Source organism: Triturus cristatus, chromosome 5_2, assembly GCF_964204655.1.
Source record: "Triturus cristatus chromosome 5_2, aTriCri1.1, whole genome shotgun sequence".
In the NCBI taxonomy this organism is placed as follows: Eukaryota; Metazoa; Chordata; class Amphibia; order Caudata; family Salamandridae; genus Triturus; species Triturus cristatus.
The window spans coordinates 1,030,428,056-1,030,572,234 of NC_140588.1; positions in this window are offsets into that span (position 1 = coordinate 1,030,428,056).

Here is a 144,179-nt window from a genome sequence, read left to right on the forward strand (position 1 = left end):
CCCAGATGTAATGTCAAACAGGGCAGAGTAAGCCTAAAATAGTCCTCACCGAGATTTTTAGTTGCGCTAGTCCCTAGATGGCAACATGTCCCTGTACTCACAAATTATGCACGTTGCGCATGGTAGGTGTTGGCAACTCACACCATGGACAAGTAATGCATGTACCACAGCATCATGTCAGGAGGCGCAGTAGTGCACATAGAACAAAATGTGATGATTAGTCAACTGTCTGGTGTACAAACAGTGAATGATATACAGCTAACACAAAGCTTTTGGGGTGCACTACAATGACCATCTCCCATCTGACCCACAGGTGACCAAGAACTCACTGCAGAGGACAACACCAGCAACCTGCAGAGCCAGTCTCCACCCCCGGTACATGGACTCTTGGATGTTAACGCCTGGGATTCTCTGGACGATGATCTCAAAGCCTGCCCATCTGGTGTGCCAGGGTGCAACAGGTCCCAGGACCCCATCGTTCTCCCCACCACATCTGCTGCAATACCAATGCCTCCGCAGACCCCTGCTGTCACGGCCTCTGCGTCCTCCACCATCACCACCACCACCACCAACAACAACATCACCACCACCAGTGCTGCCTGCAACACTTCCCCTGTCCCAGAGGATGACCACCTCGCTCCACCGACTGAGAAGGGCAGGGAGAGGATGCGGGTGCCTACAGTGGTGAGGCAGCAGGTCCGTGGCAGCAGGGAAGTTGGGAGGGGCAGGGTCACTCACAGACACCAAGAGGCTGGGACCCAATCCCTGGACCACATTAACAGAGTCCTTGGGGCATATGAACATACCCAGGGACGAACGGGCAGGTCGGAAGAAGTGTTCCGCGAGCTCATTCTGCGGATGAGGTCCATCGACACCCGCATGGGACAAATTGCGGACCTCTTGGGCCAGCAATTGGCGGTACTGAGGGACAGGCCTGCGCCACAACTAACACCCCCACCTCCCTCTGGTGGGCTGAAGGATGACAGTTCACCATCCTCCCCTGCGGCCACAGAGAGGAGTGAGTCCTCAGACCCCACTGGCCCTACAAGCTACGAAGGGGTCGTCCGAAGAAAACCCTGGGAGTAACTGGAGGCAAAGCACCTGCTCAGCTGCCCTCACATGTCACCATTGTAAACAATAAATCCTTATACACATGTTGTTGTGTCTTCTCCGTCTTTATTCCAGGTTGTACAGTCTTCAACATGATTACAATGTACCAGGAGTATGTAGTGTATGTAGGCAAGGAGAGGTTGAAGGCACCTAGGAAAACACAACAGGACAACATTCACTAGCCTGGGTGTGGCATCACAAACATCACACAACACCTACTATCAAGATAATCCAACATGCACACATCGCAATGGGCAACAAGTGCCAACATACACATCCTGTTGATATACAAAACTGCCCTGTTCCAGAAACATTGTCAGCCACCACTGAGTCAACAACCGGCTGCAGTCACAAAGCCCACATACACCTTCACAACAACAGCAACATCATCATACAATGGATCCATTGTACATTGTCACTCACCTTCAAGTTAAGTAGCGGGTGATGAGCTGTTGACGCATGTCAACACCTTCCTCCTTTCCACTGATGATGATGAGCAGCCTTTGCTGCTCATCATCATCCTAGATCAGGGAGATCTCCTTGCGAATGGCTAGGTTGTGGAGCATGCAGCATGCCACTACAATCTGACACACTTTCCCGGGTGAGTACATCAGTGCACCTCCGATCTTGTCCAGGCAGTGGAAACGTGACTTCAGCAGACCAAAGGTACGCTCCACCACACAACGTGTCCTCCCATTTTTTTTTATAAATCTGTTTTATTAATTTTTTCAAACACAATGACAAAAATTCAGCTCCACAACATGTCCTCCCATGGGCATTATTGTAGCGGACATCAGCTGGTGTTCTGGGATGCCGCAGTGGGCTCAGCAATCAAGGACGGTTGGGATATGCAGAGTCACCTAGGTGTGACAAACACAGATACACATTGCAATGTTGCTGGGTCAGAGGATAGCATGTCACACACACAGCATGCTATTTGACTAGGCATACTCACCCACAATCCATGCACGCTCGGGAAGCAGATTAGCCATCATCTGTGGTAGAATGCTGTTCCGCAGGATGTAGGAGTCATGGGCCGAGCATGGAAATTTGGCACACCCCTGCGAGATGATCATATCTGCCTGGCACACCACCTGCACATTTATGGAGTGGAAAAGTTTCCGATTCCTGTAGATGTGCTCACATGCCTGAGGTGGTATAAGCCCAACATGGGTGCAATCAATGGCACCAACAACTTGGGGGATGTGTCCAAGGGGATAAAAATCTCCCTTCACAACAGCCAATTCCTCCCCCTGGGGAAATGGATATATGTGTCCTTGTATATCATCATGGCGGACATGACATCCCGTAGCACCATGCTGAACATCGGTTGCTACATCTCACCTGCGCTGGACACCGTGTGCTGGAATGATCCAGTGGCAAAAAAATGCAGGGCCGCCATCACCTTAGACATGGGGGTGAAAGCTGTTGGATATGTTCGGCGAGGCTGCAGGTGGGGCTCCAACTGAGCACAAAGGGTCTGTAGGGAGGCTCTATCCAGATGGAATTTCCGGATGATCTCCTCATTCTCCATGTCTGCCAGCACTGTGAAGGGACGATGCAGATTTGGTCTCCACCTAGTTGAGATGAAAGTGAACACATGTCAATGCAATACATCATGAGATGGGCACAGCATCTCACGTTTTGGCAGGCACAACGCCAACAATGACTGTCATCAAAATTGTGTTACAGACCAGCTGACTTGTAGGGACTCCTTCAGCTACACTGATCGTACACCTGTCAACTGACACACAGCAAGTGCCTCCAAATCATACTCGCCATATGAGAATGCCCATATGGATATGGCCACGTTCACCATGGGCACGCCTGGGAGTATATCATCCAGCAATAGTGTACAAATGCAACACCACTGTCTCACACCTAGCTGCTGCACCTGAAACACGTTCAGGCATTAGTCGAACCTGGCACACATCAACAACACAATGACCACAGGCTGAGCGTACATGCCGAGTGTTGGACCTGGCCCTTTTGGCCGGATGGTCCCTAAACTTTTCGCCTTCCACCTGTACTTTTTCTGACCTGTTGTTGGCTATTATATGACTCTCAGCACTTTACCACTGCTGTTCAGTGCTAAAGTGCATATGCTCTCCCGATATAAAATGTATATGTTGGTTGGAATCCATGATTGGCTTATTTGGTTTACTATCAGACCCCAGTAAAGTGCACCAGGAGTTCCCAGGGCTTGTAAATACAAATGCTGCTGGTGGGCTTGCAGCACTGGTTGTGCCACCCACAGAAGCGGCCTGGTAAAATGTATCTAAGGTCTGCCATTGTAGAACCTGCATGCAGTCTGGTACTGTCATGCTGACTGGGCAAGTGCACCCACTTCCCAGTCCCTAAACCTTCCCTTAACTTCATATTAGTCACCCCTATGGTAGGCCCAAGGGCAGGGTGCATTGTAAGCATAAGGTAGGACAAGCCCTGATGTGTGTGGCATGTCCTAATAGTGAATTACAGCCATTTTCGTTTTTCACTGTTGCAAGGCTACCTGTTCCCATAGGCCAGAATGGGCTGTTAGAATTGTTACATCCTATGATCCTAACAGACCCAGGGAACATGGTAGAAATTCGAATTTAGTATGCCTGAACGCAGAATAATAAAATACATCTTTTAGTAAAGTTTATTTTAATATTCTGTGTTTGCAAATACCACTTTTAGAAAGTTGGTATTTGCTTGCCTAACCATTTCAGCCCGCCTCTGCTATGATGTGTATCTGCCTGTCTGGTTTGTGTGAGTGACAGGGCTGGGGAAACCCAGGGGGGCAGGGCTAGGTAGCCTGGTGGTGAATAGAGAGATTGACAGCCAGATGGGTGGGAGGAGTACACCGGGACTCTGAATAGAGCTGTGCTCTGCCACCACAATGCTGGCTCCACCTCCTGTGGAGCGGCTGATGTCTCTGCCCTGTACTCTGAATGGAAAGTCAGAGTCATGTCAACAAAGTGCTTACGAACTGGTTTGGACTGGGCAAAGGCCCCTCTACCCCAGAGGAACACAGGAATCAGGGGTATAAGTATTGGGACCCTGCTCCCAATAAATTAGATCCTGCTTGACAAGAAGAACCACTGCCTGAGGAGAAGGAACTGGGAAAGCTGTAAGGAGGAGTACTGTCCCTGACCTGGGGGATTGGCCTGCAGTGGTTGCCTTGCTGCTGAAAGGAGAGGAGAAAAGACTACAAAGACTTTATTTCAACTCGTGCTTAAAAGATCTCCAAGGGCTTTTGCTGAGCTTGCCCCCTGAACGAAGTCCTAGGACCAGTGGACTTCACCCCCAGCTCCCCAGAGTCTTTTGGAAGTGCCTGCTGCTGTTGTTGGGCCTTCTGAGGGACTGCGTGTCGCAAGGAGCTGGAGCGCGACTCAAGAAGGAGAAGCGTGCCGCCGTCGGAGCTGTTGTCGTCGCATCTCGCAAAGGGTGTCGCCGCTACCGCATCGCATCGAGCAGAAGCGTCTCGCATCATTCCGGAAGTGTCTCGCAACGCCGAAGAAGCGTGTCGCCATCGCAGCCATCATAGCTGACGCATTGCACCGCATCAAGAGAAGAGTCTCGCATCGAGGAAGAAGCGTGTCACCATCGCAGCCATCGTAGTTGTCGCATTGCACCGCATCAAGAAAAGCACCTTGCATCCACGGAGAAGCGTGCCGCCGTCAGAGCTGCTGTCGTCGCATCACGTAAATGGGTGATGCCGCTGCAGCATCGCATCGAGCGGAAGCGTCTCGCAAACGTCAGAGGAGAGTGTCGCTGCCAAGGCCGCTGTCGTCGCATCGCGTAAAGGGGTGACGCCGCTGCAGCTGACGCATCGAGTCGAGTCTTCTTGCAACATCTGAGAAGAGTAACGCATCTGGAAGATCCTCACGTCTTTATTTCTTTGCACCAAAAACTTCATCGCATCAGCATCGTTGCAACACTTTCGTTGCCCTGCGTGTCGCATCTAAGGTGCATTGACTTAAAGAGTCGCATTTAAGAACTTAAGAGAACTGAGCAAACTTCTACCATCTAAGTAACAGTATTGTGTATTTTTGTCGTTTAATGGTCTTGTGGTAACTCTATATAAAGAATCCTTATTTTTAATATAAAAACCGGTGTGGTGTCCATTTGTAGTGTTGTCACTTGGTTACTGTATGTGTTCACAAATGCTTAACCTATAACGCTCTGCTGAGATAAGCCTTGTCTGCTCGCGCCAAGCTACCTAGAGGGTGAGCAGGGGTTATTTTAGGAGTGTAACCCCTTACCCTGACTGGAGGAAAGGTTCCCTGCTTGTCACAAGTACCTACCTGTGCCAACCAGAGAACCCGGATTCTAACATTGGTGGCAGCGGTGGGATTCTGGACTTGCATTTGTGACTCATGTACAGTAATTGGTGAATACTACTTAGTGAGTGCAGACCTTAAACGCAACCAATACTTGTTGGTAGATTTCTTTTGGGACTGTCTATTTTTGAGCACTGCCAAGCTTAACGATGGTGGAGAAAGTAGCATGCATCCATAGTCTCTGTGAATACTGAATTTGAATGGGAAGAAGAGAAATTGGATAGCTACAAATTATCACAGCTGAAATTCTTTTGCAAGAAGTTTAATGTTTCTACAACTGGATGTAAAAACAAGGCAGAGTTCTACAAGGCGCTGAGGGCCTGGGTAGAAGCAAGGAATGCCACTGATGATGATAATGCAGAGGAGCAGCTGGATGGGCCAGTGGGTCCAAGAGGAAGGAGAATCCCTTCCCCTGCAGGTAGCAGTGTTTCTGGTAAAAGTCTATCCCAGAGGAGTTGGCAAACAGGAAGGAAACCAGGGCTTATGAGATAGAGATGGCAAAACTAAATGGAAAACTGGCAATGGAGCAAAAAAGTCTGGAAATGGAAGAGAGAAAAATGGAAATGGAGCATGAGTTGATCATGAGGAATCTTGACTTAGAGCTCGAGAGGCTTGAGACCATGAGTGTATCAGCCCAGCAACAAGAAATGTGTGTAGCTCAGAAATTGAGCTTTGCTGAGTGGGAGGAGGAATCCAGCTCAGATGGTGGCAGCCATATTGAATTTTCTAATGCAGAGAGAATAGTACACACACCCAGAGACATGGCACCTGACTTGAAGGAGGGGGTTAACATACACCAGGAGGTTCAAGGACATGAAGTAGCTCCAGTAGTGCGCAGTGTCCCTGAGAGGGATAGGGTAACTGGCGCAGGGGTTCATGGTCCTAGTAGTGGGAGGGACACTCTACTGACATAGAGCATATTGTAAGTCCCTGTTTTCCAGAGCTATGCCAACACCTGTGGGAGGGTGAGTTCTCTGACCGCTGGGAGCTCACATTGGAGGCAGACCTTTTGGTGGAGTCCAGAGGGTCTGTAAAGGCATTGGGGAGTGATCCCCAGAGGTGTGGTTCAGGTATCTTCAAACCCAGCGTGGTGGAAGTGGCTCAGAGTAGTCCATCTAGGTCCTGTAGTAGTGAGAGGGGTGTAGGGCCTCACATCCTGCCTTTAAGGGGAAGGAGTGAGAATGGGTTATGTCCCGGTAGTGCCCAACCTCAGTCTCAGAGCCTGGATGGTTCTTTAAGGGAACACCAGGTGGGGAGCCAAGTATGTCCTGAGGGGCTGCACGTTGTGCGGGACCCCCTAGTGTCTGGTGAACGGGGAGTGTCTGTAAGCAGGCCTCCATCAGTTCTGGTGTCTGGCAGTACCGCTCCAGTTGGGAGGGTGCAGAAGTCCAGAGTGAGGGGTGAGAGGGGGAAGGAGTCCCCAGTGGAAGAATCAGTGGGTCAGGGGCCAGCCAGAAGGGCTGTGTCACCAGTGAATGACCATGGTGACACCACTTCTGTCCTGGGAGATCTTCGTGCACTGTCAGATGGACAGGGATTGGGAGATCTGGGCCAGGCAGACTGTCACATGACACAGGAGTTATGTGTCACCTTCAGGGGGGGCATGCATGTTCCCCGGGAAGTCTTGGTGCACCAGGCGAGCGTTTAACCGCATGGGTTGGCCCCAGGGTTTGGAAGCCAGGTTCAGGTGTTGTCTGACCTGGAGGGTGGGACAACTGTAACCAGTGTCCTGACCCATGTTGCTTCTAGGGGTACCACTCCAGTTGGGAGGGTGCAGTACTCTGGAAGGGGGTGCAGAGGGAGGGAGTCCTCACCTCTGACCCCGGTGCAGCGTGAGGGTTTAGACCCTAGGTTGGAGAGCCAGATTCAGGTGTTGTCTGACCTGGAGGGAGGGACATCTGTAATCAGTGTCCCTACCAGTCTGTCTTCTTGGTGTACCACTCCAGGTGGGAGGGTACAGCCATCTGGAAGGGGGTGCAGAGAGAGGGAGTCCTCGCCTCTGACCCCCGCTCAACTGAAGGGTCTAGACACTAGGTTGGAGGGCCAGGTTCAGGGTGTCCCCCCTGACCTGGACGCCCAGTTGCAGGATAGAACCCATGAACTGGTGGGCGAATTGCGCAGGACACCTGCCACAGGTGCCCTGGCAATTCTGGAAGGGGGTACCACTCCAAGTGGGAGGCTACAGAGCCCCAAGGAGGAGGACCGAGTGTGGGAGAGGCTACCCCAGTCTTTGGTCCAGCCGCCGGGTACGGACCTGGGGCTGGTGGGTCAGTGCCAGGATGTCATACCTGACCTGACAGGAGGGAGAACGGACAAAGGTTGCCAAGCACCTGGGGCTACTGCCCCCTGCTCCCTGGCGCCACAGAGGTTTGAGATCCCTGAGAGGCTTACGGCCTGGGTCTCCTCCCTGACTACTGTCAGTGGCCACTGTCGCCTTTTGCTGTCTGTCAGTTGGGACACACCTGTGAGCCAGTTAAGGTTCAGGGCTGCACAGGTGGTGTCCACAGGTAAGGAGAAGGGTTCCCCATGGATTGGCTTGGTGGGCCCTGAGAGTATGGACAGAGGGATTCCAATAGGTTCAGATTGGTGTAGGACTGGAGTCTGCCCCTGCAGTTGCGGGCCAGGTCCTTGTTCTACCGCCCGCAGCAGGGAAGCCCATCAAGGTAGTGATTGGTCTACCCTGCGTTTTGGCTGGAAGGGAGTTGTGTTGGACCTGGCCCTTTTGGCCGGATGGTCCCTAAACTTTTCGCCTTCCACCTGTACTTGTTCTGACCTGTTGTTGGCTATTCTATGACTCTGGGCACTTTACCACTGCTGTTCAGTGCTAAAGTGCATATGCTCTCTCTATATAAAATGTATATGTCGGTTGGACTCCATGATTGGCTTATTTGGTTTACTGTCAGACCCCAGTAAAGTGCACCAGCAGTGCCCAGGGCTTGTTAATACAAATGCTGCTGGTGGGCTTGCAGCACTGGTTGTGCCACCCACAGAAGCGGCCTGGTAAAATGTATCTAAGGTCTGCCATTGCAGAACCTGCGTGCAGTCTGGTACTGTCATGCTGACTGGGCAAGTGCACCCACTTCCCAGTCCCTAAACCTTCCCTTAACATCATATTAGTCATCCCTATGGTAGGCCCAAGGGCATGGTGCATTGTAAGCATAAGTTAGGACAAGCCCTGATGTGTGTGGCATGTCCTAATAGTGAATTACAGCCATTTTCGTTCAGTTCTCTCTTCGACTGTCACCCACGGCGTCGTTGACAGGCCTTCTAATTTATCGTCCCCCTGGGCCCGTGGGAAATTTCTCTAATTCCTTTTTGGAATCAGCGGCGCTTCTTGCCTCTTCCACTGGCAACTTTATCGCCCTGGGTGATTTTAACATCCACTTTGATGATTCTCACAACTCCTTGGGAGTAGACCTACAAAGTGATCTTCAAGCCTTGGGGATTAACTTGGCTAATTCCGGTGCCACACACAGGAAGGGCCATTTGTTGGATCCCATATTTTCGAACTCGGTCTGCCTCAAGGCTTTTCCAGCGCTGGCCTTGCCTTGGACGGATCATTTTATGTTGCCTGCCCAGTGGCAGTGTGATGTTCCAGTCATATCGGCTCCCAGGGTATACACGGTGGAAAGAGCTTGGTCGAGACTCTCAGTGGATACCTGGGCGGCCCATTTGGAGGCGTCCCGGCCTTCCCTTGGGTCTAATCCGTTAGTTGCCGATGAGAGGCTAAATATCTGGCTGATCAACTCGCTTGATGCTCTCCTCCCTAAGAAGAAACAACTCTCTATGGGTAAAAGAGTGGGATCGGCGCCCTGGTATACATCAGAGTTGAGAACTTTGAGAAGGGGTTGCAAGAGATTGGAACGTTCTTGGAGGAAAGATTGGAGCGAAGCAATCCGGAGAGAATACCGGGCGGCTTTAAGCACTTATAAATCCGCCATTCGGGTGGCTAAATCTGTATTCTTTGAGGAGAGAATAGGCTCGGCGGCCAACTCCTCAAAAGAATCATTTAGGGTTATCAAGGAACTTCTAAAAGCCCCCGAACCTCCAGTCCTCCATGCCGACCCTCTTGGGAAATGCTCCGAACTTGCCTCCTTCTTTAAAACTAAAATAGATAACATCCTTTCATCACTTCCTCGGTTAGACGAGGAGACTTCCTCTGATGGTAAGTTGGAGTTTCTGCCCAGGGCGCGGACAGCTGAGTTGGCCTCCTTTGGATCGGTCACTGAGGAAGAAGTTCTCACAGTGTTGACGACCATGAAAAGTGGTTCGCCTAAAGACCCTGCACCACTGAAATATCTTAAGCAGGTGGCCTCTATCATCGGTGGTCCAGTGACGGATTTGATAAATTTATCCTTCGCCCAAGGAATAGTGCCCCCAAGCTGGAAGGGAGCGGTTGTCAAGGCTCTCTTAAAGAAGCCTAACTTGGACCCCGCTGACCTTGCCAGCTTTAGGCCTATCTCTCTGCTCCCCGGCTTTAGCAAGGTAGCGGAGAAGTTGGTCAATCGGCTCCTCTCGGGCTTCCTGGAGTCCAACTCCCTTTTGGGTGATTCCCAAACGGGCTTTCGTCCCGGTCAGGGGACCGATACTGCCCTGTTGGCAGTCGTGGAGAATGCCAGGAGCATTCTGGACACAGGGGGATCAGTGGCAGTGATCCTCCTTGACCTCAGTGCGGCATTTGACACTGTGGATCATCAAGTGCTTCTCCAACGACTGTCGGGGGTGGGGGTCTCCGGGCTGGCCCTGAAGTGGTTCTCTTCCTTTTTGGTTGGCCGAACGTTTGAGGTGTGGGAAGGCCATTTGAAATCTTCATCGGTCTCTCTCCAGTGTGGTGTGCCACAGGGCTCATCGTTGAGCCCCACCTTATTTAACATTTATATGGCTCCCCTGGAGAATGAGATACTGCCCCTGGGTATCAAGATTATCAGCTATGCTGATGATACCCAGCTGGTGGTAGGCCTCCCCCAGTCGTCTTACCATCCCGACCAGCTGCACACCTGCTTGGATAAGATCTTCAAGTGGATGTGTAGCTCAGCACTCAAGCTTAACGGCTCCAAAACGGAACTGATGATATTGGGAAACTCCCCTCCTACCCTGTCTCAGAGTAGCTGGCCTAGTTGCCTGGGAGCGGCTCCCACCCCCAAACAGGAGATCAAGAGTCTGGGGGTGTGGTTGGAGCAGGACCTTACCTTTAAGACTCACGCTAAAAAGACCGCAGGCGTGTGTTTTGGTCTGCTCCGTTCAGCCCGTAAGATCTTACCTCTCCTCCCTGTGGTTTCTAGGAGGTTACTTGTTCAGGGACTTATCATCTCCCGGCTGGACTTCAGTTTTGCGCTGTTTCTGGGGGCCCCAGAGTCCACCCTAAATAAATTACAGCAAGCGCAGAACGCGGCCGCCAGGCTCCTGATGGATCTCCCCAGGCGTCAGTCTGCTCGCCCTGCGCTGAAGGCGCTGCACTGGCTTCCCGTTAGGGAGAGGGTGAAATTTAAGGCACTCTGCATGGCCCATAAAATCTTGCAGGGGAAAGGCCCTCCTATCCTTCGGGATATGGTGCAACCTTATAAGACCTCTCGTTCCCTTCGTTCAGAGCATCAACATCTGCTGCAGGTCATGAGAGCTAGGAAGGCAAGAACTGGGGGTAGAAGGTTTTCCATCAATGTGGCCATTCTGTGGAATTCCCTTCCACTGCACTTACGCTTGGAATCAAATTTCCTCCGCTTCCGCAAGTTGTTAAAAACTCACTTGTTTCCTGCTTAATACCGGTGCCTCATGTCATGGCGTTTCTTTCTGGATGAGCGCGGGGATGCCCAAGGGTAACCAGGCACGTTATAAAACTCACTAATAATAATAATAATAATAATTTTTATTTTTCACTGTTGCAAGGCTACCTGTTCCCATAGGCCAGAATGGGCTGTTACATCCTATGATACTAACAGACCCAGGTAACATGGTAGAAATTCGAATTTAGTATGCCTGAACTCAGAATAATAAAATACATCTTTTAGTAAAGTTTATTTTAATATTCTGTGTTTGCAAATACCACTTTTAGAAAGTTGGTATTTGCTTGCCTAACCGTTTCAGCCCGCCTCTGCTATGATGTGTATCTGCCTGTCTGGTTTGTGTGAGTGACAGGGCTGGGGAAACCCAGAGGGGCAGGGCTAGGTAGCCTGGTGGTGAAAAGAGAGATTGACAGCCAGATGGGTGGGAGTAGTACACCTGGACTCTGAATAGGGCTGTGCTCTGCCACCACAATGCTGGCTCCACCTCCTGTGGAGTGGCTGATGTCTCTGCCCTGTACTCTGAAAGGGTGTCGCCGCTGCAGCATCGCATCGAGCAGAACCGTCTCGCATCATTACGGAAGTGTCTCGCAACGCAGAAGAAGCGTGTCGCCATCGCAGCCATCGTAGCTGACGCATTGCACCGCATCAAGAGAAGAGTCTCGCATCGAGGAAGAAGCGTGTCGTCATCGCAGCCATCGTAGTTGTCGCATTGCACCGCATCAAGAAAAGCGCCTCGCATCCACAGAGAAGCGTGCCGCCGTCGGAGCTGCTGTCGTCGCATCGCGTAAAGGGGTGACGCCGCTGCAGCATCGCATCGAGCGGAAGCGTCTCGCAAACGTCGGAGGAGAGTTTCGCTGCCAAGGCCGCTGTCGTCGCATCGCGTAAAGGGGTGATGCCGCTGCAGCTGACGCATCGAGTCGAGTCTTCTTGCAACATCTGAGAAGAGTAACGCATCTGGAAGATCTTCACGTCTTTATTTTTTTGCACCAAAAACTTCATCAGCATCGTTGCAACACTTTCGTTGGCCTGCGTGTCGCATCTACCTGTGCCAACCAGAGAACCCGGATTCTAACATCGAGTGTGTGCATGGTCTAACATAAGCGAACTGGCACATATGGACAAACTTCATCTTGAACATTGCAGTGATTTTCCCTGCACTTTTACACCTTGACATGTGTACACATTGGGGAGCCCATTACAACACTGTCCTGTGTACAGGCTCATCAATATCACAAATGACATGTGAGGGAGTACATGTCAATCTAAGAAATCACATACACAAACATGGCATGTGTACTCAGCAGTGGGGTACATGGCACATTGGTATTGTGTGCACTATGACGTGCCATCAACCATGTGGCCACTGTGCACTGTGGATGACTGCCAGATGGCCATTGACACAGCATGTGTCAACTGGTGCTGTCACAGTCACCTGCCACCCATATCCCAGTCACCCATGTCTCTGTATGGCACCCAACTCATGGTAGCTACCGCCTGGCCCCTGCAGTGTGTCACCGCCAATGTCCGGGACACAATCGTGGTAGTGATAGGCATATGCACATGATGAAATTGCAGTTGCCATGCTCTGCCACCCAAATTCCGGTCACCCATGTCTCTGTATGGCACCCAACTCACGGTAGCTTCTGCCTGGCCCCTGCGGTGTGTCACCGCCAATGTCCGGGACACAATCGCGGTAGTGATAGGCATATGCACATGGTGAAATGGTGGTTTCCATGCTCCACCACCCAAATCCCGGTCTCCCATGTCTCTGTATGGCACCCAACTCGCAGTAGCTATTTTTTTTTTTTGTTTTTTTGTTTTTTAGATTTGTAAAGCGCAACAGCTACCCAGAAAGGGTTTCCCGGCGCATAGGTACAGCAGGAAATGTCAGGAGAAAATTTGCAAACTATTCATGTTATTGTTCGAATAGCCAGGTCTTAACGAAATTTCGGAACCTGACGTGGCTTTCCTCCTTTCGGATGAAAAGGGGGAGTGTATTCCAGATGGATGGTCCAAGGTGGGTGAAAGATCTGCCGCCCACTCTTGCCAGTTTAAATCTTGGTACACAGAAGTTAGACGCTGCTAGCGAACGAAGATGACGTTTGGGAATGTAAGTGTGGGCCAAGTCTAGAAGGTACTTAGGAGCTGTACCTGCTTTGATTTTGAACATGTAATTCAGGTCTTTAAAGCGGATTCTGCTTTCCACCCTGAGCCAGTGGAGTTCCCGACGAGAGCTTGAGACCCCGGTGTTTCTAGGGATTCTGCACAGTAAACGAACAGCACCGTTCTGGGCAAGTTGTAGTCGATTGACTACCGTTTTGTTTGAACCGAGGTACAGGATGTTGCCGTAGTCCAGCCGTGATGTTATAAGGGCATTAACAACGGTCTTTTGAGTGGAAACGGGCAACATCCAAATTACTTTCCTCAACCATTTGATGATGGTGAGGCATAGACCCACGACTTTATTTGCCTGTTGGCTCATGGACAGGGAGCTATCCAAGATGACTCCCAGATTGCGAACTTGTGTCACTGGGGTAGGGAAAGTGGCCATCTGGTCGGGCCAGTGTGAAGGAGTCCAAAGATCTTGATGTTTCCCTAAGAGTAGAATCTCTGTCTTATCTCCGTTCAGTTTTAATTGGTTTCTTGTCATCCAGTTAAGGATGTTTTGAAGCCCTGATTTAAGGGGAGAAGGGGATGTCGGATCGGCTTCAGATAGGGAGAAGATGATTTGGGAGTCGTCAGCGTAGGTCATAAGGGTGAGTCCAGATTCTTCGGCTAAATCAGCTAGGGGTCTGAGGTAAAGATTGAAGAGTAGGGGACTCAATATGGATCCCTGTGGCACGCCATGAGGGGCATTGAAGGTGTCGGAGCATGCCAATGAGGATGCTATTTGGAAGGTCCTTTCCTCTAGGAAGGATTGAAACCAGTTAAGCGCTTTTCCACGTACGCCATTTCTGAATAATGCCTTGATGAGAATTTCGTGGGATATGGTGTCAAAGGCCGCGCTCAGGTCTAAAAGCACGAGCGCGACCATTTGGCTATTATCGAGGAGATATCGGATATGTTCCGTAACTCCGAGAAGAGTGGTTTCTGTCGAGTAACCTACTCGAAAACCCGATTGAGAGGGGTGCAAGAGCGAGTTTTCTTCTACAAAGGTGGATAGGACTGCATGGACGTGACGTTCCAAGCATTTAGAGAAGGCGGGAAGCAGGGATATAGGTCTGTAGTTAGCCAGACATTCCGGGTCAGCCATGGGCTTTTTTAACAGTGGTGTAATCATGGCGTGTTTCCAACAGGAAGGGACTGTGGAGAATTCAAATGAGGCGTTAAGTGTGTCACCGATGACTCCAAGGGAAAAATCATCCAGTTGTTTGATAATTCTAATCGGGATGGGATCTCTGGGAGAGCCAGATTTGATGGTTTTAAGTATAATTTTCAGTGTTTCTACTGAGATGGGAGGCCATACTTCCAGGGTATTTTCGCAGGAGGAGGTCTGTTCCGGGACAGAGGGGGGTCGTGGTACGTTATTGTTGGTGTTAATGTCCCTAATGATTTTCTCAACTTTCTCAGAGAAGAAGCAAGCCAGATTTTGACATTGTTGAGTATCCAGAGGGGGAGCCGAGGCTGTGGTTTGGGCGCCAGCTAGTTCCTTGACTAAATTAAACAAGGTTTTCGGCTTGTTAGTTGCTTCCGTAATAGTGTTTGATACAAAAGAGGCGCGTGTTTTTGTACAGGCAGAGTGATATAAATTCCTGGCTTCATGATAGGTTTTTTTACCGTCAGGGGCGTAGTCTTTACGCCATTTGCGCTCCAATGCCTTGCATTTAGATTTTTCAATTTTTAGAAGGTCATTGAACCAAGGGGCAGGGTAGCGGTGTCTATTTCCATTGGTAGTCGTGGTAGGTAAACAGAGGTCAGCGGCATCATTGAGCCATTTGTGAGTGGCTGCCGCCAAGTTTTCCAAATTTTGACTGTTCTTAGGAGGGTTATCAAGTAGTGCAGAGTTAAGTTTGGCCAAGTCTAGTAGTTTCCAATTTTTTCTAGATGCGGCTGAGATATCAGGTTGCGTGTTACAGGTGGAGGGAAGAGTTATGCTGAATTTTATTAGGTGATGGTCTGACCAGCAAGTGGGAGTAGAGTTATGCCATTTTAGCTTGTTAATATTAGAGATGATGGGGTCGAGCAGATGGCCCCCTTTATGGGTCGGTCCGGTGTTGAGTAAGGTCAAGTTTAGAGCCTTCAGGTCCTCTAACAGATTGGAGCAATAAGGAATGGAGGGGTCGTCCAGGTGTAAGTTTAAGTCACCAATGAGTGAGAAATTGGTAGATGCGATGTGGTAAGGAGTGATATAATAAGCTAAATTAGATGCCCATTTGGAAGAAATTCCGGGGGGTCGGTACATCAATATGCCTGACATTGTAAAGTTTGGATTCAGGGAGATGTTAAAAAAGCCTGCTTCGCAGTCGGGGATGTCAATTGGTTCTAATGAGCATTTCACGTCTCTGTTGAAAATAATTGCTATTTCCCCACCTAGCTGCTTATTACAGTCAATCCTAGTGATAGCATAATTAGCGGGGAGTGCAGTAGCGATATCCAGACCGGCGCTCTCGTGCAACCATGTCTCTGTCAGGAAAAGAGCACTGGGTTTATCATCCAAAAGTAGGTTGAAGATGTCTAGTTTATGTTTCGGTAGTGAGCGGCAGTTAGTACTGTAAAGTACGTGCTTTTGTGCCTCAGCTTTGAGGGGCCGTTTACATTTCCTGTGTCTCCCTGCAGCATCGGAATGTGGTTGGTGAATGGTGGTGGTAAGATTACAGTTTTTACAGGAGGTAACTCCTATTTTGTGGAGATTAAGTGTAGTGCATCTTGCGTTTATAGTTGGGCGTAAGGCTCTTAGTTCCATTGGGGGTATTACCAGCTTTTTCTGGACGGGGGGAGCATAATCTTCTGCCCCATGACCCGTACTGGCCCGGACGGGAGCAGACGGGTTAGTCTTTGGCGTGTCTTCGGCGTGCTGAGGGCGCAACCGATGCGCTCGTCCGCTGCGCTTCCGAGAAGTATGCATGGTTAAAAGGTGTAGGAGGGGGCGTGGCTAGCTGGAGGGGGTGTGGCCCAGTGTCTCGTGGGGGCCGATGGCGTCCGAGAACTCGCCTTCCCAACAGCGCTATGTCAGCTGTGTAGGGGAGTGTCCTCTCATCCAAAAGCCACAGAGCACAGGTAAGCACCCAGGAACAAATGCAGCAATTTAAAAAGCAATGTGCAAAATAGCGCGATTTAAAAGTTTAAAGGAGTAACACCCCCGGCTTTCCGCCTCAAGGGTAGCTGTCACAGAATGCCGGCTCGTAACTCAGCAGGCGTTATGAGCGTCCGGGAGGGGGCGTGGCTAGATGGAGGGGGCGTGGCCCAGTGTCTCGTGGGGGCCGATGGCGTCCGAGAACTCGCCTTCCCAACAGCGCTATGTCAGCTGTGTAGGGGAGTGTCCTCTCAGCCAAAAGCCACAGAGCACAGGTAAGCGCCCAGGAACAAATGCAGCAATTTAAAAAGCAATGTGCAAAATAGCGCGATTTAAAAGTTTAACGGAGTAACACCCCCGGCTTTCCGCCTCAAGGGCAGCTGTCACAGAATGCCGGCTCGTAACTCAGCAGGCGTTATGAGTGTCCTGGAGGGGGCGTGGCTAGGTGAAGGGGGCGTGGCCCAGTGTCTCGTGGGGGCCGATGGCGTCCGAGAACTCGCCTTCCCAACAGCGCTATGTCAGCTGTGTAGGGGAGTGTCCTCTCAGCCAAAAGCCACAGAGCACAGGTAAGCGCCCAGGAACAAATGCAGCAATTTAAAAAGCAATGTGCAAAATAGCGCGATTTAAAAGTTTAAAGGAGTAACACCCCCGGCTTTCCGCCTCAAGGGTAGCTGTCACAGAATGCCGGCTCGTAACTCAGCAGGCATTATGAGCGTCCGGGAGGGGGCGTGGCTAGCTGGAGGGGGCGTGGCCCAGTGTCTCATGGGGGCCGATGGCGTCCGAGAACTCGCCTTTCCAACAGCGCTATGTCAGCTGTGTAGGGGAGTGTCCTCTCAGCCAAAAGCCACAGAGCACAGGTAAGCGCCCAGGAACAAATGCAGCAATTTAAAAAGCAATGTGCAAAATAGCGCGATTTAAAAGTTTAAAGGAGTAACACCCCCGGCTTTCCGCCTCAAGGGTAGCTGTCACAGAATCTAGTGGCTACCGCCTGGCCCCTGCGGTGTGTCATCGTCAGTGCCCGGGACACAATCGTGGTAGTAATAGGCATATGCACATGGTGAAATGGCGGTCGCCATGCTCCGCTACCCATATCCCGGTCACCCATGTCTCTGTATGGCACCCAACTAGCGGTAGCTACTGCCTGGCCCCTGCGGTGTGTCACCGCCATAGACCATGTCCTTACAGCCAATGGGATCCGCTATCGTGGTAGCATGATGTAATTTTGAAAATCACGGTAGGCATGCTCTGCCACTGCAGAACCGGTCATTGGATGCATTTGAAAAAGGCCGACCTGGAACACCAATTGCAGCAGCTTAGGACAACTGAAATGACACCAGGGGGCTATATGTGTGGAAGTGAGCACCACATTTCCACTGCTCACAGAGCCTGCTGCCTGAGACCCCTCACCTGCTGCTGCCTCCAGGGACTGCTACCTGAGACCCCTCACCTGCTGCTGCCTCCAGGGACTGCTGCCTGAGACCCCTCACCTGCTGCTGCCTCAAGGGACTGCTGTCTGAGACCCCTCACCACCCACTGCCACCGCTGCTGTCTCATGTGCACAGTGATGGCAAGAACCGAGAAGATCCGTTCCAGTCCCTTCACCAGCAAAGAGATGGAGGTCCTGGTGGACGAGGTGCTCACACAATACCCAAGGCTATATGGTGCCCCAAATTTCGTGGTAAGTCTTCAACAGTGGGGGTGAGAGTGCAGGGGGGGCACACATGTTGTCGGTCTGATGCAGTATGGGCCTGAGAGTGTGGGCTTGTGTCATGCACTGCCTAACATGCTGTTTCCTAGGGTGAAGGTGGGTCTTCCCTGCCTGCACATTAAGATTGGAGGGACATGTCTTGTCTTGTCAGCCATACACTGATGCAGCAAGTTGGTGATGCATGAGGGCAGTGATTGCTTGTGTGATTGGCTGTGTGGGTCCCTGTTGTCCATCTCAGTGTGAGCCCACCTGGACAGCACAATCACCGCCCAATCTGACATAGACACATCACTGAATGTACAGAGTGTCACATGTGTGTTTTTTGCAGGACTCTCCAACAATGAGCCATGTCAGCCCTGTAGATTGCACACGACTGGCCCTGTGAGAAGGGTGTGGGTTTGTGAGATCATGTCCCTCAATGTGACATGCATGACACAGTGAGCTATTCACAGGGCAAGGTCACTGAGGCCTGCGCAGTGTTGGACACAGTGAGTCTCCCCCCAAACACATGTTGATATGTGATGTATGTCTTGCTCTACCTGGAAATGGACAGTAGATGTGGGCAGAGTACACATGGCTTTCTGTGCTGACATCCTGCTTGTACATGAGATGTGCAGGTACTGTGTCTCCCCTCACACCTGCATGAATTTACGTGTGCTTCTCACATGCAGAAGTACCATGTGAGATGCATTCATGTCTCTGCAAGAAAAATCTGTGGATTTGTGATGATTCAGTTTCATGCTACTGTCCTGAGTGATTTTGTTACATGACACTGTGTCACTGATGTTTGCCCCCTCTTGTTTCCCATGCCTGCAGCTCAAAGTACACCAGCGTAAGGCCGTGTGGAGGGCCATTGCGAGCAAGGTGCGGGCTCTGGGTGTCTCAAACCGACGAAGCACACACTGCCACAAGAGGTGGGACGACATCTCACGGCTTGCAAAGAACATTGTGGAGATGACACTGGGGCTGCTCCCTTGCACTGGCAGCTTGCCACGGCGCAGTATGACACCACTAATGTGCTGCATCTTGGTCGTGACACACCCTGAGCTGGATGCACGATTGAAGGAGCATCAGCAGCAAATTAGGGGTGAGTATTGTGGGATGGGTGACTTTGGGTGTGTGGCTGCATGTGTACACAGCCTGTGCCAGCACTGGGCTATGTGATGTTTGCAGTGTGATGCAGTGGCTTGTAAGTGGCCTCTGTGCTGGGTGCAGCTGTCATGCATTTGTCCCACCTGTACTTCCCAAGGAGATTCGAGTACTTGGCATTTTTAATAGCATTCTGGGTGGTGTGCTTCAGATCTGAGCTATTTGTGTTACTGTTTGAACAGAGCCACATGCAGGATGTTGTGCTGTGTGGTCATCACATGGCTCACTTAGGCCTGTTTTTCTTGTTCACATGCACAGTTTGAGTAACAAAAGTGTGTTTGCACAATGTTATTGCACAGGGTGGCGTGCAACATGTAGATTTAGTCATCTTCATGGTTGCTTTGCTTGCATATGTTTGTTCTTTTGCTGCCACTGAAATGACCCTACATCTCTCTCTCTCATTCAACATCTCATATGGTCACGGAGGGACAGGGGTGGGGAAACAAGCACAACAGCTGCACAGGAGCCCAGGGACACAGATGTGACTAGCGCCTCGGAGGGGGACAGGAGTCTGCTGGAGGAATCACAGACCGAGAAGCAAAAGTTCAACGTCATCTGATGCCAGCAGTGACGCATCCATGTTGGCGGGCACAGGGAACGGTGACTCTGCATCATCTTCCACCACACAGCGTACAGTGCCCACCCTCCCAGCCACTTCCTCTGGTGCTGCCTGTGTTCGCACCAGTAAGAGGGGAAGGGTGTCCTTCACGCCAGGCACTGCAGCCCCTGTCGACATCAGTGCTGAGTCTGTGGAACTTTTGTGCCAGCTGTGTGTAGGCGAGACAGCTCTCCTCAATGCATTCATAGACCATGACAAAAAATTGGCTCAAGTGGTTGCTTTCATGGAGTTCATACATTCAGACGTGGGTGGGCTGTACCGGACTGTCCAGTCTTTGTCGTCCGCAGTGTTGTGTTAGGTGTATGTGTGTATGCTGGGGTACTGCTTGACTCCTAAATGGGATGTTGTCAGTGTGTTGTTTTGATTGTTGTTGTGGGTGTTCATGGTGTGTCACTCATGACTGTGTGGGACTGTTATGCTTTGTGTGCACACACTGCTTCTTGTGCATGCAGTGCTGTGGGTGTAGGTTGGCTTGTCCTGGCCTGGTGGGCATACCCTGATGTCCAGCTGTGTTTGCTATGTGATTTATTGTCATGTGCATCTGTTGTGTGTTTGATGTGGCTGTGTTGTTCTGTGATGGATCACTTCTTGTCTGTGTTGTGATATGTTGTCTGTGCATTGTTCTTGACTGATGAGGTTGTGCACTCCTGTTGTGTCTGTGCTCCCATTGCCTTCCTACAGTCTGCCTGCACATGTCATGTGTGGTGTTGTTGTGGTTCTGTGTGTGTTTTTGTTGAGTTATATGTTGGGCTGTTGTTTTTGTGCAGACATTGGTTCTGGCACCCCTGTGTGTGTGTGATGTTTGTGGATACCCCCAGGGAGTGTGATTGTTTGTCTGTGTATTGACTGGACATTATTGACACCCTTCTGTGTGTCTGACACTGGGGTTGTGTGCTGCAGGTGTGAGGGGGATATGTGTGAAGAATCCTACTTGTGTTTGAAAGTCATGGAGTGTGCCAATGTGCCCTGTGTGTTGTGCTGCTGGCATACTCCTGTGTAGTTGTTGTGTACATATGTGTGGCTGTTCACAGTTTGACTTCAGGGCCTTCCTTTCATCCCTGTGCCTATACATGGGTTGCCTTGCTGTCTCCCTGAGTTGTTGCACTGAGGTGACTGTGGTTTACGTTCACTCACTGTACCAACCATGTGTGCTTTGAGGGGGTGAGGGTGTTGTTCTCTGTTCCTTGTCTTGCATATGATGTACACAGGCATGTTGGTTGTCTCCTTGTCCTCCCATTTGTGTGCACCTCACTTTGTCTTTCCTATATTTTGTGCTCCATTGCTGGTGGCATGTGGTCTGTATATGTGGCTGTGTGGCAGTGTGGGGTATGTCTGTGTGACTTGGCAGGCTGTGTGTCCAGTAGGATGTTTGTTCACTGTATGTGTGTGTGTTTATTTTGTGCTTGTACTCAGCTTTCTTGCCATGAATGTGGTGTTGTTGTGGTGTGTGGGTTGCCCTGGGCCTGTGCTTCTGTGCTGTGTGTTCCTCTGCAGCCATTCCTGCTGTGGCTGTCTCCCTAGTTGTTTGTTGTGTGGTGCAGGGTGTGGATTCATCTAGCTTGGTGTTGGGCATGGGGGTGCACAGGGGGTGCACATGGCATGTCCATTCATGTTGGGGGGGCAGTGTGTGGAGTGGGGAGGTGTGGCCCTGTGTGCTTTATGCCCTGCCCATGCCTGGCACTGGCCCTGCCTTCTGCATTGTGCGCATGTTTTCCCTTGTCTTCACCACTGCGGTGACATGACCGGGACATTACTTGGAGATCGCGGTGATGTGTGACCTGGCTGTGGAGGGGTGACTTGGTGGCAGGTAGGACACGTGTGGGTACACTTGTGGATGTGTTCCTGTCCCCACCAGGGTGTCTGGTGTGGCCAGAGACCCTGTACCAGCCCATGAGTTGTGTGTTGTGGTTGTGTGCAGGATTGTGTAGTTGCGTACCTGCAGCGGCGTCCGCGACGGTCCATGAGTTGCTGGTGATGTATCAGGTACAGCACCGGAAAGACGTGAAGAGCTGGATCCATTGCGGTCTAGGCCGGGAATCAGGTTTCGCGCTCCGCTGTTGAGCTTCCGCCGTCTCTAGTGGGGCGGTTTCTCTGCTGCGGTGCGACTGGCTTTTTGAGGCATCCTGATTTGTACAGCGGACAGGACGTCATTCCACGCTGCGGTGTGTCTCCATTGGCTCCCACCACCGCGGTGGTGGGCGCACTTTGATGGCTAGGCACATCGCACCGCGGCGGATGAGAAATTGGCTGTGTTTGGCCATACTAATATGGCGGGCATGAGGCCCACTGCTGGCGTGTTGAAAAAGGCATTTTCCGCCACCGCAGGCACCGCGGTGGTGCCACCGCCTGCCATCCTAATAGACCCCTAAGTGTCTTAACGCCACCTTGTAAATAAGGCGAAAGAGTTCACGCCACCAGAACGTCACTAAAACATTGGTGGTGTTAAGTCCTTGTAAATATGCCCCTCAGAGTGAAGTGAGCCGGTGCATAAGTGGTCTGATCTACTGCATGCAGTTTTAAAGGTCAGACCTAATTTGAGCCATCTTGCAAAGAACTTCCTTAACAAATAGGATTGATGTATTGTGCTTTGTGAAAGTTTACAGAAGAGTGTACTACAACTCCATCCAAAAAACCCTCTTATGACTCAAAATTCTGTTATTGACTCACAAAACGGACAGATCCCACTTCGAAAAACTTGGCAACACCTCCTCACATGGTTTACCGCACCCATACCAACATAAGGCGATCACTCCACACTGGTTCCCTGTGAGCGAATCAGAACCCTCCCACAACGGCCCCCCGCGTTACCAGGGCGACTTCAGACGTGCTCTCTCCCTGAAACTTGATTTTGAAGCACGCACCTCATCGCATGGTTTACCGCGCCCATACCAACATAAGGCGATCACTCCACACTGGTTCCCTGCAAGCGAATCAGAACCCTCTCACGTGGCACCCCCGCGTTGCCAGGGCGACCTCAGACGCGCTGTCTCCCTGAAACTTCACCCCGCTCACACATGACATCATCCTCTTGGGAGTGTCAAGCCCTCCGTTACCTTTTTTGGGCATGCACTGCCCTCTGAGGAACACCATTGGTCCCGTGCTACAGACATCACTAAACCAGGCACCCCGCCGCTCGCATTATTCCCACGTCCGCTCGGGACACCGGAAACCACACACCAGGAGCCACTCTTCTGGCTCAATTACTCAGCGCTGTTTCTAATTAAACCACGAGCGCACTATAAAAACACCGACCCCGCGGCCTCATTCTAACATTCGGGAGGACCGGGAGCAGCAACATAGGACGATCGTGGGATTCTTTTCCTGAGACAGTAAGAGTATGAATGCAGTGAATGTTGTAACTGGACCCTTCTGGTTCGTTACTGTGTGAATGAGCGTGTTCTACACACGTATGTGGAAACTCATCTCCCACACTTCGAGAGTAATGAGAGCTATCACGCTCTCATTACTCTCGATCTGTCTGTGTACACACATAGAGTGGCACAAGTCACGTGAATAGTCAGTCACCTTAAGGAACTTACGCATGCGCTGTTTCTTTTTTATTGTGTCTCGCATTTAATGTTTTTCTGACCCAGTTCTACAGGTTTATATATATATGTTTGTTCACTTCTATATCTCCCTTTAGGCTTGATGTTTAGAAGTCATTTAGGAAGCGGAGTGCGGCCTTTGCCACACCCGCACAGTGGTACTTTCTTGCTACTTGTTGGTAAGAACGGAGCCCCCAGTTTAGACTTAGGTCCTGATGAATGCCCTGGACCCGCTCGGGCCTACATGGCAGAAACATGTTGACCATTCATGAGGCGGTTAAGGGACACTAAACACCCCACTCACCGTCCTTTGTTTTTAGTATCATATAGTTATTGGCCACATTAAAATTTACCTTCTGGTAACTCTAATGATTTTTAACTTCACTTTCCATTTCACGGGCCCCCACTCCTTAGTTTAGAAGTGCATCCCTGTCTCCAGGTGTATGCCCGCCCTCTATCAAACGAAGGTTTTAGAGGGCGAGGACTGGCCGATGATGAAGCATGACACCAGGTGGTGTGTGAGACCAGTCCGTTACTTTTTGTGAGATGTCCCCACTCACAATGGTTTTATAACTGTAGTAGGGTCACACTTCACTAGGAGCAGCTTTTCTGTGGTAAACATTTAGCAATGGAGCCCGCTAACTCCTAGAACCCCACGCCTCCTGTTCCCTCCTCCACACATTGTGGAGCCCTTTTGTGATTACAACAAACCAAATTCACCTTAGCACCGGTTCATCATGTTAGGACTCAAAATTCTGTTATTTACTCACAAAACTGACAGATCCCACTTCGAAAAACTTGGCAACAAACCAAATTCACCTTAGCACTGGTTCATCAACATGTGGCTGACAATGGAGCACGGCGTGTTCCACAACCAGGGAGACTGCGCACATTGTACTTGGCTGCACAACCCTGATGTGTATTATCAGCAACAGTAGCAGTGTGTGTCTGGGGAGCTGAGAGGAAAGAACACAGTGTAAGTCTGCATAATGCTTCATAATCAGTGGGCACGAGGGACACTAGAACAGGCACCAATGTGTTCTGTCTGAAATATCGCTGCTGCCTCAAAAAATAGCATACATGCTGCTCCTAAGATTTTTACTAGGATAAAGCACCTTTCACTATTTTCAGGGTCACTGGAATTAGGCAGCAGTGGAGGGCCAAATTATGCAGCAAAAAAAGGCAAATAATGATGCTTAATGCGGCACAATTTCTGATACTTTACTCTATTATTTTGTCTTTTTTAGATTGTGCTACAGCGCGCATGCGTTGTCTGCAAGACCTGCTCTAATCAATAATCTGACTTTTTTGCCGCCTCCTCCTTACCATTGGTTAACTCCACTGTCCTTCTTCTTTGCTGCCTCCTAATTTGTTGGCCTTGCTAATATGTCACTTCCCTTTAGAATAAGGCGCACCAGTAAAGTACAGTTTCCATACACTTTGGTTCTTCATCTGTTGTGTGTGAGAACTATTTTTTTCAAATTTTGACTTTCCGCCATCGCTCATCAGTACTTGTTATCAGCGCTATGCACACTTCAGTTTTATTTTTAAGTGTTCACAATGGTGTAGGCCGCCGCCGCACACACCTCTCACGGGACGCAGCCCTTTAGCAAACGCAGCAGCTTGTATTTTCATTTTCTGTGCACCTTGCGCACGGTAAGAGGCTGCCTTTCCCCACCCATCATACTCTCTGCACCTTTCATTGGTGGGAATATATCAGTCTGTGTAGTGCAATCATGAGTTGCCACAATATGTCGCGTGAGAGGCTCTCGTCCAAGCTCGCCAATTTTTTAATCTCATTAGCCCACTGTGCGCCATGTCGTTTGTATCTAAAAACCAGACAGCAGCAGCAGAGAATCTCCCAAGGGGATGGGGGATATTGTGCCCATCACCAGGAAATCCAGGGGGTGGTGAGTGGAGCCACTCGCCTTGTCTCGGTAACACTTGAAGTCAAGCAGCTGTGGCAATTTATGCTGGCAGCGGGGCAAGAGCTCTAACCACCCCGGAGACCAGACGAGTATAGTACGTATCTGTGTATTTATATCTACTATTCATGGAAGCATGCAACAAAATATCAATTCATGTGTAATCTGCTCTAGGCATTATTTCTGTTTCGTATTTATAGGTGAGCTGCCGGTTTCATTCACATTTTGCAGAGTTGCAGTTGCAGTGCTGTATGTCAGCACACTTTCACACTTGCACCTTTGGTGCACGGTTTGTGTGCATGCATGTGCGTGCTTTACTCGTTTAGCAGGTGAGGGGCTCTGTCCTTTTGTTATCATAAGTGTGTATGGTGTTTTTATGTGGGGGATGGTTGTTCGGCATGTCTAAGGGAAGCTTTTGTGCCTTAATTGGTTGTAAGTGTGTGTGGTGCTACCTCAGCCGCTGTACTGTTCAGTGCTCAGGGAGCTGTTGCACTACATGCTGCCTGTGCTGTGACCTTTCTCTGGGAGTGAACACTCCTGCTTGTTCTACACTCCTCTCAACCTACTTTGAGTGCGTTGTTTTGGGGAAGGAAACTTGCATCGCTGCTGCATGCGTGCCTCTGTTGGTTCTAGATGCTCACGGTAAACCAATTAGTTAAGAATAAAACCTTCTCCATTTGACTATTATTACATCCCAAGCCACTCAACAAGTCTCTCCTTGGGTTTCCATAACTGGTACACTTGAATTTTAGGGAAATTCTTCCTGGTAGTTCAGTATCCGTTGGTATCATTTGAGAACCTGGTGCATTGTGGGAGTTGAAATAAAAAAATAAAAAAAAGGGAGAAAGAAAATGGTAAAGGGAATTGGGACCTGTGGAAGAAGGCTCTGCAGTCCAAATAATGAAGATGAAGAAAACCGGGCAGACTGCGACTTTGTGGTGATCTCCAGAAGCCTTCATCTGCCCCTTTCTTCTTGAGGACTGTCCACGCTCAAGGATGGCCGCATTTCAAGAGCCATTGCTCAGATCTCTGATCTGCCTTCCAGAGCACTGAACACCCACTCATCTCTCTGAAGCGCTGTCCCCGGCCCGGCCCATCTGACTGCCCATCTTTTGGCAGTTTTTTACTCTTTTTTCCCCTGTGGACTGTGGTCCTTTTACATCCTTCGGTCTTTGCTTACAGATTGTTTGGCTGCCTGCATTAGTCAAACTCCCATTTTTGTCAAACTTGCTGCTTCATTTATCTCCAACGGTCACAAAAGTACAAATCTCCTGGCCCAAGAGATGATTTCATCTTGTATGCTACTTGCCTATAGGAGATTTCCAATATATAGGTCTCGCATTTGCGAGAGCTTAAGCTATTGGCATTGTAAATGAAAATGCCTTTTATTTATGTGTCGGTTTTGAAAAGATAAAAGGCATTGTAATTTACAATGCCAATAGCTCAAACTCTCGCATATGCGAGACCTATTGCATGGAAATTGCTTGCTACACTTATTAACACTGTGTCAGCATAAGTTACACCATATTAGTGCCAGTTTAACACACCAACAGCGCAATAGGCCACAGAAATGTGGCCAGTCAATTTTTGCAAATGGCCTTCCACTGCGCTGGAACATGAGTTGCTGCAATTTTAGTAACTCTTGAACTGTTTAAGCCAGAAACAACATTTTTTTTGTTAAAATGTGCAGAATGTGCATCAGATGATGGATTATGTGGCAAATGTGGCAGATCCATCACTATGCGAAAAATGCAGCGGCCGCTCAATCGCATAATTCCAGTGGCCCTGGCAATAAAACATCAAATTCAGCATCTGTATGAAATCACATATCATAACCTTGATTGTTGGCTAGTACTTATAACATATTAATCTCTCCAATAAGTGAGTTCTCCAATTTCCCATATTTATGGGACCTGTTATATAAAGCTGTGCAAAAAGCAGCGGTGCAGGTCCTTTCTGCACCCTTTTGTTGCTTGTGTACCTGAGAAGTAGTATCCTGGTTCATCTTCACTTGCATAGTGCAAGATGATGATGAATGAATGAATGAATAAATGACCAATTTATAAAGCACTCGCCTGCCCAAGTGTAAACTTCCTCTCTTCCTGTCCTCCCCAGAGATGTTTTAAAGCATGGACAAAGTGGACGCTGGCCCAGGGCCCCAGCTTTTCAGGGAGCCCCCTGATAGAGACAGCTCTGTCCTGCAAAGAGTCTTGTCAGAATGAACTTGAATAATTCTTTAACAAGTTTTTTTAAATCCTTTTCTCTTTAATTTATTTTCATTTTGGGTGGTCTGTGGGAGTTCATCACTGAAATTCTGCAGAGAAATGCTGTGTTGGTGTTTTCTGTAACACCCATAAATTTTTTTCTTTTAGAGCAAAACAGAACCTCACATGGGAAGAATGGGACGGAGGCACAGATATGACTTGCAATAATATTAGTGAGCTGCTCCTGTGTTATAATACTGAAAACCCACATCATTGAATATTAGATGTAAACAAATTGAGAATGTGCACTGTGAGGGACATATTATCGAGACAGGCGATAAAATTATCGCCGCTTTAGCGTTCGAAAACTGCCGCTAAAACGGCGATAATGGGCTTGATAATATGCTCTATGGAATTCCAATTGAAGCCCATGTTAGATGTGAAGGACATCTAACCTGTGCTTCAATTGGAATTCCATAGAGCATATTATCAAGCCAATTATCGCCGTTTTAGCGGCAGTTTTCTGCCGCTAAGCGGCGATAATTGTATCGCCTGTCTTGATAATATGCCCCTTAGTGACCTAGCCAAAGAGGGCAGAAAGATCTGAATGTGGATAATTAACTAAAAGCTGTTCCGGCCCCCAAAATGTTTTGTCGGGAGCCCTAAAATCCTTAAGATGTCCCTGGTCTTTCCTGGTAACCTGCCATTCTATATGCTTGATGCACTGTACCATGATGTCGGAGCTGAACTATGTTTACTGAAGCACGTCTTCTGACTGTTTCTTTTTTTCACTATTGTTAGATCTGGGGTGCTTGGCATGGTTGTCTCCCTAACTTTTTGCATTCAGACCTCCTGTTTAGCTGACTACGGTTTGCTGGCTTTAGGATGCTGCACACTTTACCCCTGCTAACCAGCACTAAAGTGTGTGTGCTCTTTCATTAAACATAGAAGAATTGGTATATACTCAATTGGAAAATGTAATTTACTTGTACGTCGCTAGTTAGGCAAACCTACCTAGGCCCAGGGCCTGTAAATTAAATGCTGCTAGTGAACATGCAGCACTGATTGTACCAACCACTTAAGTAGGACTTGTAGCATGTCTCAGGCCTGCCATTGCAGCCTGTGTGTGCAGTTTTAAACTGCCATTTCGCCCTGGCAAAACATACCTTTTGCCAGGCCCAACCTTCCTTTTTAATACACATAAGTCACTCCCAGGGTGGGCCCTGATTACCCAGGGGACAGGGTACAATTTATTGAAAAAAGTAGGAAATGGCATGGTAATGAAAAACTGTTATATTCTCTTAAATGTATTTTGCAATAGTGCAATGCCTACCTGTTCCATGGGATAAAATGTACCTTATTACATTTGATAAACTGTCATTTCCAAATGGGAACAGGAAACAAGTTCATTTTTGGTGGCTTTGGAATTCTAATGAAACATCACAACTTATGGTCAAGTCAGATTTTAAATTTGAATTTTAAAAATCGCACTTATAGAAAATTGTCATTTTCCTACCTTAGCCATTTGGTACCTGCAATCTGTCTCTGAGTCACATGAAGGGGTCTGGTTGACAGTTAGCCTTTGTGCATTGGGTGAGAGGAGCTGTGCACAGCCCCACTTACACTCAAATAGGTTGTGCCCTGACTCTACACAAAGGACTGCATACTCCCTGTAGTTAGTATGGTGCCTATGCCTAGAAGTCAGGGCACATGTGCACTTCAAAGGCAAGACTCCAAAAGCTCCTCCCAATTCAAAGGTACAACTGGAAATAAACATTGGATCTCAAACACCAACTCTTCCATACATTTCTGAAGCTGTGGGTATTCTGCCAGGAAGGAGGGCTGCTCTGAAGGACTGCTTCACTGCCGTGCTGACCTGCTGCCCCCTTATTGTGGTGAGAATGATTGGACCTCCATCTGCAGAACCCAGGGCACCAGAGTGACTCCTAGTTGGCTGGCTTCCTGACTTGAGCCTTAGGTACGGAAGGCTCCAATAACCACGACCCCAGCACTAGGACACTGCCATCTGTAATTCTACCTTGCCAAGAGGTGCCACCCCAGTCTTGTTCCCTTGGAAGTTGGCCTAAGGTGTTCTGCCAGCCTCTGTGAGTCCATCTTCCCTGCTGCGTGGCACAACCCTGATCACAACTGACGCATTGTCAAGTTGTTCTTGTTTAATTTATTTAAAATTACTCTTTGTTTCTTTGTTTCTAACCTCGTGTGCGATTCTTTTTTTGGGTGCACAAATATCGAAGTTATTCAACCCCCGTATGTACGCGCCGTACCCCCAGCCCCGTATGTACGCGCTGTACCCCCACCACCCGTATGTACGCGCCGTACCCCCAGCCCCGTTTGTACACGCCGTACCCCCACCCCAGCCCCGTATGTATGCGCCGTACCCCCAGCCCCATATGTACGTGCCGTACCCCCACCCCAGCCCCGTATGTACGTGCCATACCCCCAGCCCCGTATGTACGTGCCGTACCCCCACCCCAGCCCCGTATGTACGCGCCGTACCCCCAGCGCATAGCGCTATGCGCTGGGGTTACGGTGCATACATATACGGGGCTGGGGGTACGGCACGTACATACGGGGCTGGGGTGGGGGTACGGCGCGTACATACAGGGCTGGGGGTACGGCGCATACATACGGGGCTGGGGGTACAGTGCATACATACGGGGCTGGGGTGGGGGTACGGCACGTACATACGGGGCTGGGGGTACGGTCCGTACATACGGGGCTGGGGGTACGGCGCGTACATACGGGGCTGGGGTGGGGGTACGGCGCGTACATACGGGGCTGGGGTTACGGTCCGTACATACGGGGCTGGGGAGGGGGGCCGTACGACTCGTACCCCGGGCACAAGTGTACCCGGGTAGGGGTCGTACACAGTTTGCTCCGTACAGGATGTTTTCCATACGCTTGTGCATTCGGAACGCCGGTACGGATCGTACTTGTGCGCTCGGACTTCAGTTTTATGACTCGTACGTAAAACTGTCCGGGGACGTCTCGTAGACTTTTCCCGAGGCGATTCGTATGTATTTTTCCCGTACGAATCGTACTTCACCGTTTGTACGGTACTTGTACGATTCGTACGTAAAAAAATACGGGGACGAGTCGTACGGGGAAAAAAAATACAGGATCGGAATCGGCCCCTTAATATTTTTGATTATAATTAATTAATAATTGATTGTAAGTGCACCCAGTGTCATTCAGGAAGTAAAGAGGACATTGTGCATGTCTTATTTTTCTGCCCTATATATGGAATTCCCAGAAACAAATGGATAAAACCTCTGGGCAGGGAATTGTGTATTAGGAAATATACTGAAATGCTGCGTTTTTTAAAAACTGACTGTTCCAAGCTTATTGTATTTGGTATTAGTAGATTTTTATTGGCTGTTAATTTTATAAGGATGAAGAAAGGGCTACAATTTTAACTTCATGAATTTTAATAATATGTTTTACTTTTATGAGAGCCATATGAAACTTAAATGCTGATTTGTATATAGTTAATGATAGCATAAAATTACAGTGTAGATCAACATTTTTAGTACTATTTCATGTTAAAGGCACAATACTTTGCACTCTGCACTTTATGGAACTAATCATATTGTTGCTAACTGTAAAACCCAGCTCTTACGCACTGTTGTGTAATGCACATGTTAAAGTATCCTTGATGATATAGTATTTTGCACCATGCACTTTGCACTTTATGGAATCAATCATATTGCTGCTAATGTAAGAACTAGATCTTATGTACTGTATTGCAACCAACTAACATGAGGATCAATGTACTGTGTATATATACATATATATATATATATATATATATATATATATATATATGTATACATATATATATATATATATATATATTTCTTCCTTTTTTCTTTTTTCTCTAATTATGTTTTTGCATTTATTGATGCTTTTATGATTCTGTGAATCGAATAAAGATGCTTTGATGATGATATAATTAATTTCTATTAAAAATAGTTATTTGTTTGTATATTATTTGTAAAAAATTTTAAAATAAACTTTGTAGGTAATGTTTAGATTTTCTAAACATTATAAAAATGTTTCTATCTTTTGTAGTTTTTAATATTTTTAAATATGTTTATGTTTTCTTTTACTGTTTTTTAACATATTTTGTGTTATAGCTGATATTTTGTTTGTTTTTAAATTTTGAATTGACTTCAGTGGGAATATTAATTTTTACCCCTCTGCTATCCAACACTTTCCCTATTGTTGCACTAACTGGAGGGGAATATTATTTTTTACCTCTCTGCTATCCTACACTTTCCCTATTGTTGCTCTCACTGGAGTGTGACTGGTATTTTTTACCCCTCCGCTATCCAACACTTTCCCTACTTTTGCACTCACTGGAATGGGAATAGTAATTTTCACTCCTCCGCTATCCAACACTTTCCCAACTGTTACATTCACTGGAGTGGGAATATTAATGTTTACCTCACCGCCATCAAACACTTTCCCTACTGTTGCACTCACTGGAGTGGGAATAGTAATTTTTACCCCTCCGCTATCCAACACTTTCCCTACTATTGCACTTACTGGAGTGGGAATCGTAATTTTTACCCCTCCACTATCCAACACTTTCCCTACTGTTGCACTCATTGGAGTAGGAATAGAACTTTTTACCCCTCCGCTATCCAACACTTTCCCTACTGTTGTACTCACTGGAGTCGGAATAGTAATTTGTACCTATTCGCTATCCAACAGTTTCCCTACTGTTGCATACATTGGAGTGGGAATAGTAATTTTTACCCCTACGCTATCTAACACTTTCCCTGCTGTTGCACTCACTGGAGTGGGAATAGTCATTTTTACCCCTCCGCCATTCAACACTTTCCCTACTGTTGCACTCATTGGAGTGGGAATAGTAAATTTTACCCCTATGCTATCCAACACTTTCCCTACTGTTGAACTCAATGGAGTGCAAAATGTAAGTTTAAAAACTATTAAATATTTTAATGTTTTAATTTATAATGTAATGTTTTTTTATTAGATTTTATTTTATGTTATAGGTGTATATATATATATTTATTTATTTGTAATTGTTTATATATTTCTAACATTGAAAAATAAATTACAATTATTAGTTTATTAAATGTTTTAAAGTATATATTTATATGTATATATATATATATATATTTATATGTATGTTGAATTTTTTTAAAATTAACTTTATTTCTTATATTTGTTGAAATGTACATTAAGGGGCCGATTCCAATCCTGGAAAAACTGGTACTTGTACCCGGTAAACTTTCCTTACAACCTAGGAAGTACGATTCGTACAGAAAGCCTCTTTCCGTACGAATCGTACAAAAGACCGTACGGGTAAAAAAAAACAATGATTCGGATCCGGAACAGCCTGTAGGCGATGTCCAGATGTATTTAAGCAGCGGTTTCTGGCCCAGCAAGTACGATTCGTCCCTACGGCACTCCGTACGGCTCTTTTCTTACGGGAGCCAAAAACAGCCGTAAAAGCAGAGTCCTACAAACGGAGCCCCGGTATGCGACGTACACGCCATGAACCCCATTGTACGTGTCATCCCAGTCCTCTTAGCCTACGACCTGGTGCACCGAAACCGACGTACACGCCGCAGAAGGTGAGAACAACACCCAGGGGCCAGGGTGGGGGTGAGGGGCAGGACACATGCCCCATACCCAAAGCCAAACCTATAATATGGAGCCCATAGATTACCACCAGGGTCTGGTCACTTTGGGGGGCGTGTCCAGCAACCCCTGCGTACCGCAACAACGGAAGTGGACGTGTACGGTGTGTTGCACATGTACCCGTACGGCACCAGTACAATAGTGATACGAGGCGCACACACGCAATGAATGCGTGAATTACGGGGGTACGGTGCGTTTCACCCGTACCTGTACGGCACCAGTACAATAGTGATACAAGGCATACACACGCAATGAATGCGGGTGTACGGTGCGTACATATGCGATGTTGTTTTAAGGTGCGTACATATGAATGGGGGGCCTGTACTACTCGTACCCCTGTACGACTCGCACCCTGGAAATAACTTTTCCCGGGATACGAGTCGTACAAAGTTCGCTTCGTAGCGGGTAAAGTCATTCCCCGTGTACGGGATGTTTTCCGTACGATTCGTTAATCGGAAAGCCGGTCCGGATCGTACTTGTACGGTCGAACTGTATTTTTACGATTCGTACGGAAAAGTGTCCGGGTCCGTCTCGTACAACTTTTCCCGCTCCGATTCGTATGGATCGGGCCGATCCGTATGTATTTTTCCCATACGAATCGTACTTCACGGGTCGGATGGGACTTGTACGATTCGTACGGAAATAATTACGGATACGAGTCGTACGGGAAAAAAAATACAGGATCGGAATCGACCCCTAAATCTAAATACTTTTTTCTAAAGTTAATTTTATTATTTAATATATTTAACATTAGCTTTTATATATATTAAAAAAATGATATTTTGTAATTTGTACATCAATATTTGTTACATCGATAATTCCCCCCCCCCGATATTTTTATACTTACCATTATAAATATGGGATGTCGATATTTTTGATATCGATATTTATGACTCGATATTTGTGTATGGGAATATTTTGGGCGTCGATATTCACCCTTTTTTTGTGGTGTTTCTAAGTGCTGCATAAATATTTTACACATTGCCTTTAAGTTAAGCCTGACTACTCTGTGTCAAGCTACCAGAGGGTTGAGTACAGTTTAAATGAGAGTTGGCTTGTGTCTCACCCTGACAAGGATTGTGGTTGCTGCTTCCTCAGGGCTAACCCCTGAGTCAACCAACAACCCAATATCTGTATGTTTACCATTCATTTCCCTTTTCTGCATGTGGAGTGGGAAAGGGAAGTCTTTTTTCCCTTCAATCTTTAGCATTTACAATCGGCTGGCTTTGACCCAGTCAACCACTCCACCATCATACACATCCTGGCATCTCAAATGGGGTTCACCAGCAATGTCCTTTACTGGTTCTCCTCTTACCCTACCAACTGGACCCAGGTTGTTCACAGGGCCACCTCCAGGTCCCAAAAGATTCCTATCCACTGAGGAGTTCCATGCACTTTCTTGTGATTTTCAACCTCTACTTGAAGCCCCTTGGCGCTCTACTCACAGATAACAGCATCACGATTCTCCACTATGCCAATGATACACAACTCAATTTGAAAATCTCCTCTGCTTCAGGCATCTAATGCCTCAAACACTGCCTGCTCATCATCAAGACCTGGATGTCCAATGCCCACCTGAAGCTCACCACAATCGAGATGTATTCATGATATTTGCCAAAAACAACAAACATGAAACACAGTGCTCAATGACATGAAACTCAACTTTCCCCAAATATCAAGTCACCTGGATTCATCTTAGACACCAACAACCGTCACATTGCCATAAAAAACAAAGACAGACTGGTACTAGCTCTCTCTTCTAAGGAAATTAAAATTGTTTCTGCCAGAAAGCTACTTCAGAGCTCCTGCACAAGCCCGTGTACTCTCGCATCCAGATGGTAGTAATGCCCTGCTACATCACCTCCATGACTCCACACTGGTGCCCCTAAAATGCATCCTACGCACTTCAGCATGTCTCATCCAGGCCCTAAGGAAATATGATCACATTACCTCATCCTGATGGAACTCCAATGGCTCCAGTTGCCAGCCCGCACCATCTTGAAAAATAGCTTCATCAGTTACAAAGCCATCATGACGAGCACCCTATCCTAACTTGAGAAAAGCTTAACACTTCTGGTTGTTCTCAGCACCCCTGCAGCTAGGACACCATCAGGCTACAGATTAAGAAGAGTAAAAAGGAAAAAAGAAGCCTGCAGGCCATTTCCATATATGCACCCAAGATCTGAAACAGCATCCCCGTATCCATCCAGTGTGACCCAATGCTCCTGCAATTTAAGAATCACCTCTTTAAAGGAACACTACATCACAATGAATTACACATCCACAACCCAGCTACCTCTCTCATCACTCATTGACTTTGTGCTTGTCTTTTCCCCTGTATAGTGCTCCGCTGGCATTTGGCTAGATTTGTGCTAATGAAATACCACATACATACATAAATTATTCCACAATAATTACTTGGAACCAGTTCTTCATCAGGTCCCCATCTTCATTCACTAGCCACAGTGGCACAGCAGGCAATTCTTCGTGGTTGAGTCAGACTGCTAATTATCTATGTCCTCCTTGGTCATCTCCATTGTAATGCAGACCCTTGGTAATTATGTTCCCATAGAGTCCAAACATATTAAAAAGGAATGTTTTAGGGTCAAGTGTAACATCATGTCATTAATTGTAGGAAGAATTTTGACATCAGCAAACTTACATTTGACTTTGGAATGACAACTGTATTTTGTGGATGTTTTTCCAATGAAACGTTCTATTGCTTTATACACTACAGCAAGATTGTTACTGTTGCACCAACCTCTTTTTGTTATGTATATTAAACATAAGAAGTATATAAAATTGCCATGCTTACAAACTGTATTTCATTCTAAAACTGTAAGCACTCTCTAAATTTCATAAACAGTCAAATTAATTTGAGGAAGAATTGGGATCTAACAGATATCTACCCTTGACCTACATCTATGCCCTTCTGCCACATTACGTTCAACAAATATCCTGTTTCCTTTTCTGCCTCCTTGCTTCCACTTCTATCATATTTGCTCATGCCATATATGCCATGTGGGTTTGCCTCTACTCACCTGTAATTTGCTACTATATAACCTGTGCATAAGCTGTTGCTTTTACTTCATGATCACTGCAGCTACAATGCAGTATTAGTGGTTGTGTGTTGTTTCTCATTCTATACCCTCATCCCTCTTATTCTCTCTAGGACCGCACTGGTTATTACTTGCCAGGGTTGCATGCATAAGGCCAACTTAAAGGGTCAATGATCCTCACCATTAACCATGTTTCTTTCAAGACAATACATTGTGACGCAGTAACAGCCCCAAAACATCTACCCCGCCTATCACATGTGGACTGTGTCTTTGCCTTTGACCCATACAGTGCTGCGCTGCTTTTCAGCTAGGTTTGTGCTACAGAAATACCACATACATACATTCACTATGTGAGCTGATGATAAAAAAGATACACTGCGCTGGTGTTTCAGTATTTCTTCTGTCTAGTGCAATCCACATGGGGAGTGTGGGAGGAGCAAGAGTTGTGCGAAGACATACAGTAGCCTCCAGATGAAATTTGGGAAGCTTTAATTTCCATGATTCCTATCGCACTAGAGCCTAGTGCCAAAAAATATCCATGATTGTAGTGTTACAGAACTCTATCCAAGAAAGACAACTGCTCTGCCAAGGAAGCCTAGCCAGCAAAGAACGTAGGCTGGCTGCTACAGCACTCTTCATCAATCCCAGATTTCTCTACAATTACCACAACCTTAAATGGTGTAATGAGCGGAGGGAAGAAAAATACCTTAGGCAATGGATGTTGGAAAGTAGGCTGACCAACTTTCCATTATCACTTCACAGGGCACATTGCTTGCACGGAGACACTTTGCGTGAGCAAAAACACCAAAAGACTGTTGGGGTGCAAGGGTAAATGAGTCACATGGCGTATTTTTGGGCTTCATTCAAAAACCACTGGCTCTAATTCAGGCCCTTTAAAAGACATAAGTTCCCCATATATTGAGCTTATCAAGTGTGATTACTGTGTCATACTGCATTTGAATTCCAGTCCCTTTACCACTTCGCAGAGTAAGGATAACTGGTCACTTTTTCCTCTTTTGGCGAGACAAGTTTACACATGAATACTCGGTTACGCTAATGCAAGTAAATAGTCTTCAGTGAAACACCAATGGCAAACAACAGTAGCCACCACAGATACCATCCAGTAACCCATTAGTGCCCCAGGACCAAGAAAATGTCTCTTAATCTGTTTGTGCATTTTCTAGTAGATGAAAGTCATTGGGGTATCTTAGAAATGCACTTAATACAGGTAACAAGTACTATAAAAAGCCCGTTCACAGGACTGTTTTCAAGACTGTGCAATTCACAGGGAGGGAAAAAACACCACCAGTGCATGTGGTCTAGAGGGTGGGCCCAATTCACAAAGGGAATCCGAAACAAAAGTCCAACTTTACAACTTTTGGTATTCACAGAGGTCATTTACGAGTTGTATCTTTATGTCCGCAGTCGGTCAGGCATCTTCTCAGTCAGGGTGCAATCTCAGCACCCAGGCGCGATCTCTGCAGTCGGGTGGAATCTGTGGCTCGGGCTGGATGGACATTGCCTACAATCCTAAACACCTGTGTAAGTGCTTCACCACCCCTCCGCTCCAGCTAAAACATTGCAGCTCAACAGCCAATCCCAGATCTGCAGCAAACATAAAAGCAGAGCTACCAGATACAAGCTCTTTCAGACCTTTCAACATGTCGCTGAATGTGTTTGTTGCTTTGTCCCTGGCCATGCTCCAACAAGATTTGAGGAGGAGAGTAGAGAGGATTTTCAAACAAAGGATACACATATTTGAGATGTCCAGGCAAGATGTCAGGAACAGTTACCAGTTCCCCCAGATGTCATCTTGGAGATGGTGTGTGAGAGGGAGCAGGAACTTGACTGTGTGACCTGTTGCTCTCACAGTGTCCCAGCCTAGGCCAAGATCCTTGCTGATCTCCATTTTATTTTGCTGCTGGGCATTCTAAAGGGTCTCTAGTTACCTTGTGGGTATCTCACAGGCAAGACAATCCTGATGCTTGGATCAGGTGAACCCATCTTCAAATAAGAAAACCCCAAACACTGGCCAGGAGGCAAAGGGTAGCTAGGGATTTCTACCTCATTTCCTGCTTCCCACGTGTGCTGGGTACAATTGATTGAGCAACATGGCTGAATTCACGGGCTTAGCCTTTGATGAAGAGATGGCAAGACTCATTCTGTCTAACACTCCTTCTATTCTTGACACCACTAGCTCATTAACTAGTGTAGGGACAGACGAGTGGACCAAACTCCTCATTCTCAAAAAATCATGGACTCGCACTGGGATTCATGGTGCTATAATGACGGAGTACCTTCGTGCTAACTGTGCCCCTACTGGGCTTATTGTGACTAATGCTCCGCGCCTTTTTCTACAGGACAAGGTGTTCCTTAAAGACTGGTCCCTAATAGCTTGGCGCTGTACGCGGGACTGGTTGATTTTGATCATAAGTACTGCGAAGCGCATAGCTGATAATGTTTTGATCGAGATTCAAGTACTAGAGGGCCAGTTCAAAACTACTCTTACCAATTCTGTCTATAAAAAGAATTTGGATGAAACCAATAAAGCCAATAAAGATCTGAAGGATTCCATCTTAGCTTCCAAAATTGAGAAGTTTAAGAAAGATCTGGCTAAGTTCTCTTTTGAGAAAGTTTACCCATACACTCAAGAAAACTATGTCGCTCCTGATTACAATAGAAAGGGAAGAAAGTACGGCTCCAATTATTCAACATCTGGGTCGGAAGATTGGTCAAGTGACTCCGATACGACTGAACATCCGTCTGCACACAATCGAGGGAGAGGCAGGCAGGGCTTTAGACGCAATTGGCAGGGCAATCCACACACACAATGGTGGAACCCAGCTCCATGGCAATTCCCGAATGTCCCATTCCATCCACAAATGATGCCCTTCAACCCGCCCCCACAAATGTTTCAACAACAGCCTTTTTTAGGGCAGGGCCGAGGCAGAAACAGAGGCAGAAGGAGAGGACAACAGGGTCAAACACGAGTGCACTGGAGTCCGCCGCCGTCTCCACGGAACCTTCGCAGTACGACGAAGGGACCGCAGACAGCAGGACCCAGCAGCAATTGATAGTTAACTTGAGCTCTTATGCTCTGACCTCCCCTGAGATTAATGTTTTGAACAAGGGGCTCGGTTTTGTACCAACCAATTCAGGCAACCCTTTTCTAATTCAGTGCGAATTAGCCAGATTCTTTCGTAAGATCAGATTACGTTTTTTCTTCAAAGACAAAACTGTTGACAACGCCACTCCATTGGATGAGTGTGTAGACACTGGGTTACGTAATAAGTCCACCTTTTTGCTGCCAGCTAATTCTATATCCCCTCTAGTTTTGGCTTTTGAAACAGCGGTTTCCCGTGAGGTTTCTAAGCTAGACACGGGCTCGGATAATTTTTTTCACAACCTTTCCAACATCGACAAAAAGGCTATTGACTCTTTATCAAAAAACCCGACTATTATCATTAAGCCCGCCGATAAAGGCGGTGCCATTGTCATTCTTAACACCACTGACTATCGGGCAGAGTGTCTTCGACAACTCAATAATGAGAATTTCTATAAACTGTTGAGTTCCGATCCTACGGCGAGACTTCAGAAAGAAATTGGTCACTTGGTTTCTGAAGCAAAACTTGAAGGATGGATTTCTAATCATGAGGCTGACTATCTGGTGACTACTCATCCCGTCACTCCTTATTTTTACACCTTGCCCAAGGTGCATAAGGAGCAACGTCCCCCTCCTGGTCGACCCATCATTTCGGGCATCGGTTCACTTTTAGAACCTTTGTCATCCTTTGTTGATGTGTTTTTGAGACCTTTGGTAAGAACTATGCCTACTTTTCTCCAAGACACTAAGGATGTCTTGAACATCCTCCCTGACATTGATTTCAACACCGAGACTGAATATTTAGTCATCTTCGATGTGGAATCGCTGTACACATGTATCCCCCAAGGGGATACTCTTGAGGCTATTAGATCACTATTGGACAACATCGCAGAGCCATTGAGTTCACCTGTTCCTTTTATTATGGAATGTGCCAGGCTGGCTATGACAGAGAAATTTTTCAAGTTCGAGGACCGGTTTTTCCTACAGATCTCCGGAACTTCGATGGGCAGCGTTTTTGCCCCCAGCCTGGCGAATCTCTACGTCCATCTATTCGAGCAGAACCATGTGCTTACGCCTACCAACCCCTTTTTGAATTCCATCAGAGTATGGAAATGATACATTGATGACGTTTTGGTCATATGGAGAGGGGACGATGTCTCTCTCAGTGCTTTTCACCATTGGCTCAATGACCAAAACGTCTTCTTGAATTTTACTGTAGAATTCAGTAAATTGGGATTGCCCTTTTTGGATCCTTGGCTTTTCCCTACAGGTGGAGGTCTAGGCAGCGAATTGTATACCAAGCCTATGGCAAGGAATTCCCTGCTGAAATTTGACAGTTTTCATCCCAAGGGACTTAGGACTGGCCTGCCTGCACGAACAGAACTAGGGGGCTTTTTACTGATCTTGAAGCTTTTGTGACTTCATCCTTTACCGCACAACTTGCAAGGACACTTATAGGAGTGATTCCTCCTACATTCTTTCCCGCGTTCTCTTTTCAATCTATTTGTATGCACCTCAGGATTTAAACTCAGCCCCCCTGGACTACAGAAAACGCATACAAATTACGCCCTGAAGAAGGTGGCACCCTTATTGTTGGGTGATTGCACCGAAACGCGCGTCGGCGTGTTTTTTTGTATGATTTGGTGGTGTCCAATAAACAAGATACACCAAGACTTTGAGGAGAGTGTTCTTGTGTGCATATAAAAAACATTTTAACGTAGTGAAAATGTATGTTCAATGTTTTGGTTGATTGTGTAAGATTGTATGGGTTGCTTGTTGAGCATGATTGTGATTTAACTGTTTATACACTCCTCTCACCCCTCTGAGGGGGCCTAGCTTGGTTAACTGAATATATCCTTTCAAAAATCTATTGTATGCATATTTTGAGCATATGTTTTTTGTATATATATCAAGAAAATTATTGAACAAAAAATAAATAAAAATACAATTCTCAATCACAATATTTAGTTTTTTTGTGTGCCCTCTTCCAAATGGTGTAGCCGTAAGCGACCCTTTTGGGTTACTTATCAGTGAGATCTATTTGATCCGTTGTTATTCAAACAGGTAGAGCATATCTTTTGTTTTAGTCACTGGCCTGCCTTTTGGTCAGTTCCTGCGGTTAAGACGCAATTGTTCTACCAATGAGGCTTTTACTAAGCATGCCGATGCCCTCTCGCAGAATCTGAAAGCCAGAAATTATCCGTCAAGGCTAATTAAACAGTCCTACAAACGAGCAGCCAATAACAATTGCGATGCTCTATTAGAGGTGTCTGTTCCTAGAGCATCCCATGGCAGATTGACATTTGTCAACACTTTCAGTACATCCTCCAACCGCATTCAGAGTATTGTGCGGAAACACTGGCGGATTCTTAATAGTGGGGATGATAAACTAGCTTTCCCCCTATTTTCTTTTAAAAGAGGAAAACATTTGCGTGATACGATGGTTCATACCAGACCTCGTAGTACACCACCAGTTGTTTCGAACTCTCTATGGAATCTTCCACCAGTTCGGGGACACTTTCCCTGTGGGGGTTGTGTGGTATGTGCCCAGACCAAACATACCACAGAGATTGATATTGGTCTTCCGAAACCATGGAAGCAACTCCGTCATACTAATTGCAACAGCGAGAGGGTTATTTATTTAATAACTTTCCCCTGTCAGAAGCAATATGTGGGTATGACAATGAGAAGAATAAAACAACGCATTATGGAACACAAGAGCACCATTCGGTGTAAGAAGGCTTCTACCAGATTGATCAACCACTATCTAGAGTGCAATCATGGTCCTGATCAGCTGTCTTGGACTGTACTTGAGCAACCCTTCATTCCCATGCACATTGCTGATGTGTCAAAATTTCTTTTTAATAAAGAGCAACGCTGGGTGTTCAAGCTACAGAGTGATCGCTCTGGGCTTAATGATTCTATACCCTGGTCTTCTCTGTAGGATTGTAGCCTCTCTATGTCATCATTGTCAGGCAACATGATGTTTGTAGTGACACTTTGCCCATTCTTCAATGAGCTTTATACAGAGCCTTCGACCGTGGTTTTTGTAACTTGGGGCTGTGACTTTTATGTAATTAATGAGCATATTGTATACAAACGAGGGCCCGTTCGAAGCTTCTGCCAATATGAATTTTTGCAGCTCAATACTAATGAAGGCACTCCACGTTAGTCATGTTTTGACACTCTGGTATGAATACACTCTGTGGTGGCATATACGAACAGCCCCCCTTTGTATTTACTTCCCGTAGCCTACAGTATACTAGCGTGGGCTTCCGGGATATTTAACTACATTTCCCAGAGTGCCTAGCAACGCCCCCGTGTCATCGTGCATGGCCTGTCGGTCCGTTTTTGACGCACTATGTCATGGCGTCACTGACGCGATCACACGCTTTCACTGGTTTTAATATCGGTGCCTGCAGTTCTCCGGGGTCGCCGTCAGCATTCAGGAAGGAGGTTCGGGGTGACGACGGAGAGGTAGGAAACTCCGTTGTAGCATTCATTGCAACATTTGCTCTGGTCGTGAACACTTCGGATGTTTAGAGTATGGCTGAGGCTTGCACCTAGGCAGAATTTTACCTTGTTGCTCCGTATGCTTGTCAATGGTCTTGACTTCCACTGACAGCATTCTGTGGCCGCTCTTGCTGGCTTTAGGGCAGTGGCCCTGCAGTCCAACCGGGGCTATCGATCGCATAGTGGTTGCCTAAGCGGAGCCAAAGGCTTAGGATGTAGTCACTCTAGCGGAGTCATATGCTTATAATATAAGGGGTTGCTACCGCAAGCATAGTGCCGACTGATACGTTGTGTTTGTTAGCCTTCCTAGTTATCTCCTAAATGGCCTTGTTCCATCTTGCACGAATACGGAGCCCACCTCACATCGTCTATCCACTAGGAGGGGGCCATTCTCACTTTACTCCGGCAGCACATAGGGGTGTCCCCCCGGTCTAATGGCTGCTGTCTCTTCTTTACAGCGAAGGCGACCCCTCATCAGACTTTGCATTCTAACTTTAATTTTAATGTTGATAGACTGAGTGTTCGGAGATGGGAGGCCAGTTCTGAGTAGTTTGAGTTTCTTACTACTTAGCCTATTTACATCTAAGCTTGGTTTGCCCATTGACCTAGGTTTACTCAGCCCATGGTCTATCATATAGCTGCTAAGTTAGAGGGTTACTCCTCTGCACATTTCTCTCCCTGTCCATTGAGAGATCTATCTGGTATCTTACTTAGTAGCAGGAGTAACAAGACCAGTGGCTGGTTACTTTTCTGTTGTTCTCTGTTCATTACACTATACGCTGTTTTCATTTTCCTTTTTTACAGAGCGTTGCCTCACGCCCTGAGTTGCTACCAGGAGCGGCAGGCGTAGTCCCGATTTCATTACGGGTAAGACTGACATTTAGTAGTCTGTTTGGCTAAGTATTTATGGGCCTGAGTCCTGTTTTGAATTGCATTGCCTAGTCATCATTTTTTCTTATATGTTCTTCGTTCTATTGACACAGGTACTTACCCTCTTGACCGGTAGGATTCCAAAAAGAAAAAAAAAAAAAAAGGTTGGTTGTATCGTTCTGCTACCACTTAGACACTAGTTCACGTGAGTGCTTTAGGCACTCTTCTTACAGTTGCAGTAGTTTTTGTTGTGGTCCTGATGAAAGCCTTGATCCTATTGGTTTGATCGATTAAGGCTGAAACATGTAGACCGTTTCCTCGTTTTTGGAAGCGCGTTCGGCACTTTTGCCAGATCGCGCCATTACTCTGCTTTTAATATTGGCACAGGGATATTCCTTATTAAAGTCTTTGATGTTCCAGTAGTCAATTTTAAATCACTTGTTCCTACACTGCACTTTAGTTTCTCACCTGACCTAGGATAGCTTCATCGATCTTTAGGAGATCTTGTTCCATGAGTGTAGATTAAAACATCCGCGAGCTCCTCCCTTAGCTGCACACTGGGAGTAGTAGCTCCTCAGCCAAACCAGGTTTGGTTGAGAGGAGATCCCACATGATGAAGCATGCCACCACGGTGGGTGATGGGATTATTTCCTCTTTTTGAGGACTCTTTGACTTGGCTTTAGTTTAGTTCCATTCAGGCTCTTCGAGCTCTATTGCTGTTTTTGTTGGTTTAGTTTGTTGGTTCTTTTGTAGTTCTTTACCCCTGGACCTTTGTGTTTATACAATTGATTGTACCCATGTGGCTGTTCAGCCACCTCATCACATTGCACTTATCTTCAGCAACATACACCAATGATATTCCATCAATGTACTGGGTGTCTGTGATGCCAGTGGTAGATTCATTAATGTGCATTCAGAGTTTCCATGCAGTACCCATGACAGCTATGTATTCCACAGGTCACCTCTTGCCAGGAGAATTTGTCAACATGTGGCTACTGGGTAAGTACCAAGCACAAAACATGTTTGAAATGTTTAAATGTAATGTATAAATGCTATCTCACATAAACATTTTACAACATTGTTCATCATTCCATACACAGCCTCAACAGACACTGCATGTACCAAAGTATAGATCATGTACTGTACAGATGCAAGTGGGACATGTGATCAAGTTCCCTAATTTCTCTCCTAAGGTGATCCTGGGTATGCACTCTCCCCTCAACTCTTCACACCATACAAACGTGCAGCCACTGTACCTCAGCGTTGGTACAACAGGGCACACATATGTACTTGAGCCATCATAGAGCATACTTTTGGTCTCCTGAAGATGCAATTCAGATGTCTTAACCGTACGAGGAGTGGTGCTGTACTCACCTGACATTGTAAGCACGATAATAGTAGCCTGTTGTGTCTTGCACAACATAGTTTTAAGTCATGGCTTACACATACCTCTGGACCCTCAACTAGGTCTGAATCCGGGCACCCATGCAATTGCACAAAACAGAGGACAGGGTATGCGAGTCCATGATCAGCTGGTTACCACTTTTTCTCTTGAGCAACCTGTTGTGTTACTGACAACATGTGATTGGCAGTCTGTTGTCAATGTTGATAATTGGATATTTAACACTCTGTCCACAAATTTCATCCTGAGACTACTTTGCAAGTAACACTCTCTGTATGTAAACATCAGCTGTTGACAGGAGTCAAAAGAGCGGCCAGGTAATATGTCCTGTGAAGATGACAGCAAATAGTGTTCGAAATTTGTCTCCTAGGAATCCATTGCCTCAGATGATTAAATGTCTGTGCATGTACGAGACCTCCCAGGACCTTTTGACAATGGTAGCCTGATTCACAAAGGGACTTCACTATTGCATTGTGGAGGATTTGCCTCCAACCGCAACGACTCCCCCACAACTGAGGGGCCTCCACCATGAATAATGAGGTATTTGAGAATCAGGCCCTATGTGTCTGGGGATACACAGCACTGCTTCCCCCGACTTTGGTGTAACACTGTAGTCAACAATGAGCGGAACACCAACCGTGGACCACATGTACCATGATGCAAAGGAGCAAACTTTCCTGGGATGTTATGTTGTGTCTGGCCACACCCTTTTCCCTGTCCAAACTTATTTACAGTGCCTGCTCTACCATTTGTCTCACGTTCCTAAGGTTACTTTCTGTAAAAATGCATTCCAGCCCATTTTGGGAATCTCCACTCTGCATGCGGAGTCTCAGCACTAAATGCGGATACTACGCACTCGGGCCGAAGATTCCAAAAATGTGCCGGAACCCACGATTTCCAAACAGGAAATGACATACAGGAAATGTAAGGCAGGAAATACATCACAGGAAGTTGCTGGCAGATGTTTTCTTGTCATTCTGAAGCAGACTCTACACCAGATCAGCTCCTCTGCCATCTTGCTGCTATGTACACCCAAACTGAACCCAATATGGCTGAGGAATTTATGAAGAGAGCACCCTCTTTCACCAAATTGAACCAGTTAGCAGAGGGGTTGCTACAAAAGTTCTCTCAGCTGTATGGGGGCCTGAGGACCAGCTGAGCAATGCAACGTGCACCAGTATCAGGATCACCATCAGGGAGCGCTGCAGTGCAGTGAGTGTGTATGACCGGCAGGGCAGGACATGGCGTAAGGGCTGGTAGGACCAAAAACGCTGGTCCAGGTTGACGGTCCAGGAAACATTGGGCCAGCCCTCCCAGCACCATGTGCACCAGCTCTGCTTCTCGCCACTGTAAAGGAGGGTCCTGAGGGCAGCCTCCATGCACAGCTCTAGGAGCATGAGTAGCAGAGAGCTAGTAAGTGCATTCATTGCAATATGTGTCTGATGGCATGATGTGAGGTATGGCCGAGCTGTACGATGAGGTCTCCCATGTCTTCATTTACCCACCATTACTGTTGAACCAAGGGCCTTATAACTGTTGTGTGCATTGGGTGAGGAATTGTACAGACACTGCCCAGTGTGTGAATGATAGGCCTTTGGGTGCTGGATGCTTTAACTTGTATGTCTTTTGTGAGTTTGGGTTGGGATTAAGACAGATAACCATGTGCCATGAAGTAATGACAGACTTGAAATCTTTGTCTCACTCTAAAGTGATACCAACTTCTCCAAGAGAGATCACATACACATGTCTTCCCAATAGTGGCTCGTTTGGCATTTGTCGAGTCAGGATTGCTCTAAAAATTAGCCACAACTGTTCACCATGGTGCAGCACCAACTAAGCAGTTTTGAAGGCAAAATGTGGCACTAGACTATCCGCTCTTGCTAGGGAATATCAAATTATTAGACTCACCTCTTGGCAAAGCTAATATCCAAGCCCTTATGTGGGTATGTACATCTAACTCTTCATTAGTGTTTTGTCATACAATGCTACACAGATGACATTTGTTAGTAAGTGTAAGAGTGCTGAGACTACATATCACCATAGGATCAACTCAAAACCATCCGGACTGTCTTCTGACAGGAAACACAGATTATAGGAATGCTGAAGGTGAAGGTTGGTCAGTACAGAAGTGTATGCCATCTAAATTCAAGTAAGATGTCAATGTGTGAGTCAAATCAGGACATCACAGTGAACTTATACATACTTTAGGCTCCAAGTCACTTCTATTTGGATGGTGTGATCAAAGGAGAACAAAGTTTGCACTTGCTCCATGTAGTTATGTGTCAGTCTGATGTGCACAACCACTACATAATGCTTAGTCTTCCATTTCAGTGGGCCCAGCTGGCCAAGAACAACAGGACCAGGGGCAGAGCAGGACAATCTTGGGGCACCGGCCGCCCCGACCTCTCTCCTCAACCAAAGAGGAGGACGAGGAGGGACCATCAACATCTGAAGGCAGGGTAAATACGCCCACCCAGATAGAGCCAGAACACACCTAAATCACTACAGACCGGGGGAGGCTGAGGGCATTGTAGGGGAAGTGAGGAACTGGACACCTCTAGGTGGGGGGGAGGAGATTGACTCTTCCCCTGACAATAAACACCTTATGTTTGCCAAGGTGTCCCCGTGGCAGGTCACACTACAACCTGGGTCTGCAACCAGCCCCTCCCTGACTCTAGAGCCTCCCATTCCATAGGGGTATCCAGCTCCATTCCCCACCACTAGTTCCCCTTCATGTGGCTGCCAGGAAGACCCAAGTGAAGGCTCCGACACACCACACTTCTCATGTCAAACCCCAAAACCCCCCTGCATTGTGATTCCTGTGACTACTCCAGGAAGTTAAGGGGGGTAAATGAGTGGCAACCAGACATGTCCTCTCAGATCCTACTGCAGCTCTGTGATGAGCTGTGTGCGTTTCGAGAGAAAAATGCAAGTTCAATGGCCAACCTCTCTGCCTCTATAACTTCCTAGGGTGCAGCCATGCTGCCTGCCCTTGCACAACCTCCCTTCCAAACCACCCTCAATGTGTCACCCTGTACCCCTCATGTGTACCATCCCCATGTGGATCCTGGTCCTGCAGGATCCTGCATCTGATTCAGAGGAAATTGAAGATTTCCAGGAGGACAGTTGACTTGCTTGACTAGGACTTGCTTTTGGACATTTACTTTGCCCCTTGTATATAGACTGGTTCCCCTAACGCTCCTTAACATGTTTTATTTATATTGCCCAACCCCCTCCAAGTCGCCTTGTCCTTTCTGTGCAAAGAACATTATTTTCTTTCCTTTCTCCCTTCCAAACGAATAGTTTTTTGTTACTTATTTTTCATCCATTCCAATATACATAAAGTTATATTTTGAATCAAACTATTTCTATCTTGTTTACTTCATTGTAAATGTTGTGTTCAAAGTATGGACATATACATTGGGAGCAGTTAATTGTTTTTCACATGATAGCTTGTTACGCTGATGGTGTTACACTTTTACATGTCTCGCTCACACACATTTATTGTCACATCTCTAAGGGCCCGATTCACAGAACTAACTTAAGACAAAATCCTAAACTTACAACCATTTTGGTATTCACAGAAGGCACTTCCTCGTTTTAGTATTCACAGAAGGCATTTAGGAGTCCTAAAGTTAGGAGTCCTAATTTTACTACTCCTAAACTGAGAAAAATCCTAACTTTAAGATATTCGGTATTCACAGAAGGCATTTAGGAGTCCTAAAGTTAGGAGTCCTAACTTTACTACTCCTAAACTGAGAAAAATCCTATCTTTAAGACTTTCGGTACTCACAAAAGGCATTTAGGAGTTCTAAAGTAGTTAGGAGTCCTAACTTTACTACTCCTAAACTGAGAAAAATCCTGACTTTAAGACTTTCGGTATTCACAGAAGGCATTTAGGAGTCCTAAAGTTAGGACTCCTAACTTCTTTGAATACCGAAATGAGTAAGTGCCTTCTGTGAATACCAAAATGAGTAAGTGCCTTCTGTGAATACCAAAATGGTAGTAAGTTTAGGATTTTGTCTTAAGTTAGTTCTGTGAATCGGGCCCTCAGCCACCACTTTGGTAAACAATTGACTATCAATACATAATATGCAACTTAGTCTTGAATTCTGAGGACATTTATCTTTTATTTATATATCTCGTGGCTAAAAAAAATTCTCGTGATCAGAGGGATCGTTGTTCTCCACTTCGCAAATTTGGTGGTGATGATCGTTGTAAGTGCATTTTCTGTTTTGTTGCTGAGGTGCAGGTTGGTGTGGTGCATCTACCTGTACATGTAGGGGAAGCTCTTGGACAGGGGCTGAATGTGGCTGTACAGATGTAGGAAGTGCCTAGACAGGGAATGATGGCGTCTGTGCTGGTGAGGGGAGTCCCTGGACAGGGGCTGATTGTGGACGTGCAGTGGGGGGAGGATGCAAGGGTGGTGGTGCCTGTGAACATTTGCAGAGAGGCTATGAAGCTTGCGGTAGAGGTGGATTTGTATCATGTGCTGCAGGTTGACGTGATAAATGCAAAAACAACAATTGATGAACAGAATGCAGAACAATGTCATACATTCACCCCAGTACAGAGATCTGGGCCTAAATCCATCGTTTTTTTGCTCACCATGCCTTTCCAGTTTGAACCCAGCCATATGCAAATCAGTCTTGACCCTGTGCCTCATGCGAATAGTCCAGCCCGAACTGCCAACCCAGGTCCTCCCTGGACTGGAAACAAGCATCCTAGGACCGGTTTCAGGGTTTCACCCCTCTTCAGCCAGGATAGCTTGATTCCAGTGGCATGGAGAGCACGGGACCCACGTCTGGGCATGCCCTTCCCACTCGGGGTGACAAATGCAAAAACAACAATTGATGGACAGAATGCAGAACAATGTCATACATTCACCCCAGTACAGAGATCTGGGCCTAAATCCATGGTTTTTTTACTCACCATGCCTTTCCAGTTTGAACCCAGCCATATGCAAATCAGTCTTGACGCTGTGCCTCATGGGAACAGTCCAGCCTGAACTGCCAAGCCAGGTCCTCCCAGGACTAGAAACAAGCATCCTAGGACCGGTTTCAGGGTTTCACCCCTCTTCAGCCAGGATAGCTTGATTCCAGTGGCATGGAGAGCACGGGACCCACGTCTGGGCATACCCTTCCCACTCGGGGTGACAAATGCAAAAACAACAATTGATGGACAGAATGCAGAACAATGTCATACATTCACCCCAGTACAGAGATCTGGGCCTAAATCCATCGTTTTTTTGCTCACCATGCCTTTCCAGTTTGAACCCAGCCATATGCAAATCAGTCTTGACCCTGTGCCTCATGGGAACAGTCCAGCCCGAACTGCCAAGCCAGGTCCTCCCTGGACTGGAAACAAGCATCTTTGGACCGGTTTCAGGGTTCAACCCTCTTCAGCCAGGATAGCTTGATTCCAGTGGCAGGGAGAGCACGGGACCCACGTCTGGGCATACCCTTCCCACTCGGGGTGACAAATGCAAAAATAACAATTGATGGACAGAATGCAGAACAATGTCATACATTCACCCCAGTACAGAGATTTGGGCCTAAATCCATCGTTTTTTTGCTCACCATGCCTTTCCAGTTTGAACCCAGCCATATGCAAATCAGTCTTAACCCTGTGCCTCATGGGAACAGTCCAGCCCGAACTGCCAAGACAGGTCCTCCCTGGACTGGAAACAAGCATCCTACGACCGGTTTCAGGGTTTCACCCCTCTTCAGCCAGGATAGCTTGATTCCAGTGGCATGGAGAGCACGGGACCCACGTCTGGGCATACCCTTCCCACTCGGGGTGACAAATGCAAAAACAACAACTGCAGCAGGTTGACGTGATGTCTCCTCTCCCTGCGTTGACCTTGCAGGGAAACTTTGGATAAGTTTCAGCATGCCCTCCATCATCTTCATAGCCAAGGTATGATATCTTGCACACTCTTCCCTATGGATGGATATGATGTCATTTATCTTCTTGGACATGTCTTGCTAAGATGTATTCATCCTGTCCACCACCTGAGGAAATTGGTGAAGGTCTTGCTGTGCCTCTGACTTGTCTGACAGAGTAGACCCTATGGCCCTAATGTACTGCCTCACATCAGTCTGCTGTTGAAAGAACTCTTACTCCCACTGGCCACCATGGCCATCTGCTAGCCCCCTCCGTATGGGACAGCCGTGGATATGACCATCAAGTCTTCCAGCGGGGGAGGTGGTATGCTGTGGGTAGGAGATTGCTGCTATGGGGATAAATTCACAGCACCAGGGGTGGTAGCTTCCTCAGATGGTGGAGATAAGGCCTGGGATGCTGCACTGTATTGAGAGGAGTGTGTAGGGGAACCACCACGTCTGTCCTAGATGTGAGGGTTGTGAGAGAGTGATGGCTGTGTTGGGGTATGTGAGAGTTGTAGTTGAATTAGTGGTATACTGAGCACAGGCAATCCTGGGCTTTAGAGTAGGTAGAGTGGAGCAAGGACGCTATGTACCTGGGACTTTCAGCCCCCACTCTGTGAGATGGCAGGGACCGGGAACCTCTCGATCAATCAATCAATCATTTGTAAAGCGCACTACATACCCGCGAGGGTCTCAAGGTGCTGGGGGAGGGGGGGTGCTACTGATCGAACAGCCAGGTCTTGAGTATCCTCCTGAAGGTCAGCAGGTCTTGGGTCTGTCGTAGGATCAGTGGGAGGGTGTTCCATGTCTTGGCGGTGAGGTGGGAGAAGGATCTCCTGCCGGCGGTTGTTCTTTGGATGCGCGGGACGGTGGTGAGTGAGAGGTCGGCGGAGTGTAGCTGGCGGTTGGGGATGTAGAAGGAGAGCCGTCTGTTGAGGTAGGCTGGGCCGGTCTTGTGGAGTCCTTTGTGTGCGTGGATGAGGAGCTTGAAGGATATCCTCTTGTTGACGGAGAGCCAGTGCAGGTTACACAAGTGGGGGGTGATGTGGCCGTGTCGTGGTACGTCGAGGATCAGTCGCGCCGAGGAGTTTTGGATGCGTTGTAATCGTTTGATGAGCTTGGTCGGGGCTCCTGCGTAGAGGGCGTTTCCATAGTTGAGTCTGCTGCTGACAAGGGCCTGGGTGACTGTCTTTCTTGTATCTGTCGGGATCCATCTGTAGATCTTGCGGAGCATGCGGAGGGTGTTGAAGCAGGAGGAGGAGACGGTGTTGACTTGCTTGGTCATTGAGAGCGTTGAGTCGAGGATGATTCCCAGGTTTCGTGCATGGTCGGTGGGTGTCGGGGCTGCCCCCAGTGCCGTCAGCCACCAGGAGTCGTCCCAGGCTGAGGGGTTGGAGCCGAGAATGAGGACCTCCGTCTTGTCTGAGTTCAGCTTCAGGCAGCTGATCTTCATCCAGTCAGCGACGGCCTTCATTCCTTCATGGAGGTTGGCTTTGGTGGCGATGGGGTCCTTGGTGAGGGAGAGGATCAGTTGAGTGTCGTCTGCGTAGGAGATTATGTTGAGGTTGTGCTGTCGGGCGACGTGTGCCAGCGGGGCTATGTAAATGTTGAACAGTGTCGGGCTGAGGGAGGATCCCTGGGCCTGGTTCTGGCCGTAGGCAGCTTAGGAATCCCCATGGGTTAGCTTAGTTGGTCGTGAAAGCATAGACCGAGGGATCCACATAGGTTCAGATTGGTGTAGAACTGGAATGTGCCCCTGCAGTTGCGGGCCAGGGTCCATGTTCTATTGCTCCAAGAAGGGAAGCCCATCAAGGTATTCAATAGACTACCCTGGCTTTAGGCTGGAAGGGGGTTGTTTTAGAACTGGCCCTTTTTGCATGGTCATCCCCAAACATTTTGCCTTTCTCCTGTTTTTGTTCTGACCTGTTTTTATTGGTTCTATGACTCTGGACACTCTACCACTGCTGATCAGTGCTAATGTGCATGTGCTCTCTTGTAATTTGGTAAGATTGGTCTACACCTGTTTGACATATTTAATTTACCTGTAAGTAGGGGTGGGCGGAGTTTGCGAAATTAACTTTCGCAAATTATCGCGAACAAGCGGAAATATCGCGAAGATGCGGAAGTTTTTTTCCGGCATGTTCGCGAGATTTTCTGCATGGTTGCGGGTCGCCAACTTACCCATGTGGTTGCTTGCGGGCGCGGCCATCTTGTTTTGAGTTGTCTCGCGGTGCATGATCGCGAGAAGAAAGACGTGATCGCGCGACGCATGACGTCACTGCGGGCGCGAACTGTCGCGAGACAGCGCAAATGGCTAAAAACAATACAACATCTCATGGAGAACGCGACCGGATCAAGAAAACTTGTCGGCGAACGCAGGGATTCAGGTAAGGTGATCGCGCACGCGCGAGAATGTATTATTTTACAGCGCGAGCAAGAAACAAATTATCGCCAAGCTGCGAAAACCGGAATTTTTGACATTTTCGCGCTCTCCGCGGAACGCGAAAATGTCAAATTATCGCAATTTCCACGAACGGAACGAAATTTTCGCCCAGGCCTACCTGAAAGTCCCTTATACAGTGGTATCTTATATACTCAGGGCCTGTAAATGAAATGCTACTAGTGGGCCTGCAGTGCTTCTTGTACCACCCACAGAAGTAACCTTTCAAACCTGTCTCAGGCCTCTGCCTCAGTGAGGTGTCATTTAAAGTGTTTGCCATGTCTGAAACTACCCTTTACTACATATAGGGCACCCCTAAGGTAGGCCCTAGATAGCCCTATGGGCAGAGAGCTGTGTACGTAAAAGGTAGGACATGTGCCTTAGTCCTGTTAGTGACAAACAGCCTATTTGGTTTCTCACTGCTGTGAGGCTACCCTCTCATTGGTTTGCATTGGGAATACTCTGATATGTGTTTCAGTGGTAATTTCTGATATGACAGGGGTAGCGTGGCCATGTTTGGTATGTTTGGAATAGTGATAATAAATCCTGCTCAATGGTGAAAGCAGATTTATTACTATTGTAGAAATGCCACTTTTAGAAGTGGGCATTTCTGTGTGCTTATGACTCTTTGTGCCCTGCCTGGTTGTAAATTAACTGTCTGGTTTAGGAGGGACAGAGGCTGGGGATGTGCATTCACTCTAGATAGTCACACAGGGGCATTGAGGTGTATACTGCCTTTCCTGGATGAGTCAGCGATGGGATGAATAGACCTTGGCTGCATTTAGTGGTGAGAGGAGTTTTCTTTGCATGTGAATAGGCTTTATCTGCATTTAGAGTGGTGGGATGAGTTCCACGTGAATAGGGCTTTGCCTGACTTTCACAATGCTGTCTCCGCCCCCCTGTAGTGTGTCTGGGGCCAGGGCTTGGGATTGAATGGGGGTGTTGTGCACTTCTAAAAGCAGTTTGAAGTGCCCCCAGAGCAAAGACTTAGCAGTATAAGTATAGGCGCTGTGACCCCATGATTTTAGACACAGAGTGGTATTTGTAACCAGATGCTGCTGGCTTTACATGCTGTACCAGAGGATTACTGTGCTGCCAGGAAAAATGCCACTTGGTTTTCTTTGTTATGCTGACTGGATGGAAAGACTGTCTCTTTGTCTGCAAGGACTATGTGTGCTGACCTGTTGTCTGCCACCTGCTGATTGTGCCTCAGTGATCTCCCAGGGTGTGGAAGCCTGCCCTGTGTTTTTGAGGCCTTAGCGCCTGGTGAGCCCTTTATCCTTTGCTTTGGGCAATGAGGAACTAGCACATGGTAAGTGAGGCTTATGTGACTTTCCCAGAGCATTGTGAGGGTTATGTCTGGGAACTAGCCCAAGAGCACGTGGAGCGGTGTCCAGGATTCTGCTCAGTAGCTCGTGTGGGAGCACCAATGTTTTATCCTCGAATCAGTGAGTGTTTTTTGCACACCTAGTCCCTGTTGGCGTTGAGGGAATTTCCCGAGCGGGTGTTGGTTATTGTCCCACCATCCCTGCAGGAGAAGGGCAGAAGCTGTCCTGCTGTGACCAGGTCGCGCCATAGCACCTCCAGCCCAAAACACTGACATGACCGGATGTCACAAACCTCCCCCTAGCACGGCCCCCCGCAGCCACAGGAGATGCAGAGAGCAGAGCTTACCATCCGAAGGAGTGAGGATTCAGCCGTGACCTATGGGCCGGGTCTCGGGCTCTTACCACAGTGCTGGGGGCCTAAAAAGAGAAGTGAGGCTGTCCGCCTCTTTTGAAGAATGCAGCCCCAAGACGCCTAACTCCGGCGGCTAACGGTGTCTCCCGCAGGGTATCGGTGGGCTTGCAGCTGCACCGCATGAATGCAGTTAGCTGCTCGGTGGACAGTTCCCCTACGCGGAGGACCGAGTGAGGTCTTCTCATGAAATATTGGTGGTGCCTGTGTGCCAGCCCTCGTCTATATCTGGTCCAAGAAACCTGGCATTGCGCACTTGTGGGCAACTGCCCTCGGAAGTCTTGTACATGGGGAGCTATAGTGTGCATACTCTCACCAAGTCTGTAGGCCTTATTATGGGGGTGCTAACCTGTGGTGGGTTAGTACCGGGTGAATCCATAGCAGAGGCCCTGTTCACCACCAGGAAGAGAGGATTTGCTGCATAAACTGGCCTTAATTGCTTCATTACCTATCATAGGCGCTTCTGTGCTGCTGTGCCCGGTACCCTTGTATTGATTACCAGATAACCTTTTTAGAAGAGTGCAGGAGCGCTGTCATATGTTGTTGCTGAATTTCATGTCCTGAAATTGAAGATGTATGTTGTGGTTATGCCTTGCAATGACAGGATAACAAGTATTCTTTCAGGACCAGAATAATATGTTCAGTGTTGGTGTAGGTTTTTTTTGTAACATGCACAACCCATGATAGCACTACCTATGCAGTCATGACCTTTGCCTCATTGCAAAGTGATTTATGATCTAATTGATGTCATGACAGGCACCTGGTTGGTGAAGTGATTTATGGGATTATGGTCTAAAGAGTTTTTTATGTACAACATAAAGGATATCTTTATAGAACCTGGTGTGGAGTCTTTTTTTGTGGTGTGCCTAGTGTGTCACTGGTGTGAATGTGCGTTGCGCAAATGCTTTACACATTACTTCTTGGATAAGCCTGACTGCTCTGCCAAGCTACCAAGGGGGCGAGCAGGTGTTATATTGGGTGTGTAACACCCTTACCCTGACTAGAGTGGTGGGTTCTGCCTGGCTTAGGTGCATAACCTAGCCAACATCAATACCAAAAGGGGGAGTAGAGAGGTAACTGGATAGAACCTACCTCCTGTATAGTTATTAATAAACAATGTGATTCTACCCTGTCTAGATGTGAGAATATAATCTTTATTTATTATTTTAAGTGATAATAGGTGAGGTGCGTTTAGTGATCCATGAAGTGTCATGGAAAGCACTATGTGTTTTTAAAATACCCCTCACACACTATGAGTCCCATAGTGTCATGCTTCATCATGGGGGTCTTCCCGTCCCTCTACGGGGCGGGGCGTGCTACTACCTGCGAATACGGTATCTGTAGGGATAAAGAAAAGGGAAAAAACAATGCAAACAAGTTTTTAACTGTTACATTGACACATCACCATACTTTGGAACATCCAAACTAAATTCATTGTTGTAATAATTTAGATCTATTTTTCGTGATATATTTTTCTTGATATATTTTTCTTCTATGGCAGCGTAGGTTTTGTTTCTTAAACCTGTGACCCACTGCCTATTTGTGGTGGCAAGAATAAAAAGAGTACTGTAGTTAGACAAGAGACAAACTATACACACGCTTACAACAGAAATAGATATCCAGAACAACACAAAACTCTGATTTTGTTAATATAGTAAATCAATCATCCATCTATCAACTCAGACTTAGTTGTGAAGGTTTGTTAAGTTAAGCCCGTTATTATTTGTGCCCAACAACATTTAAGTGTGAATTCACTGTGTACATACACTATTTAGGCGTAATATTCAGGCTTCATGAGCGCGCACTAGAGGGTAGGGTGCCTGGATTAAGCACTGTAGCGAAATAAACATGATGTTAGCTTTAAGACGATCACGCCGTAATCTGGCGATATAACAGTCGCGCTTGCCTGGTTTAAAGACTTGGCATAATCTAACTTACATATTGCAGGATCTTTCCTCGCTTCTATATACCTCCGTGTTGCTCCGTGGATAGCAACACGGAAGTGTGTGTAGAGGCTTTTAACCGGTTGGGTAAACAAAATGCGGCGGGAAAACGCTTTGGTTTGGTGAACTAGAGCGTGATTCATTTCAAAATGGCTGCCCGGAATGGTCCTGTGAGGTACTAAATGATTCACTTCCTGGTTTTTCGATGTTCATGAAAATAAAAGTTTAAACTGCCCGCTTGAAAAAGAAAAGGAGTTATCTCAAAGTAGGTTTCAATACTACAATAGTATCATACTGATTTGTATGTCCATCAGTCTACAAAAATTAATAATTCGAAAATTAAATCGGAACAAAAAACGGGGCGTGGCAATATCCATGGTATTTAGATTACAAGGGCTAAGGGGGGTGGTATCATCTTCAGAATTAAAGTGAAAGCAGAGTAAAGGAATGAAATCTTCCAGTCTTTGTTCTTGACAAACTCTTCTTCTTTGCAAAATACTAAGAAATGAATACAAGTGTCTGAAATGAAGGTAATTAAAGAAAAGGTCTTCCGTTTCTATTCTCGATGAAAAACTCCTTCATTATGAATTACTAAAATAAATACTAGACCATTAAAGCTCATATGAAAAAGTAAAATAAGAATACTATTCATGTAGGAATTTATGAGGAGACTGAAATTACAATTCTTCTTCAAAGATAAAGAACCAACGGAAACACAAGAGGGTGACACAGGTTTTAAACCTAAATCAAACTTCACACCACTGGATTCAACTCTTCCTATAGAACTGCTCACCTTCGAAAAAGCAGTAATGAAAGATTTAGAGAACCTGCACCCGACTACCAATCAAGTTTTCCAGAACATAACTAACAACGAAAGACAAGCAATACGAGAACTTAATGACAATCCCAATCTGGTGATAAAACCTGCTGATAAAGGAGGGGCTATAGTCATACAATCCAAAGATCAGTATGACAATGAATGTAAACATCTCCTTCAAGATCCAAGAAATTATGAGATTCTAGATAAAGACCCAACCGAAAGGATAAAAGTAAAAATAATGAGCATGGTAGAAGAAGCACTTGCTCATGGATAGATAACAAAAAAAGAAGGAGACTACCTGATTCAAGATTCGCCCATAGCACCTTATCTATATACCATCCCTAACATACACAAAAAATTAAAAGAACCTCCAGGTCGCCCCATCATATCCGGAATAGGATCCATCCTAGAACCGGTCTCTAAATTTGCAGACACATATTTGAGACCCATGGTCCAAAAGACATTTACTTATCTGAGGGATACCAAAGACGTTCTTGTATTACTAGAAGATCTCCCTTTTGACCCTAAACACCAGCTATTGATAAGTTGTGATGTTGAAAGTCTGTACACTAGTCTACCGCATACAGAGACTCTAAACATCATTGAAGAAGTCCTCTTTGACACCGAATGGGAGTACCAAACACCTAGAAATGTCATCATGGAATGTTGCAATTTAGCACTGAGAGAGAGTTTCTTTAAATACAACGAAACCCTCTATCTCCAGAAGCACGGGACCAGCATGGGGAGCACCTTTGCTCTTAGCATAGCTTGTCTCTATGTACATCATTTGGAGACAATGAAGATTCTACATCCCAATAATCCTTTCCATAATCACATTAACATCTGTAAAAGATACATAGATGATATATTGATCATCTGGGACGGCGATGAAGATACTGCTAATCGGTTCATTACTTGGCTCAACTACCAAGATGAATTTCTGAATTTCACTAGCACTATTTCCAACAAGGAATTAATCTTCCTCGACTTGAATATATCACCTAAAGATGGGAGACTTATGACCACGACACACTTCAAAACCACAGCTAAGAATTGCCTTTTACTATATCAAAGATTCCACCCTAAACACCTGCGAGATAATCTCCCCTACGGACAATTTTTGCGCTTGAGACGAAACTGCACAGAAGTCAATGATTTCAAAATCCAATCAGAAGATCTCAAAGCCAAACTTGTGAAAAGACAATATCCAAACCAGATCATAGATAAAGCGTACAAAAGGGCGCGTAACAACTGCAGAGAGAGCCTCCTTGAACCTGCTAACCCTAAACCCAATGAAAAACAACCATTCTGTATTACCACATATAACACCAATTCTAATCAAGTTACCAAAATTGTTAACAAACATTGGCGCATCCTTAATAGTGGAGGCTTGAACCTCCCCAAACCAATCTTTTCGCACAGAAGAGGGAAAAGTATTCGCGACATGATTTTCCACACCAGACCAAGCAGGAATGAATCCACAGGCCAGTCAACAGCTATGGCCAATATTCATGGACACCATCCGTGTGGTAAGTGTAAGGTCTGTCCACTCACCAAAAAAAGTAAAAGCATCACCTTCCTTGACGGTACAAAATGGGAACAGAGGAAATTTACCACCTGTAACAGTAACAATGTGGTATATCTGGTCACATGTCCTTGTCAATTAGAATACATAGGGATGACAACACGACCTGTAAAGACAAGAATAGGAGAACACAAAAGTAACATCAAGTGTAAAAGAGGCACAACAAAAATGGCAGCACATTTTATAGACTTTGCCCACACACCGGAAGATAGTAATCGAACAAGTCCCAAATGAAAGATATCTTTTTGAAAAAGAACAAAGATGGGTTTTCCGTATTAAGACCAATATCACAGGCCTGAACGATGATATCCCATGGGGCCAGTTATGATCATACTGAGAATCAAACGCCTTTTTGGATATGAAACATCATTTTGTCCACCTTGGGCACCCTTTTTTTCACCCTCTTAAAAATCTCTAAATAATAACAAACTCTGCGTTAAGTTATTCAGATATACCTGCAGAGCATGAACCAGCATTTTTTGGAGACACAAAAGTATGCCCAAGTATCCACATTTCATTTAGCAATGTTACCCAATCCAGTAAGGAAGCAACTACAGTCCTTCCAAATGGAGGAGTGTTCAAAGAACAGATAATCAAAAGTATTCCTATTTTACTTTTTCATATGAGCTTTAATGGTCTAGTATTTATTTTAGTAATTCGTAATGAAGGAGTTTTTCATCAAGAATAGAAATGGAAGACCTTATTCTTTAATTACCTTCATTTCAGACACTCGTATTAATTTCTTAGTATTTTGTAAAGAAGAAGAATTTGTCAAGAACAAAGACTGGAAGATTTCATTCCTTTACTCTGCTTTCACTTTAATTCTGAAGATGATACCACCCCCTCTTAGCCCTTGTAATCTAAATACCATGGATATTGCCACGCCCCGTTTTTTGTTCCGATTTAATTTTCAAATTATTAATTTTTGTAGACTGATGGACATACAAATCAGTATGATACTATTGTAGTATTGAAACCTACTTTGAGATAACTCCTTTTCTTTTTCAAGCGGGCAGTTTAAACTTTTATTTTCATGAACATCGAAAAACCAGGAAGTGAATCATTTAGTACCTCACAGGCCCATTCCGGGCAGCCATTTTGAAATGATTCACGCTCTAGTTCACCAAACCAAAGCGTTTTCCAGCCGCATTTTGTTTACCCAACCGGTTAAAAGCCTCTACACACACTTCCGTGTTGCTATCCACGGAGCAACACGGAGGTATATAGAAGCGAGGAAAGATCCTGCAATATGTAAGTTAGACTATGCCAAGTCTTTAAACCAGGCAAGCGCGACTGTTATATCGCCAGATTACGGTGTGATCGTCTTAAAGCTAACATCATGTTTATTTCCCTACAGTGCTTAATCCAGGCACCCTCCCCTCCAGTGCGCGCTCATGAAGCCTGAATATTACGCCTAAATAGTGTATGTACACAGTGAATTCATGCTTAAATGTTGTTGGCCACAAATAATAACGGGGTTAACTTAACAAACCTTCACAACTAAGTCTGATTTGTTGGATGGATGATTGATTTACTATATTAACAAAATCAGAGTTTTGTGTTGTTCTGGATATCTATTTCTGTTGTAAGTGTGTGTATAGTTTGTCTCTTGTCTAACTACAGTACTCTTTTTATTCTTGCCACCACAAATAGGCAGTGGGTCACAGGTTTAAGAAACAAAACCTACGCTGCCATAGAAGAAAAATATATCAAGAAAAATATATCACGAAAAATAGATCTAAATTTTAGTTTGGATGTTCCAAAGTATGGTGATGTGTCAATGTAACAGTTAAAAACTTGTTTGCATTGTTTTTTTCCCCTTTTCTTTATCCCTACAGATACCAATTTGGTTATGAACCACAGGGGTCAATGCACCCTCATATAAATTTCGTTCCAGATCTACATACTTCGAATGGTCTGGTATTTTGGAATAATAGGCATACCAACATACCAATAATTCTTTATTGAGTGCATAAGGGATTATTTTTGGTCCTGATGAGTAAAGCAGTGGGGACTGCTTACGAAACATGTTGACCCAGTAGGTAGTCACATATTTGCGATACACCTCCTACACATTCCCCCATTTTAATGCTCCCAGCTAGAGAACTGAATACAATTGTTTTTTCTACTAGCCAGGGAATTTTTAAGTAATGTTTGTATTTTGCACTGAACCCTATCACTCACATCCTTTCACTACACATAGCCTATTCATTCATAACAACAGTGCTCCCCCGTATTCGCAGGTAGTAGCACGCCCCGCCCCGTAGAGGGACGGGAAGACCCCCATTATGAAGCATGACACTATGGGACTCATAGTGTGTGAGGGGTATTTTAAAAACACATAGTGCTTTCCATGACACTTCATGGATCACTAAACGCACTTCACCTATTATCACTTAAAATAATAAATAAAGATTATATTCTCACATCTAGACAGCATACCCTAGCCAAACAGAAACCCCATTTCTAACTGGTTGATTCTACTGTACTTTGCAGTAACAGATGATGCACATGTGACCTGGTGTGGGTACATCCACACTTGATAGCTCGCACCATAGCACTGAGGTGTTGAATGGAAATGTACAATGCATAAGCAAATTCACCAGCTCCAGCCACATTTCTGTGTTCGTTTGAGATGTCCCCTGATATCAAATGCTGAACCTGGCTCCTCGTTGGTGTAACAGAAGTTGTGGTCCTCGATCCAGCAGCTTTAGAAGGAAGTGACAACATACTTCACGATCTGCATAACTGATATGCAAACAAGCACACACGACACACACATAACTGATTGAGTATGTATGTAACTTTTTACACACTAACTACAGATGCTTTGCAGGAGGGGATAAATCTGCTAAAGCCCTTCTCTAAGGATTTAGATCTGAATGATTTTGGATTCTGTAATTGGGAACAATGTATGGCAGGTTTACCTGACAGACAAATGCGAGTGGGTTTTCACTGCTGCAGCCAGGATGTCTCACATACCCCGGGAGGGTGTTGTCTGCAGCGCAGAGGAAATCCTGCCAGTAGCTGTAATAAGACATACATGTCCATATTCAAGTACACAGGATTATAGCAATGAGTTAACATGTATATTTCATTAGTATAGACCAGTGATATGCTATTTCTGGCCAGGGTGCCGCATGTTTTCCTCCTGATCTTTATATGCAGGCCCCTGATCAACAGCAACATTTGCCAGCTGTTACCTCCAAACAGCACTGACATCAACGAGATATCAGGTTAACAGACAGACATGTATTACAAGATAACAGATATTTTAAAGAAGGGGGTAATTAGGATGAATGACCCTGCCTACATTTGGATACACCTTACATGTTAGGCCCATCATGCATCATGTGTATGATGTGTTCTGTTGACAAATATAAAGGATTGTACCTCATCATGCAGACCAGTTTCCCCTCTGCACATCAGATCATATCACTGCACTGCAGAGTTAATGTGTGAGATGTCTAAGAGTCAAGTAAATCTTGGTGAACATTTGTGCTTGCCTCCACCCAGAGTCACAATGCCCATTTAGGACAGGGAGATCCCACATTTGTTCGGTGTAATCTTTGTGTGACTTGTGTTCCCATTATACATGTACAACATCATGGTAGATTCTTATTTGTCACTGGATGAGGTCTTGTACACCACACATTGTGAACTCATTTATTTACCCTGTTGCTCATATATGAGAATATGGTAGAAGAGTAAGCAAGCTGACATTCAACATTGGCTAGGATAATACATTGTGTTAAAGTGTAGAAGCTGGGATGGTTGCCACCTAAACTGGATTTACATTGTGCAGCTTTGCCATCCCTTTGTATAAATTTCACTTCCTCTACATCCACCTTAGCAGCCCATACACCCCTCACCAATCACAAACCACCTGGCATCAGTGCGACCACCATCCACATCAATTTCCATACATATGGCCCAGAGAGTTCTCATGTCATTGACTTACAACCCAGTTGTGGTTACTGCACTTCATATGCTAAAATATAGTCTATTATGTACATACTGCACTCACATGCCATACCTTTAGGGCCATATTTCCAATGAAGTAATGCATTACTTCTGAAGCAAAGGGATGCATCATATTTACGACAATATGATGTATCCCTGCACTCTCCCCTGCACTGGTGTACAATTGGATGCCATGCGCCAATGCAGGCACCCTTGCACCATGGTGTTGTGGGGATGATTGTTTTTGTGCAGGAATGTGTCTCTTACTGCAGAAAAACAATCATGAGAGGTGTTGTCCTCTTTCTATGTGTGGTGCAGAATGCACCACGCATGAAAAGAGGAAATAATTAGGAGGAATAAAAGGAGGCGTAGGATTCTGACGCATTCCCAGGTTTACAAAACATTGTAAATCTGAGAATGCATGAGAATCCATGGGTGTGACTTAGGAACACCCACAGGAATACCCATGGAACGCCCCTTTTACGCAAAGTGCTGGGTGAAAAGGGGCCATATTTACAAGGACACGGAAAGCCACGCAGGGTGACTATGTGTCCTTGTAAATATGGAGCACCACAATGGAATGCCTGGAAAGAAGACAATGTTAAGAGGAGAAAATGGGAGAAAAATGAATTAAGGGGGAAGAAGAGCCTGGAAAGAAACAAGGTTCAGAGGAGAAAATGGGAGAAAAATGAGCTAAGGGGAAAAAGGAGCCTGGAAAGAAAACAAGGTTAAGAGGAGAAAACGGCACAAAAGCTAGTTAAGAGGAGAAAATGGAAAAAAAATTAGCAAAGGGGGAAAAGGCGCCTGGAAAGAAAACAAGGTTGAGAGGAGAAAACGGGACAAAAACGAGTTAAGGGAGACAAAGAGCTTGCAAAGAAAACAATTTTAAGAGGAGAAAATGGAAGTAAAATGAGTTATAGGGAAAAAGGAGTCTCGCAAGAAAACAAGGTTAAGAGGAGAAAACGGAACAAAAACGAGATAAGGGAGATAAAGAGCCTGGATAGAAAACTTTAGATATGAAGGACATCTAACCTGAGCTTCAATTGTAATTCCATAGAGCATATTATCAAGGCCATTATCGCCGTTTTAGCGGCAGTTTTCTGCCGCTAAAGCGGCGATAATTTTATCGCCTGTCTTGTTAATATGCCCCCAATTAGGGTGGAGGAGGAGACTGGAAAGAAAATAGGGCTAGAGGGAAGAACGCAGGGATCACAGACTATGACATGTGGTGGCTTGCGAGGAGCGAGATGCTTGTGCTGGTGGCAGCAGGGGAGACCTCGCCTGGGGACCTGCTCGATGTGGTCGTGCTGCGGACTCCATTAAGCAGGTTCCCAGGAGTGGGGAGGACCGATGGGTGGGAGAGGGGTTTAGGAAGGAAGGACGAGCTCGGGAGAGTACAAGGAAAAAAACAGAAGTTAGGAGGAGTGTTGTAACTTCCCCTTTCCCCCTTATTCCCCCTCGTTTCCCCCTCCTTCCTTGCCCTACTTGGTATATCCCTACCATAGAATGCTGGAGATGAAGCTCGCCTTAGAATATTGGAGTGGTTTTCTGTGAGCGGGCACTGAAGGATCCGATCAATAAAGACTCTCTTCTTTCAAGTTCACCTTAGAGTTTATTCTTAACATTTTGGCGACGAGCTGTTTCTCACCGTACTGGGGACGGTGGTGGATCCTTTCCCCAGTCTTCTTCTTGCCTGCTTACCTGCTGGGACGTCTTCAGTTTTTCACCTCCAGAATCCATTCTCTAACCACTGCTGCTCTGCCTGTTGTTCGAGCCAGCTCCAGATTGGTGTGGTGATGGTCTTCATTCCCTGGTGAGTCCGCTCCATATTAGAGACCCCGCCTCTCACTGGGAACCTTCTGACTGGGGTGTACTGCACCTTTCTTCGGGTGTGCAGCGCCACAATTTCGGTGGGTTTGCTCCGTGTTCATCGGTCATTCCCCAGTGCGCTGTTTGTCTTCAGCACTCCACAGCGTGACACCGCTCAGTTGAAGCCTTGTGGAAACTTTAACCTCTAGTGTTGCTTGGCGTTTTTACGAGTTCATTGACGAACTCTCGTTTGCTGCAGCGCTCTTCCTTGCGCAACGCCACCTGGGAGTACTGCCTTGCATGGTCCGCCCTATCTTCCATTCACAGATCATTGCTGCCAAGCTCCCCGGTGCTCTCCTAGGCCGTTTCTTCATTACTCTGCTCCGGCTGCCTCAGAGCGCTATTTTCCTCTCAAGGCTCCCGATGCTTCTGTGCGGAGCGGACGTTCCCGCCACTCCCATGTGACTTTGGCCAAACTCCTCCCGCTTTCCCTTCAGCGGCCAAGACGCCTCATTCCTCCCTACCACGAAGTTAGTCGTCCCTGCTATTGTCTGTCTGCATTTTCGCTGACGGGCACAGCTTTACTAGCCTGCCGGTACCTCAGCGCTGACAGGCACAGCTTCTGTCTTCTTCTATTGGCACCTGCGTGTTGGCATAGTTTCTTCAGGCACAGTTTCCTCTGCATTTGCCTGACTGCAAATTCATTGACTAGCACAGTTTTATTAGCCTGTTGGCACCTCATCGCTGACAGGCACTGTTTCTGCTATTCTTCCATTTACATTTACATGTTGACATGTTTTTCCTTCTGATTTTTGCCTCTTCACTCGTCTGATAGACATTTTGCATATTTTTTCTCATCGTCATGTTACATTGGATTTGATCTCATCCAACCTTTGTATATCATTGTTGGCTTTTCGTTATTGATTGTGTTTCAACTCCATTCTTTAAGTTATTTAACTACTATTTTTTCTTCTCGCTTTCCCTTTATTCTCTGCACTCTTACTTAATTGTTCCGCACTCCTTATAGATCCTTTCTTTCATTATAAATTTTTCCTCTGCTTATAGTAATTTTTCCTCTTCTTTCCTGCCTTATTTTTACTATTTATTTTCGCCCTCCTCTCCTTTGCTTTCTCTTACGGTCATGTCTGCCTTTTCGATGTCACAACCTCCATAATTTCTTGATGAGGCAGGTGATCCCCTCATTCCATGGAAAAAGTGGGTGAATTTGTTTGAGTCTTATCTTATTGCCATAGGTGGTGACAGGTTTACCGCAGTACACAAACAACATGTTCTCCTGCACCACTTAGGGAAGCATGGTAGAGACATTTTTGATGACTTGCCTGATTCCGTATTCGACAGTGTAAATATTGATGCTGAGGGGGAGGGAGATGTTCAACATGATGTGCATCAATTAACCTTAAAAAAATTGGAGGCTCAATTTGGTGAAAAAAATAATATTGTACTAGAGCGTCACAAGTTTTTTATGCGTGTTCAAGGAAAAAATGAAAAGGTGATTAATTATATAACGGTATTAAGGGGTTTAGCTTCAACTTGTGATTTTGGAACTTTGACAGAGTCTCTTATTAGGGATCAGCTTGTCAGATGCACTAGTGATAAGAAAATACAAGAAAGACTTTTGGCGGAAGCCCCAGATTAAAAACGCGCCATTGACATTGCTAAGAGTATAGAACATACTGCATATTGTATGAATGAGATGAAAGAAGCAATTGAGTTCAAGCAAGTTTATGACGGTAATGTAAACAAAATCTCTAACAGGGACACCAAACATAAAACCCCACTTACGGATTCTGAGAAGCAATTTGTCAATGGGAATAGACTAAAATGCTACAGGTGTGGTAACCCTAACCATTTGGCAAACAATGTAAAGTGTCCGGCGAGAAGTGTCACTTGTAGTAAATGTAAAAAAAGGGGGCATTTCTCTAAAGTATGTCATGAATCCCAAAAAAATGTCACCCACATGATTACGAGTGAACCAGCTCCTCAAGTGCCTGGTGAAGACATTGTTTTCCAAGTATGTAACTTTTCTGAGTGTTGTAGCAATACGTACCCTAAATGTGAAATACTTCTAGACAGTGTCATGTATGAGGTATTTGCCGACTCTTGCTCCCCATATACCCTCATCAATGAATCCACTTTCCTTGCCAAGTCGGGAGATAAAAAATACAACCTATTGCCTCCAGACATCAGGCCAGGGGGGTATAACCAGGACCCCATACCCTTGGGTGGTATGCTGTTTATGCATATTGATATCAAAGACAGATCAACGGTTGGTAAGGTTTACATCACAAAGAATGGTTCGAATCTTCTAGGATGGAAACATCAGAAAGAGTTAGGGATTAAACTGGACCCGAAGGCTTCTGAACCAGTTTTCCTAGTGGATAGGTCGAACATTGGAGTGGAAATTCGTGAGAAGTTTCCAGAGGTGTTTACTGACAACCTTGGTCTGTTAAAGGGTTTCTTCACAAAATTAAACTCAAAGCCAATCCCAAACCGGTGGTCCACAAACCTAGGTCTGTCCCTTTGCTTGTAAGGGAACCCCTAAAAAATGAACTTGACAGGTTAGAAGCTAGTAAGGTCATTGAAAGAATAGCAAGCTCAGACTGGTTGGCCCCATTGTAGTAGCGGCCAAGGGTGGAGGCAAGGGTATTCGCTTATGTGTGGATCTCAGAGATTTAAATGCCAATATCTGTGTTGATAGACACCCCTCCCCAACATTAATGAAATGCTTTCTGTCATACAAGGAGCTAAATTCTTTACGGTTTTAGACCTATCTTCTGCCTATCATCAGGTTGCTCTTCATCCTGAGTCAAAACCCCTTACATCCTTTATAACTCCGTTCGGAGCATATCAGTTCTCAAGATTGCCGTTTGGTCTAGCATCTGCTGCGGCAGTATTTCAACGCATAATGCAACACATATTACAAGGTCTAGATAAAGTACTTTGTTTCCAGGACGAAATCCTGATTCATGTAGCGTCAGCTTTGGAGCGCAATCAAATTCTGGAAGCTGTTTTGACTAGACTCAGCAAGGCAGGTTTCTCCACTCAAAGAGAAAAATACAAAATTGGGGTGGAATCTGTTGTCTACCTTGGCCACACAATTTCAAGTGATGGAATCAAACCTAAATCCAACCTAGTAGACTCTGTTAAATTGGCTCCTGCTCCCACTAATAAAGAAGAACTTAAATCCTTTTTGGGCTTGGTTGAGTACATGTCCAAATTTGTCAAGAACTTTGCTGACCAAGTCCAACCCCTCAGAGAACTACTTAAAAAAGGAGTACCGTTTGAGTGGAATCACCAGAGCCAACACGCTTTTACGCACATCAAGGAAGCCATCGCTGAAGCGCCTGTCTTGAGTGCATTTGACCCTAACGCAAAAACCACCTTGACTACGGATGCCAGCATGAAGGGTTTGGGAGCTTCACTTACTCAGCGAGCAAATGTTCAAGAAAAAGTAATAGCATTTGCATCAAGAACATTGAAAGATGCCGAACTCAACTACTCCACAATAGAGAAAGAAGCCCTTGCATGTTACTGGGCCATAAATCACTTCAAATATTTTTATGGGGATTCCTTTCTCATTGAAGACAGATCATAAACCATTGCTCCCTTTATGCACTACCAAACGTCTAGAATGTGCCACTCCACGTATTTCTAAGTGGGTACTGGGTCTTCAAGGCTTTAACTACTCCATGATTTTTGTGCCAGTAACTGAAAATCTAGTAGCCGATTGTCTTTCAAGGCTCCCGTTGGCCAATGAGAATCCTTTGTATAACCCACCTGATGAGACCATCATCTCAGTCGAAATTCCAGCCATCAATAAAGAAGAATGGGAAAAATCCTTAAAGGATGACCATGATCTCTCTTTGCTTAAGAACACAATTCGCAATGGTTGGCCTGAAACCATAAAAGACATACCAGAAGCCCTCCGCAAGTTCTGGTTTGTGAAAGAGGAATTATCTATCGTAAAAGACCTTGTCTACAGGGGGAGTAGAGTCATTCCTCCAACTGACATGTATGAGCGCATTATCCAAATTGCACATGAAGGTCACCCTGGTAGGAACATGACGAAAAGCAAAATCAGACAAGACTATTGGTTTCCCAACATGGACTCCATAGTTGAGAACCGAGTAAAGAATTGTGTGGCTTGTGGAACCAGTGACAAAACCAAGGTCATCCGGAAATCCCCTCTTTTGCCCGTGTCAATACCCAACAAGCCCTGGGACAAGTTGGGTCTGGATATAATTGGTCCTTTGAACCTACTCAGGCATTCTTAAAGATTCATGTTTGTTCTTATTGATTATCATTCCCACTGGATTGTAACAAGATTTGTTTCCTCCATTTCTACCACATCATTGATTGAATTCTTGAGAGAAGCTTTCTCGAATGAAGGCATTCCTAGTACTATAATAACTGACAATGGTGTTCAATTCACTTCAGACGAAACAAAGCAGTTTATGACCATGCTATCCATTACACATCTCAAATCCCCGCTCTACTGTCCCAAAGCTAATGGTCTGGTGGAAAGGGCCAACAGGTTGTTAAAGGACACCATTCAACTTGCTTTGGTCACTCACGAACCGGTTGAAGATGCTGTTAGGAAAATGTTGTGGTCTTATCACACGACACCTAATGCAGTCACTGGGGTGTCCCCATTTACCTCTCTTAAGGGAAGGAACCCTGGTTCTAAACTCACACCCAACTGGCTTAATGGTGGAACTCCTGTATGGGTAGACAGAAATTCTGCTTTAAGACGAGTTGAGAAACACCAACTTGATTAAAAGCACAGATATGACACTAAATGGGGTACATCTAACAAGAGTTGGAAAGAACGTCAATGGGTAGTTGTCAAGAAACCCAAGGTGTCCAGAGCCAAGATCTCTGTATTTTCAAAACCATTAAGGATAAGACGTGTACACAACAATACTGTAGTGTTGGAAGACGGTAGCACTTGGAGCATGGACAACATAGCTTGTTGTTCAAGAGTTATTGGTTCCACGTCTCCCAGTGGAGAATATCAAAACATTCCTTCCACTACAGGCTTTGACCCCAAGGTGTCGAGGCAGCGCCGACCACCTATTTGGCAAGCTGACTATAAAATGTAACTTTATGGTTACTCCCTCTTTTGCTCTGGCACAGTTTATTCCAATTTTTCCTTTCTCTATGTATCCATATTTCTGCTCGTTTGTTGCAATTATGAATTTTGTTGTGTATTTATTCCCTTGTTCAACGCTTAATTTTGGGGTACATATTTTCCTGTTGCACCCATTTTCGTTTTGTCCTCCTTTAGCAGGGAGGTGTGTTGTAACTTCCCCTTTCCCCCTTATTCCCCCTCGTTTCCCACCCCCGTTCCTAGCCCTCCTTGGTATAGCCCTACCTTAGAACGCTGGAGATGAAGCTCGCCTTAGAATGTTGGAGTGGTTTTCTGTGGGCGGTCACTGAAGGATCTGGTCAATAAAGACTCTCTTCTTTCAAGTTCGCCTCAGAGTTTATTCTTAACAAGGAGAAAGCAGGAATAACAAAGGGGCATATTATCAAGCGCGGCGTTAAAATTATCGCCGCTTTAGCGGCAAAAAACTGCAGCTAAAGCGGCGATAATGGGCTTGATAATATGCCGCAGACAATTCCCATAGAAGCCCATGTTGACACCGGAACATGGGCTTCTATGGGAAGTCTCTGCGGCATATTATCAAGCCCATTATCGCCGCTTTAGCAGCAGTTTTTTGCCGCTAAAGCGGCGATAATTTTAACACCGTTTCTTGATAATATGCCCCAAAATTAGGGTGAAGGAGCCTCAAAACAAAACAAGGTTAAGAGGAGAACACAGGCAAAAAATGAGTTAATGTGGAAAAAGAGCCTGGAAAGAAAACATGGTTAAGAGGAGAAATGGGAGAAAGATGAGTTAAGAGGGAAAAAGAGCCTGCAAAGAAAATAAGGTTAAGAGGAGAAAAAGGGAGAAAAACAAATTAAGGTGGGGGAGCCAGGAAAGAAAACAGGGTTCAGAGGAAGAAAGCAGGGATTAGACACTCTGACGTATGATGATTTGGCACAAGCAAGATGCTCGCTGGTGGCAGAAGGGGACAGCTGACCCAGGACCTGCTCTTATTGCTCTAATCTGTCTTTTTCATCTACAGTTGTTACAAAACAACTGTATTTGAAGCTGTGTTCCTTTTACACAGGTAATAAATCCATCAGCCATTTCATAGGGTGCTTCCTTATCCTCAATGCAGAGTAAATAATATCTTTGAGCTGTGGCTTTTACAACTTGTGAACTGTGAAAGGTTTATGATAAGCTATTTTAATATTCACCTGGCTGGAATAGAATAGATTTTGTCAGTGGAATATTTATCTGTCTGAGAGGTGCTTTATATGTAGGTAGCTCAAAGTGTTAACACACAACCCTAAATGAATGCATCTATTTTTTATAGGCATGCATATGTGTCTCATCTTATTTTTGACTGTATGTCTGTATTATGATATGACAATTGTCTGTTGTTAGAAATGGGGGTCTCTAGTTGGCAGAGGTAGGTACCTTTGTCCAAATAGGGATCCTTGCTTCTAGTCAGGGTAAGGGGGATACACTTCTAAAATAACCACTGTTCACCCCCTTGGTAGCTTGGTATGAGCAGAGTAGACAAGCTTATCTCAGAAGCAGTGTGTAAAGCATTTTTTAACACATACAGTATACAGTGAAAACACTACAAATGGACACCATATCAGTTTAGAAAAATAAGTAATCTTTATCTAAACAAACACAAGACCAAACGACAAAAATCCACAATACAGTTATCAAGATATCCTCAAAAATAGGTAATTCACTCAAATACAGTTTGTAGCAACAAATAACTCAACCTGGAGTTATTATGACATCTTGACAGATAGAAAATCCTAAAGTACAGCGCCGACCGCAAGGTGCCTGGCATCGGGCACAGAGTCATGCATACCCACAAACAACAGTACCTTGGAATTGATGAAAGCAAAGACGAGGCACGGCATCGGAGAGGTGATGCTTCATTGCCGCCAAGCGGCATCGGTTCCTTACGACCCCTTGGTTTCTTACTGTGGTGCAGGGGGGACATCCTTTACATCACATGCGATACATCACATGCCATTACAATGCAGTAGTTGCAACGACCCGATTGTTACATTGTAAACCAATACAACGCAAGTTGTTACAACTACGTGCTGTAGGGGGCAGAAGGTGTTGGATATGAAATCCAACACCATCCCTACTGTTGCACGGACTGGAGTTGGAATAGTATATTATACTATTTCAATATTCAGCGCCCCCTACAGCAAGTCGTTGTAACAACGTGCATTGTAATGGTATGTGATGTAACAACATGGTCGTTGTAACAACCGCGTTGTAATGGCATGCGATGTAACATCGTATATTTGTGCACGGGAGGTGAGACATCGGTTCCTTACTGTGTCGGGGAGGTGACGTCACGTTGGCAGCGAGGCGTCGGTTCCTTACAACGGTGCGATGTCAATGGATTCAGGAGTCACCCACGTCGAGGATCAGCTCCACGTTGATGAAGCAGCAGCATCGGTGAAGTCGTGGCTGTGGTGCGAGTCCGGATGTTGCGTTGTGGACATCACGAGCAGTGGCCTCGGCTCCAGTGCAGGCAGCGGCCTAAATAACAGTTTCGGAGTCGTTGCGGCATGGCGTCAGCAGGCGTTGGCCCTATGGTGCAAGTCGGAGCATTGCATTGTGCTCTTCACGAGCGGTGCCCACGGCTTCAGTGCAGGTTATGGCATTGCTCGCCGGCGTCAGTGTTGCAATTTCCTTCTGTGGTAGGCTGAAACAGCAGTTCCAGATGCAGAGAGACAGAAGGTGTGAAGTCTTTGTGTCCATGAGTCTTCAGAACAGGAGGCAAGTTCAATTTCAAGCCTTTGGAGATCTTTTCTTCAAGCAGAAAAGTCCTTTTCCCTTTCCTTGGCAGAAAGTAGCCACTGCAAGCCAACCCCAGACAGCAAACAGCACAGGGGCAGTATTCCTCCTCAGCTTCTTCAGCTCTTCTCCTTGGCAGAGGCTCCTCTTGATTCCCAGAAGTGATCTAAAGTTCTGGGGTTTGGGCCCCCATACTTATACCACAAAATCCTCTGTTCTCTGAAGGCAGAGTGTGTCTGTACTCAGCCAAAACCAGTTCTGTCCTCACTGGTGCAGCTTTCTGGCAGGAGGTGGAGACAGCATTTTTGAAGGTAGACCAGACCCATTCACGTGAAAGGAAATCTCCTCCCTCTACTCTAAATGCAGCCCAGGTCTATTCAGCCCAGCCGTGACTCATCATACTTCTGGAGCCACTGCCCCTCTCCAGACCCAGTCATCCAAAAGCCAGACATGCAATACACAAACATAGCAGAGGCACACTGGATGGTTAGGCAAGAAAATATCTACTTTCTAAAAGTGGTATTTTTAAACACAGAATGTAAAAATCACCCTCACTAAAAGAAGCATTTCAACATTCTGTTCAGGCATACAAAACTTTATTTTATAAGATGTTATATGTAAAAAGAACAATTGATGGACAGATTGCAGAACAATGTCATACATTCACCCAGTACAGAGATCTTGGGTTTCGGGATTTCAGCCCTCATCAGCCAGGATAGCTTGGCTCCAGTGGCATGGAGAGCACGGGACCAACGCCTGGGCATACCCGTCCCACTTGGGGTGACAAATGCAAAAAGAACCATTGATGGAAACAATGTCATACATTCACTCCATTTTGTTTGAGCAAAAAGAGAGGATTTGGGGCAAAGCACAACCGCACCTATCCCTAGTGAAATTATATAAAGGTATGGTGCTAATGACCGGAGATCCAAAGCCTCTAAATCTCCTGAAGCTCCACGCTTCAAACAACCATAACACAATCCAATGGTCCAGCACCCAAAATGCAACAAGTATTAAACATTTGTTGTGACATAAGTAATTGTCGGCAGTTTATCTTTCAAATAAAAACCATGGACTTTCAGCAGAGTTGATTTTTTTCTTTTTTGATCCTTTATTCAGAAATTTTCTTTCAACATGTTAAAACAGACCATAGCCAACGCGTTTCATCCTCGCGGACTTCTTCAGGGCTATAAACAATACATATATATACATAAAATTAATATACACTATTTACAAAAGATTTTCTTTTTATAATACACTTTATACAATATGAACAATCATTACATCTTGTTATATAAAAATAAGTAAACCATGTTGGTTCAAGTTTCTTGATTCTTTCTAATTAAGACAATGAATCAACAATTCTTTTAACATGAGAGAATAAAGCAAAAGGCCTCAAATCTCATTCCTTCCTTTTGCCCATTTCTAGTTCATCTTATATGGGATCATAATCACTCTGCTGAATTCAAAGTTATAAAAGGGAACAATTTTATATTATATTCCTAGGACATATCATTTATTTACATTTCCGTATATGCTTTACATGAATATTTTATGTCATACTGGAGCATCACAAAACCTTTAACTAATAGGATGATAGTATCAATTCCATATGGCTTACCATTGATTAGTAACTTTGTTTTTCTGTGGTCTGTGCTCTATCGTTAAGATTGCAGTATTCTTGTCTTTGCAGTCTAATTTTTGTGTGTACTCTTACGATATCTATCAAAGAAAACATATCATTTTTTGTAGTGCGAAACACATATAGAGATTTGGAGACATATTCGCCAAAATTAATGTTAAGACACGGGGATTTACGCTTTTTTTTCCCCTCTTCCTAAATTGCGAATTTAGGTAAGATTTACGTATCCCTACCTGACGGAGTGATATGGCGATTAGAAGATTCAGTTTCATTTATTTTCCCGGTTCGTTAGGTTAGTCAATATCAGCCATCCCTCAGTCAGTAGGTATCTATCTAATGAAATAAACAACATTAAGTATGTGCCTACCCCTATCCATGAAGATCACAGGCCAGTATACATATGTCTCTTTTTAGTATTAAATCACATAATGGTTAGAGAGGTTTTTTTTCTTTATCTCATGCACACAACCTGTATGTCATTACCTCAAATAGATATATTGTTTATCTAAAACGAGATATGTTTGGATTTTGGTCCCATGTCTTTATATGAGTATGACTTAAACATGCTCATAGTGGGGCTACCAGCTTAACATAAGACTATAGAAATCCGGTACAAATACAACCCTCAGTTCTAAATAAGCATTTCTCCTCAATTTCATATCATACAAATATTAGGGCTGCAAGTTAAGGCAGTCTACCTGCTGTCCTATCAGCCCCCCACTAATCTCAGGCAATTCCAATCTGTAGATCCATAGACTTACTTTTCCGTTTCTATTTGCCGGCATAATCGCGTGGCGTCAGTGTTGCGAAATGCAGTTTGATCGCCAGGTTTAAATACCCCGCTCAATTGGAATTCAAAACACCTGTGTCAATTACGGCGCCTCGCCCATTGTTTGTTTCTAATCTTGGTCGCCATCTTTGAATAGTTATTTTATCATATGGTATTCTCGTTTTTACTTGAAATTATTTATTTAATCATTTACTTTGTTTATATGACGAACTCAAACATTGTATTTCGAGTATGTATATTAACAGCGCCTTTCTAATTTTCACGTTAAGTCATGTAATCATAATCGTATTGTAAAGCCTCACCCGTTGTGTTGTTATCGCCATCTTTGAATGGTTTATTAGTCATACATTACATAACCATTACATCCATATGATCGTTTTAAGTTGTTCGTATTACGAACTCATACGATGTATTTCAATTACGAAAACGTGCTGCCATATTGAGATTGGGAAGATTTTAATATATCTTAACACGTTCGAGAGCTTCTCCTTTTACAAATATATTTGCATATACGCTATATATTCTTAATCCCATGATTATACATATTATCAACATTATTTAGTTATACCCGGTCATGTAGTGTATTCTATTGGACTTTATAAAAAGTGTACCGCCATTTTGAAACGGGAGGATTTTGATATAAGTAATATTTTTTCGTTTCATAAGCGCGCATGTATAAATGCTATATATTGTTATTTACGCATATTAACAGCGCTTTTTTAGGTTATATATTCTTAATCACATGATTATACATATTATCCACATTAGTTAGTTATACCCGGTCATGTAGTGTATTCTATTGGACTTTATAAAAAGTGTACCGCCATTTTGAAACGGGAGGATTTTGATATAAGTAATATCTTTTCGTTTCATAAGCGCGCATGTATAAATGCTATATATTGTTATTTACGCATATTAACAGCGCTTTTTTCGGTTATATATTATTATCCACTCCGTTAATTTGCAAGCCTTTAATATGGGGAGCCTCCATTTGAAAATTCCACATCGACAATCAATAGTGGAATTGTTATGTTTGTATTGAAAGCTTACCGCCATTTTGGATAGGGAAGGCTTCAGTATATTTAAAATCTCCTCATTTCATTAATACTCATGCATAAGTACTATACATTTATCTATTTTTTATATTATTAAAATCTCCAACTTTTTCTAATACTGGGTGAGTTTTGTTAATTTTGATTTCTAATCTTTTGAGGATAAACACCACTATTTTTGATTAAGAGGGTTTAATTTGTTACGGATTTTTGTATTTACTCAAAATGCACATATAGTCGTACAATATGTGTGATATGCTCCCTATATGACTATTATTTAGTTCTCCCCTTCTCATTTTATTTAGTTATGTAATATGTACTAAGATCTCTTTAGGGGAGATTCAGTATTAGTAATCAATCTTTGCTCATTACATTTTAGTTTCTGCCATCTTGGATTGGTATTCTTTTTATATCGTTTATATAAAGAATAATTTTAGTATATACAATGGTCTAAATATCATGGTTCTTTACCGTATTATATTAGCGCCACATCACGCCGTGAAACTATGCATTTATCGATGTTATGTTGTTAATAACATCCAATCTGCATATTGTACTATGCGTTCAAATAAGGCGTTCCGGATATTACCTAAATGATGTTTTTATTTACACTACTTGCCACATGGAGAGTGACCGTATTTGTTTTTATTCCAATCCTCTCCCAGGAGTAGCATTATACCCCAGGTAGTTCTTAACAATCTGTTTTGGGGAGAAACTTAAGGTTCAAGGGGGCCAGTTTTTATTCATAACATACCCCTTATATATGTGTCAGTCATCACGTAAATTTCAAAAATGGAACTGTCCATCCGTAATCACTCCAGAGCATTCAGATTCACAAAAAATGATAAAGTTCATCATTTGTGTTCAGACCCAAAACTACCGATCTTAAGCGGCAAATCCAACCAGCCTCCGCTTTTCTTAGGATCAGTTCTCTGTTTCCACCTCTCTCCGGTATTTTTATCTGTTCCAATGCATGAAACCATATGTCTGTTTTCAATGGGTGACATTCGTGGATGTGTATTGCTACTGGATAACGTTCATCTCTGTTTTTTATAGCCCTTATATGTTCTTGGATCCTAATTTTCAAATTTCTGATACTACTGCCTATATATATTTTGTTACAGGCACATCCAAGGACATAAATTATGTAAGTTGAATTACAATTAATAAATGTATTAATTGTATAGCCTTTTTGTGTATTATACTGGAAATCTGTTTTTTTGTTGCATCCAAATTTACATACACTACACGATCCACATGTAAAAAACCCTGATGGTTTATATGGCAGCCATGTGGTTGGTTTTGTATCAGTATTCTTAATATAACTTGGACAGAGAATCTTTTTCAATGTTTCTCCCTTTTTATAAACCACTCTCGGTTTTTTAGATACGCTACCAGGTGGCATTTGTTCAGTGGCAATCAAGTGCCAGTTTTTTCGCAAAATATTATAAACATGATCACTGTAAGCATTATATTTGGTTATAAACAGAATTTCTTCAGATTTTACCCCTCTGTTTTCTTTTTGTTGGCTTGATATTAATGTAGTTTTGCGATCTATTTTTGTTGCCCTTGATTCTGCTTGATTCAGACATTTTTCTGTATATCCCCTATTTTTGAATTTATGTTTGATGTTTTTAATGCTTTTTTTGAAATTGCTTTCTTCACTACAAATACGCCGCGCTCTAATCATTTCCCCAAAGGGTATGGCATTGATTGTAGACCTGGGGTGTGAGCTTTCAGCATGCAGAATACTATTGCATGCAGTTGGTTTAACAAACATTTTACTTTGTATTTGATTATTTGCCACATACAGTTTTAAGTCAAGAAAGTCAATTGAGTCTCTAGAGTAATTGATGGTCAGTTTCACATTGAATCTATTTTGATTTAGGTATTTGTGGTAATCCAATAGGTCTTCTACCCCTCCATTCCATATTAAGAGCACATCGTCTATGTATCTCCCATAGAAAATGATATTATTGCTCCAGTTCTTTGAGCCTGGGCCCCAGGCGTGCCCCGTCTCATACAGACCCATGAAAAGGTTTGCATAAGACGGAGCAAACCTGGATCCCATGGCTGTACCCTGTCGCTGCAGAAACCATTTGTCACCATGCAAAAATGCATTCATACTGAGAATCATGCGAGTCATTTCAAGGAGCATAAGAGTATGCTCCAGGTGACAAGCATTTCGTTTGTATAAGAAATGTCTTAAAGCCTCCAATCCAACATCAGTTTTTATACATGTATACAGGCTTTCAACGTCTAAGGAGACAAATAGAAGATCACTACTGTCCCAGGTAAAATCTTCCAGCTTACAAAGGACATCCCTACTATCCTTAAGATACAATGGCAGATTCTTAACAAAGGGTTGTAAAAACCCATCTACATATTCTGAGAGGTGCTCAGTTGGTCCCCCATTACCCGAAATAATTGGTCTTCCCGGGGGAAATCCCTCCCCTCCCCTCCCTTATGGATTTTCGGGAGAATGTAGATACATGGCTTTCTTGAATCCTGTGCTAGTAGGTATTTATATTCTTTATCTGACAGAAGACATGATTCATGCCAGTCACGTAGACTAGCATTGATATTTTGTTCAATTAGCTTAGTTGGATCTTCCTTTAGTTGAGTATAACAGTCACTGTTTCCCAATTGTCTGTCAATTTCGCCCAAGTAATCACATCTGTTCATCACCACAATATTTCCTCCCTTATCTGCTTCTCTTATAACTATCTCTGGATCTTCCCTTAATGATGTTAGCAGTTCCCTTTCTCTTTTGGTTATGTTATATTTGTGCTTACAGTGGGCATTGGTGGTATGTTTGTCCTCCAACTGATGTAACTGTTGTGTAACCTTATTGTAAAACTCATCAATAAAGGTGTCCTGCGCTCTAGGCGGTAGGAATCTTGATCTATCTTTCAAGCCACTATCTATTGAGGTGTCCTCAAAGATTTCTAGCATACTTGCAGTATCCGTGATATCAATATTATCATCATCATTATCTAGGGTTGCCAAAAGATGTGTAGCATTCAGATCCGCAATAGTTAATGATGAAACATTTGGGTGATCAGACAATACATTTCGCATACAAGGTCGATTTTCAAAGAACTTTTTTAATCTCAGTTTTCTTACAAATTTGAAGAGATCAATGTGAACATCAACAAAATTACATGAATTGGTAACACAAAAGCTCAATCCTTTACGTAGGATGCCCTTTTCACAATCAGTCAAAGTTCTTCCTGACAAATTTACAATATTCAACTCATTAGCAATTAGATCATTGGCAGTGGTTTCATCATCGTTATTACATTCATCCAATATGATATTCACTTCCTCATTTGTGTTTTGCTTTGCATTCTGGTTTGTACGCCTATTTTTGTATTTCTTCCCTCCCCTCCTAGTTCTTGGTTTGGGTTTTTCTTTTTGTTTCCCAATCTGTAACGTTGCACCTCCCTTAAAAAATGGGACGAGGTAGAGGTTTCCAGATTACTCACTCCTTCCCCCAATTCACTTTCAATAGAGGAGAGAGAAGCACTAGTATTGGAAGACACACTTTCTGCCTTCTCAGTGGTTTTAGTAACTTTAGATGAGACATCGTCATATTTTTTGGAGAAAGTAAAGATGCGGCCACTCGCATAATCTGCCTCATCTCTTAATATTTTCTTCTGTTTTTTGTCTTTCAAATAAATCTGGTATGCCACCAATTCCTTTTTAAGGATTTCATAGTTCTTAGCAATGGCATCCTTGAGGTTTATATCAGCAATTTCCTTTTCTAGTTTCATAATCTCTTCTTTTATTTTACTAACCTTTCTTTCAGAATTAGTAATAAGGATCCTCATCATGCGATATGATGCATCATAGAGGCCTTCTTCCCAATCATCTAAGAGGTCCTGTTCCAGGTCCTCATAGTTCGGGAAAATTAAAATTCTCAGGCCCCGTGGGATTTTCTTGTTTTCAATGTATTTTCACAGTGTTGCCCCATCCCACCATTTGGCGAGTTCCTGTTTTTTCAGTTTTTCCAGCCTGAAAAATTTCTCCCTCAGGCCCTCATTTTTGGGAGAAGTTGTTGTGGGGATATTGGTATTGGGTCCTTTTGATTTAAACAGGTCCCCTAACAATACTTCCCGGTTATCATCAAAATCCATTATGCGTATAGCTCAAATGACAGAAGGATAGTGCTAGTTCGCCCAATTAGACAATTTGTTTGAGCAAAAAGAGAGGATTTGGGGCAAAGCACAACCGCACCTATCCCTAGTGAAATTATATAAAGGTATGGTGCTAATGACCGGAGATCCAAAGCCTCTAAATCTCCTGAAGCTCCACACTTCAAACAACCATAACACAATCCAATGGTCCAGCACCCAAAATGCAACAAGTATTAAACATTTGTTGTGACATAAGTAATTGTCGGCAGTTTATCTTTCAAATAAAAACCATGGACTTTCAGCAGAGTTGATTTTTTTCTTTTTTGATCCTTTATTCAGAACATGTTAAAACAGACCATAGCCAACGCGTTTCATCCTCGCGGACTTCTTCAGGGCTATAAACAATACATATATATACATAAAATTAATATACACTATTTACAAAAGATTTTCTTTTTATAATACACTTTATACAATATGAACAATCATTACATCTTGTTATATAAAAATAAGTAAACCATGTTGGTTCAAGTTTCTTGATTCTTTCTAATTAAGACAATGAATCAACAATTCTTTTAACATGAGAGAATAAAGCAAAAGGCCTCAAATCTCATTCCTTCCTTTTGCCCATTTCTAGTTCATCTTATATGGGATCATAATTACTCTGCTGAATTCAAAGTTATAAAAGGGAACAATTTTATATTATATTCCTAGGACATATCATTTATTTACATTTCCGTATATGCTTTACATGAATATTTTATGTCATACTGGAGCATCACAAAACCTTTAACTAATAGGATGATAGTATCAATTCCATATGGCTTACCATTGATTAGTAACTTTGTTTTTCTGTGGTCTGTGCTCTATCGTTAAGATTGCAGTATTCTTGTCTTTGCAGTCTAATTTTTGTGTGTACTTTTACGATATCTATCAAAGAAAACATATCATTTTTTGTAGTGCGAAACACATATAGAGATTTGGAGACATATTCGCCAAAATTAAAGTTAAGACACGGGGATTTACGCTTTTTTTTCCCTCTTCCTAAATTGCGAATTTAGGTAAGATTTACGTATCCCTACCTGACGGAGTGATATGGCGATTAGAAGATTCAGTTTCATTTATATAACAAGATGTAATGATTGTTCATATTGTATAAAGTGTATTATAAAAAGAAAATCTTTTGTAAATAGTGTATATTAATTTTATGTATATATATGTATTGTTTATAGCCCTGAAGAAGTCCGCGAGGATGAAACGCGTTGGCTATGGTCTGTTTTAACATGTTCTGAATAAAGGATCAAAAAAGAAAAAAATCAACTCTGCTGAAAGTCCATGGTTTTTATTTGAAAGATAAACTGCCGACAATTACTTATGTCACAACAAATGTTTAATACTTGTTGCATTTTGGGTGCTGGACCATTGGATTGTGTTATGGTTGTTTGAAGTGTGGAGCTTCAGGAGATTTAGAGGCTTTGGATCTCCGGTCATTAGCACCATACCTTTATATAATTTCACTAGGGATAGGTGCGGTTGTGCTTTGCCCCAAATCCTCTCTTTTTGCTCAAACAAATTGTCTAATTGGGCGAACTAGCACTATCCTTCTGTCATTTGAGCTATACGCATAATGGATTTTGATGATAACCGGGAAGTATTGTTAGGGGACCTGTTTAAATCAAAAGGACCCAATACCAATATCCCCACAACAACTTCTCCCAAAAATGAGGGCCTGAGGGAGAAATTTTTCAGGCTGGAAAAACTGAAAAAACAGGAACTCGCCAAATGGTGGGATGGGGCAACACTGCGAAAATACATTGAAAACAAGAAAATCCCACGGGGCCTGAGAATTTTAATTTTCCCGAACTATGAGGACCTGGAACAGGACCTCTTAGGTGATTGGGAAGAAGGCCTCTATGATGCATCATATCGCATGATGAGGATCCTTATTACTAATTCTGAAAGAAAGGTTAGTAAAATAAAAGAAGAGATTATGAAACTAGAAAAGGAAATTGCTGATATAAACCTCAAGGATGCCATTGCTAAGAACTATGAAATCCTTAAAAAGGAATTGGTGGCATACCAGATTTATTTGAAAGACAAAAAACAGAAGAAAATATTAAGAGATGAGGCAGATTATGCGAGTGGCCGCATCTTTACTTTCTCCAAAAAATATGACGATGTCTCATCTAAAGTTACTAAAACCACTGAGAAGGCAGAAAGTGTGTCTTCCAATACTAGTGCTTCTCTCTCCTCTATTGAAAGTGAATTGGGGGAAGGAGTGAGTAATCTGGAAACCTCTACCTCGTCCCATTTTTTAAGGGAGGTGCAACGTTACAGATTGGGAAACAAAAAGAAAAACCCAAACCAAGAACTAGGAGGGGAGGGAAGAAATACAAAAATAGGCGTACAAACCAGAATGCAAAGCAAAACACAAATGAGGAAGTGAATATCATATTGGATGAATGTAATAACGATGATGAAACCACTGCCAATGATCTAATTGCTAATGAGTTGAATATTGTAAATTTGTCAGGAAGAACTTTGACTGATTGTGAAAAGGGCATCCTACGTAAAGGATTGAGCTTTTGTGTTACCAATTCATGTAATTTTGTTGATGTTCACATTGATCTCTTCAAATTTGTAAGAAAACTGAGATTAAAAAAGTTCTTTGAAAATCGACCTTGTATGCGAAATGTATTGTCTGATCACCCAAATGTTTCATCATTAACTATTGCGGATCTGAATGCTACACATCTTTTGGCAACCCTAGATAATGATGATGATAATATTGATATCACGGATACTGCAAGTATGCTAGAAATCTTTGAGGACACCTCAATAGATAGTGGCTTGAAAGATAGATCAAGATTCCTACCGCCTAGAGCGCAGGACACCTTTATTGATGAGTTTTACAATAAGGTTACACAACAGTTACATCAGTTGGAGGACAAACATACCACCAATGCCCACTGTAAGCACAAATATAACATAACCAAAAGAGAAAGGGAACTGCTAACATCATTAAGGGAAGATCCAGAGATAGTTATAAGAGAAGCAGATAAGGGAGGAAATATTGTGGTGATGAACAGATGTGATTACTTGGGCGAAATTGACAGACAATTGGGAAACAGTGACTGTTATACTCAACTAAAGGAAGATCCAACTAAGCTAATTGAACAAAATATCAATGCTAGTCTACGTGACTGGCATGAATCATGTCTTCTGTCAGATAAAGAATATAAATACCTACTAGCACAGGATTCAAGAAAGCCATGTATCTACATTCTCCCGAAAATCCATAAGGGAGGGGAGGGATTTCCCCCGGGAAGACCAATTATTTCGGGTAATGGGGGACCAACTGAGCACCTCTCAGAATATGTAGATGGGTTTTTACAACCCTTTGTTAAGAATCTGCCATTGTATCTTAAGGATAGTAGGGATGTCCTTTGTAAGCTGGAAGATTTTACCTGGGACAGTAGTGATCTTCTATTTGTCTCCTTAGACGTTGAAAGCCTGTATACATGTATAAAAACTGATGTTGGATTGGAGGCTTTAAGACATTTCTTATACAAACGAAATGCTTGTCACCTGGAGCATACTCTTATGCTCCTTGAAATGACTCGCATGATTCTCAGTATGAATGCATTTTTGCATGGTGACAAATGGTTTCTGCAGCGACAGGGTACAGCCATGGGATCCAGGTTTGCTCCGTCTTATGCAAACCTTTTCATGGGTCTGTATGAGACGGGGCACGCCTGGGGCCCAGGCTCAAAAAACTGGAGCAATAATATCATTTTCTATGGGAGATACATAGACGATGTGCTCTTAATATGGAATGGAGGGGTAGAAGACCTATTGGATTACCACAAATACCTAAATCAAAATAGATTCAATGTGAAACTGACCATCAATTACTCTAGAGACTCAATTGACTTTCTTGACTTAAAACTGTATGTGGCAAATAATCAAATACAAAGTAAAATGTTTGTTAAACCAACTGCATGCAATAGTATTCTGCATGCTGAAAGCTCACACCCCAGGTCTACAATCAATGCCATACCCTTTGGGGAAATGATTAGAGCGCGGCGTATTTGTAGTGAAGAAAGCAATTTCAAAAAAAGCATTAAAAACATCAAACATAAATTCAAAAATAGGGGATATACAGAAAAATGTCTGAATCAAGCAGAATCAAGGGCAACAAAAATAGATCGCAAAACTACATTAATATCAAGCCAACAAAAAGAAAACAGAGGGGTAAAATCTGAAGAAATTCTGTTTATAACCAAATATAATGCTTACAGTGATCATGTTTATAATATTTTGCGAAAAAACTGGCACTTGATTGCCACTGAACAAATGCCACCTGGTAGCGTATCTAAAAAACCGAGAGTGGTTTATAAAAAGGGAGAAACATTGAAAAAGATTCTCTGTCCAAGTTATATTAAGAATACTGATACAAAACCAACCACATGGCTGCCATATAAACCATCAGGGTTTTTTACATGTGGATCGTGTAGTGTATGTAAATTTGGATGCAACAAAAAAACAGATTTCCAGTATAATACACAAAAAGGCTATACAATTAATACATTTATTAATTGTAATTCAACTTACATAATTTATGTCCTTGGATGTGCCTGTAACAAAATATATATAGGCAGTAGTATCAGAAATTTGAAAATTAGGATCCAAGAACATATAAGGGCTATAAAAAACAGAGATGAACGTTATCCAGTAGCAATACACATCCACGAATGTCACCCATTGAAAACAGACATATGGTTTCATGCATTGGAACAGATAAAAATACCGGAGAGAGGTGGAAACAGAGAACTGATCCTAAGAAAAGCGGAGGCTGGTTGGATTTGCCGCTTAAGATCGGTAGTTTTGGGTCTGAACACAAATGATGAACTTTATCATTTTTTGTGAATCTGAATGCTCTGGAGTGATTACGGATGGACAGTTCCATTTTTGAAATTTACGTGATGACTGACACATATGTAAGGGGTATGTTATGAATAAAAACTGGCCCCCTTGAACCTTAAGTTTCTCCCCAAAACAGATTGTTAAGAACTACCTGGGGTATAATGCTACTCCTGGGAGAGGATTGGAATAAAAACAAATACGGTCACTCTCCATGTGGCAAGTAGTGTAAATAAAAACATCATTTAGGTAATATCCGGAACGCCTTATTTGAACGCATAGTACAATATGCAGATTGGATGTTATTAACAACATAACATCGATAAATGCATAGTTTCACGGCGTGATGTGGCGCTAATATAATACGGTAAAGAACCATGATATTTAGACCATTGTATATACTAAAATTATTCTTTATATAAACGATATAAAAAGAATACCAATCCAAGATGGCAGAAACTAAAATGTAATGAGCAAAGATTGATTACTAATACTGAATCTCCCCTAAAGAGATCTTAGTACATATTACATAACTAAATAAAATGAGAAGGGGAGAACTAAATAATAGTCATATAGGGAGCATATCACACATATTGTACGACTATATGTGCATTTTGAGTAAATACAAAAATCCGTAACAAATTAAACCCTCTTAATCAAAAATAGTGGTGTTTATCCTCAAAAGATTAGAAATCAAAATTAACAAAACTCACCCAGTATTAGAAAAAGTTGGAGATTTTAATAATATAAAAAATAGATAAATGTATAGTACTTATGCATGAGTATTAATGAAATGAGGAGATTTTAAATATACTGAAGCCTTCCCTATCCAAAATGGCGGTAAGCTTTCAATACAAACATAACAATTCCACTATTGATTGTCGATGTGGAATTTTCAAATGGAGGCTCCCCATATTAAAGGCTTGCAAATTAACGGAGTGGATAATAATATATAACCGAAAAAAGCGCTGTTAATATGCGTAAATAACAATATATAGCATTTATACATGCGCGCTTATGAAACGAAAAGATATTACTTATATCAAAATCCTCCCGTTTCAAAATGGCGGTACACTTTTTATAAAGTCCAATAGAATACACTACATGACCGGGTATAACTAACTAATGTGGATAATATGTATAATCATGTGATTAAGAATATATAACCTAAAAAAGCGCTGTTAATATGCGTAAATAACAATATATAGCATTTATACATGCGCGCTTATGAAACGAAAAAATATTACTTATATCAAAATCCTCCCGTTTCAAAATGGCGGTACACTTTTTATAAAGTCCAATAGAATACACTACATGACCGGGTATAACTAAATAATGTTGATAATATGTATAATCATGGGATTAAGAATATATAGCGTATATGCAAATATATTTGTAAAAGGAGAAGCTCTCGAACGTGTTAAGATATATTAAAATCTTCCCAATCTCAATATGGCAGCACGTTTTCGTAATTGAAATACATCGTATGAGTTCGTAATACGAACAACTTAAAACGATCATATGGATGTAATGGTTATGTAATGTATGACTAATAAACCATTCAAAGATGGCGATAACAACACAACGGGTGAGGCTTTACAATACGATTATGATTACATGACTTAACGTGAAAATTAGAAAGGCGCTGTTAATATACATACTCGAAATACAATGTTTGAGTTCGTCATATAAACAAAGTAAATGATTAAATAAATAATTTCAAGTAAAAACGAGAATACCATATGATAAAATAACTATTCAAAGATGGCGACCAAGATTAGAAACAAACAATGGGCGAGGCGCCGTAATTGACACAGGTGTTTTGAATTCCAATTGAGCGGGGTATTTAAACCTGGCGATCAAACTGCATTTCGCAACACTGACGCCACGCGATTATGCCGGCAAATAGAAACGGAAAAGTAAGTCTATGGATCTACAGATTGGAATTGCCTGAGATTAGTGGGGGGCTGATAGGACAGCAGGTAGACTGCCTTAACTTGCAGCCCTAATATTTGTATGATATGAAATTGAGGAGAAATGCTTATTTAGAACTGAGGGTTGTATTTGTACCGGATTTCTATAGTCTTATGTTAAGCTGGTAGCCCCACTATGAGCATGTTTAAGTCATACTCATATAAAGACATGGGACCAAAATCCAAACATATCTCGTTTTAGATAAACAATATATCTATTTGAGGTAATGACATACAGGTTGTGTGCATGAGATAAAGAAAAAAAACCTCTCTAACCATTATGTGATTTAATACTAAAAAGAGACATATGTATACTGGCCTGTGATCTTCATGGATAGGGGTAGGCACATACTTAATGTTGTTTATTTCATTAGATAGATACCTACTGACTGAGGGATGGCTGATATTGACTAACCTAACGAACCGGGAAAATAAATGAAACTGAATCTTCTAATCGCCATATCACTCCGTCAGGTAGGGATACGTAAATCTTACCTAAATTCGCAATTTAGGAAGAGGGGAAAAAAAAGCGTAAATCCCCGTGTCTTAACATTAATTTTGGCGAATATGTCTCCAAATCTCTATATGTGTTTCGCACTACAAAAAATGATATGTTTTCTTTGATAGATATCGTAAGAGTACACACAAAAATTAGACTGCAAAGACAAGAATACTGCAATCTTAACGATAGAGCACAGACCACAGAAAAACAAAGTTACTAATCAATGGTAAGCCATATGGAATTGATACTATCATCCTATTAGTTAAAGGTTTTGTGATGCTCCAGTATGACATAAAATATTCATGTAAAGCATATACGGAAATGTAAATAAATGATATGTCCTAGGAATATAATATAAAATTGTTCCCTTTTATAACTTTGAATTCAGCAGAGTGATTATGATCTCATACATTCACTCCAGTACAGAGATCTGGGCCTAAATCCATTGTTTTTTTGCTCACCATGCCATTCCAGTTTGGACCCAGCCATATGCAAATCAGTCTTGACCCTGTGCCCAATGGGAACAGTCCAGCCCGAACTGCCAGGCCAGGTCCTCCCTGGACTGGAAAAAACAGCCTAGGACCAGTTTCGGGCTTCCAGCCCTCATCAGCCAGGATAGCTTGACTTCAGTGGCATGGAGAGCACGGGACCAACGTCTGGGCATACCCGTCCCACTCGGGGTGACAAATGCAAAAAGAACCATTGATGGACTGAATGCAGAACAATGTCATACATTCACCCCAGTACAGAGATCTGGGCTTAACTCCATTGTTTTTTTGCTCACCATGCCATTCCAGTTTGGACCCAGCTATATGCAAATCAGTCTTGACCCTGCCCCCAATGGGAACAGTCCAGCCCGAACTGCCAGGCCAGGTCCTCCCTGGACTGGAAACAAGCATCCAAGGACCGGTTTCGGGATTTCAGCCTTCATCAACTAGGATAGCTTGACTCCATTGGCATGGAGAGCAGGGGTCCCACATCTGGGCAAACCCGTCCCACTCAGGGTGACAAATGCAAAAAGAACCATTGATGGACAGAATGCAGAACAATGTCATACATTCACCCCAGCACAGAGATCTGGGCCTAAATCCATTGTTTTTTTGCTCACCGTCCATCATCTCCTTGTGTTTGCTTTGTTCGCCCTAAGTTGGCAGGGTATGCCCAGACCTGGGTCCTTGCTCACTTTGCCACTGGACCTCTGCCCCCTTGTGCTAGCCTACCTGGCTGCACCCTGCACACCCTTCCTTGTGAGCAGATCGTAGCAAGCCCTGCGCACCTGGTCATCACAAGGGGCAGAGCTCTACTTTTTCCCCATAACGGGGGAAGTGCCCGCCAAGGAGTTCAACCAGGAGAAGGGACCGAAAAGATTCCCATCCTGACAGAGACCTCGCTCCGCATTCTCGGACTGGGACGAGTCACCCAAAGCCAGGCAGCTGTTGCCTGACTGTGGGCGGGGCTCCTGTGAGGAAAGGGGAACCCCAGCATGTTGCCCAATTGAAATCAGACGGGAGCCTACCCCGCATTCGTAGACCAAGAGAAGGAGAGGAGAGCAGAGGGAAGGGAAGGAAGCGCTCCCCCTCTCTATGCTGGTGGTCGCCGCAGCCAGGAGGCCGACGGAGACTCCGCTCGGGGGCCAGAAAGGAGAGAGAGGAAGTCAGGTGGTTAAGGCCTGGTCGTGGGCCACAGAGCGGAAGTCAGGTAAACCATGTGCCTGATTCAAGGCGGGGCTCCCGTAGTATCCAGGAGAACCCTGCGTGGTGTCGAGAAGGAGAGGGAGCCTCGCAGGCTCACTGGACACAAAGGAAGGACCAGAGCCTTGCGGGCTCTCTGCTGCTACGTCCCAACCATTTCCTGGTTTCACCCGAGGAGAGGCCATGGTGAATGGGGCTCACAAGGCACACTTTTGGTGCCTGTTTATTCTCACAGCTGCACTGCCGGATCGCGGGCAGCTGCAAAGTGGGGGCATTCGTTTAAGGAGACAAGGGTGAGTTGCACCCCCTCCCCCTTTGCATTGTGCACGTTATCTTGGCTGCATGGGCAGCTAAGGGGGCAGTTTGGGGGCCTTGTGATCGAAGGGACATGCAGTAGGGAGAGCTCTCACTTTGCGTTGAGGTGGCATTGAGGGGCAAACACAGGACAGGGCCCCCTCTTAAGAGTGTACTGACTTGGGGACAGTATCCTTGTGGCAGGAGTGATATGGGTTCCTGCTGTTGATGTGGGAATCATATGTGCACAATACTAGTGTTCCAATAGAACCTACTAATGATGTGTAGTGATGGTGCATTGGCAGCCCGATGTATTTGCATAATGTGTTATGCGGATTACCCATGTATGCAGTGATAGTGATGCACTGCACCACTGCTAATAAGGTTTGCCTAATATGCTGTGCTAGGTGATGTTAGGCTGTTTATACCTAAGAGGGGCATGATAGGTGATGCTCTGGTGCATTGTTCCTGATTCAGGTAAGCATAAGGGGCTAAACGGAGTACCCCTATATGATGTGTGCATAATGTTTGCTACACGTGCCAAACTGTGATGTTTTATGCCTAAAGTGTTGTGCTAAGTGCACCCTTACCAGTTTTCACTGGTTGCTTTCACTACCTGTGCGTTAAGATGTTCTGACAGTGGCCCGATTGGCCTTTTAGTGTATATAATCCCTGTAAAGTCATACCTAGTGCCAGACGGCACAGTGTATATTTGTGATTGTGTTCTAATGTGTTTTATGAGTAATACAAAGGCTAGTTTTGGTATTATCTTTTGTGGAGTTTCTTTTATGGTGTGTCTAGTGTGTCGCTGCTGTGTGAGTGTGTTGCGCAAACGCTTTACACATTGCCTCTGAGATAAGCCTGATTGCTCTGCCAAGCTACCAAGGGGGTGAGCAGGGGTTATCTTTGGTTTGTAACTCCCTTGCCCTGACTAGAGTGGTGGGTTCTGCCTGGCTTAGGTGCATGCCCTAGCAAACCAGAAATCCCATTTCTAACAGCAATCATTTGCAATGGGTCACAAACTGCGACCTAACGCATTATTATTCATGAGGTTGGTCAATTTGCAACCCACAAGGACTTGCTAATTAAACTAACATTTCTTACTTTAGGAGTTGTGATTTCCTAATTGCAATTTGGTTAGTATCGCAATTTGTAATAGCAGTTCATCATTTTTGTACATCTGGTCCTAATTGAATAAATGATTACTACAGTTCACCCATAACAGTTTTTTAAATTTAATTTAAATGCAATATGAGAAGTTAGATATTTTATTTCCCCCCATCCTATTTTCTGCTACTACGGAATGAAACACAGTGCATGACTCCTTCATAACGCTGGTGAACTTGGTTTTATGCTCACTTATCCATCCTATGCACTTTCCACGCACTTTTTACATCGAACAGATTTCATTGCAATTATATTGCACAACTCATCTGTGCATCTGAACATTAGCATTTAAATTGTGACTGAGAGGACTAGAAATCAGTGGGTTCCTGTGTTAATCTCTTATTGTCCTTCTTTGAGTGAAGATTTAATTTCCTTTGGAGTGATTTCGGAGAGCAGCCCTTCATAGATGACTGATGGTTCTGGTTGGAAATCTGGAACTAATGCAGCTTAAAGACCAAGGGCCTTGTAGGCAGGGCCGGACTGGCAGTACCGGGCATTGGGCTTTTCCCTGGAAGGCTGGAAGGTGGGGGCTGGTTTTGCAGCAGTGCTGCAATATCACCCCCACACCGCTGCAAAACCAGCACACAGTAACAAAAGTGCTCCCCCCCCCCTTTACAGGCTGGTCTCACATAATTGCCAGGGCTGCTTTGGGGTTCCCAGTCCGGTCCTGTTTGTAGGAGATGTATCTACCAGCATAGAGACAAAACAAAATAATGCAACAACTCAAACTATACTCGGGTTGGTCCATTATGAGTAAGCTTTAGCACTTCGTTTGGCTTCGTCTGTGAAAAAGTTTGAAGACTAGAACTCACTCCAGGAAGATGAGGACACTGCAGCAAGGAGAACCCAGTTATAACTGGAATGATGCACATGGTGGGAGGTGATGCTGAATATTCGACATGAGGCATTGCCAGCATTTGGGCACGCTTGTCCTAGATTTCCAGAAGTGCTTAGAAGCCAAATGGTGCGGTTCACCGTGTGAGCTATGTACTAACCCCCCCCCCCCCCCCCCCCGCAGACTACTGGCTTGTTGATTTCAAGTTGCAAGCCACTCATCATTCGTTTCACTGAACAGACGGCATAAACCATGAACAATTCATGAACTGCCGTCCCATAGCGAGAGAAAAATGAAAACGCCAACATCCTACCGCTCAATCCCTGCTGATTTCATAATGCGCTTCATTAAATGGATTCATAAAAATACCATGGTTACAGAAATGACACTTATCCTTATAATCCTCATTATACCGTGTTGCCGTTTGATTTCTGCTCAAAATGCTCTTTTTTAATAAATGGATCCGTTTGTACCTCACTGACTATGTCATTAATCCATTTCTTTCAGTTGCGAGTGGTGCGGATGTCTTTTCAGAAGTGGTCACTGGAGTCTCGAGTGAAAAACTGAAGGCGGCGTCGTCACAACGTACGTCAGCGTAACCATGGAAAACGAGGCAGTAAACAAGAAGACAGACTGAAACATACTTATGCTTTAAATGCAGGCAATAATTATACTTAGAAGAGTAAATTGTACCGTCCCTGCGTTTAGGAATGGAATTCCAGAGTTAGAAAAATATGAAGAACTGCATAAATTAGAATTTAATAAATTGTCTTTTCTGGCAAAGGCTTTGCAGTTTAATTGCTCTATATATAACAAGATAAATAGCAGGATTTAGTCCGTGATATGTCTGCGCTGTTACAAACTTCAAGAAGTGATATCAAAATTATCTAGGAGGAAAACAGAGCTGACATATTATGCGTTGCAGGTGTACACATTCAACGTTTGAAAACCATGTGTGGCTTGGCGATATTGCTGGAGTCAAAAAAAGGCTTAGGGGCAGATTTACAACTTCTGGCGCATCTCTGCAAATCAGCAGGGATGCGCCAGAACAGATGCGTCACGTAATCCCCTCCTTGCGCCACCACGGATGCATCGCATTTACAATGCAGTGCACCATGGTGCAAGGAGGGTAAGATGCGTGACGCACCTTTGGCGTACGGGCGGTGCATTGCTGGAGTCGCGTCGGAAGCATGACGCAACTCCTGCAATGCACAGTGGCCGCCCATACTTCACGTGGTGCGTCACTCCTTACGCCTGCTTCAAGCAGGTGTAAGGATTTGACGCAGCAGCGTCGTAAAACTGACTCAGTGAAATCTTGTAGATTTCACTGCGTCAGTTTTACGGGGCTTTCCTGCGAGGAAAACGCCCACCCTGCGACAGAACGCCCACATGAAACCTGACACAGGTTTCATGTGGCGCAGGGCTTTACAACGTAACGCATCTGCCGAGATGCATCACGTTGTAAATAAGTCGCAGCGTGGCGCATGGTTTACGCCGCCGCTGCATCACAAAAGTGATGCAACGGCGGCGTAAAAGTGTCGCAAGGGGCTTGTAAATCTGCCCCTTAGTGGGGATCACTGGCATTTGAGGACCTCCTCTCCCTACCCAATGTGTTGTAGGTGCCCCCTATGTTTTTCAGGTTTTCCACTACAATGGCCATGTTTACTAATGTGTGGCTGCCGTTGGGTACATTAGGAAATGGATAAGAAAAAAGCATCGTGGGTCGAAGCAAAGCCTGATGTGCACCCCCTGCTTTGAGACCCAAGCTCAAGCCCAAAAAATCATGCGAAACAGCCCAGCAAGTAAAGTTGCGGCACTGCGTAGCATGCACGTCAGAGATTAGAACAGCACCATATCTGCTAAGTTACCAACTTCAACACCTTCGCACCACAGTGGGAGGACTCCTTTCTTGTACAAAACTATGCTTTAAGGCCTGTCCACAACTCTTACATGTAAAGAGGAAAAAACAAGGAGGAATGAAAACATTTCACCCAGTTACAGCTGCCTTAGGTGGGCGCAGGATTTTGGCTCAAATCGCCTGTCTACAATTCTTTGTGGATAGTGATTTCTGTCAAAACTAAGGGGTGGTGGCATGAGAATGCCCTTGCACTGTCCATGAACATCTCCTTGATGCAAAGTAATGCAAGGCAGCCTTACTCAGCTTTGCGTTACTTCTGGTCATAATTTGTTGGACTGCAAATACCAACACAACACTTTGAGCTGAGTTTACGTAAAAAAAAAAAAATCTGACTCAAAGTCTTTGCATATCTGGGCATACATTTCATCCAGTGACATAATGCTTAATGACACAACACGACACACCAGCAGTAAAAAGGGTAAGACCCCTTGATAATCCTACTCTAACCTACTCATATGCCCCTGGGCTGAATAGGTACCCCCTAATGTATGGGGGCCCCACTGCGCCGCAGCGGCTGCAGAGGCCTGTGTTGCGTCCGTGGGGGCAGATTTACAAGCCCCTTGCGTCACTTTTACACTGTTGTTGTGTCACTTTTGTGACACAGTGGCAGCGTAAAAGTTGCGGCCCATTTACAACGTGACGCAACGTTGTGAAGCCCTGCGCCACATTAAACATGCGTTAGGTTTAATGTATGCAGGGTGGGCGTTCCGTCGCAGGAAGCCCCGTAAAAATGATGCAGTGAAATCGACAAGATTTCACTGAGTCACTTTTACGTCCATGCTGCGCCAAAACCCTGCACCTGCTTGAAGCAGGCATAAGGAGTGACGCGGCATGTTAGGCATAGGGTGCCCCTGAGCATTGCTGGAGTTGCGTTGTGCTTGCGACACGCCTCCAGCAATGCGTGACTTTTCTGTCATTAGATGCGTCAGAATTTCTGACGCATCTGTCAATCTTTGCGCCATGGTGCGTCGTATTGTAAATACGGCGCATCCATGGTGACACAAGGGTTTTGCATGTTGGTGCAGGGAAAGTGACGCATCTCTACAGATGCGTCACTTTCTTGTAAATCTGCCCCCTCGTCTCTTCTAAAAGCAAATTCCAAAGGCAGCAGACAAAGACCTCCTCTAAACCTGTTTGGAATTCGAAGGTGCACCCTCTACAGAATGATGACAAATACACCATGAAACAACAGTTGAAGTAGACTCTCTTAGCCCTGTGCTGGATTATGCTTTGTGTTATCTTATACTATCTTCTATCAATAAGTACAGTAATACTGCGACAGCCAGTACCGATTCAGGCCACGCTAGCAGAAACAGACACTGTAAACTCTTTTTAATTTATTTCTTCAGTTTCTTTTTTTGTTCACAATGCAACTTCACTGCCAGGATATATATCTGTTTTATTTATGGTAAATGATACTCTATAAACCAGATTTGTATTAATTAGATTTTATCAACTCTGTACTGTCGCGTAGTTCCTATAAACCTATATAGGATCTGGGCATTTAGACAACATAGACTGTGGGATTGGTGTCCAGACTGATTCCAGACACCCCACTGGGTATGTTTGCCTGTATACCAGCTAGCTGACAGTGCCACTAGAAACTCCTCTTACCAAGGAGAGAAATAGTTCTTGGCAACTATTGAACATGACAACTCTGTCCCATCAGGGATCGTGGAAACAGTATGATACTTTTGGCTCTGTCCCTCGTGCTCACTTTGTCTCAGAGAGATACACAGAATAAACGGTGGGGACGTTTTTCAATAAGCATTTATTGAACCAGCGTCATTCAAGTCTAAAATAAGTGTGCTGAAACAACCATTAGACAGAAACAGATATAAATGATTATAAGCACCAACAGAGTAAAAGGGCGGTAGATTTCTACCATAGTGCTAAAACAATGAACACAGGCAGGTATAAAAATACACGACAATAAAAAGCGTACTCCTACGATGTAACCCTAACTAGATGTACCTAAGTGTATCTAGCATGTATGTGGGTGTAAAGCCAATATTCTCTCTAAGGTAAAGTCATTCCCAACACCTGAAGTGAGAGAGTGTGGGACCCCTTCTTGGTCTCTTAGTGGACACCCCGCAAGGAATGTCAGACCACTGGGAGCTGGAGTGACTGCGTGCAGGAACCTCAGTGTCTTGCGCCAGTGTGTCAGCATGGAAGTCCTTTTTCTCCTCTGCCTACCCCAGCAAGATATGATGTTTATATACCCAAAGTGTTACCCTCGGGGCTTCTACCTTGCTGTGTCATGTCGGGTTTAGGATGACGGAAGGAATGACCCTTATACATAGTTATTATGTGGGAGATGGTAGTCCTGCTGAGTTACCAAGAATCCTCATCTATAATGGATGAGGCTAGTTTTCAGGGAAATACCCTACGTTCTGTAAGCAGTACCATAACTAGTTAAAAGGTCAGTCCCAAGAACCATTATGTAGTGTAATGGTAGGGAAGAATATAGCTGAAAGGTTAGGTGACTATCTGAGCCTATATTAGGGGTACCTATATGAAACATAACAGTACATAGCAAGAAATAATCTGCTTTGTCTTTCCTTGTTGTTTTTCCCAAAATAAACAAGGAATAGAGTACATTTAGAGGCTGATTACAATGTCAGGCATGTTGATCTGGACCCCCCCAACTTGAGGCCGACGGTTCCGACCTCAGGATTAGGACACATCCATTTTGCAATGGAAACTTGTGCGATGGGCGGAAAAGGCCAGCAGCACAAGCTTCCATTGAAAAGTGGATGTTTGTGAACATCCCTGCACCGTGTGGCAGTCCCCCTAGTGAAGGGCTAGGAGGGAAGGGGTCCCTGCTAGCGGCCCTCAAAGTAATTTTCTAACAGCCTTTCCATGCTGGAAAGGCGGACATGGAAAGGCTGTCGGAAAATGACATCATGATCCCGATGGGGGAGCCGCATTTATTAAGGAATCATGAGAATTTCCAAAAGCAGCGCATGGTCCCTCCGGCCGATGCTTTCACCCTCCGCATTGTAATGCGGCGGACGGACCGCAGGGGCTGATGTCAACATCGTAATTAGGACCTTAGTCAGTGGAATATTTATCTTTCTGAGAGGTGCTCAGATAGTCAGAGCTTGGGAAAGACAGAAAAAGGAAACTAGAACAGTGAAAAACAGAATGGCAGAGCAAGTAGATCATGACTCTAAGAGGCTGAGCTATTGTCTTTGTCATCAAAAAGCGTGCTCACCAATGTCCGACAATCTTGTAATGGGTTCTATAATAAACAGAAGCCATTTCAACATGGTTGCCAATGTGCTGGTGTCATCATCATTACGCTCATGTATGTTATGGCAGGGTGGTAATTTATAATTTACTGTTATAGCAAGGTAAACGGGCATCTTAGAACAATAAATAAAAATGAAAATACAGAAAAAAGCTCAAAACAGAAAGCTAGTGGTTCACCTACGCTAATAATGATAATAATAAAAAAAACAACAATAATAATAATAAGTACATACTATGGGCTAGATTCGCAAATGCAACTCACACGTTTCAGTAATTTATCGATTTGAGGAAATCTCCTAGTTTTTGCTTATTCACAAAAGCTGAGTGTAAGCTTCTACTAAAAAACTGTCGTAAGTCCAACACCACCCATTGCCAAGCACTGATATACTGCAAAAGCCTCCTATAGAAATTAATAAAGCTAGAGAATTAAAATAAAACCCCATAGATAGTAATATGAAATCAAATTATTTAAAATAGTTAAAAATATAAATACATATATTTTATGTTGCAACATATTTAACATAGTACATATGTATTATGCAACTATAAAATATTTCGAAAATCATGTGTTGAATTAAAAAAATAATGTATCAATATTGCCATTGCAAATATATATCAAATTAATTTTAATTACATACATTTAACAATTATTAAATATTACAGAATATTAGTTTTCTTTGGGTAGCAATTTATTTTTTAATGTAAACTTCAGAAAAATAATTTTAACTAAATTAAATATATTTCCATTTATTAACATTTATTTCAACATTAAGGGCCTTTTCACCATGACGGGCAGACTTCAGTAAGTCCGCCATCGTCTCCTGTCTGGGACCCCCGCCTAACCGTGCGCAGTCTCACAGTAGGAATTAGGATGTGGCCGCCTCTGTGGTGGTCGCATCACCCGCCATTAACATTGAGGCAGGTGCTGCTGGCTGCAGCACCCGCCGCATTGTTAAAAAGGGATGTTGTACACATCCCTGCACTATGTGACAGGCACCATGCAGTGCCTGTCACTTGGTGCAGGGATATGTAGGACCGCACCTTAGGTGCCTCCAAAACCCAAAGGAAAGGTCCAGAAGGGAAGGGGACCCGTTACGGACCCAGAATGTCCATCCCCACCAGCCTTTTGATGGCAGTTGAACCGTCATGGAAAGGCTGTTGTGGATTGACATCCTAATCTGGCCGGCGGTGCCTAACCGGCACCGCCGCCATTCTGGGCTATGTGAGCGCTCGACTGGCAGATGGATTCAATCCACTGTCGGAACCTTGGCGGTTGGATTTTCCGACCACCACTGACCAGACCGCCATCGCAATGTGGCGGTCTGATCGGCCTTACGATTGGCGGGGGACCACCACCGACGGGCTGATGGTGGCGGTTCTCCTGCTATCGTAATGAGACCCAAAGCTATCAGTGGTCTATCACTTTTTTATTTTGATCTTCATTCAATATAAATATATACAATGAATATACATTAACATCTAACATACTTTTTAAAATATTTATTTTCAACAGGGAGTTGGGGAAAGTAGATCAGAAGAGTTTTCACTTTGACAAAAGAGCGCTGATTGGCTTTTAGTCTAAATCTAAGTACACCCTGACAGTACCTTATGATGGCATTGACACTTTCTTTGCATGTAATGTCCTAGATTTAGACATCTGAGACAGATTAAATGTGCCATTGACACTTTCCATGAATGTATTATCAAAGATTTGAAATAGTTAGGACACAAAAAATATCAAGTCAAATCAGAAGCTTAAAATCTCTTTAAGACCATAAGAAAAACAGGTATTATACCTTCCAATAAAGAAGGCACCATTGTGACAATACCAAGAGAATTGTACATTAAATAAGCTAAAAGACAGCAGTCTTTAAATTAATGTAACAAAGCGAAAGGTAGGGATGAATATGTATCTGTGACTGAAAAATATTAGGAGATGCTGAAAAATGGAAAGATACAGGTTTTTTAGCACTGGACGAGTTCAGACATTTGAACAATTTATTATCTGATATGCCCAGTACTCTACCTGTTACCCAGGATACCAAAAAATACATAATCTTCCAGGAAGAACCATTGCATCATCTAGAAATGTTAACTATAAAACACATCTATATATGTTGTTCATTTCTAGGATATTTTGTCACTTAGGGGTCTATTATGATGTCGGGCGGATTGCCACCGCCCGCATGGCAGTGGTGATCTGCCTGACATCATCCCCCGCCCACCTCCCATTTCCCCTCCGCCATATTATGATGGCCGGGGGTACCGCGGCAGACGGGAAGACCGCCCACCGCTTTTCCACCCGGTCGGCGAGTCGACCGGGCGGAAAAGGGTTGCATATGGTGGCAGTATCTGCTAGACACTGCCATCCATATTACAATTGCAACGGGAAGCAGCTTTTCTGAAAGGCATGCTGATTCCAGCAATGGGCCCCCAGGATGTTGGGGGGAAGAGGGGGGCACATGGGGGGGTGGTACCCCCCCTGCATTTGCATGGACGACGTGGCAGAAATGCCTTTTTAGTATTGCGGCGGGAGCTGCTGATAGCACCGCCCGCCGCAATGCAAAAAATGCAGAATGCGCCCGCCAGTGTGGCGGGTGCATCCTAATTGCACATGCGGGACCGCCGCACACATAGCGGGCGGTCCCATTTCCCGGGGCGATGGAGGGTGGACAAAGTCCGCCCGTCATCGTAATAGACTCCCTAGCTTTCATACATAGACGAAACAAAGGATTTCCTCACTAGGATAGAGGGGCTATCAAGAGAAAACACATTTCTTCTCATGAAACTTGATGTTAACTCATGTTACACAGACATTAGATACAAGATGGCATAAATGCCATCAGATATTTTTTAAGAGGGAGACCTATTTGTTATTCGTCACATACCAATATGCTAATTGACATGATCAGATTTCTTTGGAAAACAACATATTTACGTTTGAAGACATTATATATAAACAAGTAAAAGGGATAACTTTGGGCACCTGCTTCGCTTCAAGTTTTGCTAAACTGTTCATGGCCTTGTGGGAGGAACAGGTATTCACAGCACTTAATATGACCGATGACATGGAACATGCGATATTAAGGCTCAGCATTATTGATGACTATTTAAGATGCCCCCGAAAAGCAAACTGTAGAATTTGTCAATAAACAGATATAAACGATTTGAATTTAAAGTTCTAATGGGAAATAAATGAGTCTGGAATTGTGTTTTTGCAGAGGTAGATCAACAGATTGCTCACTAAACCTTTCAGCAAACCCACTGACAGGACCAGTGTGTTACATGCACAAAGTAATCATTTGACCCCCTTAAAATGGACTATCCCATATAGGGAGCTAATAAGAGCAAAGCAAAACTGTAGTAGCACTGAGACCTTTTCACAAGAACAAAACATGATGATTGAGAGGTTTTGGGAGAGAAATTACTCTGAGTGGGAACTTGACAAGGCTAATAAATGGCAGATTAGCATCCAAAAGATACACTAGTGTTTGATACAGAAAACTAGAACAAAACATTTATATGAAGTTGCTCATTTCATCACTACATATAACAACAAATCAAGTGAGAGTGCAGATTACTAGAAAGACATGTTTGTGTTTTCTATTTTCTTGTTTTGATTATTGATCAATTCTCCTTTTGACATTGTTTTTTGTTTTAACATTGGAAAGTATGACATAAATTGCATATCATATTTATAATGACGTTCAGCCAACTAAGGCAGAACTATTTGGAACTATGCCAGTGGAGGCTACATTATGAGCTATAATAACATTGGCAAATGAAGTCTGGATTTGTTAATATTTATATTTGTGAGAAATTGGGTTGTTGGTAGAGTAGGATGTTAACCCAGCTCAAGCAACAGCCACAATCCATGTCAGGGTGAACCAGAAAAATCTTTAAATTAACCTGTGCTTGGCACAAAAGCTGTCAGGTTTAACTTAGAGTAACTGTGTAAAGTATTTATGCAGCACACAAACAGTAATGAAGTGAAAACAGACAAGAACAATCCCACACAAATTTAGAAAAATAGAGTAGAATTTAATAAATTACTTGACAGCAAAACAGCAAAAATCCAATGAGCAGAACAGGAGTTAAAAACGTTTAAACTTTTTGGTAAAAATGAGCACCTCAAAGATCAAAGTGCCAACCGCAGGCATCTAGTTGCACGAGACTAAGTCAAAGTAAATAAATATGGCTGACAGCTATGGAGAGCAGGTCGGACACAAGAAGTGGATTCAGTCCAGTTGGCACTTACCTTGGACATAGAAGAAATTTCAACAAAAATTGTATGAGAAGGTAGCAATTCAGTGGGGAAAGGCAGCAAGCAGTGTCCAAGGAGGAGGAGTAGTTGTCGGGAAGCTGCTGGATGAATTTGCTGTGAAGGTTTCCATGTTTGGACTTTGGGCCTGATTTAGATCTTGGAGGATCTGGTCCAGCCGTCACTTTTCCAACTGTATCTCCGCCCGCCTACTTGGTTGTACACCCGCTCTACTTAGATGTTTGCAGGTCTATGGATAATAGTCTGTCCGAGTGACTCCGTCTCCACCAGAATTTTCCTCCCGCATCAACTGCATCACAGGCAAAAGTGGCTGTCTGAGCCAGTGCAGCCAAGATTGTCACCGGGCCAAACATGATGTGCCTTTCTGTCAAGGAAACTGTGACAGGGACATCTACAAACTTGAGTTGGTGAAATAGAAGGAAAGGAGGTTACAACCTACCTTTTTCCTGTTTTCCGCTTCCATTTCCATATTGAACCCCATTGTCCAGGTCCTTCCTTTGCTGCTACTACTTGACCACAATGCTAATCAACTATGTTGTTGTCAAGATCTAAGGTAAACTTCTTTTTTACTTATTTTACTATGAATCATGTGTAAACATCTGCTTTGGCCTTGCGTATTATTGCCTTGCGTATTATTGCATTGCTCTTACATTCAATGTGTTTCTTGTGTGTGCTGCATTAGTATTCACTTTACTACTTATAAAGGTAAAATGAACACACCTGTTTTGACTCCTAAAAATATTTGTTTGTTGTAGTAGCTGTGTGTGTTGTGCTTGTGGTGCCTGTGGGTATACATTCAATAGTGTGTGTATGTTGTTTGAGTGCTATGCTGTATGTACAAAAAGGTGTATAAAACATTCCCTACATATTTTGTTAAGGAAAACAATATATATATATATATATATATGTGTGTAGTGACGCATTGATAAGTAGTTCTTACAAGCCTCTACTCCACCAGGAACCCATTCCACCAAGAATCCGTCACTAGATTAATGCCAGCATAACAGGGATGGAGTACTGTTAGCCAGCAGAGGAGTTCGCCGCGTTGACGGAGGTGCACGGCTTACGCAACAGAAAACAGTCTGTTGGGGCGGATGGCAGTTCAGCCAGGCCACAACTAAATACAGTAGTTGGGACTCCATCAGCTCGATGGTGTACTTTTAACGGGCGCAATGGAGGGACAACGGGAGCCCCGACCTAGATCTAAATCAAGCCCTTAGTCTATTCTTAAGAAATCGAAAATCTCCAGCGGGACACGGCTGGAGGCTGTAGCCAAATGAGGGCTCCACGAGGCTGGATACCGCTTCTGGGAACAATTGCAGGATTTGCTGCTGCAGTGAAGAATGTAGCAGGAACTGCCGCAAAGTCAGGCCAACTGGCAATTCGCCTTGGCCATATATATGACCGGATTGGTCCCAGCTCCTCTCGGTTCTCGGAGCAGGTTTTAGCCCAAAAAAATATAAGTACCTAGTATTGGATTTTGGTTGTATGGGCACCTTTAACACCACCACCAAGGGTCCAGGGCTGGAGGGAGGCAGAATTCAATCAGGCTGGGTCAAGGTGTGGGTGCAAGATGGAAGGAGCTTTTTCTGTCCCTGAGGTTTCAATCAGGTGGTCAGCCAACTAGACCTTGGAGTCACTCTGGCAGTCCTTGGTTAAAGAAGTGGAACAGGGCTCAAGCAGCAGGGCAGGCAGCTCAGGTTTTAAGGCAGCGTTCAGGTAGCAGATCAGTCTTTGCAAGGGCAGCAAAGCGTCTTCTAAAATACACAGCCAGCCAAAGCAGCATTGAGTCCTTTGAGAGTCCCTCTGCAGGTCCAAAAAGTGAACTGAAGAGTGGGTATAAGGGCACTATTATTATACCTAGTACCTTCTTTGAAGTAGGAGAAGTTTATAGGGAATTCCCTTTGAAGTTCCTAGAGTTTCCAGTCTCCCCTGCCCTGGCTCCAGCCTGGCTGCTTGAACAATGCAGTGGTGATAAGTCCTTTGTGTGAAGACGGAGCATAGCATATTCAGTTGCAAGTCGGGCTGTGCCCTGCTCCAACCCCCATCCTGCAAGTGAGGGCTCATCCAGGCACACCTAACCCCTCTATTGTGCAACTATCTGGGAGAAATCAACAAAGTCAAACTGCCTATCACACCAACTTATATGACCCATGAACAGGCTTCAGGCACTAAATAGCTAGGGCAGGAATATGCCAACTTTCTAACAGTTGCAATTTATAAATTGTAACTTAAAATCCAATATACAGTTAAAGAGGGCTTTACATTTCAATTTCATAGAAGATACCAAAAATGAATCTTCACCTGTTACCAATTATTAAATGTAAAGCACCCACTGTCATCCTATAGGAGAGGTAAACCTCAAAGTAGTGAAAAATGAATACAGGAGTTTTTTCACTACCAGGACATGTAAAAGTTAAAAGTTCCAACTTTTTAGTTACAATGCACCTTGCCCTATGGGCTGCCTAGGGCCTACTTTAGGGATGCCTTATATGTAATGAAAGGGGGTTTTAGGGCTTACCACAGGGTTATTTTCCCAAGTCAAATTGGCAGTTTAAAACTGCATTCAGTCTGCAATGGCTGACCTGGGACAAGTTTTAAGGGGTTACTTAAGTGCGTGCCACAATAAGTGCTGCATGCCCACTAGTAGCATTTAATTCACAGGCCCTGGGAATATGGGATACCACTTTACTAGTGACTTCTAAGAAAATTATGGGCCTTATTACGATGTTGGTGGAACCGCCACCATCAGGCCAACGTTGGCGGTCCCACCGACATCTGTAATAGCGGAATTACGATGCAGTCGGTCGGACTGCAGCCATTGGAGGGACAGACTACCCCCTCCGACAGGCTCAAGGTGACCGGCAGGCCAACGTCAGACCGTAATCCCTGCAATGGGGGCAGTGCCTGTGCAGGCATCCCCATAGGGATTAAGATGTCCATTCCCCACAGGCTTTTTATGGCGGTCTCACCGCCATGGAAGGGCTGACGAAAAGGGACATTGGGGGGCCCTAGCAGGGGCCCTGTGGTGCTCCCCTATATGCCCAGGGGGGCACATGTGGTGCCCCCAAACATCCATGTGCCAGGCACCACATGATGCCTGGCACATGGTGAATGGATGTTTAAAAACATTCAATTTTCCATTGCAACTTGTGCTGCTTTTCTTTTCTGCGCCTAGGCACATGCCACAATAGAAAGAGGGATGTTTCTGACTGCCTACATGGCAATCACATCTTATCTGGTTGGTGGAACCGCCGACTACATGTCGGCCGGTCTCCATCCATCAGCGCATCGGAATAAGGGCCTATGTGAATGGGAATTCTGCTAACTAGAGTATTCGCATAATTTGGGCAGGATTGGTTCATATCAGTTATACTATTTGAAATGAAGGAGTCACTCGCATTTGCATTAAAAAGTTCTTGTCATATACTAGTACCGAAATGTCAATTTGTTTGCACAGCGGGTTACACACTTCTGTGTTAATTGAAAACACACATTTACATGTCTCTGCAAAGATGACCCCACCTTGAGGTCAAGTACTAAAAGACAGGCATAACTGATGAGAAGTGAGGCTAACACATTCACACGAAGGAAGGCTGCACTGATCATTTGACTTAACTCTACCAGAAGCACAACCAAAGGAGCTAACAAACACCTGTAAATGCATTTCAGTATGATTTGAGTATTATAAGAAACAGCTGGGGGTGGGATTGTACCATAGCAGCAGTCATTCATTTGGACCAGGTTTAATTCACGAGAGTGGGTGACTGTGTTTTAATACATGACTGTTGCCTTCATAATGAATGGTCACTGCAGATGTATCTTCTCAGTCAGAGATCTATTCCCATCACCCCCAAAAAATGTGTTTGATAAGGACACAAGGTACACCCCAAATGACACTTTTCCCATTATTCCGTTGGTAGTTTGTTGGAAGACTATGCTGGTCTACTTCGCAAAAATCATGTAGACCCTTAAAAACATGGTTGTCCACAAGCCCCTCAAATGACAAATCACAATGAAGCTCATATGTAATTCCTCCCCATACCGTAGGGCTAAAATTCAACCAGAGTGATACACCACCAAGCCCAGAACACATTCATGGTTTCACTTCCTGTGATATTAGGAAGCGCAACTTTTCATCAACAGATCCATCACCACAGTGACATAACTGTGGCAAGCAGCATTGGTGTATTCAGTTTAAGGATGGACCAGAAACACATAAATGCTACTGGTCACTGAATAGTGTTCAGCCAGATTATATGTCAGGTCTGCATATCAATTGCTTTATAGCTGTTAGTTATACATGTTTTAGTGGCAGGTTTTGGAGTTTGTTGGGGAACTAGGGTGGAAAGTATTTGAAAATACATAATTTGTTAATTAATTGTAAATTTATTTAACAAATTATTGGTACAAGTTTTCACATTAATATATATATATATATTCACTGAAAAAACCATAGGTTTCAGGCACGTTATAGTTAGGAATTAGCATTTAAAAAACCTTAGAAATTCACTGAAAAAACCATAGGTTTCAGGGGCGTTATAGTTAGTTATAGTTATAGCTAGTTTCAGAGCTGCGTTGCAGAGAGATGTAAAAAGGGGCACGGCCTAGACCACCTCTCTGCAACGCAGCGCAGTGGTGCTTACTGGAAGCACCTGGTGGGCTAGTTGGCCCCAGGGTCCCTCAGGATTGAAGGGGAATTATTTCCCCAACTTAAAACGCGCCACAGGGCTTGTTTGCACACGTTAACTCAGGCCCCTCCCCTCCCTTCACCACTGTGTAAACACGCCCTGGGGCTGTTTTTAGTTGGGAGATTAAGTTCATTTGAATCCTGAGGGTCCCTAGGGTCCAACTAGCCCACTAGGTACCTCCAGTAAGCACCACAGAGCTGCGTTGCAGAGAGGTGTGAAAAGTGGCACGGCCTGGACCACCTCTGTGCAACGCAGCTCAGTGGCGCTTACTGGAAGCACCTGTTGGGCTAGTTAGCCCCCAGGGTCCCTCAGGATTGAAGGGAAATTATTTCCCCAACTTAAAACACGCCATAGGGCGTGTTTGCACACGTCACCTCAGGCCCCGTCCCCTCCCTTCCCCACTGTGTAAACACGCCCTGTGGCCGTTTTTTAAGTTGGGAGATTAAGTCCCCTTGAATCCTGAGGATCCCTATGGGCAAAATAGCCCACTAGGTACGTCCAGTAAGCGCCATTGCAGAGAGGTGTAAAAAGGGGCACGGCCTGCACCACCTCTCTGCAACGCAGAGCAGTGGCGCTTACTGGAAGCACCTGGTGGGCTAGTTGGCCCCCAGGGTCCCTCAGGATTGAAAGGGAATTATTTCCCCAACTTAAAACGCGCCACAGGGCGTGTTTGCACACGTCACCTCTGGCCCCGTCCCCTCCCTTCACCACTATGTAAACGCGCCCTGTGGCCGTTCTAAGTTGAGAGATTAAGTCCCCTTGAATCCTAAGGGTCCCTAGGGTCAAACTAGCCCACTAGGTACCTCCAGTAAGCGCCACAGTGCTGCGTTGCATAGAGGTGTAAAAAGGGGCGTGGCCTCAGAACACCTGTCTGCAACGCAGCTCCCTGGCGCATACTGGAGATACCTGTTGGGCTAGTTGGCCCTCAGGGACCCTCAGTATTGAAGGGGAATTAATTCCCCAACTTACAACTGGCCAGGGGGCGCGTTTGAAGAGTGCTGCAAGGAGGGGGCGTGGCCTCCGGCGCGATGCTGGTCTTATATTTATTTAATTTTTTTAAGAAGGAGGGCTGTGTGGCCCCCCTTCTTTTTCTAATTTACTGGCCCTGGGGACCCCATCCCCCAGGGCTTGCACCCTATTTTTTTTGTTGAAAAAAAATTATTTGGCCCTCCCAAGGCCTTATTCGGCCCCGGGGACCCCAACCCCCGGGTCATGGCCTTTTTAAAAAAAAAATCTTTAGGCGGGGGCTGCGTTGCCCCCCTCCTCAGGCCACTTATGGCCCCGGGGACCCCATCCCCCAGGGGCCGGCCTTTGTTTTTTATTATTTTTAAAAATATATATATTTATAGAAACACCTAGGACATGCTAGACAAACCGTATGTACCTATCACCATGACGATTTGCGTGATATTCATTAAAAGGCGACTATGCATAGAATGAATCCACATGGAATGTATTTACATCGCTAGTGAAGCTCTGACGTGTCTGACGCCCTACCGTGCCTAATCCCGGCGCCCCCGCCGGTGGGTACTCTCCAAGTAGACACCCTTGTCGTTTATTTATACAAACATGGGTAGCTATTGACGGGCTCATTTAATATACACGCACACCAAGCCATTCAAAGGGGATTCGACAAAAATTCGACCAAACTATGCAAGAAACCCCCCTCACGGTTAATAAAACACACATCCACCGCCAGATGAGTAATACTTTTTATTTTACTCTCTGGAAAGGAGACAAACCTCACTTGAGAGTCACAGCGTGCTCCTGGCTGAGCCCAATGCTGTGTTACACCCACCAGTGCCCGCCGAGTACCTCACACCTCTGTTTTGTATTCCACCAGCTAGTGCATATGCTATGACACTCTCTAGCCCATGTGCACTGTAACACCACCCCGTGAATATGTCATGCCATACTTGCCTTCGCACGGGTTATATTGCCCCATCTAACGTGCCTTCCTCGATGCCTATGTTATAACGCACAGCGCTATGCCATACATATTACAATCTGGGATCCATATCTTTGTCACAGTGCATATGCAACGTTACACTCCCCAGCACATATTTTATATTACAACTTTAGAGACTAGTTAGGTTACACAACACTGCCCTGTGCATATTACACTCCAAGGCGCATATCGCATAGCACGCGCTAGTGCCTGTGCTATCTCGCGCTCTCCAATGAATCTGTCATTGAGCACAATGTATTGCATATTATATTTCACGCCCCGGTTCATCTTATATCACACTTTTTGGTGCATAGTTTATACCATATACTATATCTAGTTTTCATTTTCAATCGTGCTCTCAGGACTATGTTCTATATAACACTGCGTCCACCTACCCTTTTCACGCGCATTACATTTTGTGATTGGGGGTGGAGGGTCAGGAGGTGTTTCTGCCAAGTGAGCCCGGAGTCACAGTCACAAACGTCCTCTTCTTCCTGAATAAAATTGAGATTATGCTGCATACTGGTTCATATTTTAAGTAGTTCGCACAGACACACATTTCAAAAACAATAAAGTTCCTAATACCCACCTTCTCTGAACAGTTAGCTTGCTGCCACATCCACCTCCTCCCTATCCTCTGTTGTCTGAATCCATGGACTAGCCTCCTCCCTCCTGCCATGCATGGTCTGATGTGCTGCCACTGCCCTCTATTTAGCATGATGTACCAGTCCACTCCTCCTGCCCTCCATTGCCCAATGCTATGGCCCATCATTGATCCCCTGCTTAGCCTCTGTGCTTAGCTTGCTGCCCCTATTCTCCTTCCCCCTGCCCTCAGATGTCTTTGTGCATGCCCCTGCTCCAAACTTTTTGCCCACCATGTTCCATGGACCTGCCACTCCTATCTACTCTGAGTGTTCTGTTGAGCTGCCACTTCCCTCCCACCTGCCTAGCATTGTCAGATGACTGTAACCTGTCCCTGCCACCTCCACCCTGCCTGTCCACATGCCATGCCCCTATCCCCTTCCTCCTGTCCTCCATGGTCCATTTTACTGCCACACCCTTCTGCCCTCCCTGGTCTGTTGTGCTGCAACTGCTCCTCCTGCCTGCCCCACGCGGTCTGTTGTGAGGCCCCTTCCCCTGAACTCCATTTACCATTTCAGAAAACTTTATTCGACATTTTAAGTCATAAAAGTGTCATACATCAACCATTTGCATCAGTACGAATTAAAACAAAACATGATTATCAACATAATTTTTATACTTTAGACGTCATAAGCTGCGCTATTCTCCATTTTTAATAAACAATGTTAATGCCTATACATCCAGATGGATAAAAACATTTCATATTTATACAACAATGTTTGATCCTCCTCTAGAATAGACAGTCAAGGCAACAAAATAACCTAAACTAGAGATTTTATATATATGAATGGATGAGTAAATGGGAAAATAAATACGGGCGCCTATTCGTTGAGCACTTTAGTATTGATCTGTCTGGACCGTATTATCCAAGCCCACTTTATATATTTTGCCATTGCTATTGCAATTGTCGGGCTCGGATCTGTACACAAGATTCTTAAGGCTTCCTCGTGCCTTTGGGTGGCTATTAACCGACAGACTGGTAGTACCCATTTTTTACGTGGGAGCACATAAAGGGGACAAAAAAACACAAAGTGACTCAAAGATTCAGTCACGTCCCGACACTTAGGACATTTATCCTGGGACCCTTTGACCCAATTGGATGTAAATGTGCGAATCGGGAGGGTGCCTATCCTAAACTGGAAATAAAGTTTGCGATCAGTTGGTGCTTCAATCAAGCCCCAAAATAGTTCTTGACTAGGATAGGACTTCATTTCTAGGAATCTGGCTGTTAAGTGGGATGTGCTCCCCTTAGAAGCTGATTCCAAACCGATCAATTCCCAATACTTAGCTTTCACAGTTTCTTTTGAAGGGAAGACCGCGTTTTGGGGATCATCCCATAAGTTACTCCATCCCAGTCTATAGAGTAGCGATTTTATAGACCTCAACCAGTCAATTTTATGAAAGAGATCTTTTTCCATAATTTCCTTTAGGCCCAGAGCATAATACTTATGCTCCTCAGTTGACCAGACCCTACGCCAGTACAACAAAGGCCGCAAGTTAGCTGTGTCTTGTAAGGATTTCAAACCAAGGTCCCAGAAAAGAGGTAACAAGGGAGTACTTTGTGGCACACCGACAACTTTCCGAATAAACTCGCTCTCCATGACGTTCAAACGTTTCGGGTTATTGCCATACCCCCATAGCTCAGAGCCATATAAAGACGAGCTACGAATCTTCATCGAGTAAATCTCGAGGAGTGGGCCAATTGGTTGTGTCTGCGAGGTTTTAAATCTTTTTAAAAGGAAGCCTGTCTGTTGTTGGAACTTCAATATAGACAAATCTAATTGACTTTTCCAACGCATATTCTTCTGTAACGGGACTCCCAAATAAGTGAATGCGTCGACCTGCTCCAAAGGTGAACCATTCATAAGAATGACACCATTAAAAGGTTTATAAGACCTACACGGGTTAGGACCGTTAAGGACCATAAACTTGGTCTTGGCAACATTTATTTCCAGACCGCGTAGCAAGCAAAACTCTTCGAAGAGCCGGAGGGTGAGCAACAGGCCACTCGGAGTTTTGGAGATCAGCAGAGTGTCGTCCGCGAACATGAGGACTGGAATGCGAGTACCTACCATAGCCGGGGCATCCGAGGGGACCCGGGAGAGGTATTCGGCCACCCCGTTCATGAAGAGCGAGAACAGGGTCGGTGCCAAAACACACCCCTGCCGGACTCCTCGCTCAACGGGGAAGGACTCTGTAACCTCACCCTGCCGTCCCCACCGGACCCGGGCAAAATTGTCCTCATGCAAGCGAACGACCAATGCCAACAACTCCGGTGCCATCCCCAGCCCCTCCAGTACTTGCCACAGCTTGCTACGTGGAACTAGATCAAAGGCCGCCCGCAAGTCGACAAACACTGCGTACAGAACCCCTTTTTCTAAGACCACTGTCCTCCAATAGAGGACAATAAATCTAAAGACCTGGTCTATAGTGCTGGTTTTTGGACGGAACCCAGCCTGGAGAGGACTTAAGACATTACTAGCCTCCATCCAGGTCTGGATTTTGACCAAAACCAGCTGCCCCAAAATGTTTTGCATTGCATCAATCAAGCTAATCTGCCTGTAATTACTAGCCAACGATGTATCCCCTTTTTTGCATATCGGGACAATTTCGCCACCTTTCCAGGATTGGGGAATGGCCATTCCCTGAACTATAGCATTATCTAGATAGGTAATATATAGACGCCATCTTTGTCTATCGTGCAGAAATACATCGGCCGGGATACAATCCATGCCGGGTGCGCGTCCCTGGGTTACCATATCAAGCGCCATATCGACCTCCTCGGCACTAAAAACAGGATTATTGTAGAACACCCTCTCCTGATGGGATATACTGACTTCCTCAGCGCCTTTTGCATATTGTGGCTTAAAAAATTTGACCCAGGAGCTCTGGGGAACATAATTGTGCGGGCTGTCAGAAATTTCGCCCCTCTTCCATTTAAAAATGTCCCAAAACTTTTTCTGGTTTTTATCAATACATGCTGTCTTTAGGTCTTGCCACTCACTCTCTTCCCATTCCTTTTTTGCTTTCCATTGGACCTTTCTATAGGTATTACGGGCTGCTTTAATCTTGCTTGGATCTTTTGATTTAAGAGCAAGTTCCAGATCTCTACGAGCTTGTTTGCAGGAGGCATTATACCATTCCTCCTGTTTACTTCTAGGGACTTATTTTGCTGAAAAGGGTCTACAAAAGCATGATTTAAGTTTAGCAAATAATTTTTCATGTATTTTCTCAATTACAGCTGGAGGTTGACTTTTGGTACCTCCCGCCATTATTGATGTCAACGCCTCTTCGACGTTAGACTCGATGCTATCAATGAGATCAGGATGCTCTGCTACTTTATGCCACTTGAGGTGGCATTCATCATTTAATAAAGCAGCAGCTGGACCTGCCATTTCAGGAGCTCGATCCGTTCTATCTCCCAAACCCAGATTAAAAATGGCAACTAGTGGATTGTGGTCACTTTCAATCCGTGGCTTAACCACCATATCCACTAGGGTGTACCACATCCTCAGGTGGACCAGAAGGTAATCTATGTTACTTGCCCTGGTACCATTATCGTATGTTTTGCTACATATCCTATCTGATATATTTCTGCCGTTAGCCGCCCTCAGCTGGTTGGCCAGGCAGAACCCTTTCAAATACAGGGCCGCCTCTGTCCATTTGCTAACTGACTTTATCTCGAGCTGTGGAACGCCCCATCTAAGGTCCTCCTCCTCTGTTAAAAGCGTGTCGTGAGGCCCCAGTGGCTCAAAGGTCGTGGTAAAATCTCCCGCAATTAATGGGAGCACATCAATGGGACTGGATTCAACAAGGGTGTTTAGTGCTGATACCACCTCCGATTTTTTCCCGCCTGGTAGACCCCTTGCATACACATTATATATATCAATTTTAAAATTTAGCGGGAAATTCAACCTAATTCCCAAAATGTCATTATTCTGGGTTGGGATAGGTTGGATATTACACTCCAAGCTTTGTTTAATCCAAATAACCAGGCCTCCTACTGGCCGTCCCTTGGGCCTTTTCTCCGCGGGGACAAAAAAATTCAAATAACCCAACATAAACACAGGCTCTAGTGACCATGTCTCCTGAAAAAGACAAATGTCATGCTCACTAATGAAGTCTGACCAAAGGGGAGAAGATAGTTTAGATCCCACGCCCGCCACATTCCAAGATAGAAACGTTGTGTGGCCTACAACATTGATTCCCCCTTCGGCACTCCCAATGTTTAATATAGGAGGAGTAGCCACATCATGCGGGAAAAGTAGATTACCCTTGTTACTTAACGTTTCTTTTTGGAGCACAGCTTGTAGGCCTCGTTCCCCAACCCCGTAGTATTTATTAGAGCAGAAAACACATTGTCATCTCTATTACTATCTATTAAGGACAGCTCTCCTTGCTTTATACCCTCCTCTGTCTCTAGAGCTGCATATAGCTTTTCGTGATTGGGATATCCTCTTCCGCCATTCAGTCAATCACAGTCCGCTAACCCAGATAACACATCAAATCTGTTAATGGACCTTATGTCCTCAAAAGTGCGTCCATTTGTCAAAGATCCCCCACGTGTTATCCCACCTAGGGGCAGAGATATCGGAGCGTAAAAATAGGACAATGGCATTGTACAGATTAAAGATGAAGGGTCATCCTGGGGCCAAGAGCAGATGTATTCCACACAACGTCTATCCCTAAAATTAATGATAATGCAATCCCCCTTTATCGACTTAGATCTCCTGCCCACCCAGTTTACTCTTGTAGCGTACAAGATTTCAGCACACATATGGACCGGCAAGGGTCGCTTAACATTGAGCCAGAATGTACATTTATTCTTTAGGTCCCTATAAGATTCCCTTGTACCATTCGCCAGGGATGGAAACCCTGTTAAAACCACCACATAAGGGGCTGCTTCGGGGGGTAGATGTATGTCAATTAAACCTGATGATGCCTGCGCTAAAGGCTGTACAGATGTAGACTGTTTATCAGTTCTATCTCTACCTACCCCGGGACTATGTGATACAGCACGTGGTGGAAGATATTCAGCTCTTAACGGATTATCGGCGACTGGGATAGCTTGAGGCTCCTGGGGAATAGGGGGGTTGTCATTTGCAGTACCACTTGTTGGATTATTAGTGGTAGTTTTGATCTCAGTGCATTGGCCTATCGCACTAGGACACTCCTTTTGCAAACCCACACCCTGTCTACCTCCCTGGGGCTGGGCCGAGGCAAGTGAGAGTTCCACACATACAAGCCTACTTTCAATAGAGCCCAACCTTTCATAAATCGGATCACATAAATTCTTTACAATACTTTCCAATTTTTTCCAAAACAATATATCTGTATCTTCCGTAATTTTTGTCCCCAGAGGTAGTGATGGGTTTGCCCTCACTTCAGTGGTTATAGGTTTAGGGCGCGGAACTGTATCCTTCCTTAATGCAGTAGCAAGGTCGGGCTTATCATTTTTCCCAGCGGCAGTCTATTGGTTTCCCCTCCGTTTTTTTTTCAAGGTTGGGACTAGTTGTTGATGGGCAGGAACCGCTTTCACATTACTGGCAGAGAGGGTCTTTATGCTTGACAAAGGCTTAGAGATTGGGGCCACATTATCAATAATCAAGATATCATCGGTTACACCCGGTGTTTTAATCAAGGATGGGGAACATGACATTATTTCACCAATGCGCTCCTCCACCAAAGAAGATATTGAACCCTGTGAATCCGACATAACAGACTGTCGACACGGTGGTGTCTTATATTGGCCATGTTTCCCAGAGAAGACCTCTTGTCACATAGGATATCTAAAGATAATCTTTTTTCAGTTAGTTCGATGTCCTTGGCAAGCGCTGATTGTACTCGCACTAAAAAGTTATCTAAAGTTCCCTTTAGAGCACCCCCGGACGATTGCATAATGGGTCCATCCCTTTTAGCAGATTTATCCATTGCTTAATATATGCTAGCAACCTCGGTAGACAGATATCCCTCTGGATTACAAAGTAGGGGCTGGGGCTTACCCTCAATTTTCCGATGACTGCCCTTGATCAGTAGTTGTTAGAGGGAGGTCCCATTCCGTTCTCTAACGATCTCTGACGGGCTCAGACGGGCCCGCCCTTGGCCTGGGCTTCACCGGCGCGTGCCCGCGCGTGTCCCGCGAGGCGGGGCCCATGAGGAGTCTTATAGCGTCTGGGCGGGAGTACGGGAAGAGGACACGGCTGGTTACAATTACGGGGCTGCTGGTCCTCGCAGTCCCGTGTTAGATTCCCTCATGCAGCAGTCACCAATGGCAGATTAGGCAACACCTCCGATGGCAGCACTCGTGAAGTGGTTTAAAAATGAACAAGTAAAAAGGCACGCTGAAACTCCAACCACGAACGGCACCCGCGAAGCACCATCTGGGCGGGAGTACAGGAAGAGGACACAGCTTGTTACAATTACGGGGCTTCTGGTCCTCGCAGTCCCGTGTTAGATTCCCTCATGCAGCAGTCACCAATGGCAGATTAGGCAACACCTCCGATGGCAGCACTCGTGAAGTGGTTTAAAAATGAACAAGTAAAAAGGCACGCTGAAACTCCAACAACGAACTCTCTTGTCTGTGCCCAGGTCCTGACCCTCCCTTCTATCCTCCATGGTCCTTTGTGCATGCCCCTGCACCCTCCTTCTTGCCCATCATAGCCATTGTGCTGCCACTAACGCTCCCGCTTGCCATGCATGGTCTTCTGTGCTGCCATGGCCCCTCCCACCTTCCCTGTGTGGTCAGCTAGCTGCCCCTGACCCCCTCCCACCTTCCCTCCATGGTCCGTGTGTATGCCATCATAGTCTCATTGTTGCTCTCCATGGTGTGTCTTGTTTCTAGTGCCTAACCTGTCTGACCTCCATGGTCATCTTGCTGCTCCTGCCCTGCCCCCTTGTCCCCAGCCCTCTGTTTCCATGTGCAGACCCCTATTCCCTCCCTCCTGGCTTGTCTGTTCCATTGTAATGCCCCTGATCCGCCCCTCCTGCCCTTTATGGTCTGTTATGCTGCAGCTTTCTCTCCTGTCTGTCCATTATGGTCAGCTAGCTACCATTGCCTCTTTCCCCTCTGTTCTCTGTTGTCCATGTGCATGGTCCTGTCCCCTCCCTATTGCTTTCTGTGGATTGTTGTGCTGCACTCCCGTCCCGAATGCGCTCTGTGGTGTATTGTGCTGCTGCAAACCCTGATGCCTGCCCTGTAGGGTCAGTTTGGTGCACCTCTCCATGTCCCTCCTGTCCTCTGTTATCCGAGTCCATGTCCCAACCCCAATTCCTCCTGCCTACCATGATCCAATGTACCATACTTGCGAACATTTTGAACTTGGTAAGAGGGAGATTTTGAAAGAAAACTGGGGTATTGATTTTCCCCTTTGAGTTACATTGAAAAAGAGGAGATTGTAGACAGGAGACAGATCAAAGAAAGCCCATTGGACGTTTCCTGGCTGAAACGGGTCTGTTGGCATGTATTGTTGTACTACCACTGCCTCTTCCTTCTGCCCACAATGGTCTATTATATTGCCACAGCCTCTCTTGCCAGTCCTGTATTGTTGGTTTGTTGCCCCTGCCCCCCTTTCCACTGTCCTCCATAGTCTGTTGTGCTGCCACTGCCCTTCCTGCCCAGTGTGGTCAAATTGTTGCATCTGCACTCTCCTACCTGCCTTCAATTTTCAGAGTCCGTGCCCCTGGCCTCTGCCTCTCAACAGTATCCCAATGAACAACTAGATTGCTAACATTCTATATTTATTACAAAAGTGTGGAACGCCTGACATCATCTTGATGTAATCAAAACTGAAATACCTAGAGTATTTCCTTTAGAAATTACATATATGAGAGGGTCTTATTTGCATCAAAATTATGGTTAGGGCTCTAAAAAACTAAAATGAGGACATATTTTCTGAGTTTTCAAATAGCGACAAAGAACTTTTAAATTATTTGTAATCTTTATGTTTTTTTATCCAGTTGACCACTTGATTAAATGTTGCACCTTGGGGACAGGATGTGGTGTTACTTCCAGAGCTGCAGACTTTGCAACTGGGGAACCAGGTTGGAGTTTCTGCTTCAGCTCAACATTCTGTGATTCTGGTCAAATCACTTAATCTCCCCATTTCTACAACCAAAATGAATTTGATCTTGTGTGATGTAACCGATGCTCATGTAAAGCACTCCAATACCTGACAAGTGTGCACTATATAAAACTGCAAATACACAAACAATAAGTGTTTTGCACACTTCTGACATTAGGCTACATGTGGGCTACATCTGGGTGATATTTGTGCTGCATTTGGGCTCTTTTGTCTCTGGTGGCCATCTTAGGAGATTTATTTGTTAGGAAGTTTCCTAATTTCCTCCTTTACTGCAGTCTCCTCAGTAGGAAATGCTTTCCGTTTTTTACTTTGATTCCATCAAGAAGGTATTCAGATATGTCACACATTTGCCATAAATTCTGAATGTTAGCACTCTAGTTGCTCATTAGATCACTGTAGTAAAGCTACTGCTCACCACGGAAGTCTCCTGCTGGTATTAAAAGTGCATGTTTCAGTCTGCATATCAGAATTTTTTAATGAAATAGAAGAGGATTTGAGAAGTCACTCAAAATGTGCCCTAATTTTTCTTTCTTCAGCACTAATCATAATTTCTATGGCAAAATGAACCCCCTCATTGTGTTCCTTTTTGAATTAAATGTTTTAAGTGTTACCAGTATATTCCAATCAAGATGGATTCAGGTGCGCCATACTTCTGTCATAAGTAAGACAGTAAGCGCTCTAGTTGTTCTTAAGAACACTCTGGGACATTCTGTCATTGGGCTATACTTGGGCTACATCTGGGTGATATTTGGGCTACATTTGGGCTCTTTTGTCTCTGGTGGCCATCTTGGGAGATTTATTTGTTATGAAGTTTCCTAATTTCCAGCAGTCTCCTCAGTAGGAAATACTTTCAGTTTTTTACTTTGGTTCCATCAAGAAGGCATTCAGATGTGTCACACATTTGCCATAAATTCTGAATGTTAGCACTCTAGTTGCTCATTAGATCACTGTAGTAAAGCTACTGCTCACCAGGGAAGTCTGCTGCTGGTATTCAAAGTGCATGTTTCAGTCTGCATGTCAGTATTTTTTTATGAAATAGAAGAGGATTTGAGAAGTCACTCAAAATGTGCCCTAATTTTTCTTTCTGCAGCACTAATCATAATTTCTATGGCAAAATGAACCTCCTCATTTTGTTCCTTTGTAAATTAAATGTTTTAAGTGTTACCACTTTATTCCAATCAAGATGGCTTCAGGAGTGCCATACTTTTGTCATAAGTAAGATTGTTAGCGCTCTAGTTGTTCGTTAGAACACTCAGGGACATTCTGTCATTGGGCTATACTTGGGCTACATCTGGGTGATATTTAGGCTACATTTGGGCTCTTTTGTCTCTGGTGGCCATTTTGGGAGACTTATTTGTTATGATGTTTCCTAATTTCCTCATTTACTACAGTCTCCTCAGTAGGAAATACTTTCAGTTTTTTACTTTGATTCCATCAAGAAGGCATTCAGATGTGTCACACATTTGCCATAAATTCAGAATGTTAGCACTCTAGTTGCTTATTAGATCACTGTAGTAAAGCTACTGCTCACCAGGGAAGTCTGCTGCTGGTATTGAAAGTGCATGTTTCAGTCTGCATGTCAGTATTTTTTATGAAATAGAAGAGGATTTGAGAATTCACTCAAAATGTGCCCTAATTTTTCTTTCTGCAGCACTAATCATACTTTGTATGGCAAAATGAACCCCCTCATTTTATTCCTTTTTAAATGAAATGTTTTAAGAGTTACCACTTTATTCCAACCAAGATGGCTTCAGGTGTGCCATACGTTTGTCAGAAGTAGGACTGTTAGCGCTCTAGTTGTTCTTTAGAACACTCTGGGAAGCTGCAGCAGAACACAAAGGAATCAACTGACAGTCTCTGCCCTTGGTGGATGTACATGTTTTACTGAGAATGTCAGACTTCATTCTCACATGACTGAGAAAGATAATGTGAATTTACAGAAAATATGCTCTCAGTTTAGCTTATAGATCACCTTCCAAACCCTGTGGGAAAAGCATGAGAAAATAGTTTTCTCTCAAACATGATTCATGATATCACAGCAGAAGGCTTTTTCACATGGTAAAATCACCTTAGAACACACCACAATTCCTAAAATGAATATGGTACCATCAACAAATGATTTATAATATAACTAAAGTCTTAAAACCTTCTATTAACTGCAATGCTTATTAATGAGGTGCTATCATGTATATTGGTCCCAAGATGGCTGCCAACCCTTTTTGGATGAAGTGCTGACAGCCAATCAGATCTCACGATGAGATGTGTGGTTAGGCTCCGCCCAGATATATATGTGATTTTACTTTTGATTTTCTCTGGAACTACTGAACGGATTTACACCATTTAAGCAAAAGGCACGAGTCTGAACTGAGGACTACCTCTTTGCCAAATTTGGTGTAATTCCGTTCAGCACTTCGGACTGTAGCTGCGTCAACAGGTCCTATGGGAAAATGCATGGGGAAAATGCGTTTTGGGACCCCCCTTTTTTCTCGGCCCCCGCTTGACGAATCCCCGTGAAATTTTCAGGATAGAAGCAGACCGGAGCTGGCCGAAAGTTTCGAAAATTTCACGAAGATTCATCAATCGACGCCAACGTTATTCCAAATAGAATGTTGCAGATTTCCTATGGAAAATAGGTCCTAACTATAATATATATTCACAGAAAAAACCATAGGTTTCAGGCACGTTATAGTTAGGAATTAGCATTTAAAAAACCTCAGAAATTCACTGCAAAAAACATAGATTTCAGGGATGTTATAGTTAGCTGGACTTTTCACTTGCACAAAACCATTGAAATTCCCCCGTTATAGTTAGTTCAGCTAACTATAACTCACGCGCCCGCAATGCACTGCTGATGATGTCACATATTACATCACTCATGACATGGTCAGTGACATCACTCATGACATCACTGATGACATCTTGCTGAATGCATGAGTTAGTGACTAAACTGTGTGAATGTCTGTATTAGTCTGTCTGTTGTTGTGTAAGCTGCTGCATGGGTTGGTGAGTAGCTACATGTGTGTCTTTATGGGTTGTTTATTGGTTGCATGAGTATATGTGTGGGTGCCTCAGTGTTTGTGTGGGTAGGTGGGGCTGTGTGACTTTGTGCATAGATGTGTGAGTGGGTGATTCACTGGGTGTATCGGTTCAAGGATGTGTCTGTGAATGGCTGTATAGGTGGGTGAGTGTGTGCATGGGTGTGTTTAGCTGTCTCAGTGGTACATGTGTGAGTAACTACATGAAAGGCAGTATATATAAGTGTTGGAGTATATAAATGACTATATGTGAGTGAGTGATTGTGAGAGTGCCTGTATGGATGAGTGTGTGCTTGTGTCAGTGATTGTATAAGAGAGTAAGTATTTGTTAGTATCTGTATAAATGAGTGAGGTGGTGTGTGTATACCTGTATAGGTGATTAAATGGCAGTTTTATTGATTCTTTACATGACTAGCTAGGTGTGTCAATAACTCTATGGATGAGTGGCAGTGTGTGAGTGTCTGTATAGGTGTATGAGTGCATATGATAGTGCTGTATTGATGAGTAGCTGCATGTGTGAATGACTGTATGGGTGAATGAATGGATGTGTGTGTATACCTAGGAATTAGTCAGTGGGTATGTAGTAGCTGCTATTGGTTTGTCTATGGTTTCAAACATGGTAGTCTGTATTTTAGAGTGGGTGTATCAAAGGTTGTTTTAGGGTGTGAGGAGGTACATAAAATGAGCACATGGATGATGTCATCAGTGATGTCATTTGAGATGTCATGAGTGATGTCATCAGTGATGTCACTCACGATGTCATGAGTGATGTAATATGTGACGTCATCAGCAGTGCATTGAGGGGACGCAAGTTATAGATAGCTCTACTAACTTTAATGGCCGAATTTCTCTGTTTTTGTATGAGTGAAATGTCAAACTAACTATAACGTCAATGAAACCTATGGTTTTTTCAGTGAATTTCTAAGGTTTTTTAAATGCTAATTTTTAACTATAACGTCCCTGAAACCTATGGTTTTTTCAGTGAATTTCAAAGGTTTTTTAAATGCTAATTTCTGACTATAACGTCCCTGAAACCTATGGTTTTTTCAGTGAATTGCAAAGGTTTTTTAAATGCTAATTTCTAACTTTAACGTCCCCGAAACCTATTTGTTTTCAGTGAATTTCTAAGGTTTTTTAAATGCTAATTTCAAATCATAATGCTCATTAAACCTATGGTTTTTCAGTGATTTTAAATTATCATCCCATTCTCAACCTGGTGAAAACAGCCGATATCGCCAGTTTTCCAGCAATAGTTTCCACAAAAAAAATCGCCACAAATGAGAGCGACAACTAACGCTAGTGATATGCAGAGTAGGCGTTCCTGTGCACAAATAGCACGAAAGCACTGCTTCCCGATATTGTCAACGACCAGCGAAATCTGTGATGCGATCCAAAAACAGGCAATAACCCGCGTTAGCAGTAGGAATTTAACATCTGCCTTTTACTGGTGTAAAGCAGGACGACTACCTACAGTGTTAAAGGGAGCCCAGCCCAGCACCACATCTGAAAACCAACACATGTCATAGAGCTACTGATCATGCAGCTACGACACCCAAGAAGGCCACAACACCCACTGCTACCACCCCCAGGACCTCCCCCTCAGACCACCCCCCCTACTACCACCGAGGCAGCGCAGAACAGAACAGCGAACCTTCCCAAAACAGCATGAACCTTCAGCCACACAATAGCTGAATGTTGGTAGATGTGGGAACGAAGTATGTGTGAAGGATGCAAGTCACCCATCAATAACAATGCACACAATGCCAAGTGTAGCGGTAATGTGCTGGACAGACCTCACTATGCAGAGCACTGACCTCTCCATGTGTACATATACTGCTGATGCTTGTACTGTTGTGGACAGTGGATCATGTAGGTGTGTCTTCCCCCCCTGTAAGTGGAACGGGAAGCGGAGTGGGCTGGTCCAACGTACCCCACTCTAGCATTAAAGTGTGAATAAATAGGCCGGGGCTCTGGCTGTGGCTCACTTCTGGGAAGTCCAACGCATCTGCCAGAGTGGCGTTCCTCACCCTGCCACGTGGCCGCCGCCCTGACCATGGGCCTCTTCAACACAGGCCCCCTCTGAACCCAGTGGCAGAGCACCACAGAGTTATGTCTGTACAGAATACTGCCTTCGATGTACACTGCAGACAGCAGGGCTCACAATTCCGATTGATTTGCGATTGCAGATGATGCAGTCCAGTAGGCAAGAGACATTGCTCCCAGTGCGGCCCGCCCAGACCACACTTCATCGCAGGCTGCACACACGCTAAGTGCTTCAGGTACCACTAACTCTGTGCACCATAAGTCATCGACACGTAGCCTTATTAAGGCAGACTTCATTAGACAAAATACATTGCTCCCAGTGCGGCCCGCCCAGACCACGCATCATCGCAGGTTGCGCACACGCTGAATTCTTCCTGTGCCACTAACTGTGCAGTTCAACTCAACACCACATGGCTGTGGGCCCTTGCTGACCGCTGCCTCTGGCCTAAACTGCGGTCATCAGGGCTCACAATTAAAATTGAGTCTTGATTCATTAATTGCAGAGTCCAGTACATAACTAACTATAAAATCCCTAAAACCTACCTAATATCCTTTTAGTATCCTTGCTTCAAGAACTTGTTTTATATCAGTTATAGCTTTAGTACAATGACCAAATTCATCTTGCAAGTCCAAAGAAACACTGAATAGCAGTCTACACTGTGGGCAGCAGAGCTCACAGTTCAAATTCAGTTTTGATTTATTAATTGCAGAGTGAACTGTACTCTATATCCTCGGATATTGTCAAGAGGAATTGACAAAAAGCATTCCTCGATGTCTCCGCTGACTACTGCCTTCTATCTACACCGAGGACAGTAGGGCTCACAATTCAGATTGAGTCGCGATTGCAGATGACGCAGTCCAGTAGGCAACAGACATTGCTCCCAGTACGGCCTGCCCAGACAACTCATCATCGCTGCCTGCGCACACTCTGAATGCTTCTGATGTTCCTACCTCAGTGCATCACAACTCAAAGACCCTTTATGATAGAATCTTTTGTGTATGATTTCAGATCTGCTGTCCCTACCTCAGTGCAGCACAAGTCAAGTACCCTTTACAATAGCATCTTTTGTGTGTTACTTCACACCTGGTGCCCCAACCTTAGTGCAGCACAAGTCATGGACCCTTTATGATAGAATCTCTGTGTGTGATTCGATGATTACTGTTGTACTTGTTGCCAGCACCAACCATTCCCTGAGGGCTGGCTTACACTAACCCCACACGCATCCAGCACAGGTGTCACTGGACATGTGACCCTGGTAATAAAAAGGGGCAGAGCGTGCCCGTACTCAGTTCCACTATTTATCTAATTGTTCCGTGTGTTCATTATGTATGCATGATGCCCCTGGACCCTACCACATTACATTGTGCTGTGGACAGCGTACGCAACCATGTTACCTCTGGCAGAGTGGAAAACTTTGGTTATGTAACTTTGTCTTGGTCATTGTTTAAGTACATGTGTATAGACTGGATCATTAGAGTACTGCAAGGAGAGTATATAGTGAATTTATAAGTGCTTGGGGATTTACGGAGTGATTGGATAAGTACATATGTTGGCGCAGCACGAGCTTGGCTCTAATTGGCTGCCCTCCATGTTCCAAAAACAGAAATTTGGACTTTGCATGGCCCTGTATTGCTACAGTTGCAACACTCCACTGAATATGCAATAAACATTTATATCCACACAGATGTGTCATGTCCACGATCTTTCAAGTGTGGAAGTATGGATGAATGTAGTGTCAGTGATTCCTCCAACCTTCAATGTTGGCCATGTTGTGGGACTTGGGTCACAAGGTGACACATTGGTGCTTGCGGCCCGGGTGGTGGCAGCACTACAACAGAGACACCCGCATCAGTAAATCCTCATACAGCCCAGGACAGAATCCCGGCCATAGCTCCGGAGTCATTCTTCACAGGCTCACGCAGGACTAGCATGTGCCAGGCCAGCACACTCCCCTTACACTTACAGGGAGGGATGACAACGCTACATGGCCCAGGTTTTCATTGCAGTGATCTGCTGGTCACAGGTCTAGTTGTCAGTACGCCACAGCCACTCCCTCACGGCTGGTTTACACCCACACCACACCCATCAAGCACAGGTGTTACAGGACAAAAACCCAGCCAATAAAAAAGACCGGGCGTACGTGCTCTACGCCATTTCCATTTCAGACTTGCTGGCACCGGATGCATTGCAGCCGGCACAGGCACACCGTCACGGGACGGTGCCTTTCGGTGCACTGAGGTAGGGGCACCGTAAGTGCTGAGCGGGTGTGCAGCCTGCGATGATGCCCCGTCCTGCCGGTCCGGACAGGTCATGTTTTGTGTGCCCTGCTGGACCGCAGTGTAGGCCTGAGCCATCGAACAGCGGGGGCCCACTGCCATGTGGCGTGGCCTCCCTGGTCACAGAGTTAGTGGCACCGCAAGAGCTGAGCTGGTGTGCAACCTGCGATGATGACGGGTGCACTGGTATGTCCTCTGACATGATAAAATCAAGACACAACACCAAAAGTGAGACCTGGTGGCCTGCGGAGTGGGGCAGCATGATGTGGAGGGTGCCCTGTCCGCGGACCCCGGGCTTCGGGCTTGCAGCGGCACTTGGTGGGCCCTCTTTTCTACACACAGGTGGCGAAAGGTGAGCAGTGAGGCCTGGGTGTGCAGGGACAGGCAGCCACCTCTGGGCGGTGGGAGTGGATGGTGTGCAGCAGCCTGGGTGCACAGTGGCAGGACAGCGATAAAGGCGTGTGCAGTTGTATGTATTCTGCCATTACTGATTCTTTACTATGTTCTAGATGAGTGAGCTAGAGGGCTGCAGTATGTCCCGGCACGTGGTTGGAGACACACCAGTGGCGGAAAGGTGAGCAGTGAGGCCTGGGTGCGCAGGGGCGGGCAGACACCTCACAGCAGCGGGAGAGGTTAGTGTGCAGGAACCTGGGTGCGCAGGGATGGGCAGACACCTCTGGGTGGCGGGAGTGGATGGGGTGCAGCAGCCTGGGTGCGCAGGGGCGGGACAGCGATGAAGGCGTGTGCAGTCGTATTTACTCTGCCTTTACTGATTCTATACAATGTTTCAGATGAGTGAGCTTGAGGGCTGCAGTATGTCCCGGCACGTGGTTGGAGACCCACCGGTGGCGGAAAGGTGAGCTGTGAGGGTTTTGTCCGGAGTCTCGGCAATCACTCTCCCTCTCCATCTCTTCCTTTCTCTCTCTTCCTCTCTCTCTCACACTTTCTCTCTTTCTCTCTCTCTTCCTCCCTCTCACTCTTTCTCTCTTTTGGTCTCTCTTCCTCTCTCATACTCTTTCTCTCTTTCTCTATCTCTTCCTCTCTCTCTCACTCTTTCTCTCTTTCTTTTGATGGGCGCATAACACACAATCTTATCTTACTTTTTGTCTTGCAGACTGCGATTTACAGATTGTCAAGGGATGACACGCCATGGCTGTATCTTGTTGTTTTGTATAAATAAAATGTTTTATATGTACATCCATAGATGACAATGATTCTCATTTGTCCAACCTCACATGCATCTTGATTTTTATAATTGTGCGACATGAGCCAATTTGTTACGTTACAGATTTCGGAAGGTTGCTTTCACATTTGTTTGTGCGGGGTGGACGGGGGGGTCGCGACTCCAAACTTACTTTAAAAAAAAAAATCAATCATTTTCACTAATTTTCATTATTTGTTTTTTATAGGGGAAGGGGGCCATGTGGCCCCCCTCCCAGGCCACCTCTGGCCAGGGGACCCCATCCCCCAGGGCCTGGCCTCTCTGTTGGGGACCGTGAACGGAGCCCCAATGTCCCCACAGTCCCGCCAACTCCCCGACTCCTGCGGAAGCCAGCATTGCTTTAGGGCAACGGGAGCTGCTAACATGCAGCTTCCCTTGCCCAAACGCAATTCTCCTTCCTTTATTAAAGCGAGACGAGGTTTTTCTCCTCTCGCTTCAACGAAGCAAACCACGGTTTGCTATCACAGGGTGGAATCCATGCTCCCACCCTGTCACAGCAAATGGCAATGTCCCGGGGGTGCACAACCCGGGACATTGCAGGAGCTGGCCCTGGGGGGTAGCAGTCCCCAGGGCCATCAAGCGCTCCAGGAGGGGGACCGCACAGCCCCCTCCCTCTATTTTCAAAGCCCCGGGGAGAAGGTGGTCCCCGGGGCTTTGGGAGGCTCGCGAGGCCCACCCTGATTATTTAATTAAAGCCCTGGAGGGTGGCGATCCCCGGGACTTAGGGTGGCCTCGGAGGCCCCCGAACAATTACAAAACAAGCCCCGGGGAGGTGGCGATCCCCGGGGCTGGGGGAGGGCTGTGTATTGTTGTAGTCCTTTTGTGTGTTAAACTAGCCCAACCTTACTAATCCTAAACAGGACTACACTTAGCCCATGTGTCGCAGATGGCCCCTTCATCATTTATAAGCAGCACTAAATTTTAAAATATAACAGGCATACACACAAGGACCTGATTCACAAAGATAAACCTACACTCTGTGTAAGTTTACGATTATCTGCTAGTCACAAAGGGATTTACAAGTAGTATCTCTACAAGTGCGGAATCTCCGCACATAAAAAGACCTACCTTTTTATGTGTGGAGACTCTGCACTCATAAAGATACTACTCGTAAATCAATTTGTGAATAGAAAATAATCGTAAATTTACACAAAAGTGTAAGATTACCTTTGTGAATCAGGTTGGTGCATGTTGGTGTATGTGTAAAAATGAAAGAAAATCTGGTATTTGAAGACAATCTAGTTTGTACCCCACACAGTTGGATATTTCATGTGACTAAATTGATTGGGAAGCCAAAAGTGTGTGTTGCATGTATAACAGGAAATTTAGGAATGAGGATGTCACCTTAGTATGGTGACTGCATACTATTTTATCCATTCCAAAATGCCACCCACACGTATGAATTACTGATTAGCTAGCAGCTTTAATGATGTGTTTTCTTTCTTTTGTGTTATGAAAAATAGTCTGTTACAACTAAGGGGCCAATTCCGATCCGGGTCGGAAAGCACTCCGACCGAGTCGGATCCGGAGTGTTTTCTGACCGAGCCGGACCCCTACAGTCCGACCGAGCGAGTACGATGCGCACGTATGCTGTCGGACTCGGTTCGGTCGGACTCCCATAGAAGTCGACGCATACATGGGCTCCCATTGACTGAATGGGTACGTCTCGAACAAGTGCGCCCCCTACAGTGGGTACGCGTCGGTGACACCCGCACCATACATGCCTGTGTTGGGGAGACCCATAGGTCTCCCCCTGTGTCTGAGTCGTAGGGCTGCGGGTGTCAGGGGGTCAGACGCGGACCCCCAAAGTCTGACTCCAGGAGCTTTTGTGAGCCAGACACTCCGGCTCGCACAGGCTGTCTGACATGTGCATCGTACTGGCTCGGTTGTGAATCGCATCCATTGCACGCCACGGTTAGCTTCCGACCGGGACGTACGGAGCGGTTTGGACCCGGAAACCACTAGGTCGGTGAATTTCATGTAGCTCGCATCGTACTTGTTCGCTCGTACAGCTGTACAAGTCGGCCGGAAAACACGCGAACGGCTCGTTGTTTTTCCGGCCGAATCCGATTTGGTGCCCTTCCGACCGAGATCGTAATCGGCCCCTAAATCGGACTAAACATTATTTAAATGCTAATCAATCAAAGTAAAAAACTAAGGGGCTGATTACGCCATCGTAACGCGAATTACCCACTGCCATATTACAATGGCGATGGATATCGCGGCAATCGGAAAGTCCGTCTGCAGCGTTTCTGCCTGTCGGCAATCGTTGCAATTGCCGACCAGGCGGAGCTGGGGCTCAAAAATGGTGGCAGTGTCTAGCAGGCACCGCCATCCACGTTAGGATGTTGAGATTTCAGGGCCTTTTCATGGCGGCAATGCCGCCATCGAAAGGCAAGAACAACAGTTGATGGACAGAATGCAGAACACTGTCATACATTCACCCCAGTACAGAGATCTGGGCCTAAATCCATTGTTTTTTTACTCACCATGCCATTCCAGTTTGAACCCAGCCATATGCAAATCAGTCTTAACCCTGTGCCTCATGGGAGCAGTCCAGCCCGAACTGCCAAGCCAGGTCCTCCCTGGACTGGAAACAAGCATCCTAGGACCGGTTTCGGCCAGGATAGCTTGATTCCAGTGGCATGCAGAGCACGGGACTCACGTCTGAGCATACTCGTCTCACTCGGGGTGACAAATGCAAAAACAACAGTTGATGGACAGAATGCAGAACAATGTCATACATTCACCCCAGTACAGAGATCTGGGTCTAAATCCATTGTTTTTTTGCTCACCATGCCATTCCAGTTTGAACCCAGCCATATGCAAATCAGTCTTGACCCTGTGCCTCCTGGGAACAGTCCAGCCCGAACTGCCAAGCCAGGTCCTCCCTGGACTGGAAACAAGCATCCTAGGAGCGGATTCGGGGTTTCACCCCTCTTCAGCCAGGATAGCTTGATTCCAGTGGCATGGAGAGCACAGGACTCAAGTCTGAGCATACCCGTCCCACTCGGGGTGACAAATGCAAAAACAACAGTTGATGGACAGAATGCAGAACAATGTCATACATTCACCCCAATACAGAGATCTGGACCTAAATCCATCGTTTTATTGCTCACCAAGCCATTCCAGTTTGAACCCAGCCATATGCAAATCAGTCTTGCCCTGTGCCTCATGGGAACAGTCCAGCCCGAACTGCCAAGCCAGGTCCTCTCTGGACTGGAAACAAGCATCCTAGGACCGGTTTCGGGGTTTCACCCCTCTTCAGCCAGGATAGCTTGATTCCAGTGGCACGGAGAGCACGGGACTCACGTCTGAGCATACCCGTCCCACTCGGGGTGACAAATGCAAAAACAACAGTTGATGGACAGAATGCAGAACAATGTCATACATTCACCCCAGTACAGAGATCTGGGCCTAAATCCATCGTTTTGTTGCTCACCATGCCATTCCAGTTTGAACCCAACCATATGCAAATCAGTCTTGACCCTGTGCCTCATGGGAACAGTCCAGCCCGAACTGCCAAGTCAGGTCCTCCCTGGACTGGAAACAAGCATCCTAGGACCGGTTTTGGGGTTTCGCCCCTCTTCAGCCAGGATAGCTTGATTCCAGTGGCATGGAGAGCACGGGACTCACGTCTGAGCATACCCGTCCCACTCGGGGTGACAAATGCAAAAACAACAGTTGATGGACAGAATGCAGAACAATGTCATACATTCACCCCAGTACAGAGATCTGGGCCTAAATCCATCGTTTTTTTGCTCACCATGCCATTCCAGTTTGAACCCAGCCATATGCAAATCAGTCTTGACCCTGTGCCTCATGGGAACAGTCCAGCCCGAACTGCCAAGCCAGGTCCTCCCTGGACTGGAAACAAACATACTAGGATCGGTTTCGGGGTTTCACCCCTCTTCAGCCAGGATAGCTTGATTCCAGTGGCATGGAGAGCACAGGACTCACGTCTGAGCATACCCGTCCCACTCGGGTGACATATGCAAAAACAACAGTTGATGGACAGAATGCAGAACAATGTCATACATTCCCCCCAGTACAGAGATCTGGGCCTAAATCCATTGTTTTTTTTGCTGTCCATCATCCCCTTTGGTATCGCTTTGTTTGCCCTAAGTTGGCAGGGTATGCCCAGACGTGGGCCCCTTGCTCACTTTGCCAGTGGATTCAAGATAGCCTGGCTGATGAGGGTTATGAACCCGAAACCGGTCCCAGGATGCTTGTTTCTGGTCCAGGCAAGACATGGCTTGGCAGTTCGGACTGGACTGTTCACATGAGGCACAGGGTCAGACTGATTTGCATATGGACATGTCTGAACTGGGGTGTTGGAGTGAGCTAAAGAATGATGATGGATTAAATCCAGATCAGTCGACTGGGGGTGAGTGTTTGATTTGCTCAAACGCTTTGTCCATCATCCTCTTTGGTATCGCTTTGTTTGCCCTAAGTTGGCAGGTTATGCCCAGACGTGGGTCCCTTGCTCACTTGCCACTGGATTCAAGATAGCCTGACTGATGAGGGTTATGAACCTGAAACCGGTCCCAGGATGCTTGTTTCTAGTCCAGGGAAGACATGGCTTGGCAGTTCGGGCTGGACTGTTCCCATGAGGCACAGGGTCAGACTGATTTGCATATGTCCATGTCTGAACTAGGGTGGTGGAGTGAGCAAAAGAATGATGATGGATTAAACCCAGATCAGTTGACTGGGGGTGAGTGTTTGATTTGCTCAAACGCTTTGTCCATCATCCCCTTTGGTATCGCATCAAATGGCTGGCGGGGATTTGCTTTGGGGGCTCGTTGCGGGCCCAGGGGCAGTTGGGGGGGTGGCGGGGTTGCACTTGTCCATGCGCAAGGTGGCAGGCACCGCACGGTGCCTGCCATGTTGTGCATGGAAATGCACAACATGGCATTTTACAATGTTAAAATGCCAGATGCGACCGAGGCGGTGGCGCATCATGATCAGGGGTGTAGGACCGCCACATAGCAGGCGGGCGATCCCATTCCTACTAGGATGCACGCCCGCCAACCTAATAGGCCCCATATTTTCTTTTAGCAAATCAACCAAATGTATGTACATGCACTGTAAAAAATGTCAGGTCAATTTTTTTAAATCAATTGTTTTCTGTTCCATGTAGTATTTTTTTTTTATATAGCACTTCAAGTGTGATAAAATATAGCTTCTTGAAGAGAATAATATTTGAGAAGTGTCATCTTGCACTTACATACTTAACTACTTCATACTCAAAGGAAGAATTTGGCAAACATTTAGAGCATGTTGCTTTAGACAGGATAGCATTCATTTGAGGATGACTTCTACATTGATCAAATAGTCTATCCTACATACAGAAAACCTCACCCGGTATGACGTGGAAGGACACTACTCATCCAGTCAGAATACTGCAAGACTGAAATGTTCCTTGACAGGACAAACACACAAATTGAGAGGAAAGCCATTTAATGAAGACCAGACAACTGAGATAGACAACAGAGATATGTAAGTTTGAGCATGGGGCTGGCACAAAGGGTTTTCAGACAAAATATTTTTAAAAAACATCAGTCAGAAATATCGAGTCTGAAAGATTGTCACACAGAAATATTCTGTGCACGAATATTGTTGTCAGTAATATCAATTATAACAATATCGAAAACATTTTTACAAAACTATCGGTGTTGAGAATATTGTTTTTTAAATCTTTTTATGTTTTTAGTATATATTTCATTTGTATATTTTATAAAATGTTTGTTTAATTGTTGTTAATGTTTTTTAATATAGTTTTTAAATGTTTCATAGTTTTGAAATTACATTTTTAATTTGTTTTATTTTTAGTAGTGTTGTGGGAAGTAAATTATTAATAATTCATTTTTAATGAGTATTTTTTATTTAATTGATCATTATTTGTTAATTGCATACTTAATTTTCTTTTCTAATTAAGTTTGAGGTGCGGGATGTGTGTTTTGTAGGGGAACAGGCTGGGAAGTAAGTTAATTATAATTAATTAATAGTTGTAATTAATAATAATGATTAAATTCATAATTAATTCTTTTAATTGTATTCTTTTTTTATTACGTTTCAGGTGTGGGTTGTGTGTCTTGTAAGGGTAGAGGGTGGGAAGTAAATTAATTAGAATTAATTAATAATAATGTATTAACTAATATTAATAATGCAATTGACAATTATGTAAATTGTGTAATTTAATATTTTTCCTATTTTTGTATGGTGTGTGTTGTTTTTGTATGGGTTAGGGTGTGTAGGAAAATGATTACAATAATTAATAATGTTAATTTATAATTATTATTGGAATGATAAATAATTATGTAAAATATGTAACCAAGAATATATAATTAATTTCTTATAGTGAATTAGTAATAATAAATATTTACCTGCCAATTAATTATGAAAATGATTATAATAATATATTTGTATTTTATATACAAATATATTTGTATTTTATATAGTAGATATCGGTTGTTTATATTAGTTAATTATTATTAATCATTCAATAAATATTTAATTATGTAACGTGTAAATAATACCATTTAAAGATTTAATTTTAGATATGTGTTGTGTACTTTGTAGAAATAAATAGTATTTAAGTAATACTACATTTAAAAATTGTTATTTAATATTTTATAAATAACTTATTTATTTATCTATTGTAGGTGCTAATTGTGTTATGTTTTTTAAATGTAAATAAAATTGCATTTACTGGTTAATATTAATTTGAGAATATAATTTTGTATTTTAATTATAATAATATGTGTAGTTATTTATAATATGCATTAAACATTGTAATACATATTTAATGTATTGAATTTTATTTGAAAAAATAATTATTTTATATTTACATATTTATATTTATGTTATTTGGTGTGGTTTTGAAATTATTTTATTTTGTTCAAGTTAATTAGTCTGTTTCCAATGTTTCACTGACTGGAGAAGGAATAGTGCATTTTACCCCTCTGCAATCCAACACTTTCGCTGCTGTTGCACTGACTGGAGTGGGCAAAATAAATGTTACCCCTCCGCTATCCATCACTTTCCCTACTGATACACTGACTGGAGTAGGAATAGTACACTTTACCCCTCCGCTATCCAACACTTTCCCTACTCTTGCAGTGACTTGATTGGGATTAATACATTTTACCTCTCCTGAGTATAACGCTTTGCCTACTTTTGTATAAATTGTAGTTGGAATAGTATATATATTAATTGTAACATCTTATAGTCTATTTTATATTGTTTAAATGTATTTTATATGTGCTTGTTTATAATATTTATAAGTTTGAATGTTTTTAATATGCAATATATTTTAGTAAATTGTAATTTTTTATTTTGTTTCATTCTGTTTTTGTAATTAAATTAAATTGGTTTGTTTTGTACTATTTTGTTATTGGATATATATATATATATAAAAGCCGCACACCTGCCTGGATGCCGGTGGTAGCGGTAAACGCAATAATAAAAAAAAGCTCAAGCCAAGAAGGAATGAAGCGGCACACAGTCCTCGTGATGCGAGTGGTTTATTCGCTTGCAAAACAACGCGTTTCAGCCGTAAAGGCCTTTGTCAAGTTACCAGAGTCTAACACGGCAATTGGTTAAATACTGTGACATCATCATCGAAATGGACGACATACTGCATCATGCCAATTTCAACCCACAATAGTGGTCTATTATTTCAAAATACAATTTATCGCACAGGCAGTGATTATATTTCAACATAAACATGAATAAATAAATAACAACCCGATTGGTTAAATGCTGTGACGTCATCATGGACATGAAAGACATGTTGCATCCTGCCGGTCTGAACCCAAAATAGTGGTGTATCATTTCAAAATACACTTTATCACACCGACAATGATTATATTTCAACATAAAGATGAAGAAATAAATAACAGCCCAAATGGGATATTTGTCCTGAAATACGGCACAAAGGTTGAAAATATATACACTCATGCTGTAGATCAATAACCTCTGGTAGCATATATTTGTCAATGGGATTCGCAGTGATGATAAATACACTTGTATGAATGATAAAAATTATTTTAAACTAAATCTGCATAAATTCATATTCCATTATCCCCAATGGGTAAATTCATCAGTTGATTTAAAATAATAGCGAACTCGCAACTACACTAATAGTGAATCCCTAGGGAAATATGGAAATCAAAAACAATCCTAGAATGCAAGATAGGTTTCAAATTCATAAATATTAAATATGACAAGGTTCACTGCTACACAATTCCAAATGGAGTTATCGTAATGAGGTTACCATACCAGGGTTAACTATATTAACATCTAATCACCTTCTTAGATGTAAAAATCAAGTCACCAAACCGAGGTACACTCTGGAATATGCAAGAAATGCAAAATAGGAGAAAATCGACTTAAGGGAATACAGTGGTGACAAAATTACGGTAACGACTTGAGTGTACAGGTATTGATTTGATTTGCGGGCCACCCTGTAGGGTAAATGTACCTAGGGTACAGAGGCAGGTGATCCTATGTGATTGGAGACGCAATGCGCATGGTCAGTCAGGACATAAATAGGCAGAATTAGAGGAATCCAAGTAGACACCATTCAATAAACAACAATATCCTACATTCCAGCACCATTTCAAATGGACCCAAGCATGGGAACACAAATCCTGCCACATATGAGAAAAGACATGTGTCTAAAGGGGGCTGTACCTGAGTCATGTTGGTACCACAGTGAATGTGCTATTAATAAAAAATATATACATTGTCACATAAATAGATGATGTGTAATGGGGAAAAGGGGAATGCAGAGTACTAAAAGGACATAAGTACAAGTTCAGAATGGAAAGGGATCACGGACAGATATAATAGTGGGCAGTGAATTGGAGACCAATGTGTGTATTCAGTTCTTCTTCCCTAGTCATACCAAAGGTCATTCTCGTGTTAAGGTCAATAATGTACTTTGATTCCAAAACACGCAGTTGTCTCTCTCTGTCACCTCCTCGTATGTGTTTGAATATTCAATCAATGCCACAGAAAGTGAGAAGTCTGCTGTTGCTGTTATGTGAGTTATAGAAATGTCGTGCTATGGGGTAGCTGAAGTCCATATTGGATATCGCCCTTTGATGTTCTAGAATTCGTTTTTTAGCTGATGTTTTGTGCTGCCTATGTATCTCATACCACACGGACATTCTAGTTGGTATACTACGTGGTCGGTGGTGCATGTGATAAACTTTTTGATGGTTCTTCCTCTGCCATCATGGGTTTTGAAGGTCCTATAGCTGGTGGTGTGCTTGCAGGCTTTGCAGAAACTGCACTTATGTAAACCCTCCTACAATTGTAACCAAGTGTGGGTTGATTCAGTTTGTTGGTAACTATGGACCAACTTGTCCTTAAAGGACATTGATCTCCTGTATGTTATGGTAGGCAACTCCCCTACTAGTGATCCAATTATGGTGTTCGCCTTGATAAGGCCCCAATGTTTCTTCAATAAAAATCTGAAGTTGTTCGATTTCGCATTGTAGGTTGTAATCATGCGTGGGCTACTGGCAGGTGTGTCCCTGGCTAGTGAAATGTTAGATTTCCCAAAAAGGACCTCCGTTTGTTTGATGTTCCCCAGTTTCTCAGTGGCCTGTTTTAGTATCCTGTCCGTGTACCCACGCTGTTTAAATCTGTCAATCATGGTTGCGCTTTCTGCACGGTAGCCCTTGTCAGTACTGCAGTTCCTGCGTGCACGTAATAGCTCCCCGTACGGAATGCTGTTAATCAAAGCCCGGGGATGATGGCTATGTGCATGCAAAAGGCATTCCCTGCAGTATCCTTGCGGGTGCAGGGCAGTGGTAAGTTTATTTTGATCTACCGTCACTCTGATATCAAGAAAGTTACAGGAAATTTCACTTATGCAGTGTGTAAAACTGAGATTCAGGTCATTGGTTGATAATACATCAATGAACTCCTCAGCCAAACTCAAACCTCCGTCCCAAATGATGAAGAGATCATCGATGTATCTCAACCATAAAGGGATATGTTCCGTGTATTTCTCCAGGGCATCAGTCCATACCACCTGCTCCTCCCACCAGCCGAGGAACAGGTTCGCCAGGCTGGGGGCGAAGCAGGTGCCAATGGCCGTGCCCGATCGTTGGCGGTATAGGGTTTTGTTAAACAAGAAAAAAATGTCAGCATCATGTGTTTAAGCATGAGTGTGTGACTTAACCTGTCTAATGATTGTCGTTATAGATAATACATGCAGGCTTCAACCCCTTGTTGCTGATCAATACAGGTATATAATGAACATACGTCAAGAGAGATCATCACATAGCCAGATTCCCACTTGATATCGTGGATTCTCTTCAGAAATTCAGTTGTATCTTTACAGTATGATCTAAGATCTAATACATACGGGGATAAAAAGTAGTCCAGAAAGATAGATGTGTTTTCCAGAAGCCCATTGTTTGATGACACAATCGGCCTCCCTGGTGGTTTAGTGGCATGTTTGTGAACCTCAGGTAACAGGTATAAGCACGGCATTCTTGGCTTTTTGTTTTTCAAAAATTTGAGTTCGTCATCATCCAGAAGCCCATTTTTCCACCATTAATTCAAGAGATTGTGATATTTCACTATTGTGTCCTCGTACTCTTTCCAACTGATAACTTCATCACAATTAGAGTCATTTAATTGGCGTAGAGCCTCCTTGTTGTAGTCCTCTGTATTCATTAAACAACATTTCCACCTTTATCTGACGGTTTGATCGTTATGGTGGAGTCTCCCAGTAAACTTTTAAGTGCCTCTCTCTGTTTCTTCGTGAGCTTATCCTTGATGCGATAGTTGTGATCATTTCTCAGCTTGGCCAGTTCATGTATGAGTATGGAGTGAAACACCTCAATATTATCATGGGCAACGTTGGGCTTGAACTTAGATTTTGTTTTGAAACCACTTCTTGGGACACTGTCCACAGTGAATCCCAGCGTTTGTAATTGGATCTCAGTGGGTTCATCTCTGTTGCGTTCGCCTTCCGTATCCAATTCATGGATTTGTAAGATAGTTCCGATTTCATCAATGGAAAAATTGGTGGGTGAGTTTAATGAGCCCTGCATGTTGTTCCTAGTAGTTCTTTGTTCTCCTCCGTGTTTAGCCACTAGATGCATTTTCATGAGTTTTAATTTCCTTATGTACAGGAAGAGATCAGTTCTGGTGTCTACAAAATTCCAGTCATTGGTGGGACAGAGATAGAGTCCTAACTTTAAGAGAGTTTCCTCATCCATAGATAAGATTCGTGATGACAAATTGACAATGGTTCTATCACAAAGGTCACTGTTGGATGAATTTCTTAATCTGTCTTTTTGGGCTTAGCTTTTCCTCTTGGTCTTCTGCGACCTCTTCCTAATGCAGCATGAAAAGGCTGGACATTATCCCTTTTTAGGACTATATGATATCTGAGGATGCTCCTACTTGATTCATAAGGGTGTTCCAGTTCTTGACTGCAGTGCCAGAGAATGGTTGTGTAATGGAAACACGCATGCATTTACCATGCATGCTGGTTCTACGTGTCTCAACCACGTAAGTCTTAACCACGCATATGCCTTTACCATCCAAGCCTTTACAACAAAATATGCGCTGTTAAGGCATGTATGGCAGAGGCATATCCGTGGTTAGGACTTGACAGGTAAGTCTTACTTCTGCCCCCACGGTGAATCCTAATACTACCCACCCCCCTACTGAAAACCAACCCCCTCCACTCCAAACCTTATAAACTACCCCGACCTTGCCTAAACACTAAAAACGACCTTGATCCCTACCCCCACCCCTAAACGGCCTGAACCTGTTCCCTGACACCTAAAACTAACCCCCTCCCTCCTAAAAGCAAAATCCCTCCCCTCAAGCCTAAAAACTTCCTGCCCCAGCCCTTAAAAGTACCCTGCTCTCCCCTAGCCCAAAACACTACCCTGAACCTGTAAACCCTAAAAACGTCCCGACCCCACCCCAGCCCTGAAAACAACCCCACCCTCCCAGCCCTGTAAACTACCCTGACCCCCAGCCCTGTAAACTACCCAGACCCCAACCCTGAAAACTACCCTGACCTCCCCCGCCCTGACAACTACTCTGACCACACAGCCCTGAAAACTACCCCCTCAACCCACACAAACTACCTCCCAACACCCCAAAACCAGGCCTCAGCCCCACTTACCTCACCAAGTCTTCTGGCTCTCCTGATCCTTCCTGCTTCCACCCAGGAGCAGCCAGACCATGCACTGCCTTAACCATGCATCTGCATGAATGAATGGTATCGCTTGCTTTGTTGAAACACTCGTTGCAGAGCCCGCTTTGTTCCAACTGTTTCCCCCTGAATATGATTTCCTTTAAGCTAGCATCATTTGGAATATCAGAGTTTAAACTGGACAGTGTTTTTGCTCTTAGACTCTGTTCTGGATACATAGCTACTTGGAATACAGTTTTACTCCCAAATACACGTTTTTTTTATAGTAAAGAACTACCCTATAAATAGGATAAAGCACAATGTTAACCACAATATGCGTAGTATTTAAGACAGTAAAAGCAAAAACACTTCACAATATGGCACTGGTGCATCAATGGAGCCACAGATGATCTCTCTGGTGCATCAATGGAGCCACAGATTATCTCTCTGGTGCATCAATGGAGCCACCAATTTTGAAAGCAAATAGTCTTCAAACACGTGCCAGCAAGTAGTGGGTACGCCTGCTGCTACCAGTGCTAAAAACCAAATCACATGCAACAGGAAATATATTACGATGTCTTGGTGCCCGCCACCGACAGGCTGTCAGTGACGGGCCCACTGACATCCAGCATTGTGGTCCGACTGCCGCATTAGGATGCGGTTGGTCGGACGGCAGTGGATGGAGGGACTGACTGACGTTGCTGAGGCACCGCTGTAGGGATTCCGATGTACCTCTTCCCTCTGCCTTTACATGTTGATCCAACCACAGAGTAAATGCAGATGGAATTAGACTTGAGAGAGCCCCTAGCAGGACCCCTACCCCCGTGGGCCTCCACTATGGGCCCATAGCCCGCCAAACATCCATACACTAGGTGCACTGTGTGCCACCACACGGTACCTGATACACGGTGTATGGATATTTGAAAACTGCTCTTTTGAACCGTGGCTTGTGCTGAGGCCCTTTTGTAGGGCCACAGCACAAGCCGCAATGCAAAATAGCAGTTTTCCAACCTCCTGCATGCCATTCGCATTGTAATTGGGCAGGTGGAACCACCGAAAGGTAGTCAGTTGGACACCAGGCCGATACGATGGCGGTTCGATGCTTGTCCAACAGCCATCATAATTAGGGGTGGGCGGAATCTGCGAAATCCACTTTCGCAAATTATCGCGAAAATGTTTAAAATTATCGCAAACAAGCGGAAATATCGTGAAGATGCAGAATTTTTTTTCCCAGCATGTTCGCCAGATTTTCTGCATGGTTGCGGGTCGCCAACTTACCCATGTTGTTGCTCGCGGGCGCGGCCATCTTGTTTTGAGTTGTCTCGCGGTGCATGATCGCGAGAAGAAAGACGTGATCGCGCGACGCATGACGTCACTGCGGGCGCGAACTGTCGGGAGACAGCGCAAATGGCTAAAAACAATCCAACATCCCATGGAGAACGCGACCGGATCAAGAAAACTTGTCGCCGAACGCAGGGATTCAGGCAAGGCGATCGCACGCGCGCGAGAATGTATTATTTTACAGCGCGAGCAAGAAACAAATTATCGCCAAGCTGCAAAAAGCGGATATTTTGACATTTTCGCGCTCTCCGCGGAACGCGAAAATGTCAAATTATCGCAATTTCCGCGAACGGAACGAAATTTTCGCCCAGGCCTAATCATAATGAAGCCCATAGTGCTCTGATATCAGCAATGAAAAGATACAGCAAATCCAATCAAAACATGGAAAGACACAGATACCACTCTGAGCAGGATAAGCCCAAGAATTAGGGGAAAGCCAACCAATCAGAAGCAGAAAGCTTAAACTGACAACCAAGCCATTGAATTTTGCATAAGGTGCACACCTTATGTCGGCAGATTCATAGACAAAATACAACCAGAGTCCAGCCTACTCTGCCAGGAATTCCCACCAGTGTCGACGGCATAAGAGGCAGAAGCAGGTGGCAGCGTACTCCAGCCAAGAGTCCCGACAAGCTAATTATGATTTGGCTTTCCGTCTAAGCAAATGTGGTGGGAATATCTCCAACTTCGAGGTAGCAAAATGGAAGGAAATTAGGTAAAAACATATCTTTTTTCCTGTTTACCACTTCCATTTCCATCTTAAACCCCTTCGTTTAAGTTCCTTCTTTGCTGCTGCAACTCCACCATGGCCTCAAATGACTCTGTTGTCCCCGGGATCTAAGGTGAGCTACTTGTACAATTGTCCTACTATGAATCATATTCTGACTATTGCTGTAGACCCGTGTATGTTTACCTTGCTCTCACATGCTATTTTTTTATGTCATGCATAAGTACTTATCTTGGTAAAGTGCACACACCTGTATTGACACTTAAAAAACATTTATTTGGTGGTGGTCGTGAGTGTTACGCTTCAATAGTGTGTGTATGTTGTTGGTGTACTATGCTATTTGTTACAAAAGGAGCATTACACATTACCTACATATACATTTTGACCCACTCACAACATATATGTATAGTGAGGCAATAATGGTTAGTACTTACCTGTCTCCACATCACCAGGGACTCGCTCTGTCAGGAATCCGCCATCAGTACACCGCCAGCACAACAGGAACAACTAAAAAGGCTTGGCACAAACCAGCTGGCCTAACAGCGATGGAGTATTGTGAGCAAGCAGAGAAGAGTTCCGACACTGCAAGAAACAGTCTGTTGATGCCACATCTAATTACGGCGAATGGAACGCCGTCAACTCGACGGAGTATTTGGAACCACCACCATGTCAGGGCGACGGTAGTGCCACCAAGATCTAAATCAGGCTCTAACCCTATGTTAAAATATCAATTGCAGTTTTGTCTGTGACAAACAACGGAAGCTGTCTATTACAGGACAACAAAAATGTTTACTGTAACGCTGACTGTTTCTTCTTGGCTTAGAGCTAGGTCCCTGCTCTCTTAAATACTGTAAAATAGAGTATGACAAATTAGTCACATATTCGACCATTATACATTCTAGATAAGAGAGGATATAAGCAGATCATTATTTGTATGCACATCAGTGATGTCAGGTGCATCCTGGGTGACATTAAATCTTGATTGATATAAGGATTTGAATTTCACATCTAGTGAAGTTGTGTTATGTCCTTCACCTTCTAAATGTTATATGTGAACAGTACAAAGTAAGACACCCACCGAAGTCATGGAGATATTATTCCAACAGATCAGTCAAACTAATATCAGGAGTTAAACCAAGATTTACTGACCATATTAAGGCAGCAAACGCTTACACAGCACTCAAGCACAGAAGGACACCAGTGGGTATTTGGTGTCATCAATTGTGCACCCTTATGCCAGACTGAATCACCTTCTGACCCTGGGACATATTATCAAGAAACGGCTTTAAGATTATCCTCGCTTTAGCGCCAGGAAACTGCAGCTAAAGCGGCGATAATGGGCTTGATAATATGCCCTTGAGAATTCCCATAGAAGCCCATGTTCTGGTGTCAATCTGGTCTTCTATTGGAATTCTCTGTGGCATATTATCAAGCCCATTATCGCCGCTTTAGCTGCAGTTTTCTGCCGTTAATGTGGCGATAATTTTAACGCCGTCCTTGATAATATGCCCCCCTGTATGTGATATTGTGTACTAAGGACTGTGATGCCTGTCAGCAGAATGTGTATTACAATTACTATGGCGATATACATCTTTAGCCATGTTCCTCCACGTGCTTGCTTAAACATCTGGTATTTTGATATGTGCTGGGATTGCAGCCTGCTGGGCAAGATCTGTCATAGATTTCCTGTCTAAAGGATAATCGTTTATACTTAACAAGTGCCATAGTTGCACAGGTTATGTTACAGTGCGTTATCTCACAGCATATTCTACAGCGTGCTTTGATTCTTGATGAGTTTTGTCTCTAATTCTGAATAATCCAGTAGAGTTTTCCACTGGTATATCCCTACCAAAATCATGAATTCATGTGGATGGGTGTCTTGGAGGACATGGGATACACATAAGGAGTGTTCTACAAGGGGGCATATTGTGTGAACCACAACCGGACCCACATGAATTTCAAGGGTTTTCTGATTTTTTCCTGCATGCTACTGTGCAGTATGGGTTGCGTCTTGTAACCCTCCAACAGGTGTGAGCTGTGTGAGCCTGCCACAAGTGTGAGTTTGAAGAATTCTTTGAATGTCTTGGTTATATGTGGCTAAAACAAGTAATATAGAAGCACTATATTGTTGGGCTTCTACTGTTGTAGTCTAAGGGTATACATACTAGTGACAAGGTAGGTGCTCAGAAGTCTTACATTTGGTTTGTAGAGATTTCAGTGAGATCCCGAGTGCACCCTGATACCCTACTAAGGTAGGTTCTGTCTCTCAACCCAGCTGACATGTTTTCCCATATAAACTTGTGCTTCCCTTTAATCCCTTGTAGGTGTTTGGGATATTATCCTATTCCTGGTGTTTGTGAAATGGGTCCTGTAGTTGTTCTAGATAGGTAATTGGATTCCCAAGCTCTGTGGCCATTCAAAGAGCCCGATTCACAAAGACACCGACACTTATTTTATTTGATACTTTTAAGTAGGTTTATTACTTTTGGATATTCACAAAATCGTGGGGTAAGTTAATCTATTAAAAAAGCAAATAGCAGTAAGTTAAGCCCCACACATGGCCAACCAATGGTACTCCAACACCCTCCCATAGAAAATTATGAGGTAGGGAATTAAAATAAAACTTTGTAGGAAATAATGTTAACATAGGTTACAATCTTTCAAATAGTTAAAAATATAAACAAATATATTGTTAAAAATATATAAAACTACTACATATGAATTACATATTTATAAACTATGTTAATACTCTTTTTGAATCTAAACTTAATATAACTATAATTTACTAAAATGTAACTAAATTAATTTTAATTATTTCTATACATATCTTTTAATAATTAATAATGCATAATTAATCATATTGTCTCGAGAGCAGGGTGGTTTTGATGTTCCAGAAGTCTAGTTATAGTACCTTGAGCCCTATTGATAATAATAATATGATAACTAGTAAAGCGCATAGCTACGTCGACTGACATGTCCCAGCCCTAAGGTTTCATCCCTATGATGCAGAAAAGCATATGCTAAAGATGACTGGAATGAAATAGATTAAAAAAAGTCAAGTTTTAAGTTTCTTGCGGAAGGATAGTTTAGATTTTTCCGGCATATTACACATAGGGGCTGATTACGATGTTGGGCGTAAACTTTCCACCTGACAACGACAAGGACTAGGGACCGACCAAAACGCGGTCGGCAGTTCTGCCCCCCCCAATTAGGATGCGACTAAACACTGTTCGATCTGATTCCCATTGTTTCCTATGGAAGCTTGTGTTCCGCCCAATAACACAGGCTCCTATGGAGAAATGGGGTGTATGTGTAAAACCCTGCACCCTGTTGCGAACACCCCAAGGTGGCTGCCACAAAGTGCAGGGTTTTAGAGGGGGGGTCCCTTAGGTACTCCCTCGACCCCCAACTGGAGGTCACAGGGTGAAGGAGGCCCTGCTAGGGGGCCCCAAAGTCACTTTCCGACAGCCTTTTCATGTCAGACAAGCCGACTTGGAAAGGCTGTTGCAAACCGACATTGTAATCATGAGTTCAGAACTGCTGTCCGTAGAGGTGTACGATGTGGTTCTGATCAACACTAACTCTCAGCGAGAATGACCGCGTGGTTTACCTTCCGACGAAGAACATCGTAATCGTGAGTGACTGTACCTGTCTGCAAGGGGATGTCTGGGGGGTCCACAGGACCCCCTTTTACCCAACAAGAGGGCTGCCATCAGGGGGTGCACTGACAGTGCGCCTCCTTACAGTTTCTTAGCCTCTGTGTCCATGTCTATAATACGACATAGGTGCGGAGGAAAAGAGATTCCTCCATTTTTATGGGGCCATGCCCCCATGCAAATTAGAAAACACCCTCTGGTGATAGCGCATGCTATATGTGCACCAGCGCTATCTGTATTACAGAAAGGCCCGCACAAGCATCTTTGTCCATTTGTCCATTTCTGCATGCCACTTCGGTGGGTGATGGGACTTGGCCCTCTTTATGAGGACTTTTTCATGTTTGAACGTGCTGTTGTGTCGCTTCTTTTCTTTTGATAGACTAGTTTAGACCCGTAGACTCTACTTGTTGTGTTAGTTCAAGTGATTTGGGGATTTGTCTGCGCAGGTCTTTAAAATTCCCTGAGACCCTATAACCAATTGTTTTTTCTTGACATTTCTGTAATACCAAAGTGGCCCAGGGGCGTGCAAGTGGGCGCAC